At 36.8% G+C, this 115,956-nt stretch overlaps 3 protein-coding genes across 7 annotated transcripts; 2 read left to right on the forward strand and 1 right to left on the reverse strand.

Annotated features, from left to right (window-relative positions):
• The first annotated feature begins 14,118 nt into the window (after nucleotides 1-14,118).
• LOC106869104 (DNA-directed RNA polymerase III subunit RPC4) lies at nucleotides 14,119-39,076 on the forward strand. 3 transcript variants are annotated; one of them, XM_089347230.1, is made up of 11 exons: nucleotides 14,119-14,191; nucleotides 14,317-14,368; nucleotides 15,098-15,214; nucleotides 18,373-18,468; nucleotides 19,906-20,081; nucleotides 20,624-20,766; nucleotides 22,879-22,993; nucleotides 26,277-26,408; nucleotides 30,194-30,342; nucleotides 35,359-35,514; nucleotides 37,428-39,076. In XM_089347230.1, the coding sequence occupies exons 3-11, from the start codon at nucleotides 15,135-15,137 to the stop codon at nucleotides 37,539-37,541; spliced, it is 1,161 nt and encodes a 386-aa protein (XP_089203356.1). In that variant the 5' UTR covers nucleotides 14,119-14,191; nucleotides 14,317-14,368; nucleotides 15,098-15,134; the 3' UTR covers nucleotides 37,542-39,076. The 3 variants fall into 3 exon arrangements, with proteins under 3 accessions (XP_089203356.1, XP_014770128.1, XP_014770129.1); XM_014914642.3 differs by having other exon boundaries at nucleotides 14,119-14,368; XM_014914643.3 differs by lacking the exon at nucleotides 14,317-14,368.
• Nucleotides 39,077-47,689: 8,613 nt separating this feature from the next.
• Nucleotides 47,690-72,997, reverse strand: LOC106869105 (major facilitator superfamily domain-containing protein 6-like). 2 transcript variants are annotated; one of them, XM_014914645.3, is made up of 2 exons: nucleotides 72,750-72,997; nucleotides 47,690-50,229 (listed from the first exon to the last, which is right to left on the reverse strand). In XM_014914645.3, the coding sequence occupies exon 2, from the start codon at nucleotides 50,160-50,162 to the stop codon at nucleotides 48,276-48,278; it is 1,887 nt and encodes a 628-aa protein (XP_014770131.1). In that variant the 5' UTR covers nucleotides 50,163-50,229; nucleotides 72,750-72,997; the 3' UTR covers nucleotides 47,690-48,275. The 2 variants fall into 2 exon arrangements, with proteins under 2 accessions (XP_014770131.1, XP_014770130.1); XM_014914644.3 differs by having other exon boundaries at nucleotides 72,430-72,763.
• Nucleotides 72,998-93,507: 20,510 nt separating this feature from the next.
• On the forward strand, nucleotides 93,508-107,260 carry LOC106869106 (eukaryotic translation initiation factor 3 subunit G). 2 transcript variants are annotated; one of them, XM_014914646.3, is made up of 9 exons: nucleotides 93,508-93,583; nucleotides 93,693-93,730; nucleotides 96,522-96,643; nucleotides 97,757-97,816; nucleotides 102,329-102,433; nucleotides 102,863-103,145; nucleotides 105,316-105,449; nucleotides 106,865-106,971; nucleotides 107,096-107,260. In XM_014914646.3, exons 1-9 carry the CDS (start codon nucleotides 93,576-93,578, stop codon nucleotides 107,112-107,114), a joined length of 876 nt encoding a protein of 291 aa, XP_014770132.1. In that variant the 5' UTR covers nucleotides 93,508-93,575; the 3' UTR covers nucleotides 107,115-107,260. The 2 variants fall into 2 exon arrangements, with proteins under 2 accessions (XP_014770132.1, XP_052834452.1); XM_052978492.2 differs by lacking the exon at nucleotides 93,693-93,730.
• The last annotated feature ends 8,696 nt before the right edge of the window (nucleotides 107,261-115,956 follow it).

Here is a 115,956-nt window from a genome sequence, read left to right on the forward strand (position 1 = left end):
GATGCTCAAAATATCTGGCAGTGTTGGCTATAGCCTAGTCACCCGTATTACGAACCAGGTGATACACGAAGGAGTCATACCCAATGACTGGTGTAGCAGCACCATAGTCAACTGCTACAAAGGTAAAGGTGACGCTTTAGATATAAATAATTACAGAGGCATCAAGCTGTTAGATCAGGTTATGAAAGTTACAGAGAGGGTCATAGCCCAAGTAATTAGGGAGCGAATCAATTTAGATGAGATGCAGTTTGGGTTCGTGCCAGGTAAAAGTACTATAGATGCCATATTTCTAGTAAGACAGCTGCAGGAGAAATACCTAGCCAAGGATAAACCTCTGTACCTGGCTTTCGTTGACATGGAGAAAGCCTTTGACAGGGTCCCCCGATCCCTTATCTGGTGGTCAATGAGGAAACTTGGGATAGAAGAATGGTTAGTGAGAGCTGTGCGAGCCATGTACAGAGATGCTGCCAGTAAGGTGAGGGTTGGAAATGAGTACAGCAATGAATTCCGGGTAGAGGTAGGGGTCCACCAAGGTTCCGTCCTCAGCCCCCTCCTATTTATCATAGTCCTCCAGGCAATCACAGAGGAGTTCAAGACAGGTTGCCCCTGGGAGCTCCTCTATGCTGATGACCTTGCTCTAATTGCGGAGTCACTATCAGAACTAGAGGAGAAGTTTCAGGTGTGGAAGTAAGGTCTAGAATTGAAGGGCCTTAGAGTCAACCTAGCTAAAACCAAAATCCTAAGTAGGAAGGTAGATAAAACACAAACCCCTTCAGGTAGATGGCCCTGCTCAGTATGTAGAAAAGGAGTAGGTAGTAACTCTATAAGATGTACCCGGTGCAAGCTATGGACACATAAGAGGTGCAGCAACATCAAAGGCAGGTTAACTAGGAAGTTAGTTTTTGTATGTGGCAGATGTTCAGGTGCAATAAATACTGTAAACAAACAGGAAACAACTTCTATCTCATTCCAGGGTGAAAAACTAGAGGTAGTCGATAGCTTCCGCTATCTGGGCGACCAAGTTAGTAGTGGGGGTGGGTGCGCTGAAAGTGTAGCTGCTAGAATAAGAATAGCCTGGGCAAAGTTTAGAGAGCTCTTACCTCTGCTGGCGACAAAGGGACTCTCACTCAGAGTAAAAGGCAGACTGTATGACGCATGTGTACGAACAGCCATGCTACATGGCAGTGAAACATGGGCTGTAACTGCTGAGGACATGCGTAAGCTCGCAAGGAATGAAGCCAGTATGCTCCGTTGGATGTGTAATGTCAATGTGAATACCCGTCAGAGTGTAAGTATCTTGAGAGAAAAGCTGAACATTAGAAGCATCAGTTGTGGTGTACAAGAGAGACGATTGCACTGGTATGGACATGTGGTGAGAATGGATGAGGATAGCTGCGTGAAAAAGTGCCACACCCTAACAGTTGAGGGAACCCGTGGAAGAGGTAGGCCCAGGAAGACCTGGGCTGAGGTGGTGAGGCAAGACCTTCGTACGTTGGGCCTCACCGAGGCGATGTCTACTGACCGAGACCTTTGGAAATGTGCTGTGCGTGAGAAGACCCGGCAAGCCAAGTAAGATCGTTGCCAGTGCCCCTGGACTGGCTCTTGTGCGGGTGGCACATAAGATGCACCATTTTGAGCGTGGCCGTTGCCAGTACCGCCTGACTGGCCTTCGTAGGATTTTCGAGCAAGATCGTTGCCAGTGCCGCTGGACTGGCTTGTGTGGGTGGCACATAAAAGACACCATTTCGAGCGTGGCCGTTGCCAGTATCGCCTGACTGGCCTTCGTGCAGGTGACACGTAAAAGCACCTACTACACTCTCTGAGTGGTTGGCGTTAGGAAGGGCATCCAGCTGTAGAAACTCTGCCAAATTTAGATTGGAGCCTGGTGTTGCCATCCGGTTTCACCAGTCCTCAGTCAAATCGTCCAACCCATGCTAGCATGGAAAGCGGACGTTAAACGATGATGATGATTATGATGATACATATATACGACGGGCTTCTTTCAGTTTCCGTCTACCAAATCCACTCACAAGGCTTTGGTCAGCCTGAGGCTATAGTAGAAGCCACTTGCCCAAGTTGCCACGCAGTGGAAATGAACCCGGAACCATGTGGTTGGTAAGCAAGCTGCCTACAGTAATAAATGAAAAAAAAAAGCAAACTATAAAGGTCTACCATTGTTTACAAATGATGTGAATGCGTTTATGCAGTAGGTAGCACCAACAAACATGGGAAATTTGAAATTATTTGAAAATTTTCTAGCTGAAATTAGTGTCAGATTACTGATTTTGTTGGATTACAGGATGCTGGATTAGTGGCAGTATGTACGTAGGTCAAATGACCAATGAAATTCATTTTCAGCAAGCAAGCAAATTTGAGAAGATAAGGTATGTTTAAAGAAGTCAGTTTACCAAAGATGAAAAGATATATAGAGACTGGGAGAAGAGGAGCAGAGAGAACAAAGGAGATATGATCAATGGAAACAAGGCAATAAAAATGGAATTATGGCACCAGGTTTATTGAAAATAAATAAAACAATATAAAAGTTTTTAAAAATATGCATAAGCATGACTGCTAAGATAAAAAAACTTAGGTTAAATTTACAGTAGTTATGAGTACTGACATATATGTAGTGTTTAGATGTAACTGCTGTTGAAGTGAAGATCTAAGGTTCTCACACTGGAGATACCAAGTGAAGAACACCAAAGAATACAGAATAATATTTAGAGATTTATCTACCCACAGTTGTTAGTAAGACAGATAGCAGTAATTGTACATAGTTGATCATGGCAATATGTTGCTATGTTTGTCTCTTGCAGGTTGTTGGTAGTTGTGTGTTCTGCTGGTAGAGAGAGAGAAAGAGTAAGGATTACACTCTGCTGACAAAAATGAAGAAAGGATAAAGACGACATTGTCCTCTTTTGATTCCTGCTGAAAGCTGCTCTTCAAATGCCAACATAAAGTTGAAGAGAGTGGAGAAAGAAATGTCCGCTGTCATATAGTCTATGGCCAGGAAAGTAGGTCAAATTCTAAACAAAGAACTGACCCTTTCGTGACCAGCAAAGGTCCTAGTAGGTCAAGTGTTTCCCATCACTTGGTGTGGAAGTGCAAGCACAAAGGATTTCACACTTGTTTGACAAGCAGCGAGTGAGCAGATTCAGTTTTGAATCTCAGGCAGAGCCAAGTGAGGTCCCTACATGTATATAAAAATGATGCATATGGCGTAGTAGTTAAGAGCGTGAGCTACTAACACCAAGATTCCGAGTTTGATTCCAGGCAGTGACCTGAATAATCATCATCATCATCATCATCGTTTAACGTCCGCTTTCCATGCTAGCATGGGTTGGACGATTTGACTGAGAACTGGTGAATCAAATGGCTATACCAGGCTCCAATCTGATCTGGCAGAGTTTCTACAGCTGGATGCCCTTCCTAACACCAACCACTCTGAGAGTGTAGTAGGTGCTTTTACGTGCCACCAGTACGAGGGCCAGTCAGGCAGTACTGGCAACGACCACGTTCAAAATGGTGTATTTTATGTGCCACCTGCACAGGAGCCAGTCCAGCGACACTGGCAATGACCTCGCTTGAATGTTTTTCCACATGCCACCAGCACAAGTGCCAGTAAGGCGATGCTGGTAACCATCACACTCAAAATAATAATAATAATAATAATGATAATAATAATAATAACAACATCGAAAAATACCTTAGGAATGAGAACCCAGGTTCCAAATATCCCCAAGACACCTTATGAAGGCTGGAGGGTATATCAGCTGAAATGTTGTGTTAACAAACAAGATGACAAATATCCGTCAAATGTAAATAATGTAAATAATGCATACAAAAAAGTATAATAAATAAAAACAAAAAAATATAAGCATACATATATAGAAAATAATATGTGCTAACATGTATCTATAAATGATGTGCATAAAAATGTTAATAACAAAAATATAAACAGGTGCATCATCGTTTAATGTGTTTTCATGCTTCCATGAGTTGGATGGTTTAACAGGGAGCTAGCCAGCTGAGGAGCTGTTCAGACTCCACTTGTCTGTTGTGGCATAGTTTCTATGGCTGGACATCCTTCCTAACATCAACCACTCCACAGAGTGTGCTGAGTGTTTTTTACATGCCACCAGCATGGGTGCCTTTACTCAGCACTGGTATGAGTGCTTTTTATGTGGCACTGTTGTGGTGAGAATATGATACCCTCTGACAAGAATAGATGGGACCACTACATACAAATATTAGTGGTCTGACATAGTCGGTAGCTTGTAGTTTGGTCTTCAAAGTCCAGTGTGTTGGAAATATTGATTCTTGGTTCATAAAACATTGTTGGTCCATTACATGTTTGTTACTGTTGCTGTTTCTATTTTGTATTGTTATAATACTGTTACAGTATATTCTTTATCTATCATCGACAATATCAACTGTACTATGATATTGGAGTCATAAGGATATAACATCTGGCAACAAAAATTTTTCAAATCTCAAGTAGGTTATTTGACAATTTGTGCATCATACAAATTGTCAAATTATGAAGAACCTATTAGCTGCAGTAATACAGCTTCAAGAGAAGCAACAGGAACAACTACAGGAGTTGCAGAAGCAAATATTACAACAACAGTTAATTGAGTTATCGTCAAGGAAGTCTGAGAATTGGGTAAGTTCGTTTGCACCAGATGGCATGGTGAACTCAATTTCTGAATTCACTTATAACCCAGAGGAGGGTATTATGTTTCCTGCATACTATAGAAGGTACAAGGAAATTTTTAACATGAATTGCAAGTCATGGTCGGATGAGAAGAAAGTGAGGCTATTATTACGCAAGGTAGCTCCAGCTAAGCATGAATGCTACTGTAACTTTATATTGCCCAAAAAGTTGAATGAGATTTGTTTCCAAGAAACTATTGAATTACTCTCAAAGATCTTTTGCAACAAAGGTTCGTTATTTAACACTCGATTGGTGTGATGACTTTATTACATACACTGGATAGTCAATCATATGTCTGAAAACTTTAAATTTCAGGAACTTACCTAGGATATGTTTAAATCCCTTACCTTTGTACAAGGCCTTACGGCAACCAAAGATAGAGAAATTCGGGCAAGGATTCTCTCAAAAATGGAGCAAATAAACCAAGACTTAGCCCTACAGACCATTGCAGAAGAATGTCAAACAATGGTAAACCTGAAGCACAACGTGAAAAAAAATTCAAGAGAAAGATTCCACAAAAATACAGATTTGTCGACCCAGAAGTACAACCAAAAAAGAGTATCAGTCCCCAATCCAGGTTATGGATGTGGAGGCCTATACTTCAGAAAAGAGCTTCATTTAAAAGCCAAAAATGCTATAGTTGTCAGAAACTTGGTCACAAGAGCTCACACTGTAGGACAAGATTACGAGGGTCAAACACAGAAAGTTCTGAGGTGTTTTCAGCAGAAAGTGAATACAACATAAAAACAAGAAAATTCATACACATAAAAATAAATGGTGTAAATATTAAATTACAGTTGGTTACGGGTAAATCATAAATGCAGATTACATGGAGAAAAATCGGGAAACCAAGGATATGTAAAACAGTAAAAATTGCATGTGGCATAATGGGTGATAAATTACATTTCATGGGCAAAATATGTACAGACATCACATTTTGAGGAGAAACATGCAATGCAAAGATATTCATTGTGGAGAATACAACCAATCTGTTTGGTACAGATTGGTTGGAATTATTTGACTTATGGCACCTCCCCATAAGTCTCTACTGCAAAAACATAAATGGTTGTACCATTAAAAATAAATCATCTGAGGTATTGAAGAGAAAATTGAAAAAGATGTTTCCTCAAGTGCTATAGGAGGACTTAGGTCTATGTAAAAAGACTGAAGCCTGCTTTCAAGTAAGTGAACATGCTGTGCCTGTATTTAGATTTAAAAGAAAAGTACCATTTGCAACAATTGAAATTGTAAATGAAGAGTTGGACAGACTGGAAAAGAGTAGAATCATCAAAAAGGTAGATTACTATAAGTGGGCAGTGCCCATGGTGTGCATTAAAAAGCAAAATAAGATTAGGCTGTGTGCCAATTTCTCTACAGGATTGAATGACTGCTTAAAGACATGCCACCATCCACTCCTAACGCCAATGGACATTTTCGCAAAATTAAATAGCAGAAAAATTTTCTCCAAGTATGATCTGCCTGACGCTTATTTACAGGTTAAAGTAAATGACAAATGCTCAAAGTATCTGACAATAAATACACATAGATGATTGCACAGATATACCCAGTTACCTTTTGGATTAAATGTTGCACCAGCAATATTTCAGCAAATCATGGATGCTGTGTTATCTGATTGTGAATTTGCAATCCCTTATTTGGATGATATATTGATTAAGAGTAATTCACATGAACAACATGTGGAGCATATAAAAGCTGTAAAGTACATGTTCACTTTGAGTGAAGAAAAATGCGAATTCTTTTTGCCTCAAATTAGGTACTTAGGGTAAATAATTGATAAAAATGGTACACAGCCTGACCCATCAAGGGCAGATGCAATAAAGAATATGCCTGCTCCAACAAATACACCAACATTACAAGTGTTTAATGGGCTGGCAAACTACTACCAAAACTACATTCCTAACATTCACAAATTAAGAGCTCCATTGAATGAATTATTAAAAAAGGAAGTAAAGTGGAATTGGTCAGTTAAATGACAAAACGACTTTGAGGAAATAAAGAAAATTTTAATCACAGATTTGTCTCTTGTGTATTTTGATCCTGAAATGGACATTGTTGTAGTGTCTGATGCTTTGGAGTATGGAACAGGAGTAGTTTTGCTACACAGGTATAAAGATGGAAGTACAAAACCAGTGATTCATGTTTCATGCTTGCTGATAGCAGCAGGAAAAAAATAATCAAATAGAAAACGAAGCTCTATCAATTGTCTTTGCTATAAAAAAGTTTCACAGGTTTCTACATGGTAGAAGTTTACTGTTACAAACAGGTCATTGACCATTGCTATCAATTTATGGGTCAAAGAAGGGGTTACCTACCCATACAGTGAACCAACTACAATGTTGGGGTATAATATTACTAAATTACAATTTCAAAATGCAGTATATTCCATTGAAAAAATTTTGTCATGCGGACTATCTATCAAGACTAATTCCCAAAAATACGGAACCACCAGAAGATACCGTGATAGCCACACTGCAAGCAGAAAATGAAATGAAAAGTGACTGCACATGATATAAGAATGAAATCTGTAGGCAATGAGTATATTACAAAAATGAAAGAAGCTTTAGAAAATAAGTAGAATAAAAATACAAATTCGAATAGTTTCTCAATATGCAATGATAATCTGATGTATGCACAAAGACTTGTAGTACTGACTACATTACAAAAATGTGTAGAGGTCTGATATAGTTGGCAGTTTGTAGTTTGATCTTCAAAGTCTATGTACAGTCCAAGTTAGTGTGTCGGAAATATTGTTGGCTCATTGAGTATTTGCTACTGCCTCTGTTTCTCTTTTGCATTATTATAACACTGTTACAGTGCATTCTTTATCTATTGCTAACAATAGCAACTGTATTATGATATTGGAGGCATAAAATATAACAGGTGCTGGCACATGAAAGGACAAGCCTGTATGTATGGAAGACAATGATTTTATTTAGCTTGACGCATCTTTTCAAGTACAGCAAATCACCACAACTCCCAGTCCCTTGTCATTTCCTCAGTGAGGCCCAGCATCCAATGATCCTTTGTCACCACATCTTTCTGGGCCTACCCCTTCCATAGGTTCCCTCCACAATTAGAGCTCAGTACTTCTTTACGCAGCTGTCCTCATCCATACACATTACATGACCAAACCAGTGTGGTCTTCCCTCTTGCACACAACATCTGATGCCTCTTATACAGTTTTCCTCTTAAATCATTTACACTCTGTCATGTATGCACATTGACATTACCCATCCAGCAGAGCATGCTAACTTCATTTCTTTCAAGCCTTTACAAGTCCTCTGCAATCAAAACCCATATTTCACTGCCATGTTACATAGCTGTAAGTACACGGGCATCATACAATCTGCCTTTCACTCTGAAGGAGGGATCCTTCCACTAGCGTAGCTGGGAGGGGGGGGGGCGTCCACCCCAGGCTGCACTTTTGGGTCTGCTGTTGGCAACGTGTTCTTTGTGGGGTCTGGGGGTGGCAAACAGAAGGGCCGCTCTAGGTGGCATGCCCTCTAGCTATGCAGATTTAGTTGGTTTGGCTGCTTGCATTTCAAAAATTGAAGTTTATTGAAAATTTTACAATTTGGCACAATAATATACTTTTCCAAGCTGAATTGCTGGAGTTATTTCACATTTTCCAGAAAAATGTTTTTAAAAAGTTATAGAAGGTTTAAAGTTTGGTCATTTTCACCCAGTCAGGAAACAGGACTTGGAAGCTGTCATTTTGTGTGTGACTGCACATTTTGTCAACATCCTGAAAATAACACACATTGTTGATATTTGTAAACAATGCATGTTTTGTAGTTTGAAGCATTCAATATGCATTTAATATGCTAGCACAATCTTAAAAGATTTATCCAAAAAAAACGTTATTTAGGTGTTATTTTTATCTAACCTTGCAACCACTTCAATGACAAAAAGAATGGTTTCAATACAGTTTTAACAGAAAGATTTGGAAGAATTAGATGAAAGTTCTCCAGTATTTTTCTTTCATGTAAATAAATGTTTATGTTAATTTTAAAATTTGCTGGAAAAATCTTATAAAATGACAATGTTCTAAAATATGTATATGTTTATATGTTATATATGAAAATAAAAGAGTGAACAAAATATGCTTAAAAAACAAACATTTAAGCATGCAATAAGCAACACAAAATATTTTCAAAACTAAAAATGAAAGTTAGAAATACATTCAATCAATTTCTCAAACAAATCGCAATTTTTGTATCTCCTGCACCTCATAAATTCACAGAGATATGAATCTACCATCGAATGAAGTGCCACAGTGTTGTTTATTACCTCACTTCACAGAGGCCCATGTACTCTCTACTTGTTGTGTGTGGGTACCATCTTAGGGTTAACAAAAAAAGAGAGAGTAAACAACATGTCTTTTGTAGTTTTAAGCATTCAATATGCATTTAATGCGATAGCACAAACTTAAAAGATTTATCTAAAAACAAAATAGCACATTACAAATTAAATATTTTTAAAAAACAAACATGTTGTTAACCAATTCATTGAAAACGAAAGTTAAAAATGCATTCAATCAATTTCTTGAACAAATCACAAATCACAAGTGGTTTCAATATATTTGTCAACACATGCTTTCTTGCTGACAAAAGAGTTTTCATGTTCTGCTTGTTACTATGGAAACAGGCATGAACATGTCAGTGGCTTTACAATTGGCTAAAATTACCAAACTTTTCAAACTTTAATTGCTAAAGACTCTTTATTTATTGATTTATAGCAAAAATGATTTTCACATCATTCATTAGCCAATGAAAGTGTATCATTACACTGAATATGAAATCAATTTGAACAGATTTGATGCTGGCAGTCAAACCAACTAGATCTATTTTATAAACAGTAACGTTTTTAGAGCTCTGTTCAGCACCCCCAACTATCAAGACATCCCCTCCCCCAGTGTTGCAATCGGCTGGCTACCTGCCTGACCCCATATAAAGACTATTTTCTCCGTTTCCTGCATATTATAGAGGGTACAAGGAAATTTTTAACAAAGATTGCAAGTCATGGTCAGGTGAGAAGAAAGTGAGGCAACATGAAGCCCTTCACTGTCTCAGTGGGGTCAGGTGGATCTGGCATCAACCACGTTCAGATGATGCATTTTATGTGCCACTGGAACGGGAGCCAGTCAGGGGGCACTGGCCACAGCTGCAATTTTGGTTTTACTTGACTCAATAGGTCTTCTATATCATATCACCTGACACATCAAGGGTACTTGTAAATGGACCAGACATTCAACACTGGCATCGGCCATGGCTGTGGTCTCACTTTAGTTGCTGGGTCTTCTCAGTCACAGCGTATCTCCAATGGTTTCGGTCTCCTGTCATTGCCTCTGTGAGGCCCAATGTTTGAAGATCATGCTTCACCATCTCATCCCATGTCTTCCCAGGTCTACCTCTTCCACAGTTAGGGAGTGGCACTTCCTCACACAGCTGTCCTCATCCATATGTATGCATATATACACACATGCATGTACATGCCTACATATATATGTATACATACATGCACATATGGGTACGGAATGTTAACAAAAAAAACATGAACAAAATGAGAAATGAGAACATAAAAAACAAAAGCATGGAAAACGAACATTTTTCGAACAATGAAAGAAACAAATAGAGAAACGAGACAGGCAACATAAAGAACATTCCAGATGAAGCCCTTCACTGTCTCAGTGGGGTCTTTGATTAATGAGAGAGATGGATATGGAATATACGAGAATCTTTATTGATCACTACAACTGTTTCAACCCATCCAGCATCAATCCATCATGGGTGTGAGTTTAAATATCTGGTTTAAATGTATCTCTTGGTGTAGATGTGTCTCCTCAGATGATTGCAATAGGTATCTCATTAAAATAAACTCTGTTTCACAAGATTTCTTCTTTGTCTTTGTATATAAAAGTGGCAAATTAAGGTATACAGCTTCATTTTTATAGAAGATCAATAACAAATATCAGATACAAAAAGAAAGAAATACACAATACAGCGAAAAAAAATATTAAATATAACCATTAGTAGATATGGATGTACAAACGCCCATACATACATGGTCTGGTACACATACACTTGCCTGTGGAAATGCAAATGTACATACAAGCATACATATAACCAAACACACACACACAATATCAATTATTTGTATGATTCAAAATATTTTGCAATTAAGGACACTAAATTAGAGTCAAGGTCAGCATATTTGTGTATATACAGTATGTGGGCACTCAAGCATATATCAATGCATATATATGCAAAAACATATACATGAACATGAACATATCAATATACACATCAATTTAAATATACATGTATTTATGAAATTATATACACATGCAGTTTCATGATTTGTTTAGTTTGAATCCAACTTAGAGAAGGTTCCCAATGTGGTGTTTACATAGAGAAAGAGCACAAATCGGTTGAGGTTCATCATAGCTATTTCAGACACATATTTATTGATGAATAAACCAATTACATCATTAAAAAAAAACATTTTCTTCAGATGAAATAAAAGTTTGAAATGCAAAATTTAAAATATGGTTCAGAAAAAATACCAACCTATGGAATGTATGTTGAACCTGTATGTTGGCTGTATGTTGGCAACAAGTTAGAGAGTGAGTCTATACCAAAATACAGTCAGACAACATTTGGGTAATGGTCATAAACCTACCAATAGACAAAGCCACACTAAATTATTTACTTAAATAGATGGCAAGAGATAAAGACAGAGAAAAAGAATGGAAAGAAATAAAGCTTAAGAGGGAGGCAGTGAGAAAGAAAAATAGGAGTGAGGTAGGAGTCTATCGGTGTAGAAAAGTGAAGACAAAATTACTGGTGCCAACTGTTAGATCACAGGCCACCAGCTCCATGTCAAACCGTCCAACCCATGCCAGCATGGAGACCAGATGTTAAATGATGATGATATGTAAATATGTAGGTGAGGGACGAAGTGGTAAGGCATGATGTTTGAATGTTGGGCCTCATGGAGGCGACAAGTGACCGAGACTTTTGGTGATATGCTGTGCTTGAGAAGACTTGTCAAGCCAAGTGAAATCATAGTCATGGCCATTGCCAGTGCCATGTTAATGACACCTGTGAAATCGTAGTCATGGCTGTTGCTAGTAACATGTAAATGGCACCCATCTCAATGGCACGTAAGAAGCATTTGTGAAAACTAACATTTCATTTTCTGAGCTGAGATTTGAAACCGAATGTACGGGTTCTCACTCGCGTAATCTATCACTTTTTGACAGGTGATCGATGGATTTCCATTTGACCTCCGACCTCAGTTGTGTCACTGAAGGTTCAACTGGACAGTAGGTGACTTAGATAAGTACAAACTACTTCTATGGTATATCTGTTCTTCTAGCTACGATGACCATTATAAATGTGGTTTCCTTAGACACATGACAGATAGCCAGACAGCTAGCAACAGGCAAGCAGTCAAGAAAGTCAGATGTCAGGCCATGAACAAGCAGTGACTGTCAACACAGCACAGTAGCAGTTGCAGAACACAAACAGACAGGACAGAAAAACAACACCACCTGACCAAATGGCCAACACACACACATACATAAAATATGCCTTGTACTATCTCATCAAATCAACATTCTACTTCTCTTGTTTGTTTGTTTTTATTTCGTCAGCTCGAAGCAGTTGATAACTTCATGTAGCAGCCTTCGTCACTACAATATTGTAAGTCAAGCTTTGTGTATCCAACACGTAGATGCAACTGTTGACCAAATAAATTGTTTAAACTACATTCCGATGCTTTCCTCATTGTTTTCCTTTGATGTTGTCCAACACGCCTATCTTCATCTACTACACCCAACAACGTACATTGAACCATCAACAACACATTTCGTTACACAACCCGCTCCACACTCATTACACTCATGGAGTGGTTGGCGTTAGGAAGGGCATCCAGCTATAGGAAAGTTGGTTATACATCATTAGATGTATACCTGACTTTCCTATATAAAATTATTGAATATAAACGGAGCGCTGAACTCCAGACTATCAACTTATACAACATTTTATTTAGGTGGTAAATATATACATCTTTAGCTCTTGTTGTTACAGCTTCTGTGTGTATGATCATAGTTGTCGGGACGTTGTTATGTAGTTGTAAGCGAGCTGTCGAGCGTAAGTCCGAAAGATGTAGAGAGACAGCTTAACACGTAAAGAGACTGTCTCCAGAGTTCGAATGTTAGAGACACTCTTGACACGTCCATGCTCTATGCTGGCCAGCAAGAAAGAGAATGAATTGAGCGGGAACGCTTGCTTGTTTAATTCTACGCATGCGTGAGACTACGCATGCGCACGGCGTTACTACACAGCCATAGAAACCGTGCCAAATCAGACTGGAACCTAGTGCAGCTCTCCAGCTTATCAGTTAATGTCAAACCGTCTAACCTATGCCAGCATGGAAAGCGGACGTTAAATGATGATGATATATAATATTATACAAGTTTATGGTATTCTGAAACTATTCTCAGACTACAAACATAGTTAGGATCTATTCAATTTGTTATTATATACATTATCCTCTTACTTAAGTCTTTTTTCAATATATTTATCAGCATCAGTGAAACTGTCACGAGAAAGATCCAAACAATGTTGAAAATTCCGCACGTTGATACCATATTTCCATTGTTTTAATACTTGCAGTCGGGCAAGTGAAATCGAAATCATGATTGAACCAAATTCGATGACTGGCACCTGTGCCAGTGGAGCGCTAACAGCACCGGCCGAGCGTGATCATTACCAGAGCAGCTGTCTGGCTTCCGTGCCAGTGGTACGTAAATAGCACCATTTGAGCGTGATCGTTACCAGCGTTGCCTTACTGGCACTTGCGCCAGTGGAACGTGAAAAAACATTCGAGCGAGGTCGCTGCCAGTGCCGCTGGACTGGCTCCCGTGCAGGTGGCACGTAAAAACACCATTTTGAGCGTGGCCCTTGCCAGTACCACCTGACTGGCCCTCGTGCTGGTGACACGTAAAAGCACCCACTACACTCTCGCAGTGGTTGGCGTTAGGAAGGGCATCAAGCTGTAGAAACTCTATTAGATCAGATTGGAGCCTGGTGCAGCCTTCTGGTTCGCCAGTCCGCAGTCAAATCGTCCAGCCCATGCTAGCATGGTAGGCAGACGTTAAACGATGATGATGATTGTTAACAAAGCTTCAGATATATCAATTTTTCATCTATTCTCGATACTCAACTGAAATAAGTTTGTTACATTTATATCCCAATATTTTATAAGCAATCATAGCCGATCTAGCAGAAAACATACTTAATGCAGAATTTATTAAATGAGAAAGCCGGATAAATATTATTGGGTGACTCTTTTTCTTTAAGCCAAAAGCTAATGTAGTTATCTCCCTTAGCTTGTATGGTTTACATTGCATAATTCGATGTGACGAAACAACTGTTCTAGTTTCAAGTTAGTATATTTATAAACTACTATTGAACATGAATGTCTTTAACAACCATTAACTTTGAAGTTACATCATAACTAACTAGCCTTCATATACTGAAAATTCTAATTTATACACCGCTTTGTCATAGATATAAAACATGCTGTAACTTCTTTCCAGTAAGAAATAAAAATATTTTGCAAGTAAGTATTAAGTTTACCAGTTTTACATTTGCTATTAAGAGGTTATAAATTGTCAGATGTTTGTGTGAAACTTCAAAGAATAGCTTCTTTATTATTAAGTGTTGATGTGCTCTTGTTTCACTCATGACAAGCATTCACGTTCACTTTTTCGATAGGTGTAATACAAATAAATGAAGCATACACATACAACAAGAATTATTAGCTTTAATCCACGATCTTCTAATAATCAGTTGTTTGTTCGGTGGAGTTTCGGAATATCTATCAGTCCTTATGGGGAAGGAAAATGGTACGGAATTAGGGGTGCAAAATATAAACAATTGAAATTCTAGGAGAAAAAATTTCTTCAGAATCGTAAATTCCGTTGTACGAAATACAAACACTGGGCGATCTTCGAAAGATCGCACAAATACTGGACAAAGCACGCACTCTCGCACTCTCTCTCTCCCCTTAATTCATTACCCTTTTTCTTCTACATGAGGTTGTGATTGCTATTCCGAAAGTCAGCCTTTTGTTCTATTTAAACAATGTAAGAGTGAAAGTTTTATGTCAGTTTTGGTGATGAAGACGGTTCCGCAGCATAACTGCAGTCCATTGATCGAAACAAGTGAAAGAATATGTATGTATATGAATGTGTATATATGCACACACACACACACACATACAAAAAAAATGGTAAAAATCAATGTTTCTTCTCTTAGTGGTAGTAATTATAATCTTTCTTCTTTTCAGATTTCTTTTATCATCAGAAACTTTATTTCACCAAAGAATGTCGGTGCCATCAAAATCCACTGACCTCCCTAGAGGTTTAATAGATCGTAAAGGGACACCTGCTGGTCGAAACACAAGGTGAGACAATGGTTATTTAGTTCAAATTTGTTAATTAGTCGTTAACAGTAGTATCTTCTGTTAATATTTCAACTTTATTAATCACTAGCCTAAAAGCCGCATTCCATGGATGTTATATATATACACACACACACACACACACACACACACACACATATATATATATATATATATATATATATATATATGTGTATATATGTGTGTGTGTGTGTATTGTGACTTTGTGTCTGTTTGACCCCTCCTCCCACCGCTTGATAACTAGTGTTGCTGTGTTTACGTTCACGTAACTTAGTGGTTCGGTAAAAGAGGCCAATAGAAAAAGTACAAGGCATAAAAAAGAAAGAACTCGTATCAATTTGTTCGATTAAAATCCTTCAAGGCGGTGCCCCAGCTTGGCCGCAATCTGACGACTGTAAAAGATGAAAGAACCACTAAATTCCTTAGTAAAACTTAAAGCTAAGGGAGGTAACTCTTGTACCTCTCACGGTCGCTTTACCTACTAGAAATAGCAACCCAAATGCTTTAAATCAGATCTCAATGCTGGATGTTCAAGAACCAAATGAAGGGCAGATTTTCAATCCAGGGATCATCCCAATTCTAAAAAGATATAATATGTCTATGTAGAGCAAATGTAGACTGAGATACAGGGGTCCCAGACAGACAGAATTTTGCTTTTATTAATATGGATTATCATCATCACCATCATTTAATGTCTGTTTTCTGTTCTGGCATGCATTGGACAGTTTGGTAGGATCTGAGAACCTGCAAGGCTGTACCAAGCTTCAGTGTCACCTATGCCATGGTTTCTATGGCTGGATATCCTTCCCAATGCCAACCGACTTACAGCTTTATTTGTATCACTGGCATTAGTGAGGTAAGTTACAGAACAGAAAAGGAAAAATGGAAAAAGCACCCCACTTCTTGGACGGGATGTTAGTGAGAGGAGGTGGTTTTATGTCAGGTGCTGAGAGGCTAATGTATGATAGAGGGACAGAAACAGGTGTCTTGCTGTAGAGGAGACATAACTACTCCACATTATATAAGGATGAGTATTAGTAGTCAGGGAGAAGATAAAGATAGTAGTGATGGAGTGCTATTGTATTTAATAACAAGTCTTCTTTGTTATTCAAAGTTTAAATGAACTTAAACAGAATGTATGTATATTTCTATCATGTGAAACGCACCAGTACTGTTATATTCACTATATATACAGACACTATGTGCTTGCATTTCCAATAACAGGGAATAATGTTCACAACCTATGGTGGTTAAACAATTTAAACGATATTGATACTAAAACATAGGTTAGTATAATCTACTTTCTATTCATAACAGAAAATAATAATCAAGGAAATTAGCCTCATGGCTGTGTGATTAAGAAGTTTCTGATCCCAAGTTTGATCCCACAGCACTACACCCTTTGAATGTGTCTTCTATCATAGCCTCAGGTCGATCAGTACTCTGTGAGTAGAGTTTGGTTGAGAGCAACTGTGCTGAAACCTGCCATGTATTCTTGTATTCTTTTACTTGTTTCAGTCATCAGACTGCAGCCATGCTGGGGCAGTGCCTTGAAGGATTTGGTAAAAAAAAGTGCACACACACACACACGTGGCCTGAAATAATTACTGGGGTTGTTATGATTGATTGAACCTTTACAAAATTCCAAAGAAATATGGTTTCAAATGAAAAAGATTTAACAATGTCCTTCCAGAAATATCACATCCTGAATGGCAATAACAATTAACCGACAAGTAGCAGATTGTATTGAATGATAGCATTTTGTCCATCTGTTACTACTACAACTTACTAAACTGCAAACAAGAAAGTTTCTTATGTCAAGTGACCTGCTAGAAATAGCAATGAGGGACTCAAATCACACTCTACCATCTTCAAACAAAAGAAAACCCTGGATAATACAGTCTTAGTTGTGCTATATATGAAAAACTGACATGTTTTTGAATATTGGAATACTTTTGATTACAGGTCTGTTTGATGAGGATTGACCTCAGGTTACACAACAACTAAACTGTAAAGTAACTTTCTAATGATTTAAAACAAAATGAACTTTTTAAAGCAGATATCACAAAATTAAGTTCATCAATTTTATTGAATTACTCAGACTAATCAACTAAAGCATTTTTATAAATGTTAAATCAATCAAACTAAGCATTCATTATTTTATATATTAAGTGAAATCGAAATCGAGTTAAATTGGACACTAAACTCCACTTGCGAAGACCTGTTGAGGCAAGTGAAATCGAAATCGAATTATATTGGACATGAAACTCAGCTTGCGAAGACTTATTGGGGCAAGCGAAAGCGAATTTGTGATGGCACTTGTGCCCACGGCTTGTCTAAGGACTTTCGAGCGAGATCGTTGCCAGTGTCCCTGGACTGGCTCTTGTGCGGGTGGCACATAAAATACACCATCTTGAGCGTGGCCGTTGCCAGTACCACCTGACTGGCATTCGTGCGGGTGACATGTAAAAGCACCCACTACACTCTCTGAGTGGTTGGCATTAGGAAGGGCATCCAGCCGTAGAAACTCTGCCAAATCAGATTGGAGCCTGGTGTAGCCATCTGGTTTCACCAGTCTTCAGTCAAATCGTCCAACCCATGCTAGCATGGAAAGCGGACGTTAAACGACAATGATGATGATGATGATGATTATCATTGTTTTTAATTAAAATATCATCATCATATCAAATAGTGTTGTGCAAACCTTTATTCTCAATATGTTTTAAAAGCATAAAGTAGGAGATGAGTTGATAAAGTCTAGACAGATGTGGCTATGAACAAAGTTTTGGTGTCACTGATTCAGTTTTTATTATATGGCTTAGTTGTTGTAGAAACGTTTTTTTTTAGGCACTGGTGAATATATTCAAGGTAAAACCAGAAAATTATGTAAGATGTGACTGGAGGACTTGTTTGTTAATTGTACAAAGTGTACAAAAATACTGTGATTCAATCAGTAATTCATTTATTATTATATATAATCTCTAATTGTCTTTCTTTTTTTAAAAAAAAAAAATCTTTACCATCATCTCTCTTTCCTTCCCTTTGTTTTCTGAACAATTAATTATTCATATGCACATCCTGTGGTGTTATGCTTTGAAATCAAATATTGTTATCCCTCTGCTGTTTATTTACACCAACAGGTTGCCTTCAATTCGTGGTCCCCGTGATTTGACACTTGGTGGCATCCCTAAGAAAGTTTTTATGCCAAATATTCCTTCTCGAAGATCAAAAGAAGAGTAAGTAGAAGTCTTCTTCTTTGCAGTTTCCATGTCTTCTTTTAATACTGGGTGCAGTATATATCTTTACCCATTATTCATTTTATCATAAAATAAGAAGTTTTAGTGTTTGGTTAATGAAAGTTTACAGGTTAATTATATTTATTAACAATATTTTACATATATTTACAATTCTACAATTCAAAATGACCACCATTTGTTTCTACCATAGCCCTTAATCTTTTCACAACTGAAGTGGATGACTTATTATGTTTAAATAATGGGTAAATGTATATGCTGCACCCAGTATATTTCTCAGATGATTATTTTATAAATACTGAGAGGTAAAAGTCTATCCGCAATATACAATGCATTTTGTAGAGGAGAACAGATCAATTGGGTGAGTTATTGAACTACCAGCTTCATAGATGTTAAATTTATATCCACTTCATACATTTGAACTGTGTATTTAGTTCTGCATACTTCAGTTCACTTTATTATTAAATATAAGATCTGGGTATGTACCCTGGAATCAAATTATATTGTTGGGGCTTAGTGCTGATCCTAATGAAATTCTCAGAGACTTTGGGAACATATATTTTATTGTTTTATTTTATATTATAAAGTAACAGATTACCCTGCTTGTCTCATTTCACTGTTGAGGAATGAGCAGTAAAAACAGCCTCTAACTGTAAAAAGTAATTAATTCATATCTTACTATGATGTTGGAAAAACACCTTTGTAATTGTTTATATATTACTAATGATGTGATAAATTCAGAGTGAGGTGATAAAGTCATAACTGAAGCTTAAATTACTTAATTTTATACAGATTTATTCTTTACATACACCATCACTGTTTATCAAAAATTGATCTGTATAATTGGTTTTACTTGACTCTATAGCTAGTTATTTAGTCTGTGTAATTAGCTAACTGCTATGGAGTGTAATTTAAGAGCTCAGCATGCTGAGTAAGTGGTCTCATTTTAATTCTTTGGTTGTAACTATTTCAGTTACATAACTGATTCTCTTAGGAAAGCATGAAAATCACAACCTTATGTACCTTCTCTAAAGATCTTCAGCTTCATGTCTTTGAAAGGTTTTGTGAAACTACACTAATGTACCTTCTGAAAAACTATTATAGCATCAGTATAACTTCGTTGGGGAATACTTCTTGTACCAAATGGAAAAGAAAACTAGAAAAAATTGTTGATATTGTATCTAAAGTAGCCAAGCAACAAAATAAAGATAGGTTAAAGATATTGGTTTCTAATTGCTGGTCATGGTTTTAGTTATATTATTAATGCACTCAAGGTAGGTATAAATATTACATAGCACTCTGTTGATTCCACTTAGTATTTTATGTTTCTTACCTGCCTAACGTATGATACATAAACTAAAAAAAAACCTTATTTAGTTGGTTACTCAATAATTATTGTTGACAATGTACCTTCTGTAGCAGCACCAGCAGTACAAATTTGAAACCAGAAAGCCAACAACAAAGTCCCAAATTAGATCGCCATTCACGGCATGAACGAGATCGCGGAAGAGGTCGAAATAGAGGGAGAGACAATGTTGTACAGTCACATTCCATCTTTGAACAAGGTCCCTCTGGGGAGTTTCTTTCTCGGAATAGTAAGTTATTTTCTTTTGTTCTTTTATCTTTTGTTACAGCTCAAATTGAATGTGTTTGATTTTGATATTGCAACAGTTCAGTATATATTTCATCTGTCTATTTAGAAATAAATATACTCCATGTACCATTAATCCATTATTATTTAGAATATGAGACATTTTGGTGCAACTGTTTTGACGTAATTGATTCAACACTGACTTACTTGACATGAGATGTTTTAATGTATCTCGTCCTTTCTCTCTCTCTCTCTCTCTCTCTCTCTCTCTCTCTCTCTCTATTTTTCTCTCTCTCTCTCTCTCTCTCTCTCTCTCTATTTTTCTCTCTCTCTCTCTCTCTCTCTCTCTCTCTGTGTGTGTATAAAGAGAGGGGAAGTGTTAATGTCAATCATGTTCAATTAATAAATTGTAACCACTCTCTTTCTCACATTCTTTCTATCTGTATGTGCATATTTCTACATGTGTGTGTGTGTGGGGGGGGGGGGGGGGGGATTGCCTGCAGCACCAAAGAGTACTGTTGTCTCATTCCATTATTATTCTTGCAGGAGCTCCATCTTATTCCTCTGGTGATGGTGGTGGTGGTGGTGGAGGAGGAGGCGGCGGCTCCAAGATTTATAAGTCATCTTTTAATAAAAGAGAAAATAAAGAAGAAACAAAAAAATTACTTGACAGACTCCTAAAGGATGATGTAAGTCAGTTTTATTGTTGACTAGCTTGAGTAGCTTATCATTGCCAGGCAATTTTCGCAATAGAATGCCTTTCTATTGTTGAGAGCTGAAGAATTATGTATATTATTTGTCCTCATCTTGATTGTCGTTAGCACCATGTTTCGGCTGATGTACTCTTCAGCCTTTATCAGGTGTCCTGGGGGAATTTCGAACCTGGGTTCTCATTCCTAAAGTATTTTTCCGATGTTATTATTATTCAGGTCACTACCTGAAATCGAACTTGGAATCTTGGGGTTAGTAGCCCGCGCTCTCAACCAATACACCATGAGAACTCAGGTTTGAAATTTCTTCAGGAGACATGATGAAGGCTGGAGGGTATATCAGCCGAAACGGGGTGTTAACAACAAACAAGATGAGGACAAATATCCGTCAAATGTAAATAATGTAGAATGCCTTTATTTCAATTTTTTTATTCCAAGTCAAATCATGTCTTCCCCGATGGATAGGCCTCTTGATTGGGACAGATTTCTGCTTTATTTGGGGCAGTTTATGTCTCAATAAATGGAGACTTTTGTTTTTCCATTTGGTACATAGACATAAAGATTTTTCTTACATCCTACTCTTGAACATAAAGCTGACCATAGATGAAGGAAGGCTCTTCAAGGTGTAAACCAGGAACCAAAAATGTTTACCCCTGCAATTTGTTGATGGTCATGGCACAACTAAGGCTCACTGGAAATTGAAGTTGTTTGAATTGAAATAGATCATCATCTCGTGAGTCCATGTGATGGAGGCTCTTGTGTGGTTATCATCTAATCTATGCATTCTATGCTTGGGTGTTTCCTGAGATCGTGTGACGGAGGCTTGTGTTCGCATATCATCAAGAGTCGATTCATTCTCTATTCAGGTGTCTCCTGAGCTTGCTGCTGACACTGTGAGGGTCTTTCAATTCTGTCACCCTCATGGAATTCCTTACACACATATACACACATGCACACACACACATACAAACATACGCACACTTAACATGTGAGATATACACAGAGAGAGGTAAATATATGTAGAAAGGGGTAAGTTTACACTGAGAAAAGCATAAAAGATGGAAAGACATAGGTTGACAGAGAGAAAGGTATGCAGACAGACATGCTCATCTGTGACTGACTTGCATTACATGTCATATCGAGAGAGAGAGAGAGAGAGAGGAGCAGCATGCAAGAAAGGTATCCACATACTGAGAGAGAATGTGGTAAATATATATAGAGAGAGATAGAGAGGAAAAGCATAAATAACAAAATGAGACAAATAAACAGATAGAGGGAGGTAGATAGTTATAAGATATGACACACATACACACATATACAAACACACACACACTCAGGTGATCATGAGTTTAAAATGGCTGTTTCTAATCTGGAAGTTGAGTTATTTCTTGAAGTAAATTATACTTTTTGATTACTTATAACCAAGTACTTTCTCCTTGGGATGCTGATTTTGAAAATCAAATCTGTTTTTCTCTAGGACACACCATTTCAGAGCCTTTTGATGACATGCACATATACATACACTCTTACACTCTCATTTATATGGTAGATAAATGCTAAAATAGAATGACAGAGTATCTTTTTTCTTTTCAGAATTGTATGAGACACCATCATTTTAATGTGCATTTTCCATGGTTTGACTGAGTGTATAACATGGTATTTTCTATGTATCTTGATTCTGTACAACTTCATTCATAAGATTTAACTTTTTAAACCTCAATCAAATTATTAACCTGGAAAGATTTATTGCCTATCAACTTTGTGTTGTATAAAAAGGATGAGAATTAGCCCTTAAAAGCCATTGTTTAAAAAATATTATCTGAAACCTACCCCTTGGATGGGCTGGAATTCAGAAGGTATATTTCTAAACAATGTACCTAGTTGGCTAACTAGCCCACATCAGCCCTGACCAAAGGCATTCCAGCCATGACTATCCCATTTTTTCAGACAATGTATGAATGACCATGTCATTCAGTGGTTTCTCTTTTTGAAATTGTATGAGATTTGACTGCTATTTCTAGCTGATAATACAGCCGTATAAATGTTCTCCTGACATCTTAAGTAGCCTAATGTTTTATTTATGTTTGTCAGTTTATAGAACCATGTGGGATAGATGATGACAGTATGCAGCCTGTGCAGCTCCCTTTCACTTGCAAACTTGAAATGAAGGATGAGAAAGAAAATATTGGTACCATACCAATTAAAAGTAAGTATTTCAACTTGAAACACTTTAACTAGAGAGCCCACTTTTGTGTTGCTCTACCACTTGTCATCAGCACTGTAGTGTGTCCATCTAGCAGTAAATGGCTACTGTGAGCAGTACTGCTTACTATTGTAAGTGGCAACCCTGTATAGCACCAAATATTTCACAGTGTTCTGGTGCATTTTTTCATGGCACACCACTGTAGAAATTGTCTTGCCCTCAGAAAGACAAAAGAGACCTCTTAACCTAGTTTTGTCTCTGCTCCATTTTCCAACCACTTCACAGAGTGTACTGGGTATTTTTCATTGCACCAGCATTAATGAGGTTGCCTTGTAATTAACTAGGCTAAATAGCTCCCGTGACTGAGAGAGAGAATAGGAGATGGGGTGGTGATTTTAGGCAAGCTGTTGAAAAATTTAAGTATGATGAGAGGGGTGGTAGAGAAAAGACTAACAAAGACAAGGTGAGGGAAAGGAGTAAAAGAGAAATAGCTGTCTCAGTTGAGATGTCTTGTCATGCTAGTTACTTGGTGGCATCACTGGTGCTGGTGTCATGTAAAAAGCACCCAATACATTCTGTAAAGTGGTCGGCATTAGGATGGGCATCCAGCCATAGAAGCCCTACCATAGAAGACAGCAGGGCTTGGTATAGTCCCCTGGCTCACCAGCTCCTGTCAAATATCCATGTCAGCATGGAAAGTAGTTGTTTAGTGGTAGTGGTGATGATGATGATGATATATAAACTGGCTAAAACTAAACTTGAGAGCCGTCTAAATCTTCAAGCAGCTATTTTGATTTGAGACACACACCAACAAACATCATGATAGTGATATGGAACAAGAGAAAACACTCCCACAGAAATTAAAATTTATGTAAGGAAAATTAAAATTCAGAATTAAGGGAGGTAACTTGCATATATATATATATATATAAAAGTGGTTTGACTGAGTATTGGTAGCAGTGCAGGCAAATAACAATCCATACTTTCATTTCTTTCTTCCTCCTACCTTGGTCTATCTTATGTACTCATGCTTTCTCTTACCCATTCTGTTGGACACATAGCTCTAATCAAACGAAAATAACATACAGTAGTAAGAGGAAATGTCACTATCTTGGAAAGGATCAGTTATAATTATTTATTATAGTGTGAAGACTATTCTCTGTTTATACTTCATGTTTCATGATTTTTTACAAATGCTACTATTGATTGCCAAGGAAACATGGACAGCAGTATAAAAAATGAAGAATAAGGTCATATATCATTATTTAACGTCCGTTTTCCCTGTTGGCATGGGTTGGATGGTTTGTCACAAGCTGACCAGCTGAAGAGCTGTCCAGGTTCCATGTCTGTTTTGGCATGGTTTCTATGACTGGATGCCCTTCATAACGCCAATCATTTTACAGTGTGTTCTGGGTGCTTTTACACAGCACAGGTGCGTTTATGTAGCTCTGGTATATGTGCTTTTTATGTGGCACCAGCACCCATGAGCTGCAAGATTAAGAATGCTCAACTGGAGAGAGATGCTGGGGACAAGCCTGTGTGCAAGGACAACCATGCTTTTATTTAGCTTGACATGTCTTTTCAAGTACAGCAAACCACCAAGAATCTTGGCCCCCTATCATCCCCTCTGTGAGTCCCAACGTTTGTAGTCACAACCCATGTCTCACTTCCATGTTGCATAGCTGTTTGTACACAAGCATCATACATTCTGCCTTTCACTCTGAGGGAGAGGCCCTTCATTACTAACAGTGGTTGTAGCTCTCTGAACTTCGCCCAGCCTATTCTTATTCTAGCGGCTATGCTTTTGGAACAAGCTCCTTTACTACTAACTTGGTCACCTAAGTAACAGAAGCTGTCTACTACTTCTAAGGATTTCCTTGACATTTGAGAGAGTCTACTTTTTTGTACATTCCTGATGTTTAATGTACCTGTACATCTGCTACATGTAAAGACTACTTTCTCTGTTAGTCTTCCAGTGATACCGCTGCACCTCTGATATGTTCATATCTTGCACTGGGTTCACCTCATGGAGTTTCTCCCAATACCTTTCTACATATTGAGCAGGGATCTGTGATTTATCTCTTTTTCTACTTATCATTACTTTGGTCTTTGCTAAATTAACTCTAAGATCCTTTGATTGTTGTCTGTGCTTCCATACCTAAATTTCTTCTCTAGTTTTGGTAGTGATTCAGGGATAAGAACAAGATCTTTGGTATAGGGGAGCTCTCAAGGGCAGCCAGTCTTAAATTCCTCAGTTATAGCTTGGAGGATCATGATAAACAAGATGGGGCTAAGAACTAATCCCTGGTAGACTCCTACTCGTACACTAAACTCCTTGCTATACTCATTGGCGACTCTCACCTTACTGACAGCATCTCTGTACATAGCTCTCATTAACCATTCATCTATCCCTAGCTTGTGCATTTACCACCAGATAAGGGAGTGGGAGACCCTGTCAAAGGTTTTCTCCATGTCAACAAATTTAGCTAAGTATTTCTCCTGCAGCTGTCCCACCAGGAATATAGCACCGGTGGTGCTTCTTCCTGGCACAAATCCAAGCTGCATCTCATCTATGTTAACTCTCTTCCTAATTAATTGAACTATAATTCTTTCTGCAACTTTCATCACCTGGTCTAGCAATTTGATGCCACTATAATTATTTCTGTCTAGGTTATCATTCTTGCCTTTGTAGCAGTTGACAATAATGCTGCTACACCAATCATTGGGTATAACTCCCTCGTGGATAACCTGATTAACCATATGGGTGATCAAGTCATATCCCACTCTGCCAGATATTTTAAGCATCTCAACAGTGATTCCTGATGGACTGAAGGCTTTACCTGTTTTCATATCCTTAATTGCTTTATCTACAAACCGCTGTCATATATCTATCTATCTGTCTGTCTGTCTGTCTGTCTGTCTACATACACACACACACATAGATACATATATTATGATTTCATATAGGTATAGCAATACTAATTACCAGCTGTTAGAACTCAGTATACATATGTTTTAGAATAAAGCATTGGGTGAGTACAGAGCATAATATTAATTAATGAATGACAAGAGAACAAGAGTCATGTAATTACATTTACTAGCTTACTGCTATAAGATGCAGGGCACTCAGATGTGAGTATGTTGTTTCTTATAGCAGAAACGTCTATAAGATAGTGAAGGTGATTATGTGACTTCTGTTCTCTTATTGTTCATCAGTATATATATATGTGCGTATGTATATGAGGGCAGATGTTTTATATTAATTTTGATTTTTGTGATATTTTAGCTGAACCAAGTGAAGAGAATATGTTAACAGATGCAAAAACAACAGAAATAAAAACTGAGCAACCATTTCCAAAACATGCTTCCGGTAAACAAAACACATGTGAACAACTGTTCAGTAAATGTATGAAATCAGGTAAGACCTCATTTTGTTGTTTGGTTTTCATATTGATGTGTCACTCATTGTGTAAAAGTAACATTATATCCATATCGTCGAATGTTATCCTTCAATTACTTAATCATTATATCAAATAGAATTAGTTTTCATCAATAATTGTATTTCAATTGGCGATTGATACCAAAATATTCATACAAGTAAGGCCATTGCTGTCTATCAGTAATGCTCTGTGGGCAAAATAATTTAGTTATTCTAATTTTGGCAATCAATCGTTGTTTGGTCTCAAAGAACTGAAAGTATTTGTTTGGCAAATTTTATATGGAACTTGCCAAACAAATACTTTCAGTTCTTTGAGACCAAAGACGATTGATTGCCCTAATTTTTTTTTTTTTTTTTTTTGATGTGACAACGCATAGCCAAACGTGGACATTTACTCTTGTCTTCAAATTTTACTGGAAATTTCTAAGAAAAATTTTACTAGAAATTTCAAGAAAATTTTACTGGAAATTTCAAGAAAAAGAGGAAAAAAAAACAAACCTATACTGGTACAACACCAATTTTCCAGACATAGTTGATCTAGAATCTCTTATAATCCACACTAATTTATACTATTGTATCCATACTTCATTTAACTATCTAAGTAAATTTAATATTTCTTTAATTTAGAATGTTGTGACTAAAGTGATCACCTCTGGTTTGGAAAAATCAGCAATCTAGAAAGGCTTTGAAACCAAAATTTCCACAAAATCAATGTTATAACTGTATTGTGTTTCTCGTCAACAGTGACATTACTGTACTTATAACTTTACTGATCCCAATCATTATCTTTCGAGAATCCATACAAAATCTCACATTTTATGTTTAGTATATCTTAAAAGTTACAGTACATAGGTGCAGGAGTGGCTGTGTGGTAAGTAGCTTGCTTACCAACCACATGGATCCAGGTTCATTCCCACTACGTTGCACCTTGGGCAAGTGTTTTCTACTATGGCCTCGGGCCGACCAAAGCCTTGTGAGTGGATTTGGTAGACGGAAACTGAAAGAAGCCCGTCGTATATATGTACATATATATATATATATATATATATATATATATATATATATATATATATATATGTATGTATGTATATATATCATCATCGTCGTCGTCGTCGTTGTTTAACATCCGCTTTCCATGCTAGCATGGGTTGGACGATTTGACTGAGGACTGGTGAAACCAGATGGCTACACCAGGCTCCAATCTGATTTGGCAGAGTTTCTACAGCTGGATGCCCTTCCTAACACCAACCACTCAGAGAGTGTAGTGGGTGCTTTTACATGTCACTGGCACGAAGGCCAGTCAGGTGGTACTGGCAACGGACACACTCAAAATGGTGTATTTTATGTGCCACCTGCTCAAGAGCCAGTCCAGGGGCACTGGCAATGATCTCGCTCGAAAGTCCTTACACATGCCGCAGGCACAAGTGCCAGAAAGGAGACGCTGGGCACAGGTGCCATCACAATTTCGCTTTCGCTTGCCCCAATAAGTCTTCGCAAGCTGAGTTTCGTGTCCAATGAGGGAGACAACGTTGGCATGGGTGCCAGACGTCAAATTTAACTCGATTTCGATTTCACTTTCCTCAACAGGTCTTCGCAAGTGGAGTTTAGTGTCCAATGAAGGAAGGAAGGTACACATAAGTGGACTGGCTGAGGCCTTAGATTTAGGTCTCACTCGGCTTGCTGGGTCTTCTCACACACAGCATATTTCCAATTGGCAGAGTTTCTACAGCTGGATGCCCTTCCTAACGCCGACCACTCGGAGAGTGTAGTGGGTGATATATATATATATATGTGTGTGTGTGTGTGTGTGTATGTTTGTGTGTCTGTGTTTGTCCCCCCAACATCGCTTGACAACCGATGGTGGTGTGTTTACATCCCCCGTAAATTAGCGGTTCGGCAAAAGAGACCAATAGAATAAGAATTAGGCTTCCAAAGAATAAGTTCTGGGGTTGATTTGCTCGACTAAAAGCGGTACTCCAGCATAACCACAGTCAAAAGACTGAAACAAGTAAAAAAGAAAAGAGTACCCATAATGAAAAAATACATGAAATAAAATGTGTAAAAGTTGACAATAGAAAAGCTTTATGTAGTTACTTGATCTTCTGGAAATGGTTACTAAATTTCCTCACTTTGTGCCCAACTATCTTAAAATAGGAGGGAGACATTAGGCAATTTAATCCTAGATAAGGAAAAAGATGGCTGGGTCAATGCTTTTATCATAGGTCTGCTCTGCAACAATATATTCAATATATGTTGCTGTGTCTAAGTGGGGTAATTCTGTGAAAAGCTTTTAATGTGTAGTGAATGAAGTCGTTCACCAGGTTAAATGTTTTACAGCTTTCTGAGTTGGAATTCTGTTTGAGTTAGATTTATTCTTACACATAGAAATGATATTCAGACTTACACACACACATTTAAACCTTGTCAGTGGATATGGTACACACATTCACATATCTATGTTAGAGAGTTCAGTCCAGCCCTCTGATGTTAGATCCTGTCAAATTGTCCAACCTATGCCAACAAGGAAACCTCATGTTAAACGATAATGATGATCATGAATGTTTGTTAATTTTGTCTTTAGTTTTCAATTAAAACAATAGAAATATTTTTTAAAGTCTAATTTCTCAAACAACCTTTTTTTTTACCCTGCTTCACAAAAAGTGAACAAATCATATTGCTTAGTTGTACTGACAAAAAATTAATTTTAGGCTCCACCTGAATCAGGTTATCATCATATACAAATTGTTTGCTACTATACTGATTACAAGGGAATGGCTCACACTCATAATTTAAAAGGAACTACAACATAGAGTGGGTGTATGCTCTCGCTGCCTTGACGGGCTGAATCATTAAAAAGCAGAGATTATGTTCATATGGGATGGATGGAATTTGTTGAAGTGGATTTTCTATGTCCAGTTGCCTTTACTATTGTTAACCATCACCTGATTCCAAGCAAGGTAATTTTTTCCCCCCATGACCAGACATGTTTTCACGGAAGATTGAAACTGAAGGGTCCTGCTTGCATGACAGTGGTACTCATTTACAACTATTATGCAATGTCAAGGCAAAGCAACAGAAACACACATGCACACAAGTAAGCACAAAAATGCAAAACAAGGTTGAAAAAATTAGTACTCGAATACTGAAAATAGAGTAATATGCTTTTTATTAAAGCTGAAAAAAATTTTCACAAACTGTTACTCAGTGTTTCGCATTACTGTTTGTCAGACAGTCTAATCACAATTGTCCGATGAACAGTAACATGTAACTCTGAGTAATAGTTTGTGATGATTTTTTTTTTACTTTAATAAAATATATACATACACAATAGGCTTCTTTCAGTCCACCAAATCCACTCACAAGGGTTTAATCCACTTGGGACTATGGTAAAAGATGTCATGCAGTATGACTGAACCAAAACCAAGTGGTTAGGAAGCAAACTTCTTACCACACAGCCACACCTATAAGGTTAATATGATTACATACCTGGATCTGCAGGCGTCATGTATGCATCCTTATTGGTTGACTGTAATTAACAACAGATTGAAAAGAAAATGTGTTCCCAATCTACTATTGTATACAGTTAATTATAAAGTTGATTGCATGAATCCTTTAGGTTTAGATTCTATTTGCTTTGCATATTATAAACATAGATGTCAGTATAAATATATTAGCAAATTCTTTATTCAATACTGTAAATGTTTTCTACTAAAATCTACAGGTTACTATGTTACTATATAAACTTCTACTAATTCTTACTTTAGAACATGGAGAGCTGCTATTCCTTCAATTACCAGATGTGTTACCAGGAGTTCCACCCAACCTAGAAGATATGCTTAATGTAAAAATGGAACCTGGATTACAAGCATCTGACCAAAACAAAACCAACTCACAAAGTACATCTGAAGAAGAAGTATGTTGTTTGCTTTTATTTTATTTTCATTTTGTTAATTGATCAGGGTAAAGACAATACACTTGAGGTTTGCAAATCACTCTCAGATTGGTGAGTTGAATGTAGTGGCTATCTGCAAGAAAAATGAATGTTGAGAGAATTTTAGAAGAATGTAACTGTTGAGAGAATAACAGTGAAATATTTAGATCTTGGGAATAAAACATATTAGGCATGAAATCAAGTAGAGTTGGGTGCATCAATTGGGTTTGGTTAGAAAGTGTATAAACTTGCTTAAAGCCAAAGTCATTGTAGTTGGAGTAATAGAGACAGTTTGGGAAAACAGCACATGTAGCAAGTAGAGTCTGTAGTATATGGGGGATTGTCAATCAGCAGTTGGCTTTCTTTTGATTATAGTCAACATTTATGAGTATAGAAGTAGCACTATTCCATATATGTAAACAGTACTTTAATGTGGACTTTATTTGAGTTTTGTAAGTGGATCATCACAAAGTCATGAAGTATTTTTTATTCTTGAAAAGAAAGTCTTATGTTCAGAATTCAGTTTTGGCTGTGTTATACATGATGTTGCCATGAGAGGTCATCAGAGATTGTAAGGCCTAGCACTTGTATTAACTGTGAATGCAGCAGCAATCATGAAATGTTCAAGTGCCCTCAATATGTTATGAGGTTTAGATGGACAACATACAACAGTCAAACTTTGTAACCAAAGTAAGGTGATATACTTTGTTGGGGGCACCATTTAATGTCCATTTTCCATGCTGGTATGGGTTGAATGGTTTGGCAGAAGCTAGCAAGTTATGGCTGGATGCCTTTCCATTAGTTATGGATTTCCAATGAGTCAATTACTAGATCATTACATTTGCAATGGCAAGATTGTCTATGCAACGGGTGGAATAAATATCGCAAAAGAAGCAATTTATTAGTTTTCTTGTTGATGTTTGTATCTTTTGTGGATTTACTTTACTGAAAGACGCACATATATGATGGGTTTCAACACAGATTTTGTCTCCCAATACCACTCACAAGGTTGTTGTAGAAGGCACTTCCTCAAGGTGCTGTGCAGTGGAATCGGACCCAGAACTATATGGCTGCAAAGTGAACACAGCCATCATTTGAACTGTTAATGTAAACACTTGAAGTACCATTAAACTACATGACCACTGTTGCTCTAAGTGTTTACAGGTAAGTGATTGTTCCTACAACCTTTAGAAGAATTAGGGATTTAGCTGTAGTGTCTAATTCCAATAATACAGTTAGATCCATCTCTTCTCCAATAGTCCATGGAAGGGTTTTGTCTGATACTGCAGAGTAATGAAGTACTTATCAGTTATTAGGAGCACCCATTATTTACAACAATGAGCTGAGTCTGACAGTGGCTCCTATTTATAGCAGGACAAATGAACCAGTGAGAAATGTCTTTACTTGAGACACAGACTGATAACTATTAAACCTGAAGTTGTGTGAATAGAGGTGGATGTATGTGGGCGGGTGTGAATATAGATTGTGTGTGTGTGTGTGTGTGTATGCAGTAGTCAGAGGATATCAGTTGCTGGAAGGTAGGAAGTCACTTCTAACAATCTGTATTTTTTTTCTTCAATTCACTATTAACATGTGTAATGTTTCCATGAATGCACAATAACCACTTATAATCATTATTGTTCATTAAATTTAAATCAACATTTTCTACTATGTTCCCTGTGTACCACTTTTTTTTTTTTCAATTCAGTTGTGTTCTCATTATTAATTTTATTATTACTATGAAAGCAATAGAGCATCTACTTAATATATAACAGCATTTAGTTTCATTCCTCTATGTGCTGAGTTCAAATCCTACCTGAATTTGTTGTAACTTTTTTATCTATTTAGGGTCAATAAAATAAAAATCAGTCATGTACTAGAACTGATTTAATCAACTTAGACCAACTCCCTATATATATGTGGCCTCGTTTAAGAAATTATTATTTCTCTTGTTGTTTCTTGTAAAAAATTTTATCTATAAAGCAGAACATATTGATTTTGAATATAGGCATATGAACTTAGACAATTATATTGAGTGTCATAATGACTGGTACATATTTTATTGATCTCAGAAAGATGAAAAGTAAGTCAACCTCTGCAGGATTTGAAATAAGAATATAAAGGGTTTCAACAAAATACTGCAAAACATTCTGTCTGATGTTCTGCCAATTCTTTATATAAATAATCTATATGGGTTCATCATCATCATTTTTTAATGCCTTTTTTCCATCCTGGCATGGGTTAGACTATCTTATTAATATCTTCTAAGATGAAATTTTGCTTCTTTGCATAGTTGATTTAGCATAAATGGTTTTCAGAATCCAAACACAACCTCTCTATATTCATTAGTTTTACTTCTTCCCTATGCAGTTTTATGAGGGGTGTTCATTAAAGATTTCCCCTTACCCACTTCCCAAGGACTGAGATAAATGAAACTTGGCATGATTATTAGTCTTTCTCTACATAGCCACCACCAATGACGACACACTTCTCCCATCACTTTATGCTGCTGTGAAGACTTCATCTGTAGAAGTTAACAGATTGTGTCTGGAGCCAAGACTTTTACTTTGGAAATAAGTTCATCATCGTCTGAAAAGTGCTTCCCCTTCAAGAAAGACTTCATAGTTGGAAAGAGGTGGAGGTTAGATGGTGCAAGGTTGGGAGGATAAGGGGGATGAGGAAATATTTCATAGCCTCAGGAGTGTGCTTTCATCTGGGCAACATGTGCATTGTGAACTGGGGCATTGTCTTGGAGAAGGCAGACTTCCTTGGTCAGCATGCCACACCTCTCTTCTTTGATGGCATACCGCAATTTCTGTGGTGCCCTTTGCTAGAAAATCCATTATCACTACTCTGTGCTGGTCCCAAAAGACTGTTGCCTGCTGAGGGTTGGACACAAGCCTTCTTTGGAGGTGGTGAATTATCATGCTTCCTTCCATTGCTTTGACTGGACTTTAGTCTCAGGATCATAGTGATGGACCCATGTTTCATCCCGTGTGATAAGTCTGCCGAAAAAGTCCTTGTTTTCTTGGCACATTGCCAAAAGAGCCTGGGAGCAATTAACTCACACCTGCTTCTGTAAAGGTGTGAGCATCTGGGGAATCCATCAGGCAGATAACTTCTGCATGTGCAAATGATCACGAGTGATTTTTTTTTCCATGGCTCCTACACTTATCTTCACTCCTTGGGTCGGTTATGTGGCAATCCTCCAAAATGGAAGCTTCCACTTTATGGATGGTGTTGTCATCAGTGGCAGAATATGGTCATCCAGGAATAGGAGCAGTTTCCACTGATGTCCGACCACATTTGAACTGGCGATGCCAGTGCTTGACTATGTCGTATGATGGTGCATCATTACCAAAAACTTTCATCTCATTGAAAGTCTCTTTTGGTATATGACCTTTCAAGTATAAGAACCTGATCATTGATCTGCATATAACTGTCTCCATTATAACACCTTAATCCACTTCAGCAGCCATAAAAGGCAAACAAATACTAGTGGAAAGCTGCAATTTACAATGTGACATGTAGAGACATGTATGATTATACCTGTACAAGTTCTGTTATCTGCAATAACTGGAATTGGGCCAGGAAATTTTTAATAAACACCCCTTGTACACTACAAGAAATTACTTTCTAGTAGTCCATCTTGTTCTGACCAAGCTGGTGCAAGGATCATCAGTGCATTGTTGTGTATTTTTACTGAATTATTTCCAGTAAATATTTTTTATTTAGGGAACCTGTGGAAGAGGTTGGCCCAGGAAGACCTGGGATGAGGTGGTGAGGCACGACCTTTGAACATTGGGCCTCACCTAGGCGATGACTTCTGACCGAGACCTTTGGAAATATGCTGTGCGTGAGAAGACTTGGCAAGCCAAGTGAGACCTAAATCTAAGGCCTCAGCCAGTCCACTTATGCGTACCTTCCTTCATTGGACACTAAACTCCACTTGCGAAGACCTGTTGAGGCAAGTGAAATCGAAATCGAGTTAAATTCGACGACTGGCACCCATGCCAACGTCGTCTCCTTCATTGGACACGAAACTCAGCTTGCGAAGACTTATTGGGGCAAGTGAAAGCGAAATTGTGATGGCACCTGTGCCCAGCATCGCCTTTCTGGCACTTATGCCCACGGCATGTATCAGGACTTTCGAGCGAGATCGTTGCCAGTGTTCCTGGACTGGCTCTTGTGTGGGTGGCACATAAAATACACCATTTTGAGCGTGGCCGTTGCCAGTTCTGCCTGACTGGCCTTCGTGCGGGTGGCACATAAAAGCACCCACTACACTGTGAGTGGTTGGCGTCATGAAGGGCATCCAGCTGTAGAAACTCTGCCAAATCAGATTGGAGCCTGGTGTAGCCATCTGGTTTCGCCAGTCCTCAGTCAAATCGTCCAACCCATGCTAGCATGGAAAGCAGACGTTAAACGACGACGATAAACGACAATGATGCCAGTTAGTTTAACTATAAATCAACAATGGATCTTGGTCTGCTAGAAATAGCAGTCAAATCTTCAAATCACATCCTATCAACTTCAGAAAAAAAAGGAGAACACAAGGGATAATACAGATCACCTTTTTATCATTTTTTTTTTTTTTTTTCTTTCCATGTACAGAGTATCTAAATATCTCCTTCTGTAGGTCTGCTTGAAAAAGGCTCACCTGGAGCTAAACAACAACACTTTTTTTTCTTTGTGCTATGTTCTTCTTTGCATTGTTTATTGTCACTCCATACAATCTGATTTCTTATCTTTTCTGGTTCTAAACACTGTTTCTTCTTTGATTTTCACAGAACAACATTCCTTTGTATTCTCTTTCCTTTTTGCAGTTATATATCTATATATCATTATCATTTAACATAACATTCTTACATTTGTTTCCTTCCATGATGCTGTTATTCTGTCTATATTCTTCCTTGTTCTGCTTAACCTTATTGGAGGCCAAAATTATTTCCCTATCCTAATATTTAAGTTTGTTTTTATTTTAAAAATTATTTTCAGGTGACTGTTCCCAAAAACCCAAATATTAGCTCATTAAAAGATTTTTCTGAAGGCTATGTTGGTAAACTTCAAACTCGGAAGTCTGGCAAGGTTCAGCTTCTGTTGGGTAATGTAACCCTGGATATATCGATGGGCACTCCTTGTGGTTTTCTTCAGGTAATGAGATTATTGATTGGATTTATTTACTATACTATTTACAAACACTATTATTTACAGTTAGTTTGGTTAGACTGATGATACTTCTCAATAAAAATCCATCCATCTTATCCATTTTCTCCACCCACTATTCCTGGGAAGATTGTTGGGGTAGAATTCTCAAGCATCTCCTCCATAGGATTCAGCTGTCATTACCCTTTCTGGCTGGATTCCCAATGCGATCAACTGAGACTATGGATATTATTCAACCAGCACATTCACCTCTAAGTCTCCTGTTGGTTGACTCAACTATCCTGCTGGTTGGCTTGGCTTCGGTTAGAATCACTTCTAAATATTCTGACAAACAAAGGCAGCAAGCTGGCAGAATCATTAGCATGCCAGAAAAAAATGCTTAGTGACATTTTGTCTGGCACATGTACTGAGTTCAAATTCTTTTTGTCTTTTAGGGTCAATAAATTAATCAACAGTCGAGCACTGGGGTTGACATAATTGACTTAATCCTTCCCTTGAAATTGCTGGTCTTGTGCCAAAATTTGAAACCAATATTGTGACAAAAAAAAAAAACTCCGAAAACATTTTATTTTTAGTTCCCTTTTTCTTCTAATAAACACTCATGCATTCATCATCATCATTTAACGTTCATTTTCCATGCTGGCATGGGTTAGATGGTTTGACCGGAACTGGTAAATTAATATTCTAGTTGAAACTTAATATACTACCGGTCTAATAACATACAGACATTTGATGATTGTTCCAGTTACCTGTAGTTTAATAATTCTTAATTTTTTTTTATAGCCATTTTATATACTTATATAAGAAGGGTTTTTTCCCCACAAATTAAAATTGTCATAATATTTTCAACTTATATGCATGCTTCTTATTACAAAACACAAAAGTATATTGAAATGTAATTTAATTTTTTTAAAGATTAATTTATAAATTCAGTTTTATAATTTTACACTAAGTACAGATTTAAAATACATAAGATGGTAAGCAGAATTAAGTACGTACATGGGAATTGAACCCATGCCCTTTAGTTGACTCCATGATGTGTTCACCAATGAGCATCTAGTTATCTATCTCTGTGGGATGATTTTAAACTGCACATCTTAAATTCACAAAACACTTGTCAGTCAGTAGCATAGCAAGAGTGTGTGCCTCCCAAGACAGCCTTTGACTTCCTACTCGATTAGGACACCAACCTTCCACTGGCTTATACTGCAGGCACAGAAGTGTCACCCTCATTAGAGTATTGCCTGGGAAAAACGACTCTCTCACTTTCACTCTCTAATTATACTACTGTTGTCAATTATACAATTGCTCTCTACTGCTAACATTAGTGTTAAAATCTACAGTACTTATATTTATAGATTGAGCTGTTGAAAACTAATCATCTTTATCCCAAACACTTGTAACAGGAAGTGAACCAACACTAGCTGCTAAGCCAACTTTTTAACAGTTTACTCAGTGTTATCATGCTTAATATGTGTAGTGAGAGGGAAAAAATGTAATTAATAGCATATATGTAATGAAACTCAATCAGTAGTATGAATTTAATAATTTTCACAAGTACATGTGAAAACTCTGGACATGTTTTGGTCCTATTAGACCTCCTTAGTGAAACATAACTTTTAACATACCTTCTAAATTAGCAATAAGAGAATCACGCTGATGTACAACCTGGAATCATGTGATTGGGAAGCAAGCTTCTTACCACACGGCCACACCTGCTTTTGTTCATTTTTTTTCTTTTGTGGTGTTTCAGTTGCTCTTTTATTATTGTTTATTGTGTAATGTTTTCATTTAAATTATCCAATATATATATATATATATATATATATATATATCACACACACATACACATACACACACACACATATATATATATATAAACCTTTCTTTTCTATTTACAGGACCTTGTATCAGTGAAAATTAATGGTGACAAAGGTGACCTCACAGTCCTTGGTCAGGTCAATCATAGGTTAATATGCACACCAAATTTTGATGGTTTAGTGAAGAGCAGTTAGTTGACCTATGATAATGTTTATAGGTCTATTATCCATGGATTTTCCCAAATTGGACTTTTCAAAACCTTATACTCCAGCTTATTTGAGTCTACGAACTAATATAAAGTTGTATTTAATATTTCCCTTACCTAAGTTGATGTAATGACATCCAAGAAAGCTGGCAGCAAACAACAAAACCAAACCATGATTATTGCTTACAGACATTTCACTACATTGTTTATGCTTTTGAGAAAAGCATAAATGTGACACACTCATTTTTCTTCACCCACTATATATTTAGGCTTTGTGCCTATGCAAAAAAAATCTGTATCAAATATTGTACTTTTTCAGTTTTGTTATTTTCTCCTATTTAAATTTGTAAAAAACAATTCATTCTTATATATTTTGTTACTTTTTCATTGTACTTGTTTTTCTATTCTTTTCATAAATCAGAAACTCATGTGAATGTAAATATTTGCTTGTTGTTGGCTTAGTGGTTAAATTCCTGAATTACTCAAAGGCCACAGGCTCAAACTTTGCTACATGACTGCAGTTTGGGGTAGGCAAAATGTTGATGCTAGTCACTCAGTCATCATACTGTGGAATTTGAAAACATTAGTGACAGCAGTCATTATATAGAAGTAATTGTTTGATGTATTACAAGTGAGGTTGTGTGACCAATGTAAGTAAGCTATAGTCTGTTTGGGCAGCAGGAATTATATACTCTGCCTTTGTGACTGAATTAGCTTGGCTTAGGGTGGTATATCCAGATTATCGGTGGCTAGGGACTTGAAGTTCATTAGTAGGGCATATCTTTTGTGGCAGCAATAAGATCATTCTTCCTATTTATTGATTGATACTTTGAGCTGGTGGAGTATGTGCAGTGTCTCACAAAGGCACCATTCAATGACATCACTAAACATTATACTGGTATGACAACTAATAACTTTAAAGGAAGATACACACAACACATGCACTTTCTCTGGTGTAGGAATAGAGAAAATTCCACTTTTTTGACTCACTTCATCAAGAGACTCTGGAACCATTGAAATGACTTCCTTAATATCAAAGGGAATATTATTAACAGGGTCCCTCCTTACTCAACTGGAGCTCATAATTGCCAACTCTATGGGAGTAAAATTAACAAGCAAACTTTTATATATGAGTGTGTATGTGTGTCAGTCTATTAAATACCAGACACAAAGTATTGGTCAACATGAGGCTACAGTAGAAAACGCTTATTCAAGGTGCTCAGAACTATATGGTTTGTAAAGCAAACATCTTAACCATACCTCAATGCTGTCATTACATTAGCTTCCCTGTGTCATTTCATTGCTACCTTTATTCTACTTCATTTGATATCTTTGTGTGGTAGTTTGCTTATATAAAGCTAACCAGAACCACACACCAGCATTCTACCACATTCAATATATGTACACATGCTACAAAGATATCAGTAGAGAAACATATCGTATTCAATTATAAGCATAGATCAAATAAGAAGGGATATTTATTACTACTGCTGAGACTATTTTAATAAATATAATTATATGATATTTTTGTGTGTTTTTAAATTAATGCTTTGCCATTAGACACATCATCATTTAACATCTATTTTCCATGCTAGCATGAGTTGGACAGCTTGACAGGATCTGGCAACCCTCAAGGCTGAGCCAAATTCCAGTTCTATAACCAGATGCCCTTCCTAATGCCAAATACTGGTAATGTTTCTTTTTTTCATAAATCATTTTTATTTATTATTCTTTTATTTGTTTCAATCATTTGACTGCAGCCATGCTGGAGCACCACCTTCAGTCAAACAAATTGACCCCAGGATTTATTCTTTATAAGCTTTGTACTTATCCTATCAGTCTCTTTTGCTGAACCACTATGTTATGGGGACGTAAACACACCAGCATTGGTTGTCAAGTGATGGTGGTGGGACAAACAGAGACACACAAACATACACACACATATATATATGATGGGCTTCTTTCAGTTTCCATCTACCAAATCCACTCACAAGGCTTTGATCGGCCTAAGGCTATAGTAGAAGACACTTACCCAAGGTGCCATGCAGTGGGACTGAATCCGGAACCATGTGGGTTGGTAAGCAAGCTACTTACCAGACAGTCACTCTTATGCGTTAGTAACTTAAAATTAAGGGGAACAGTGAAAGATTTGAATTTTTGCTAATTTGGTGGTAAAAGTTCAAATTCAGGTGAATAAAAGAAATTTTTGATCAAATTACTCCAACATTAAGAACAATGAAAGAAAAAAACGAGACACCTTATATTCCATTTATTTACAGATCTGCAGGAAAAAAAAACAAAATTTTATTCTCATATATTGCAATGATGAGTCCAAGTCTTTCTTTAGGTTTGTAGGTATTGTACTATGTATCATTCATTAGGTCTGTAAGTATTATATCTTATATCATGCTCAACCATTGCGTCTAAGCAGTTCTATTGTGAATATGCCTCAATGTTAAAAAATAAATCTTGAAATATGACATTATCATTATTATAGATAGATGCTTGATTTTTATTGCGTTTATGATTACTAGTTAACTTATGCTGTAAATCTGTTCTGGCTTCCCAATGCTATTTAGGTATAACCAGACACCTGCCAGTAACTGGGTTGTATATATTGATCAAGATACTTGCAGAAAATAAGATGTATAGATTCATATGGGACAAACTGCATTAAATGACAGAAAAAATAACTTTGGAACCATATGTTTGAAATCTGATATCATTTTTGTTGAGTTGATTAAACAACTGCCTCGTTTTTTGAAAACAGAAGTAACTAGAATAATGCTCTCTAACATCGTTATAATGCCAGAGATTTGGTAGTGGTAGGGAAGTGTGTTTGTGATGATCATACCCTTCACAAGGACATTACTGACATGTGAAATGAAGCAGATGCAAACAAAAGTAATAATAATAACAGTAGTTAGCATGATTTTCATTGAATGGCAACAGACCTTTTGGCATAAAACTGAAGCATTTTACGTCATTCATTAAAACAATATTGGAAATGCTGTTTTTAGAAAATGACTCAGAAGAATTGAGATAGAGGATAAACTATTTTATGATAGTCATTAGAGAAGTGAGTGGCAGAATTGTTATACCACTGGAAAAATACCTTGAAAAATTTATATTCCTTTATGTTTAGAGTTCAAATCTTGCTACGATCAGTTTTACATTTCATCATTCTGGGGTTAATAAAATAAAGTATCAGTCAAGTACTAGGGTTAGCTTACTTAACAATACTCACCCACAACAATCTGTGGCCTTGTACCTATGTTAGAAACTACTACTTCTACCATCATAAATATGACTGTTTCGAATCTCTGTTATTGATCAGCCATGAATATTCAAGTTGTTCTATTAAGACACTTCTGATCTCTTTCTGTCTAAATCTTATTTTCCTATACCTGATATATCATCATTAGAATATAATTCCATTATTTTTATAATTTTTTTTGTATTTAATACCTTATAGAATATCCGGTAGATCTTTTTTCCAATACTCATTGTTACTATCCTATTTCTCACAATCAATATTTTTCTTATATAAGTTTCATAGATATGAAGAAAGTTTCTTTGTAGTTATTTTATTTCATGTATGTTATATTTTTTAAGAAATAATTATTTATGCCATACAATCTTATTTCTCCTCTGCAAAGGAGCTCCTACATGTTTGGGTCACATAATCTATTACAAATAGTAGCAGCTAAATCTCCTTCATATTACATCTTATTATCTTAAAAAAATGACTTTTTAGATAATATAGTTATAGATACACTAGATCTGGAATACGGTCGTAGATATAGTATTTTTATTAATAAATTTGTATGATCAAGAATAACCTAAGCCTTAACAAAAATAGCAACTTGTGGCTATGTGCATATTTAAGAAATCAATAAAGCCTTCCTTTTTTCAAACCATTCAATCCTAGATTAATCCACATAAATTTTCTCTTTGATAATAACTGGAATCAGTTTTTTTCACAGCAAAAGTGAAATACGTAAAACTTCTCCATTATTTAAATGTGAAGATTATGACTTCAACTACAAGCTTTTTATACTCTTCTTGGGAAAAAAAAAATATTCATCACTCATAAGTTGTCTTCAGATTAGATACCTGGTCAAAATGCTTGCAAAAGCTGGGCTCTGTTGTAGTATTAAACTAGGTGACAGTTTGTCTGCCACACAGGGACCAGTACATTTGATGGGCTTCAACAGTTTTTGTCTCTACAATTGACCCAAAGCTAACGCAGAGAGAAGACACCAACACAAAGTACTGCACAACCACATGGTCCTAACTACATCCATTGTTATCATCAAACCTTAAAATTCTGCATGGTCAGTTTTGCCTTTCATCCATTCGGGGTTAGTAAAATAAGTACCAGTTAAACACTGGACTTGATATAATCGACTTACCCCACTCCCCTGGGTTGCTGGCCTTGTGCTAAAATCTGAAACTATAATTATCACCAAACCTGCAGTTCTCTAAAACTCTTTCACTCTTAGTAATTAATCTATAGATTGACCTCAATTGAAAGAGTCAACAAAAATCATTGGCAATGTCATCATTCCTCAAACTAAGGTGTAAAACTATGAAGGTTAGCAGATAACTAGTTGAAAAGTTATATAGAGAATAAGATACAAGGAACTATTCAACCAGGAGCTACAATAGAAGATACTTGCCTGGTGCTGTCTAGTGGCATCAAATATGGAACTCTATGGTTGCAAAATGAATTACTGAACTCCACACCAATGCCTTTGGCTATGAGTATAAATAGGTAATAAAATTGAGTGGACTCAACATATTAATCTAATTAAACTAAAAAGATGTTAAAAAAAGTTTCCTCCTAAATACTGGACTAAAATATAGTATTTTAGCTTGGGGAAAATGCAAGCAAATTTGTATTAAACTTGCCTCCAGAATTTCAGAAAATGACAAGATTGGTGCACAAAACATATTAGATTGAAACACTGACAAAGAAGTTTGGCATTTGAATACAAAGGACTTTTTTTTTTTAGCTTAAGTTCTCTTGAATTCATACATGATGAATTTGTTTTGATAAAACATTTAAGTCTATCTGAAATGCAGACCGTCTGACCACTAAACAGAAAAGGAATGTGTTAAGTGTTCCGTGTGTTTGTCATATAAAAAACAATCTTGCCACTGACACCTTCTCTCCAAAATATGGAATGAGTTAAGTAGAAATTGCATTATCAATTTCTATACAAGTTAATCTAATGAGTAGGGGTAGTGTCAATGACCTTTGCTAACCCTGAAGATAAAATGATAGTCTATTAATCAGCAAGTTATATTATTATTTCTCTGGAATCAGAGGAAACAGTTTATTGTTTACATCAGTAACAGCTTGTCAGTAGGAGACTAAGTGGGGAGTATAGACACCAAAATTGTTGGCCTTTTTCCTTCATTTGAGATTGAATAACTATTGTGTTATTTGGGCTGTGGATGCATATATAAATAAGAAATGGAAGTGATAGTGTTATGCAGGGATCAGGCTAAGAGAGAGAAGGTATAAAGTGAAGAAAGGAAGAAAATTATGCATTAGAGAGGGAAGATGGAAAGACACAACACTTCAAACAACAGAAAAAAGGTGAGGTGTTTGACAGGTAGCAGAGAGACAGAGTAACTACTGTTAAAAATAAATTATTTAAGGGTAACGATGCCCTTTTTATTGTAACAAAGTATTAATGAAAAGAAAAAGACATCGGAGGGACAATGCATACCCTGCACACAGATAAATTTTTTCACAAATTATAGTGTGGCTTACAATGCATTGCTTACATGCTTTTTAATTGAACTGGATTAATTATACCATTATAGGTATTTATACCCTGGTGAAATTAAGAAACCAACTCGTAAATAAATGAAACCCTCAAATCCATCAGTGTACACACACTCGTCTATGTGCAAAGGTACACCATGATCTATACACATGCAGACGAAGGTCAATTCATATGAAAAAGAAAGTGAACAAAATAATATGACCACTTGCTTATCAAGAAATTTGTCAGTGCAATTTTTTGTTTTAAGTGTTACCATTATAGGTATTTATGCTCCAGTGAAATTAAGAAATCAAGTCATAAATAAATGAAGCCCTTGAATCCATCACTGTACACACAGTCGCATATATATGTACGCATGTCTCCACCATGATCTATTCACACACACAGATAAGGGTCGATTCATATTAAAAAGAAAGTGAACAAAATAATATGACCTTGCGTATTGGGAAATTTGTAAGTTTGATTTAAAAAAAAATTTTTTAAAGATAATCAAACCAAATGTTCATCATTTCGAGCCATTCACCCAATGAGTATTTCTGCCAAATATTGTGAAAATCTGTTCAGTAATTTTGCAGACACACAGACAAAGATGAGTGATTACAATACCCTGCTTTTGCTTATGTGTGCAGGGTTAATGAGTCTTGTTTTGTGCCCTTGCAGATACACTAGTACTGGTATTACAATAAAAGGCACCCAGTATTCACTGTAAAGTGGTTGGTGATAGGAAGAACATTCAACCTTAGAAACCATACCAAAACAGACATCTGAAATAAGATATTGTCCTCCAACCTGTTGAATCATTCAGTCCATGCAATTATGGAAAGCAGATATAGACTGATGATGTATTTAAATAGAAATATAAGTACAGCATATTCAGCTTGTTTATTTCCACTGTAGCCAATTCTAGAACATTTGATCTTACATGAACAGCAAAGTAGAAATTATGATGGCCATCATACTGTACAGCATGCACACAACCAAATGCAGAATGATAGAGTATACAGTATAAGTATCAACTAGACTGCAGTAGAAAATGACATAGCTTAAAACATTCAACTTCCAACTTCTATGTTATGTTTGTGCAACCATAGCTTATCAAGCTTATAAAGCAAAAACATGTTTTATCAGATCTGTTCGAAAGTGCTTGTATATGCATAGCATCATTTAACATGCATATGTGCATGTAAAATTAAGTTTCTATAATACTGCTGACATTTTAATGTCTTCTTACAATTACAATCATGCTTTAAAAAGGAGTGATTTGTTTGAAGTTTATTAAAGTATATTGAAGTATACTGCTTGGATCTGCAGTATAGTAAATAAGCATTTCTCTTGATAGGCATAGGAGTGGCTGTGTGGTAAGTAGCTTGCTTACCAACCACATGGTTCAGTCCCACTGCGTGGCACCTTGGGCAAGTGTTTTCTACTATAGCCTCGGGGTGACCAAAACCTTGTGAGTGGATTTGGTAGACGGAAACTGAAAGAAGCCCGTCATATATATATATATATATATATGTATGTGTGTTTGTGTGTCTGTGTTTGTCACCCCACCATTGCTTGACAACCGATGCTGGTGTGTTTACGTCCCCGTAACTTAGCGGTTCAGCAAAAAGAGACCGAAAGAATAAGTACTAGGCTTACAAAGAATAAGTCCTGGTGTCGATTTTCTCGACTAAAGGCGGTGCTCCAGCATGGCCGCAGTCAAATGACTGAAACAAGTAAAAGAATAAAAGAGTAAGAGTATAAAAAAAAATCAAAAGAATGTAGTTAATTGTGACCTGTAACTTCTCGCATGTTTTATTGTCATAATAATCTCTTGCTTAGCAGCAAAAATTCTCATAATTTTCCTTAAATCCTCACATTTCACTCATCTTTCATGTTGTGTATACTTCAACTCCAAGTTGGACCATCTGTTGTTCTGCCTTGAAAGTTGCAGAATTATTCTACCAATTAAAAATACAAATGTTTCTTTAGTTGTTTTGCTATCTTTGAAAAACTTGTACTTACCACTACTCTGGCAATTTCTGTATCAAAACAAAGACATAGGAAGAGTATATTCTTATAATTTCCTAAATAACATTTAGCTTTCCTTATATTTGCATTTTCAACTACTTCCAAATTCAAACTGGCAGCTAATTCTTTGGTTCTACTTCAGTTTCTGACTTAGCAGACAATTTTAATACATAACTCTGTTCCTACTAAAATCATCAAATTACATGCTAATAAAGGAGCACCTATGTGATTCATCACTTTTTCATGTAAAAATAGCAGGCCCTATCATCATTTGTCTGTTTTCCATGCTAGCATGGGTTGAGCACCAGGCTCTACAGTTTACTTTGGCATGGTTTTTGCAGCTGGGTGCCCTTCCTTATGCCAACTACTTTACAGAATGGACTGGCTGCTTTTTATGTGGTACCAACACCAGTGAAGTCTGCTTCAGCATGGTTTGGTGGCTGGATGCCCTTCCTAATGCCAACCACTTTACAGAGCGAACTGGCTGCTTTTTAAGTGGCACCAGCACTGCACTGGCAAGGTTACTACATAACTTGCAAGACAAAGATCCTTCGACTGAGAGGGGGAGTGGTATTGAAGGAGATGGCTTTGTGTCAGGTGACGAGAGGTTAAACTATGGTAAAGGGACAGAAATAGGTGTCTTGCTGCAGAGGAGATACATGGTTATCCCAATCAGAGTGAGAGAGAGATGGTAGAGATCTGCCAGGGCATACTCTCAAGGTACAAAATTGTGAACATAAATGGAATGGTAAAGGAGTACTCAGGGTGCATGAGTAGGGAGATCAGGAAAGTGTAAAAATGCTGACATGGATCAAGCACTCTTTTTTTCTTTATTCTTGTGTCAGCTGCAGGGTTTAGTATACATTATTCTTTACAATTCTGACTGTTATGAGAGCTGCTTCCTCTCCACACACCCCTTGTCCTACCTGATGATAGGGTCTGTTCTCATCTTTAGTGACCCCTATGAGAATTTTGGTTATATTGCATCAAAATGGCATTTGTTGAATTTTGATCTTTGTGAATTTAATGATTGCAATATTCCTCTCAACTTGTTTTTAGCACCAAGACTCTCACTTGATTGTTTTTTTATCTCTCAGTTGAGAGGGAAAGGCAATCCTCATAATCCCTTACAGAGCCTCCAAGACTGGAAGGAGAGGGGAAGGTATCCTCAAACTAAAGACATGGCCTGAATGCTTTCAACAGAGTGAACTCTTCTAAAGGCACTTTGTTAAACTAGGTAATGGATTAAGTCTACCACCCAAGTAAGTGATGGCAGGATTTAACTCAGAACATAAAGAACCAGAACAAATACTACAAGGTTTTTCATCTAGTGCTTGAACATTTCTACCTATCCAAAAACCCTAGACTAATGCTTTATCAACTGCAGAAAGATGAAAGACAAAGCTCACTTCAATGGGATTTGAATTCAAAATGCAGGGTGTCAGAATAAAGAAGAATTAGGGAACCTTTTTTAAGCCGGTGATAATTGCAATAATTTGCTATCATTTTAATTCATTCTTGTTATGTGCACTGGGTTGTTTTTATAACATAGCATCTTTCTATTCATCTTCCCTGTAACATTGCACTCCAAACTTTCTAAATTTTGAGTTAGCAAGAGATGAAATCCAAGAAAAAGATTTAAAAAATTAACTCAGAATATTTTGAGGGGTTTTTTTCTTTCTTTCTTTTTTTTTTTTTTGTGATTTTGCTTGAAATTAAAAATGAATACATTTTAGGGTTTTAGAATATGTTATTGCAATGTGAAATGTTTCTAAGTGAGGTACAAGGCCAGCAACTTTGAGGGGGAGTAGGGTTAGACAATTATATTGACCCCAGAGGAATGAAAGGCAAAGGTGACCTTGGTAGGATTTGAACTCAGAACATAAAAAGCTCGAAGAAATATGAAGGATTTTATCCAATATATAAATGATCTTGCCAATCCACCACATTCTGTTATGCCATATAATGCAACTGATATTTATATTCATACATTAATAATCAATTTCTTCTAACTCACTGTCATTCAACTATTACAGAAATTAATGTTTTCACAAGAGTTTTTTTGTTTTTTTTTTGCTCTGCTGATATTTTAGAGATTTTGTAGTAAATCAAAATGCATTTTATGTGAATTAATGATCTCTAATGTGTTATATATTGGAGAAGGAAAAATTTGAAAGAATTTGGTTGTTCTTGATATTTGTAATATCTGATGAAATTTAACAAGAATTCGGCTCTTCTTTTACATCTAATCTGACTTGCTCTCCAGTTCTGTTATGAACCCTCAATGTACAACCTATCAAATTCAAATGATCAATAGTTACAGTTTTTGTAGTTTTCATACTGGAACTGACCTTCAGATGTTCACCAGAACCAATAACTTTTATTCAACTTTATGGTTTTAACATTTAATATGACAGAAAAATTTTTATTAACATTATGAATGAAGTTATTACTTCTTTTTTTTAAAGGTTTTACCTCATCATGAAATAAATCAAGTGAAATTGCAAGGGAATATATAGATATATTCATATATATAATGTGTCAGTAAGATTTTGAGCAGTAAGTTATTTATACCTGAGGTTTTGTTGCATGTATTATGGATGAGTGTAAAACAATAAAAAGTAAACAAACAAAAGAAACACCACAAAATCTAATTGTCAACTTGTTACACACAACCTCTATACATTTTTATACAAATATATATCAAATACTGAAAATAGTTTATCAACCTCCCTCTGTATAAATGAGTGAATGAATGTTTATACTCATAAAAATATTCTCATGTGTGATTATATACATACTTGCATATCAGATAAATACATACATTCATGTAAAATAAATAATACATAAAATAAATGTAATTATAATGTCAGAAAGTTTCTGATTCACATCTTCAACACTGGGTGATTTCAGTTACTCTTCATTGCTTGTTCTAACCAATCAGCTTCCACAGCAGATGAATCATCACTGTTATTTCCTTCATCCATCTGCAGTAAACGTTGGTAACGAACTGACTTTTCACGTGGCATGTACTTTTCAATAAAGAAGAACACTATACACCATACTAAACAAATTCCTGCAACAACACGAAAAAGGACTGCAATTCCATAACTGCCCACAACATAACCAGATGCAATACTTCCAGCAGAGAAACCAATTCCAAAATAAACAGAAGACAAAATATTACGAATAGTGCGATCAACATCAGGGCTGATATTAAAGATAGGGTTGCTGAACACAGCATACCACAGAGTGGTGTGTGTTAAAGCATGAAGCACTTCCAGAGGAAGGAAGTACCAAGGAGAATAGACAAAGCTGTAAACAAAAACTCTTATACTGCAGAAAACCATTGAAAAACACGTTGTTCCTGCTGGACCCAAGTATCGTACCAGGTAATCTCCATAGAGTAACACTGGTATTTCTGAGAAAGTATTCACAAGTATGCATAAACCCATAATGGTTTCATTGCTTCCAATGTCTTCAAGGTACCAGAATAAGAAATTGCTTATAGTTGAATAAACAGCACCCATTACAAAAACTGTCATCATATACACAAAACCATGACAGCCAAAACATGTTACTTCAATTCCTTTCCTGTGGCGTATTGCAGGAATGCACTTTTCAAATGTTGGTGAAGGAAACACAAAAGCGAAACACAATGAAATAATCAGAAAAGCAGCAAATGCAAAGCAGTGTATGAGAATATGGTTCATATGTAAAGGTAGTTGGCACTGAGTATGGTCAACTAGCACTCCAATTCCAGTAGGCACCAAGAGGAAAGCCAAAGAACTCCAAATACGGTGTGAGCCATATTTTTCAAGTATATCTAAAGAATCAAGAAGATCATACCAACAGTCATCAGAAATTTTTTCTGCAGCAGAACCAAAGATCTCTCCAATTAATATTATTGTTAATAATATAAAAAAGACTTGAGTCTGTTCATTTGCCTTTACATCCTGAATCCAAGCCTTGAAGCCTTGCCACATAAACTGCATATTCCAAGATCCATTTGTAGAATCCATTGTTGTTGATGTTTCAAGAGGATTGGTTGTAGACTGTGGCTGAACATTCCGCTTTACCCACTCCTGTGGTGCCTTGCTTACTTGCAGGTGTGTATCATCATTTTGTAGACTTCCATTTAATACAGCAGGTAATTCTTTACTTGTGCTCCAATATTTATTTAATTTTCCATTTTTAGACAGGGTCTCAGTTGACTGAAAGTACGAGTCTGTTTCATTAGTGGTTTCTGAATCATTTCCACTTGAAGTCTTAGAATAAAGAGGATTTGTTACCAATGTTGAGAAATATTCTGTTATATTAAGAACAGGTTCTTGTGTCTCATTGTTTTTCATATAAATGTTTGGAAATTCAGTAGTTGATGAAAAGATTGGAGTTACATTTTGATGGGATTTTGAAGCTGATAGTGTTGCATTAGAAGCCAGCATATGCTGTTTAGCTTCTAGTAAAAGACAATTATCTTTTAAAAATGTGTCGATAGAACCAGATACTAGCCAGATAGAAAGGTTTGTAGCTAACATCATTATTATCGAGAAAACTAAGAAGAGGCGTCTTTTTTTTAATTTTATGGAGTATTTTGTCCACACAGGAACCCAAACAAATGTTGAAAGCATTTTTGCAGCCATAAGGTAACCTGTTTGAGTGGCAGTGAGGCCAAGATGTCTGTAAAACAGAGTAAGAAAAGGAAATAGTGATGCCTTGGCCGCTGCAAAAAATAAATGGAAAACATTGAAAATAAATATAGCCCGAGGGAGGTTGATAGAGTTTGGATTATTCATGGTCGGTGGAGCTAATAATGCTCAAGATTCATTGGGGTGATCAGGAAATCATGGCACTGAAGATCAACTGGAACCACCATCAATTTGGATATGCAAAAAAGAAACAAAAGAAAAAAAAATCAGTGAAATGAATACAATTGAATTCGAAAAAGAAACAGTATGGAAGTCTGTCTATCTTCACTTTTTCACAGGCGTTTGGCTTGGGTAAAAAAAATTTTTTAAAACAAAAAACAAAACAGTGTTATGAATAATAGAACAAATGGGAAAAACAGGATTTGTTCCAAGACAACCAAGTTTGTAGTTGTTATATATTTTACTGGTCTGCTTTGCCTTAAGCTGATACAATGATGCAAATTATATTTGATATATTACTTTGTACTGAACTTCTGTAGATTATCAGTTTTCTAGTAGCTATCCTATCAGATTTGTAGAATATAAACATTCTTAAAACATGAGGTTCCAATTCTAAAAATTGTAGGGAGTTTGGAGAGAGGAAAATTTAGCAGCTATTCTGAGCAGATTAGGGACAGAAACTCCCTCTGTAGCTCAAATGTTATTATTCATTATATGAAATAGAAGTCGGTTTTGAATCTCTTTTGAAACAATTTCATTTCACTTTTGAAAAGCCAGAACATCACAAATTATGAGTTCCTTCCTTTGAGTATTTCAGAATGCATATCAACATAAGAAATAGTTTGTTAATTTAGATCAATAGTCTCCTTGAATTCTAGTTAACATTTTAAACTTATATTACTTAAGTTTTTGAAAAAGCCATGAATATCATTGTTTTATGCCTTGACAATCTGTGGTATTGTGCCTGCTATATAAGCTAATTAATTTCACCCATGTTTTTTGATTTCATGCATTTTCCATTTCTCTTCTCCTTTAAATACAAAAAACTTTGTTGTCAAAGAAACTGTAATTGTGTTACCACTATTCAACTAGAATATGGAGGTAATCAATCAAAAATTTGGGAGTGGTCAAGTTGACATGCAGTGTGTAACATATGAACTTATTTTCACATGAATGTTAATCATTGTGGAATGTTCTATAAATAGGAAATGAAATATCTAGTTTAATTCTTCCAAGAAAGAGAATAGAGTCCAATATAGCTCATAATTTCCTATCCCTAATAAATAAACAATTTTCCTTAACATATAAATATCATAAGCTCTTCAACAACAATACAGTTAAGGTCATCTACAGCTGCTTCAATAATGTTGCATTTCAAATATCCAATGATCTCATGACTTATTACCTAACCCTCATAACAGTATCTTCCCCTTCTGTGAAACTGACAAGCTGACAATTTCTACGGACTACCCCTCACCAGCTCACCAGTTCTATGTTGCCAGAAACCTCATCAGCTCACCGCTGTGTGACATTATTTCCTGAAGCCCCAACTAATTCTCCATTCATTTGTTTGTTACCTGAAGAATTGCACATAATGAGAAACTCTGAGTAGCACTAAATTGAATCATCAGATTCAAAAGAATGTGTGTGTGTGCAAACACACATACGCACACGTGCGCATGCACACATGCACGCGTGTTCATGCACATATGCAGTTAAAAGGTGAGAGCTAGAGATGCTCCAGGAAACACGTAGTAGTGCTCGAATGATTTAAAATTAAACTCCAAAATCTTTATTGAGGACTAGATCCACAGGATAAAGAGTGTGTATATATTCGTGTGTGTGTGTGTGTGTGTGTACACATGCACACAATAGACTTCTTTCTTTTCAGTTTTCATCTACCAAATCCACTCACAAAGCTTTGGTTGGCTCAGGGCTATAGTTGAAGACACTTGCCTAAGGTGCTATGCAGTGGAACTAAACCCGAGACCACTTGGTTGGGAAGCAAGCTTCATAACCACACAGCCACCTTTTAGAGAATTTATCACATCCTCATAACTGACACAATCTGCAATGAATTTGAGTGCTTTATTGGATACAAATTTTGCAAGGGTGCGCAATCTATCAAAGTCAGGAATACTGTCAAGAAAATGTTCAAAACATACATAACCATAGACACAGGTGTGACTGTGTGGTAAGAAGCTTGCTTCCTAACCACATAGTTCTGGGTTCAATCCCATTGCATGGCACCTTGGGCAAGTGTCTCCTACTATAGCCTTAGGTCGACCAAAGCTTTGTGAATGGATTTGGTAAGCGGAAACCGAAAGAAGCCTATCACATATATGTGTGTGTGTGTCTTAGCAGTTCGGCAAAAGAGACTGAGAAAATAAGTATGAGGCATAAAAAAATAAATCCTGGGGTCAATTTGTTTGACTAAAACCTTTCAAGGTGGTGTCCCAACATGATCACAGTCAAAGATAACCAATGTTTGAATTTCAAAGAGAGCAAAACCAATCACGAAGGAATGGTAGAGCCTTCTAGGATGCAGTATTCTGCTCATATTTGATTTGTTGAAAAAAATGTCAAAAGAAGCTACAATAAAGGATTTGTATATCAAAGACTTTATTCAACAGTTACTGCTACAGATCCTCATTTAACTTAACCTTTTTACTGCAGATACCCAAGGTCATTAGAGCAAAGAAACAGGCCTGGAAAGGCTGGAAGAGTGGGGGTAGCAGGGAGCTGTACCAGATAGCCAGAAGGGAGGCTGGGCAACCGGTATACATAGCCAAGGGAGAAGCAGAAAAGAAGTTTGCCAATGTTCAGCGACGTGATGACCATAGAACTGAAGTATTTCGGATTACTGGTGACAAAGGGCCTCTCGCTCAGAGTGAAAGTAGATTATATGATGCATGTGTGCGAACTGCCATGCTACACAGCAGTGAAACATGGGCCATGACTACTGAAGACAGGCGTAGGCTCGAAAGAAATGAAGCTAGTATGATCCACTGGATGTGTAATGTCAATGTGCACACATGACAGAGTTTAAGTGCCCTGAGAGAAATGTTGGACATAAAAGCATCAGATGTAGTGCAAGAGAGACGACTGCACTGTATGGTCATATGCTGCGTATGGATGAGGAGAGCAGTGTAAAGAAGTATCAGGAACCCGTGGAAGAGGGAGACCCAAGAAGACATGGGATGAGGTGGTGTAACATGACCTTTAGACGTTGGGCTTTACAGAGGCAATGACGAAAGACTGAGACCTCTGGAGATATGCTGTGACTGAGATGACCCAGCAAGTAAAGTAAAGTGAGATCACTGCTGTAGCCTACACCAGTGTTGCATAACCAGCCCACCTAGAAAAGTACCATTGGATCATTGGGCGACATGCTATGCTTGAGGAGACCTATTGAGTCAAGTAAATCAAAATCAAAATCAAACAGAAATTGTAGTTGTGGCCGATGCCAGTGCCGCCTGACTGGCTCCCATGCTGGTGGCATGCAATAAAAACCATTCATGTGTGGATCGTTGCCAGTGCTGCATGACTGGCTCCCCGTGCTGGTGGCACATAAAAAGCACCATCCAATCGTGGCCGATGCCAGTGCCACCTGAATGGCTCCTGTGCCAGTGGCTTGTAAAAAGCACTCACTACACTCTCAGAGTGGTTGGTGTTAGGAAGGGCATCTAGCTGTAGAAACATTGCCAGATCAGATTGGAGCCTGGTGTGGCCTCCTGGCTTGCCAGTCTCCAGTCAAACCGTCCAACCCATGCCAGCATAGAAAACGGACGTTAGACGATGATGATGATTCATGATATCCACTCAAAATTTCATTACCCTTAACTGCAGAAAGTAGATTTATATACCAATCTATCTTTTGTTGAGGAATGCCATGTTTGAAACCTATTTTTCGTTGAAACATACCAAATTTATTGAGGCAACATGACTTGTAGAAAATAGCAATTCTATTGGGTGAGGGTTAGATATCTATCATGATTACTAGAATAATGATGAAATTTAGCTTTGCAGTTAAAGAGTTAAGTAAGGGAGAGCATTCACCTATCACTTAACACATCAATTAATAAAAAAAAACATAGAATCACAGCACCATTTAAAACATTATTTAATAAACAGTGTATGGTAGAGAGTACAGAAAATATTACATGAAGAAAATTGTAAAAATATTGACCAATTGTCAGTGAGTCAAAGAAAGAAACAAAATTTTTTCAAATAAATGAAATTAAACCTAAAAATTATGTTAGAGATTTCAATAAAGGCATTGTGCTTATATTATTGTGACATTACATGAGTTACATAAAGAGACAAAGGTCCACATGCAACCAAAGTATTATAGATTATCCACAAATGTTTTAAAACATACAACTTTAAAATCAAAGGGTCTATAATCAGAATGCTTAATTATTTCATTCATGGACCATATGATTATGATATCTGTTGTACAACTGAATAGATATTTTATCTATGTAGCAAAGTGAGAGTGTACCTAATTCAACAGCTGTACACTTGTAGATAGTTTCAAATCAATAGTCTTCTTCAATGACCACCTGCTGCAAGCACGTGCCTAAGAACTTTTATTATAGATATTTAGAATGAGTCATTAAAAAAACAGCCATGTCAACTCTATACTTATTAATTCTTAACATTCATATTGTTGCTGTTTCATGACCTCAATCACAAACAAAATAATATTGCATTATCCATTGCAAGAAGAATAAGCATGGTTTGTACCATACAAAACGTTTTTCCCAAATTGCTAGTTTCTTCCCATCAAATACCAAAAATAACAATATAACATTGTATTTAAAACATCCACATAAATAATGGAAGAAAGCATTACACAACTAGCTTTATAACTAATCTTGAGATCACTTTATAATACATATAGTATACATATCAAACACGTTATAAGAGACGGTACCCAAAAGTAACCGAAAACTTTCTCTATGGGACAAATGCATTGTAGTTCAGGCTTCTGCTGCAAGAAGTCACTTGATGCAACTCTCAGGCATCAGTGAATGATGCCAGTCAGTAGACACAGACACACAAACACACACACAGACATATGACGGGCTTCTTTTAGTTTCCATCTACCAAATCCACTCACAAGGCTTTGGTCGGCCCAAGGCTATAGTACAAGACATTTACCCAAGGTGCCACACAGTGGGACTGAACCCAGAACCATGCAGTTGGTAAGCAGGATACTTACCACACAGCCACTCCTGTGCCTTATATTTATTTTGTAAACAAATAATACAAAATTACATAAGCATTTTATGTTTCTTGCTTTCCACAGATGACTGGAAATGAACAACCTTGCTTGTATGATAATGATACTCATTTGCAACCATCACATGCTATCTAGACAAGGATACACACACACACACACACACACATGATGGGCTTCTTTCAGTTTCCAACTACCAAGTCCACTCACAAGGCTTTGGTCAGCTCTGAACTATAGTACAAGACACTTACCCAAGGTGCTGTGTTATAGGACTGAACCCAAGACCTCATAGTTGGAAAGTAAGCTTCTGAACCACACAGCCACACCTATAATGAATACCAATTAACTAGAGCACTTTCACAGCCTATATGAGATTACATGTTTAATACATCTGCTTTATCTTTGGTCTTGGTCTGAAAATAGTTTCCATGACTAAACATTCTCAAAGAGTCTCTACACTCATTAAGGTTCTTAGTCATTAAGCACACAAAATATGTTTTTGCAATGGTTTTTACAGCTGGATGCCAATTTACACCACTGTATTACGTGGAGTCAGGTTTAATACATTTTTGTAACAAAATCTTTCAAAATTATCATTAAGTAATGACATAATTATTTAGATTTCCAATAATGAAACACAAAAAGAAAGAAAAACTAGGAGCACAAAATGTTAGTAGTTTCAACGAAAATTTTACTGTACTAATGGACATAAGGCCCCACTGTACTGCTTTGCAACCATGTGGTTTTGGGTTCAGTCCCACTGTGTGACACCCCTTGGGCAAGTGTCTTCTGCCATAGCTCTGGAATGACCAATATTTTGTGAATTGATGGTAGATGGAAACTGTATGAAAGCTTGTCATATATAGATATGTTTATATGTATGTGTGTGTCTTTGTGTTTGTTCTCCCCACATACCATTTGGTGTTGGTTTGTCTATGTCCCTGTAGCTTAGCAGTTTGGTGAAAGAGACCAATAGAATAAGTACTGGATTTAAAAAATAAATTCTGGGTTGATTTGTTTGACTTAAACCTTCAAAGTTGTACTCTAGCATGGCCACAATCCAATGATTGCAACAAGTAAAAGGTGAAGTAATCTATATTCAATAATAAAAACATCAGAATAGTCGTTTCACTTTCTGAAAACTTGAACTGCTGTTTCAGTTTTTAAAAAATGAAAATATTGATTACAATAGCACACAAAATAATTCTTTTTACACTTATTTTTATGTACATTGTCAATATTTGGTTTGAAAACATTATGGGGAAAGTGGAAGAGTATTCACACTTATTTTACATAATTTTCCAACTCCACTGCACCTTTCTTTGTTATCTCCCACACTGTCTTTTTGTCTCACTTTCTTACACTTTCTTCCTCTTGCTCTGTTAACCAGTCTCTCTCTCTCATTCACTGAGATGAAAGGAAAGAAAGAGATACAGAAAGAGTGTGACAGACAACATCTTTATTAGTTTATAATGAAGAGAAGCAAAGAGAGAAGTTTGTAAGATCAAACAAATACGAATGTCTCATCCCTACCACACTTCATTAATGACCCAACAATTCACTAAAGTGTTAGGGTGGAACACTTTCACTCCATATACATACATTTCAAATTTTGGCACAACACCAGCAATTTTAGGGGACCAGGGAGAGGGTACTTCTTTTTTCAACTCCAAATGGGTGAAAGATAAAATTTCAGTAGCTTGGCAGAATTTGAACTCAGAATGTAAAGACAGACAAAATGCTTAGCAGCATTTTGTCCAGTGTGCTAACAATTCTGCCAGTTCACTATCTTTCTATATATGTATATATATATATATAGTGATTGAAAGTGGTGGGGTTAGGAATCAAGGTGATTACATCAGTCAGCACTCCTGTGAATACTGGTTAACAGGAATGTATAGAAAGAAATGATGCTCCATTCAAAGAAATTGGTTTACACAAAATAAAAATCCAGGATGGTTTGGAAGTTGTGGAGTATAATATAACAAGAAAAAGAATGGAGGTACTAGTATCACAATTATTCTTTAATTGCAACCATTTGAACATATAGGTCAAATAAATCATTTAACAATGTAGAAAACAACGATTCTGTAATATTAAGTACAATCAAGGCAGCAGTCTTGCAGAAATGTTACTGCACTGGGCAAAATACTTAGCAGCATTCCATTCATCTTTATGTTCTAAATTCAAATTCCATGAAGGTCAACTTTGCCTTTCATCCTTTCAGGGTTGATAAAATAAGTACCAGTTGAGCATGAGGGTTGATGTAATCAACTTAATCCCTCCCCCAAACTTGCTGGCTTTGCGCTAAAATTTGAAGCCAACCCATAGTCATTTCTTCATCACCAAATAAATAAATTAATACCTGTATTGTTTACTCAGGAATTAATACCTGTATTAAATTATTTATTCAATCATAAAAAATTAATATTGGTTATATTTAATATTACATAATCATCAAGTACTGGGGTTGATGTAATTGACTTACCCCATTCCACCTAAATTGCAGGCCTTGTGCCAAAATTTGAAACTAATATAACATTATCTTTATTTTCCACCTTGTTAAATGATTTATCTGCTCCATATGTTTTTGAAATAGTTGTAGCCAAAGAATAAATGTGATACCAGTACCTCCATCCTTTTCTTGTATCATATATATATATATATATATATATATATATATATATATATATATATATATATCATATTACCATCATTTAACATTGTTTTCCATGCTGGCATGGGTTGGACAGTTTGACAGAAGCTGACCAGCTGGAAGGTTGTTCAAGTTCCATGTCTGTTTTGGTATGGTTTCTATGGTTATGTGCCTTTCTAGTGCCAGCCACTTTACAGAGACAGAGTGTACTGGGTGCTTTTATGTAGCATCAGTATAGGTGCTTTTTACGTGGCACCAGCATTTATGAACCATGGGCAACTACACTTTTACTTAGCTTGACATGTCTGTCCAAGCACAGCAAACTGCCAGGAGTCTCGGTCCCCTGTCATCCCCTCTGTGAGTCCCAAAGTTTGTAGATCCTTTATATATATATATATATATATATATATATAAGTCAGTAAATAGTGGGGTTGTGTTAACCGCACATGGAGAAATAATAGGAAAATGAAAGAAAGCCAGAATGCTGAACTGGAAGCATAATTTATTAAATTATGCTTCCGGTTCAGCATTCTGGCTTTCTTTCATTTTCCTATATATATATATATATATATATATATGCAATGCTCTCATATACCTTTAATTATTTGAAATCTTCCTGCAAGAAAGGAGCTGGTTTCTAACAAAGGTACAAAGCTCCATCATTGGAATGTAGATAACAAAAACAAACTTACATTTTGAACTTGAGTAAAGTCTTGCATATTTTTACTGCTCCACTTACAGATTGTATTTGCAATGTGTGAGTTAGCTGGTTGATTTTTTTTTCTGAAAAACCCCAGCTTATTGTCACTTAGGTATTTACTCAGATTGTCACTTGGCTATTTACTCACAAAACCCAATGCACTAATTATTATTGGTATAAATGTAAAATTATAACCTGGGTGTAGAAGCATGAGGCTTCAAAGCAGTTTTCCATAGTTAACCACTCTCTCTTTGATTTTGGAAGAGATATTCACATCAGCAGGGCAACTGACCTCTGTGATGATACATATTTTATCTTGTCTGTCCAGAACAACAGTATCCAGCCCTATGTTTGCACTTAGTAGAAGGTTTGATGGATGGATGGATGGATGTCTATAATACCTGTGTTCTTACAAAACTTTTATACTCTTGCAAGACCCAGGTGATTTACAAAAAACATTTAAACATATCGGAGCACTTCTACCTGCACTCCCTGAGATTGATCCTGGGATCTTACATGTTCCAGACACAGAGGCACTGGAACAAACAGTAAAGAAGCTCATATACACAAGCACAAACTTCACAGGGAAGGACATCTGATACAGTTGGACAATAGTTGTATCCCCAAACAGATGCTTTATGGAGAGCTGGTCGAAGGAAAATGGGATCAGTAAAAACCTGAGAAGCATTTCAAGGACTGTGTCAAAGACTCACTGCCACAGTTCAATCTTGACCTTCACAACTGGGAAGTACAGGCTGGCAACAAAAACAAGTGGAGAAAACAAATACATAAAGGATGTCACTCAATAAGCTGAGCAAGGACCAAACGAGCTGCCCACAAGGAAGAGGAAGCAGAATTAGCCACCTCAACAGTCGCACTGACAACCTGCCAATAGATTATGCTCAATCTGTTATTGCAGATCCACTTACCTATGCTGTAAGCAGTAAAGACTGTAAGAGCCACTTTGGACTCATGAAACATTTGAAAACCCATAATGATTCTCCACCTGAGATGCCTAACTGTCAGGCTGAAAACATAAATTTAGTTTGCAGTCTTTGTAATAAACTCTGTAAGACTTTCACCAGCTTCAGGAATCACTGTCGATCTCATGTTTGCAGGAACAATCAGTTACAAGTCAACCTATCAGCAATGGTTGTGCTCATCTAATGATTAGACAGCCATCATGTATGTATGTAACTTTGTGTCTGTATAGCTGAGGTGTTGATAATTTATTAACAGATATTCACTGTATCTGTGTGTGTGAGAGAGAGTGTGGGGGTGGGGGGTGGAGTATTTGTTGATAGGGATATAGTTCCGTATTTGCATGATGTAACTAGTGAGAAATTTGGCAGCTATATCTAACAGATTGAAGCAGTTTCTGCATTGCATAGACAAAAAGTGACATGAATTTCTCCAGAAAGCTAGATATAAGTTCAGCAGAGCAGTTATAGATAAAAATGATAGAACGAGTTTATCAAACATGGTATCACAAAGCTCAATCCCACCGCCCACGTTGTTTAACCTCAATATAGATGACATAACTCTCACAAACAATCTATACATGGCACCCTACATGGGCATATATCAAATATACATCCACTCACAGCTTACCAGAAACAGCCCATAAATTGATTTATTTAGAAAAAAAAACATTAACAATTGTACCAGTCATACACAATATTTGTGTGTGTGTGTGTAGTTATATAAACATCAATATAACATGTATATACACTTACACACAATTATGCATCAACAGTCTACCGAAACAGGATGCATTGCAATTCATATTAAGGTATAACCAAGGTAGCCAATTAGTAAAGTCACCAGAGCATCAGATAAAATGTCTTACAGTTATCATTCAGCTCTATACACTCTGGCTTCAAATCCATCCATGGTCAACTTTTCCGCTCATCTTTCAAGGTCAATAAAAAAAATTACCACTGCTGTACAGAGTCCAATTGTCCCATTTCTCTCCTGCTCTCTCTCTTTCTTTCTGTTTGTCTAATTCTGTTTCTCTACCACAAAGTCCAGTCTTTGTTGCTATGTGGTGATTTGTGTGCCTCAATGACTCTGAGAGCTATGCCAATGGAGTGTAAACTTCTGGTAGAACCTCCCATGTTGGACAGGTCAAAGGACCACCTTTTTCCCAGCAGTAAAAATGGATTCACATAGGATCAATACCCTTACCTAGAAAAAAAGCAAAGTTACAGAAAGGATCAATGACAATTCAAAACCAATGAGACCTGTGAGAGGAAAGCCTTCACCCAGGGAAACATATGACAATCGGCTGTGGTTGAACTGGAAAGGAAAGGAGTCTGTCAGGTTCAAAAGTGCTCAAGACATGCCATATGTCATGATGGTACCCCTATGACACTATCAAGAGTTAAGGGCACATGGCAAGGCATGGTATTGTTATATACAACTGATGTCATTCAATAGACTTTTATAATATTATAGATCAACTAACTGCATATCCAACTATTCTACAATGTTGTTATAGGTTGTTCAACAGATATCATTCCAAGAAATGTAGCACAAATGAAACCAAAGACTCAATTCTTCAGTTGTATAAATGAGATATTAATTGTTTCAAATTTTGGCACCAGGCCAGCAATTTTAGGCAATTACACCAACTCCTGTACTTGACTAATACTTTATTCTATCAACTCTATAGGGATAAAAGACAAAGGTAACTCCAGTGGAATTTGAACTCAGAACATAATGAGTTGGAAGAAATACTACTAGGGTATTTTGGTAACATTCTAGCAATTCTGCCAGCTCAGTGCCTTCAAGTGAGTTAATAATAATAAATGTTGTGTGTTTAATTGAAGGTGTATTCTGTTTAAGATATTATGAATGACTTCAACCTAACAAGGAGGAAGTTAGTGGGCCATGTCCTGTCATTAATACTGTTTGATTTCCCATAGCAAAGACATTTAACACTCAAATAAGCTTGTCTATCAAGCTGTAAATAGCTATTTCAAGATAGAAACTACCCAACCACTATGTCCTCCACTAAGAAGACAAATTCAGTGTTTTTCATTAATTTGCAGTGTTGAGTTCAACTTCCACAACTATAAGTTGAAGAAGGTTGTGCAGTATTAGACAGAACTGGCTTATCTAATACCTTCAAGAATTAAAGTCTTCAGTAGCGTGCCCACAACTTAATTTTTACAGCTATGTGTGTAGAAAGCATAAAAGAGGCAAAAATTCTGTATAAGTATATTAGTAACCTACTAAGTACATACAGCTTCGATTGATAGGCCAATCAGGAAGCCTTGACAGTCACTTAACCTGCTAGAAATAACAGCCAAACCTTTCCCTACACTAAACCCCCACTGTCTTAAATGGAAGGACATTGTTTACACATCGTGATACATCTAGACAGGCAAGAAATATGAGATACTTAGGTCTGCTTGATCAAGGCTGACTTGGATCTAAATTTAACACTTTAACTGAGCCCATTAGGGAGCATTTTGCAACAAAAAATAGCAGCCAAATTCCTTTCAAGTCACACCCATGGATGCTATCAGTGCAAAAACTTGCCAGAATAAAAGTGGTTTCCAGCAAGCTTTACTTGGGTTTATAGGAACACCCATTCACCAGATCAATGTAAGAGACCATATTACTGGTTTATAAATAAAACCTTCTTGTTAGAATGTTGGGAGCTCAAGATAGATAGGTTTCTGAAGAATTAAAAAATGTACATTCTGACTAATAAACACAAAACTCCTTGTGTATGAAGAAAGTTTAAGAAATCTGATAGTTTTCAATGCTGGAGTGTAAAAACTTGAAATTCAACAAGAAAATACACTGAAAAGGAAGAACAGATAGGTGAGAAGTGATAGATAGAGGAATTTTATCCTTGAACTTGGGTTTATTTTGTAAGAGATTAGAGGTTTCAACAGTTAAAGTTCAGTCTGAGATAATGCATGTCATAAAAAAATAAGAGTGTGGCTGGGAGGGGGGGGGGGGGGGGATTTGCTACTGTTTAACTTTGGATCTACTCTGATCAAGTAGTCATGTGATCAAAAGGCATTCCAGTCATGACCATCTTGACTTTTTTGTATATCAGACAGTGTATCTAAGATAATATTATCTTATGTATCCCTTTTTAAGATAGTAGGATATGACTTTAGAGAAATTTGGCTGCCATTTCTAACAGACATAGTGTACATACTAGCTTCCTTATTTGTTTGTGATTTGAGGCAGATTTACCTGCTATTTCTAACAGTTTAAGCAATCATGTAGAGGCTCACACACTGACTCATGATTTGAGGGAGATCTGGCTGTTATTTATAGCATATTTAGTGATCAAGTAGAGCAGTGGTTCTCAACCTTTTTAATATCCAGGCCAGATCCAAAAACTGGATATTTTTTTAAGGGGTCGCACCGAAAAAAAAAAGTAAAATACAAGTCAATTAAAGAAAAATTAATTGTTTATAGAGGGAAGACAATCAGTGTCTGCCAGAAAGATGTTTGAGGAATGCATATGTCCCTGGGAGCAACAGTTGAAAATAGCTGATATAGAAAATCCTACATTGAATCAACCACAGATATTCAGATCAATAGTTTCTAAATAACCTTCTATGAGGTTGGTGATTCAGATCCTGAGATCACCACTGCATTGTGTCCATGCTTAAAATAATTAGCAATAGGGCAGAGAGAATAATAATTCAGGAGTCATTCTGCATACTAAATACAGATATGGTTGAGCGGTCTAAAAATGTAATATAGTGTGTTAAATTATTTCATTCAACTAAGATTGTCCAAGCAATAAGTAGACAAAAACTCCTTCTAAGAATGTCTAAAATCTAAAAAAAAATAAATAAATAACAATCAAAGGAGTATAAGATTAGTTGAGTGAAACTTTTGAACAATACAGACCATGCAGATGAGAGTGGATTTGGTCTTTAAAACCAAATGGTAAAAGCAAAGGACATGCTTTGGTCTTCTGTGGTATGACGTCAGTGACTGGGGAGCTGACCGGAAGGGCGAGTTGACCGGAAGAGGAAGGAGGGCAGAGGGAACCTCGATCGGGATTCGTGCCCTTTTCGAACGGGGTTGTGGTCAGGAGAGGACGTGCTAAGCGACGGTCTAGGTTTGGGAGAAGCAGCTGCTATTGCTAGTGTTCTTTGGGTCGGGGCAAGCTTTGAGGATCGGATACCGCAAGACAGACGAAAGGAAAACCGAGGTAAGGCGATTACATCTACTCGCACACATACACCACATCTTCTTAGAACTCAAATTAATGAAATTAAACATATTTTATTGAACAAGATTATAAGTAATCAATATATACATATGTGTGTGTGTATGTGTGTTTGTGTGCACACACACACACACACATATATATTGGTTTCAAATTTTGGCACACAGCCAACAATTTCAGAGAAGTGGGTAAGTCGATTACATCAGATGTGGTGTGCAGGAGAGATTTTTTTTATCAATCCAAAAAAGGATGAAAGGCAGAATTGACCCCAGTAGGATTTGGACTTAATGTGCAGAAAGTTGGAATAAAGGTTGCAAGGCATGCACTCAAATGGTCTAATAACTCTACAAAATCACCACCTTCATCCTGATGATATCGAAGCAGAATATAACATCAACAAATAATGGTGGTTATTTATATGAGGCAACATTGAACTTCTCAACTTAGCAGACAAGAATTCCAATCTCAGCTAACTTTAGACTTATTGATCTTTGGGTGACCCTTATCTACTTCTGCTTACATCCCCATGTTCATCTGGAGAATATAGTTGTTACTAAATACCATCAAAAGAAGTGAAATCAGGTATTGAATCAATGCAGTAGAAGCTGCCTTTGGTAACCAAAGTATTTTACTAAGCCTTAAAGCTCAACACTGGCTTTAAACTACTTATTTAAACTTTAATGCTTATAATCTCTTTTCCTATTTTAACTATCCTGCCAGAATGTTCTTGAGAGTCAACATTTGAAAGATTGAAAGGAAAAGTCAACCTTGGTAGAAATTGGAACATAAAGACAGACAAATGCTGCTAAGCATTTTGCTTGGTATGCTAACAATTCTGCCAATAAATAAATAGAGAGAGAGGAGAGGGGGAGGGAGAGAAAGAGAGAGATGCATTGAATACGAATACCAACAGTATGGTTGGGAGAAATACCTCAGGGGATTGTCCTGTATACAATACAATAGTGTTTTACTTATGTCATATATTGACTTGAAAAACATCAATAAGCTGAGATTATCCAAGCAGGTAGGAGACAAAATCATCATCATCATCATCATTTAAGATCTGCTTTCCATACTGGCATGGGTCAGACAGCTTGACTAGAACTGAATTTGGCTTGGTTTCTACAGCTGGATGCTCTTCCTAAAGCCAACCACTCTGAGAATGTAGTAGATGCTTCCTACATGTCACCAGCATGGGTGTTTTTACATGTTACCGGCACCAACTACAACTACAATTTCACTTGGCTAGACAAGTCTTCTCAAGTACAGCAAATCACCAAAGGTTGCGATCACTTGTCATCACCTCTGTGAGGCCCCACATTCAGAGATCATGCTTCACCACTTTGTTCCATGTCTTCCTGGGTCTACCTCTTCCACAGGTTCCCTCCACAATAAAAGATCAGCACTTCTTTAAACAGCTGTCCTCGTCATATGCATCACATGACCATACTAGTGCAGATATCTCTCTTGCACACCACATCTGATGCCTCTTATGCCCAATTTTTCTCTTACACTCTGCCGTACATGTACACTGATATTGCACATTCAGTAGAGCATGCTAGATTCATTTCTTTCAAGCCTTCACATGTCCTCTGCCATCACAGCCTTTGTTTCACTGTCATGTAGCATGGCTGTTTTCACACAGGTGTCACACAATTTGCTTTCACTCTGAGGGAGAGGCCCTTTATAGCCAACAAAGACAGAAGCTCTCTGAATTTTGCCCAGCCTATTCCTATTCTTATTCTAGCAGCCACAACCTTGGAGCATTCCCCTTCACTGCTAACTTGGTCACCTAGGTAATGAAAGCTACCAACTACTTCTAGGTATCTCCCCTGGCATTTGAAGGAGTCTATTTTCTATATATTTCTATAAAATAAATCCACTAAATTCTAAACAGATATTACAAGATGTATAATTCACTATAATAAGTAATGGTTATACAGTAGTACTAACAGAGGTTTTCCTTGGTTTGCAATGCTGAGTTAAATCTCTCATGTATGGAAAAGTTATCTCCACGAGGAGATGTGTATCCCATTTGCTTAAACTCAAAACTATAGCAAGATGGGATTGAGGATGATAGTTGCTCTACATGCAGGTTTGAAAGGATTCAAGATTTCCTCTGGTTTATAATATCTCTTAATTAAGGTGAAAGGTGGTGCTGAAAGTGTCTTTACTCCTAGGCACTGCAGACCCTTGTGTGGTACTATTTAACATTACAGAAATTAGAAATATGCACCAGTTCTGTCTCATGAAGGATGAAATAACATTAGAAATATTAATTACTAGCAGAAATACCCGGCTTTGCCCGGGTTAAAGAGAATAATGAAATCTAAAAACGCCGTCTAGACTACGCAACCCTCAACTGTTAGTAGCTACGATACCATATTTGTACATTAATAACTCTCCAATGCATGCCAGCATGGAACATAGACATTAAGTGGAATGCCAGTCTCTCATCTGGGAAGGCCTTGAAATCAATGTTACCAACTGGGGACTATGTGTCGCAGTGATAATAAAAAGACTCAAAGGAGGTCTGCAATGAAATAATTTTACTCAACACTTTGCAAGTGAATCAGTGGAGGCAAAGATGCGTCTCATTTACTTGACAATTTATGCACCACATTGCAGAAATCACAATGTAAGTATATCAGAAAGGGTAGTCTTACACTGTTGTACCGTTGAATTACAAATAATGCTCATCTGTTATGTTCGGGTTAAAATTTCATCAACATCAAAAATATATGAATTTTCATGGGAGTTATGGCCGTTATGCATAGAATATAATTTCCAAATTTCATAAAGATCCATTCAGTACTTTTGACGTAGTTTTGGATAAGAAAACAAATGACTAATGTGTGTGTTTGTGTGCATGTGTATGATGGGTGTATATATGTATAGATATATGTATGCATGTATATATATGTATATATGTGTACATATTACATGTACATCTATATATATATACATCTACACATATGTATACATATACATGTTTGCATATAGATCTATATCTATATATATATCTATTACATATACGTGTACATATACATCTATATGTATACATATACATCTCTCTCTTTCTCTTTCTCTCTTTCTCTCTCTCTGAAAGTATCTGTCATTACAGTATCGAAATGTGATTGTTTCAGTTAGTGGAATATTTTCATTTTTAAAGTGAAAGTATTTGACATGAGTGTTTTTGTTTCACTTTTGACACGTAATACTTAAATAGTGGAGGAGATATTATGTTGCCGTGGGCTCGAACTCTGCAAGAAGTTAAACATTTTTTTTGACTTAAACACAACTGGAACCCTAAGTAAGGCATCTGTAAAATTTGAATGAAATTGGTTGCGTAGTTCTCGAGTTTTAGGGATTCACACACACACACACAGACAGACAGACAGACACACATTCTCATTTTTATATATATAGATAACAGAAATAAAAAAGGAAAAATATAAACATGAACAGCTGTGACTGTGTGATAAAAAGCTTACTTCCAAACCACATGGTTCCAGGGTTCAGTCCCACTGCATGGCACCTAGGGGAAGGTGCCTTCTACTATAGTCTCAGGCTAACCAAAGCCTTGTGAGGGGATTTGGTAGACAGAAACTAAAAGAAGCCCAACATGTGTGTGTGTGTGTGTGTGTGTCCTACCACTGCTTGACAACTGGTATTGGTGATTTTATATCTCCTGTAACTTTAAGGTTCAGCAAAAGGGATCAATAGAATAAGCATCAGACTTAAAGGTAAGATAATTACTGGGGTCAATTAATTTGACTAAAATTCTTGAAGGTGGTGCTCCAGCATGGCCACAGTCTAATGACTGAAACAAGTAAAAGAAAAGACATACAATTAACAGAGTCAAATATTTCCCCAATATTGTTGATGAAATATTCAACTGCCAAGTAGAGGTCTGTGAAGGTCATTATCACATATTTAGTTAGTAAAAGGGCAAACAGATGTGCCATCTGTTATTGGCAGATAAATTTCAAACTAGGAATTGTTCAATAATCCTCTTTTCAACTTAATCTTCCATTGTGTGTGAGCACATGTGCATGTATTATCTAAATGTCAATCAATTTTTTTTTTCATCGCTGTATTAAAATATATAAATTAAACTCTCTATTTTGAAAGTGTGTAATAAAAATGAGAAATCACTTCTATTTAATAGATTTCTATTACTAGTTCAAGCTCTCTTACATTATTTATGTTGCTAATTCAAATTCCGACGAGGTTAACTTTGCCTTTCATCTTTTCAAGGTCGATAAATTAAGTACCAGTTGAGTACTGGAGTCGATTTAATCGACTTAACCCCACCCCCAAAATTTCATGCCTTGTGCCTATAGTAGAAAGGATTATTTATGCTGCTAATATTTTTCAGAAAGACATGAATACATCACATCATATGTACCCATGTGGTATTACTAAATTCTTAATGAAGATAGACTACTAACAGAGTAACAGGCATACTCCTTTTAGTTTTTCCAGTTAGACAAAATTTAGAATAATAAACATTTTGGTCATTCTAAGATGAATTGTCATGAAATAAAAATGATTTGTTGGACAATTAACTTTAGCTTATATTTTTAGTGTTTTTATTAGTGAACCCCAAATGATTGTCTTGAATTTGAAAAATGGATAGCAACAATCAGGAGAGTAAAGAGAGATATGGGTATACAACTGATTTGAAGTTGTAAATTGCCATTATTTTCAACTGAATTTTTATTAGCTACATCTATTCCCCTTAAGACTCTCAGCTCTTCAAGTTTATTAAAAAAAAAAGATTGTCAGACTTACTCTGCTTCCATGAATAGACACTATGGAAATATCCTCCAGAAGCAAGAGGCTGGATCAACAAAATTGTCAATAATATGGGGCTATACCATTATTAGATCATAATCTGGAAGTATACAGGTCATCTCTGGTAGATTATACTTAGTGGTATAACCAAGTCTTGAACATCCTTGCTAATACACTAAAACAGCAATGCATCATCACCAATGCAATGTGGATTAACATCAAAGTTTCACAGAAAAAGCAATGCAAGAGTGTAAGCAAAGGAATGGTACTAATGGCCCGCCTTATAAAATAATGAGGCAAAGTCTAGTTCTTAAGGCATGGTCTGATTGTGGAAGATAACATGGAATGGGTACATGAAAGAAAGTAATTATAATATGAAGAACTCAAAAAGGTATGTGAGGTACAATGATGGCAGTGCACAGTACTTCTAGCAGAGGTGAATGTTGTGGATTTGTAATAGGACAAGGATGTCCTGTTTGGTTGGAACTGGATGTAGAAGGACTAGCAGAGCAGTGATTTATAAATTACAGATAAGAATATAAAATGCTTCAACACAGATGTAACCAGAAATATGTGAAACAAAGACTAAAGCTAAGAGTGAAAAAGAAATTTTCAGTAAGTATTAAAACAAAGTATTCATTGGATGATAATATATGTTATATAGTGACTTGATAAACCTGGATCAACCGAGAATATCCAAGCAGCTTAGTTATAAAAAAAAAAAAGAATGATATAATGTACAATTCACCACAATGAGTAATAGTAACACTGTATGTAACATCAACAGTTGCTTCTGGTTTGATAGCATGGATGCTTGAATGATACAAGGAAAAATGCTACAGTGTGAACCAGAAGAATCCAGACATTTCCTGATTACTTGGGGGTGGGGGGAATATACTGTTGGAAATTCTTATGATCTCCAATGATCTCTATTCAACATCTGATGATGGGCATGTCCCACAGTGTAATCTGCATGTAAAAATTAGCGTCAACCTAATAACATTTAATAGCAATAATTGACACAATTTGCATACATATCTAAGAAACAGCTTTAATTGACTAAGTTCAAGTGTAACCTGTATTGGAGTATTGTTCACATATTTGTGATGACATTGCTGTTAGACAAATATTCTACTTTGCTTCATTCTGTCAGCACCAGAAATTTTTTATCTTTTTATCCAGACATTGAATATGAAAATCAACATGAAAGAGAATGAATTCTTTCTCAACTATTTCAAGTAATGTGAAATGGTTAGTTGAATGAGAAACCTTTGACAATATCTATTTCACCTAGTTTTGAGAATGTATACACTTCTACTTTGGTGCTATGATCCAAGAACACTTGTGAGGCCCCAATAATGAAAATGCATAATTCTAAAACATTATTTGTCAACTTCTAATAAATATATATATATATATATATATATATATATATATATATATTTCCGCTATTGCAACAAAAAAGGCACCCCGTACACTCTGTAAAGTGGTTGGTGTTAAAAAGGACATCCAGCTATAAAAACCATGCCAAAGCAGGAGCTTGGTGCAGTCCTCCAATTTGTCAGATCCAGTTGAGCCAGCCAATCCATTTTAGTGAAATGACGATGATGAAAGATTATTTAAACGACTATATATATATATATATATATATATATATATATACACACACACACACACACACACACACACACACACACACACACACACACACACACACACACATTTTCTTCTTACATGATTTAACTGACATTGTAAAACATGAAAATAAGTGATCTTTAAAAATCGGTTACATTTACTATTTGAATTGTTTTATTAACTTGTATCCTCAAATCACGTCCTGTGCAATTATTGCATTTGTATTACCAAAATCGGTAGAGATCTATCTTCGTTGGTGTGAAGGGAGTTAAAAAGGACAACCATGGATAATTTATTTATTTATTTTATCTTTCCGCAATGTTCGAAAGTTTTGCTGTCACCGAAAGTTACAAATGGTGACCCAAAAACCTTTAGAACAGACATTTTTTCCTGATTGAACAGCACGTGTGCACAGTTTTTTTGTTTTTTTTTCCATGCTATCAGCCAGCACATTGCTTACAAGCATATCAGCAATTTTCGAAGCACACTTTTTTAACGATAATAACAATTACGAATTTTCTATTTTTTTATGTTTTTAACATGCAAATTTTCATCATATTTCAAACAACTCCAGTTTCCCAATCAGACGGAAACTTATCTCCACGATTAGAACCCAGTTCCTCGCGAAATATTGCCTCAGAGACTACTCATTTAAGCCAGAAAATCACAAAAAGTAAGGGACCTCCTCATCAACCCGATGAGGGTTACACGATCCTGGAGCTCGTATGGTGCACTTCCTCGCTGGACTGAGTATGGTTACATCAACTGATTCCAACAGTTGGAAGATTGTAAGTCATCTCAGCTCCTGCGAAAAATGCAACAACTATTCGAATAAAAGATACCACAACGAAACACATATTTCTCGAACTAATACACTAATCCTGGCATCGACTAAAAACAACGCCAATATGTGATACACTGGCTGAAATGGAGAACAGATTATGATAGTCTCTTCACCCTTATCGCCCTAACACTACAGAGACGTCTTTCGGTGACGAAGTAGCAGCCCAGATACTCTGCATTTTAGCTTTCCTTTGAGATCAATAAAATCAGATCACTAACACAGTGGACCGTTTTAAGCATTCGTAAATATATTGTATATATACACTGGGTTCAAATGGTGACTATTTGAAATCTGTCATCGAACCCTGTTCTGTTGATTGATTGAATTTGTAGGCTGTTAGTCGATATTACTAGTCTTTTTGTTGGACCCTACCCATGTTTTCCTATTTAACTCCTACACATTTTAAATGACAACCCTCAAAATTAATGAGCGAAAACTGTAGATTTTGCATATATGAGTGTTTGTCTACGGCGGGAAAGAAAAAAGGTTTTGTTTTTCAATATTTTTACTTGAGTATGAAAATAAAGCTGTTTTTATGACTTAAGCCAATTATTGCGACCAGGTCACCTCTTCGTGTATAATCATGTAACATGTATTAACGCATATATATATATAGAGAGAGGGAGATGTGTGTGATGTCGAGATATTCTATAAACTGAAACATACAATGTAAATACCATGTGCGTATGTATGCATGTAATATGCATGGTTTCACATAACGATATATATGATATATAGTCAAAATTTATAAACAAAATATGACGCCAACTAATGCTGGTGAATACTACTTTTGTTTGTTACCCTTTTCGTGTATTATATATATTTACAAACAATATGCATGTCGGATGTGTGTACATGAGGTATACCAACATAAATCCCCGACTGTATTTAAATGTTGGATAAGACTATGTGTATCTGGAGAAAGTTTTAAAAGTTTTATATCATGTTCAGTAACTTAGTAAGAATTTAATAACATGCAACACAACTAAAATAAAGTCGGAAAAATATACATGAATTAAGAAATATAAACAATTTTAAGTCTGATTTTAAGTAAGGTTCTCCGTCAGACAATTTCTACCCAGTGAAAAAGTATATATATACATATATATATATATATATATATATATATATATATATATATATATATATATATATATATATATATATATACATACATACGCACACTTAATAGAATAGACATAATATTACTTATATGTCTAAAATTAAGAAACCAATAACTGAATGAATACATTAAAAAACACGCTAACAACGATATTAATAATAGATAATCATAGGAGAATAAAAGTTGTTGAGAGACAAACCTGCGGTGGTAAGTTCGAGTTAGTCAATTGTCAAAGAAGTTAGAGGAATGATATAAGTGCCAAGTAGCTTTTTGTTCAGTTGTGTAACGAAGTTAATTGTTGTAAGTTCTCAGCCGGGAACCTCCGACTACGCGACGTAGTAACAGCTGGCGCTGTTGTCACGTCAATATACTCTCACCATCACTGCCACCACATTACAAACAATACTATAAACCTGATAGTTTTGGAAAGTAACATACATACGTCTTTGTGAGTATGTGTGTGAGAGAGAACGTACGTATATCACACTAACACACACACACACATACATACATACATACCTGTGTCTATATATGCAGATGTATTTTCCAGGTTAGTATTGTGCTGATTATCATGATCCAAGTCACCTCTCATTAGGAACAATCGCTCTTAAAGATAAAGTTTTCATATGTGTCATTTGGCTTGGTTTCTATGGCTGGCTGCCTTCTCTAACACCAACCAATTAACAGTATGCGCTGGAGCATTTTCACATAGCACCAACTCAAGAGATGTTGAATAGTCCTCAATTAGGATCTTGTTGTATCCATTGCTTGTCAGAAAAGTGTAAAAGATAGGACAGAAAGTAACAATAAGTCAAATAAAAAAAGCATAATGAAAACCAAAAGTGCATGTACTGTACACAATTAAAACGCAAGACGACAGAGAAGTGAATAGTAAAAAACACATAAAGAGGAAAGTGTGCAGAGGCACATCAGGAGTAGTGGTGGTGAATTTTGGGAAGCATGGAATTTTAAAGCTATGGACACATAAGAGATGGTTACCTTTGTGTGTGATAGATGCACAGGAACAATAAGCACTAAGAGCACACAGGACTTAGACTCTCTCAAATGCCCAGGAAACTCTCTCAAGGTAGTAGATAGTTTCTGTTACCCAGGGTAATGCTCTAAAAGTATTGTTTCTAGAATACGAATAGGATGGAGAAAGTTCAAAGAGCTACTACCTCTGTTGGAAACAAAAGGACTCTCTCTCAGAGTGAAAGGTAGAGTGTATGATACTTGTGTACAAACAGCTATATTCCATAGTAGTGATACATGGGCTCTGAATGCAGAGGACACATGTAGACTAGAGAAACAAAGGCAGTATGCACATGAACAACAAAGCGCAAATGTGTTGAGAGAAAAGTTGGACATAAGAGGCATCAAATGCAGTATGCAAGAGAGGAGACTACATTGGTTTGGACACATGATGTGTATGAATGAAGACAGTTGTATAAAGAAGTGCAGGTCACTGAAAGTGGATGGCACCTATGGAAGAGGGAAAACCCAGGAAGACATGGGATGAAGTGGTGAGGACTGATCTCAGGATGCTGTGACTCACAGAAAAAATGACACTGGACCAAGATGTCTGGCAATATGAGGTTCTAGAGAAGACCTGCCCACATCAGTGAACCTGAATTCTAGAAGCATTGTGTCCCACCCATATGTAACAATAAAACTTTTACACACGCTACCCCAACAAACCAAACTGCATCCCCACTTCCTTCCCAAACTGTCTCTCTTCTCTCCCTCACATTTCCTCTTCATACACTATGATTATCTTCCACTCCTCAATCCTGTCCTTGCTACCCTGCACGCTGTATCATTGCTACCCCCATCCCCTCCCCCTCTATATGCCCAGATTATCACCAGTCACTGCATTCCTCCACTCTCACTCCTGACTCGCAACTCCTTGGCAATACCCTGCCAGCACCTGCCACCATTCATCTCCCTCTTCCTTACTCTACCATCCCATCTAAGCCCTGATCCCTGTTCCTTGCAAGTATACCCTGGCACTTGCCACCATTCCTTTGTTGCTTTTGCAGTCTCCTACTCTCTTTCTCTCTCCCTCTCTCTCTCTCCCTTTCCCTTACTCTCCCCTCTGAGTAATCATGTATTTCCTCTCCAGTAACAAACCTATTTCTGCCCTCATTCTTGATCACTTTCCCTCTTTTAGCAACAAACCTGTTTCTGTCTTCATTCTTGATCACTCTCTCTCTCCCTCCTTCCCTTACTCTTAGCTCTGGTTAGGTAACCATGTATCTCCTTTACATCAGCACACCTCTTTCTTGTTAACTCCCACTCTCTTTCTAGGTAACTGTTTCTGCCCTCATTCTTGTTAACTCTTGCTCTTTTTCTCTTCCTCTCTCTCTGGTTGGGTAACCATGGACCTCCTCTACAGCAAGACATCTGTTTCTGCCTCTCTGTCACACTCTTTCAGGATCTGACACAAGATCACCTCCAATGTCCCCTCCCCTCTCAAAGACTCTTTGTCTTACAAAGTCACTTGGTAACCCTGCCTGTGCAGGTGCCACTTAAGCACCCAATCCACATTGTAAAGTGGTTGGCATTAGGAATGGTAGCCAGCTGTAAAAACCATGCCAAATCTGACCTCGACTGTGTGAGTGCCACATAAAAAGCACTCAGCCACTCTACAGAGTGGTTGGTGTTAGGAAGGGCACCCAGCCATAAAAACCATGCCAAAACAGACACAGAAGCAAAGCACAGGCTCCCACTTGACCAGCTCCTATCGAACTATCCAACCCATGCCTGCATGGAAGGAAGATGTTAAATGAGGATGATGATGATGTTCTGACAGCTGACAACCAATGTGAGTAGTTTAGTCCATGCTTTGAGAATTTTAAGCAAGAAAAATATTTCCAAAAGTCAGGGATGTTGTGCTGCTTTTGATTTTATAAGCATGTCAATGAACAGCAGAAGTACTGGTTTCAAAAACATGGCCAAAGTTGTTGGAAAGAAGTGGATAATCTCATGAACTTCTACCAAATCAGTTGCTAGACATTGAAACTTGTGTGTCAATGCCCAGAGAAGCAAGACATTCAAGACATGGTAACAGAGAGTATTTTGTCTGGTTGCACATCTCTGGACAGCTCCCAGTAGACTGATATTCAGGACAAGACTGAGGTTCCTAACTGGAGATACAAATTGTAAGTGTGAATATGTCATAACTATAGACAGCTTTAAAAAGATAGCTGGTAGTTGACAAAAGTCTTACAGAGTGATGCTAAGACACGGTCTGCATTTTTGACAATTTTAGAAATGTGATTCATCCAAGGCAGATCACTGTTGACAAAAATGTCCAGGTCATGTTCACCAGTGAATTCCTTAAAGTTTGTGTTGTAGAAGAAGTAGGAAAATTTTGTGGTTTTCCTCTCAAAATGTATACAATATAAGGTGGTCCATTTGCCTCCCACCAGCTTGAGTTGCCATTCAGCTATCCATTGCTGCATTATGTCTGGTCAGATTGCAGAAATGGTCTATAATGTACAGGGTGTTCAGGCTAAATTTAATGATTTTTTAATGTCTCCTTTTTTGTTTTTAGTGACAGCTTGATGTATTGGTGAACAGTCAATAGCATTAGAGAGCATAAAGATTAATGATGTTTTAGGAGGTTGAGTAGCATAGTTCTGACCCTCATAGAATTACAATTTCTTGAGTCTAAATGTGTCAGGTATAACAGCAGAAAAAAATACAAGAACATGAGTTGTAATTGACTGCCACACTATTCAACTACCTAACGAAAGGTACAGTAGACGGTACATTTTGAATAATACTGTCTGAAGAAAATATACATATTGGTTTCTCATGCAGTTGGATCTTGGTGATGTGTGCTTGATAGAACAGGAAACAAATATGTGACATGATTTACAGGAACGGACATAATGCATCAAAGCTGAGATCTGAACTCAGTCATGCCTCCCACCTCACTGAAGAATAGCGGGAAAGATTCCTCTTTTTAAAGCTGATTAGGAGCACCAGCAAACAAGCATAATCTGCCTGTGCTAGGCTGGTCTGTCATGTGATGGGATTGGATAGCCTGTGTAATCCAGAAAGACTCAATCGATGTATATGCCATCACATGTATATGCCATCACATGCGACCACTTGTAGAAATTCATGTATGAGCCAATATCAGGGTATTTAAGGCTAGACAGTCAAATCATAAACATACTTCTGCTACAATGTAGTTGAGAAGTTAGCTGACATGGAGGACTTGAAGTCATTTGAAAAGAGTTACCTGTATCATGATGATTCACACTGGGTATCAAAATGCTGACCTCATGACTGTTGCTCAGTGCTCTATGAATATTGTTGAGGCTGTAAGACATGACATGGACATCATGAAAACCAATGTCTCCCAAATTGTGATGGTCTTTCAGTGTGTCTCAAGTAAGGATGACACCATGCCACCCTCATATCTTTCAACAGGGTCTTAGGCTCGATTTAGATGACTATGTGAAACTGTTGGAGACTGTGGTCAAAGTTTGGCTGGAGAGGGTTACTGCTGGAAGGCCATATGTGTGGCACCAGGATTTGGCTTCTCGCCATACCTGTACAAAGAATCAGAAGTATTTATTGGAGAATTTCTATAACTTTACCAGTCCAAGGATTACTATATGTGAGGCGCTGTTGAGAAAGACACCAACTGTTCTGCCTGCAACACCAATGCAGAGCTTGTGGCCAAGATCAAGGAGGTGTTTGAATATCTTCCCAGGGACACAGTGAGGAACAAATGCACTAGGTTCCAGAGCCGTCTTGAGGAAGTGTGGAATCTGAAGGTGGCTACTTTGAGTAAACTGTTATCTCCCAGCCAGTTTCTAGTTTATATACTTTCGATTTTTTAAAAATACTTTCATTTTTGGACAGGATATTGTTTTCTATTCTTTCGATGCAAACTGTTAAATTTATCCCCATCACCCTATGTAGGATCCATTCCTTTTTACCTATGCTTCAAGATGGCATCCATTTCATTAATATATGCAACAAACAAGAGGGTTTCAGATTATATTATGACCCTTTTCATAATCTTCCTAACATGATCCAATAATTTTAAACCTCTATAACTGTCTCTCTTTAATACATCTTTTTCCTTGTAGCAGTTTACAATGATCCTGCTACACCAATCATTGGGTATGAGTCTTCCCTGGACTGCTTACTTAATTCAAGTGACTAGCAAGAGGGGAAGAGTTAAAAATGTCTTCTGACTAGAGTCTGATGAGTTGTCTGTGAAGCTACAGCATTCGTGGATGCAAAACCATTGGTCACTCTATGACCAGACATTAACTTTGTTACTTTAATAATTTACTACTCCATACTTTAGAGTGTTCTTCTTTTTTGGATATATGATAAATTGACAACATATATACATGTATACAAACATACATACATACATACATACATATATATATATATATATATATATATATATATACATACATACATACATACATACATATATATACACACACATATATATATATACATACATACATACATACATACATACATACATACATACATTCCATACGCATACATATGCACATACATGCATACATATATATGAGTGTGTGTGTGTGTAGTTCATTCTGAAAAGTGATTGGTGTTATGAAAAGCACCTACTTACATGCACATGTGTAATGAGGTTCTCTGGCTTGTCTAGGAAAGCTGTAATTTTGAATAAAAACTACTTCAGACTATGGCAAGCTGTCCAACTCATACCAGCAAAGAATAAGGAATATGGACATAAAACAATTATTTCTACTCTAGGCACAAAACCTCGAGAATTTTGAGGGAAGGGAGCTAGTTGACTATATCAACTCCAGTGCATAACTGGTACTTATTTTATCAACCCCCAAAAGGATGAAAGGTAAAGACGACTTCGATGGAATTTGAACTCAGAACATCAAGACAGATGAAATACCGCTAAGCATTTCACCCAGTGTGCTAATGATTCTGCCAGCTTGCTGCCTAATAATAATAATAACAATGATGGTGATGATGATGATTATGATAATGCACATGTGTGTGCACACACACATCATTATTTTAAATCTGCTTCCCATACTGGCGCGGGTTGGACAGGTCATTACAATTTGAGTTAGTTCTTGTTTGGAGTTACTGCCATCCTAACTGGCTTGGAAACTACAGCTCACTCATACATTTTAGTCATGACTTCGTTTCTACAACTGGATGTTCTTCATAACATCCACCATTTTACAGAGTGCACTTGGTGCATTTTATCATAGCACAAACACTAGAAAGGTTATGTTCTCAACAAATCTATGGGATTCCTTCAACCCATGAATCTTGAAAATGCTGTATTATGCTGCATACTAATATTAGTTGCTTCATCTATCCCTAGTTTAATGTTAGTCTTATACAATCATTTATATGAATGTCATTTGTTGTTCAATTGCTTTATATATAAACTTTCACCAGTCATTGAAGTAACCGGAATTATCCCTAAAATGAATGGCTGTACCCTTTGATACTTGTGGGGAACATACCTCACATACAAGCACATTATATCAATTGATTTGACAGTTAACAAGTATTTTGAATTTTTAACTGGTCAAATACTATTTCAAGCAAAATCAGAGCAACATTTGGATCAGATTCATGTGTAGTTTGTTGGATGTAACTTAACACTTTCAAGTACACTGCTTTTATTTTCATGGTTTAATTCAGTGATATACTGATATAGTGACGTACTGTTTATGCACTATATTTAATTTCAAGTTTTTTCCACTTCACTACTTTGACTTTGTTTGAAATTAGAACACACTACTACTAACTTTTTTCAAAATTTCTCATGATCAGGTACAGTTGATTTATGCATGCTTGTTAGTAAACATTTACAACACTTGCACACTGGATTGTTATTCTTTCAAATAAACCACTTGAACTGACTTCTCCACTCTTTGTTACTTTGTCTGCCGGTATGTGTGTGCATATGTTTGTATGTGTGAATATAAGTAAATTTACTTAAGACAGTGTGCCGTGCTGGAGTGAAGTTTCTATTATTTCAGATAAAGTTTTACTTCTGGGAGAAAGAAAGCATAATTGAAGGTGTAAGATGATAAATATTGGTTGGCACTGAAAGGGTGCCACACAATTCCTTACATAAATGTTAGAGGAAAATTAGCAGAACAAGAAAACATCTGAACATAAAAACAATCCTTTTATTCTGTATGTACAAAATGTTTACACCTCAGGACAATCAGTAGCCAGGTCTGGTGTGGAAGCAGCAAAGTCGGAGTCAAACGGAGCTGGTCAAATACCTAGCCGGTCAAATACCGAGCTGGTCAAATAATGGTCAGCAGCAGAAGCGAACAGAGAGCTGCTAAGGACACATCTACATAGTTCAGCGGCTGCATCTCGAGTCTGAGATACAAGAGACCTCTGCTGCTGCTAGTTTTCTGCGCATGCACATGAGGGAACTTCTGGCAGGCCTTCCAGAAGATTCCAACCCTGTGCATGCATGAAGACCCTCAAAATTACATCACTACAAGGGCAACCTGAATATGAGACCTGTAATTCGGGGGGGGGGGGGGGAGAACTTGATACAGTCAAATGAAAACACTTCATTTCTGACAACCTTCTTAATACTGATGGCATAATAAAACAAATCCTGTCTATGCTGTAAAGTGACTGATATTCGGAAGGATGTCCAGCCAATAAAACCATACTAAAATCATGATAGTCAAAAATAAAATAATTTGTTTTTGTATTTGGTTTGCAAGATTCTCAATGTGAACTTGTGTGTTGGAATGAATTTTGTTGTAGGGAGGATAATTACACCAATAATAATAAACACACCAGTATGTGAGTTTATTATTATTGGTGTAATGACCTTCCCTAGATACAATAAAAATAAAATGTAAAACCCTAATTGCACAAATAGACTTGACACCATGTTAGTATTGCACAATGAGTTAGGAAATTTACATGTGGTTACTCAACCCCTTTGCAAAAGAAAAGAACACCTTTAAATTACACCCTACTGACTAAAAAAAACAAAAAACAAAACAAAAAACATAGGATAATCTAGTTCTGTGAAAATAGAAAGACAGAAATAGTCATGGCAGGAATGTTTTTGATCATTCAGGGCTTACCTAGGATTAAGCAGCAACAGCACCATTAAAAGTGACAATACTGCCAAGTTCAAATTCTCCAGTAGGATTATAGAAGCCACTTGACCTCAGACCAAGCCTGTCTTAACCAGGCTCAACTCTGGATTCTGATTCTGCTTGTAATTATTGGCTGAATTCATCATGTACATGTATCCATTCCTAGGTAGACAGCATCCTTGATCAGGGGAATAGACACTTTGTGTGTGTGTGTGTGTGTTTATGTGTACTCTTGTCTTGACATCATGATTGTAAATGAGCATCATCATACAAGTGATGTTCATTTCCAGTCTTCTGTGAAAAATGTGTCTGGCCATGAGGAAATATTACCTTGCTTGGAAACAGGTGAGGGTTGGTGACAAAAAAGGTGTCTGGCAGTAAAAAAATTGCAGTGCCGTTGTTCTTTAGCCCAAGTTCAACTCTGAGTAAACCCTTAATCAAAAGCATTCCAGTCATGACCATCCTCTCTTTTTGTCTAGGGTTACATTAGCAAATGCATCCTTCTCTTTTTTTTTTCTAATGGTAAGGTGCAATATGAAGGAGATTTAGCTGCTATTTCTAGCTAGTTAAATCACTTTGTAGAGGATTCCTTACTAATGGTGTATTTAGGTACTAAAACAGGATCTAATCAAACAATAATAGCCATATGTTTAATTGACAAAACACCATGTTTTTATATATAGTACATAAAGCATGAAATAAATAGACATTATGTTGATGTGTATTTATAACATTTAGTCTATTATAATTATTATTTTGGCTCATAGCTGTGGCACCATTAAAATTCTAGTGAACCCAGCAGTGACTACCTAGCTTCTTCTTTCTGCTCCCTCTTCATTGGTTATGTGAATGAGTCAACTGAAGAACTTTCTCTCGTCTAATCACTCAAAATAATGTGTAATTTATGTAATTCCTGTTGCCAGCATGTTTAAGATATTTTCAGAAAAAACAACTGACATTGATAAAAATAACTTCCAGTTGTGATGTTAAGTAGAAGAAAATGAAAAGGAAGAAACCTATGGACACATGTCTTCTTTCCACAAATAGATGTCTGATTATAAAGATTATAAATAGATATAAAAGTGTGGATAAACAGTCACATTTATTGTAAACATACACAAATAACATACATACACACATCTAGATATCAGAAAACATCCTTTTGCCTTCAACATCATTGCCAACATGATTGTATTTTCTTTTCCTTTCAGCTGTTCATTTTATACTTGGGTGCAAGACCACAATTTTACATAGAAGTAGATAGTGGAGAGGTTCATGCATTCTCCAAGGGTATTAACCATATAAATAAAGAGAGATAGTTTTAGTTGAAAAACAAAACATGATTCCTGAACTTGGTCTACAGAGATATTACACCATCATATAGTCTTTTATTGATAAATGTTTGTGATAAGATTTTTCCAAAACAAATGACGTAATTTGGCAGAAATGAAATGTGTCAGACGAAATCCATACAGTATTTAATTTTGTCCTTCAACATTCAGTGATTAATCATATCTGGGTCAACTTTACCCTTCATCCCTCAGGAGCTCTACAAGCAACATTCTGAAGTTGATTTATTTTTCTATAGCACATCATCATCATCATCGTTTAACGTCCGCTTTCCATGCTAGCATGGGTTGGACGATTTGACTGAGGACTGGTGAAACCGGATGGCAACACCAGGCTCCAGTCTGATTTGGCAGAGTTTCTACAGCTGGATGCCCTTCCTAACGCCAACCACTCAGAGAGTGTAGTGGGTGCTTTTACGTGTCACCCGCACGAAAACGGCCACGCTCGAAATGGTGTCTTTTATGTGCCACCCGCACAAGCCAGTCCAGGGGCACTGGCAACGATCTCGCTCGAAAATCCTACAGGAGCCAGTCAGGCGGTACTGGCAACGGCCACGCTCAAAATGGTGCATCTCATGTGCCACCCGCACAAGAACCAGTCCAGGGGCACTGGCAACGATCTTACTTGGCTTGCCGGGTCTTCTCACGCACAGCCCATTTCCAAAGGTCTCGGTCCGTAGTCATCACCTCGGTGAGGCCCAATGTACGAAGGTCTTGCCTCACCACCTCAGCCCAGGTCTTCCTGGGCCTACCTCTTCCACGGGTTCCCTCAACTGTTAGGGTGTAGCACTTTTTCACGCAGCTATCCTCCTCCATTCTCACCACATGTCCATACCAGCGCAATCGTCTCTCTTGCACGCCACAACTGATGCTTCTAATGTTCAGCTTTTCTCTCAAGATACTTACACTCTGACGCAGAGCACAATGCTTAACAAAAATCATTCATTCATTCATACATACATACATGATGGCTTCCCCCTCATTATCGAGTATGGCCATTGCACGAAGCTTAACTTAACGGTGCTATGATCGAATGTGACTTTTTAGCCCAGCCAAAGATCTACAATGTCTTGCACAGAGTTGGCATCCAAAACCTTCACTGGCAATAGCTGGCTGTTGTTGTAATTGGGCTCCATGTACCTTTGCATGTCGTTTAAGTCCTGTTGAATCACACTCCCTTCCACATGCCCGACAGACATGATTAGTATGGTGTGTAGCATCATCACCAGCGGCCTGGTAGTCAATCATCAGTCTTGCTTTATGACTACGAAGATGACTCATGAGTCCAGCTTTACTGAGCCACGGTCTTGCACAGACACTGCATGTCAGTGTCATAGGAAGACCCTTACCATCTGGAAGTGCAACAACAATGTAGTTGTCCCCTCATGCACAATCCTTCTCCACCTACCACGGTCAATAGCTATGCCTTCCTATGTGTTAGGAGAGATGTTGGCATCTCTCAAGGAAACCTTCAGCAAGTCTATATCTCTTTTTTGGTTTATGTGGAGGTCGTTCTTCTTTAGCTACCTCTCCATAAAAGAGTTGTTTTGGCATCCTTGAATCTTTCATCCTAACCAGATGACCACTCCATCTGAGCCTTTGCTTCAACACAAGAGCTTCTATACTTTCATACCGAGAGCTTTCCAATATCTCAAGATCACTGATGCGGTCCTCCCACTTAATGTCATAGATCCGTCTGAGACACATCTGATGGATACATACATACATACATGCATGCATGCAAGTAACGTTTATCACCACTTCAACACTGATGTTACTACCATTTTAACCCCAGGAGGATGCCTTCTCCAGCTGGTTATTTGATGCAATCTGCACCCAATATATATTACAAGCAGGGGAGCAAACCCCTACCATCTTCCAGTGACAGGACCACCAGGCTGTATGGTTCTGAACTATTTGTGCTCATCTTCAGTGGTGGACACTTGTCTGGTATAGAGATACCAGTAGCTCTCTCCAGCTTGCAATATATAGAAAATAACTAACAATCAGTCATTGATCTTGCACCAAACAAATTAGCTAGTTAGGAAAACTCTATAAGAGATGAAAGCAGTAACTATACTGAGAAGTAATGTTTATCACCACTTCAACACAACTCTCCTGTAGGAACTGACATTACTACCATTTTAACCCCAGAAGGATATGATGCAATCTACATGTGATATATATTGCAAGCAGGAGAGCAAACCCTACCATCTCCCAGCGACAGGACCACCAGACTATATGGTTTTGAGCTATTTGTGCTCATCCTCATCCTAGCTAATTTCCTTGTTGCAAGATCAGTGACTTCTTAGTATAGTTACTACTTTCATCTCTTATAGAGATTTTCTAACTTGCTAATTTGGTTTTATATATCTGATGATTTGGTGAATCTTAAGTTTGCAGAGTTTCTTGATAAACAACATTTTTGGTCTTTCCTTGTGGAACATAAATAAACAAATGATTAGGCTTGCCAACTCTTGAGCATCCCACATAAAGTTGGCCATGGGAGAAAACTGGTTCCACAAGGTTCATTCCTATCACATCCTGAGCCTTGTTAATGCTCATTGCAAAGCTCATTTTCAATGATGTTTGTACTGGAAAGGTATATCTGAGGGAATAAGTGGAATTCTAGGAATGAATACAAGCTCACTGCTTGCTTTACCAGTCAAAATTGTTGTCTTCAAGACTGTTAGCATAATCATCTTTATTATAAGTCGTGTGCCATTGCAAAGTTTTGAAGGATTGAGTTTTCGAAGTAGCATAACTGGTGCCCCAATCTTGAGGTGTAAGTTGTGAGATGGGAGGTTGGGTGGTGTTAGACTATTCAAGAATTCAACTGGATAATTCACAGCTTCATAGATGTTGAGTACAGTGTCAATGGAATGTGACGCTCACCTGGCAACTGTTCCAGAAGTTTGATGTTCAAATCATCAACTGCCACATTCTTTGGAGCTAAGACGGCACAGGTTTTCTGCCAGTTGTGGTCTGTAAACCGATTCCTCAGGTTAGGAAACACCTTATTCATTAGTTCCTTTAAATCAGATACCATATGTCCAAAAGGTAAGCTTACGCAACCATCCTTCTCACCAACTGAAGTGCCATTACCAACATCCAATAGTTGCTTTGAAAAGGTTCTGTCAGCAGTCTCATGTTGGTTGTGAGTCTTAGCTTTTGCACACTGCTCCATAGGTAGGACGACTTTATGCTGGCATTTACCTCATCAGCTTGTCACAATTGGAACTACAGGAAGGGTTTGTCTAAAGTCTCTCCTGCAAGCAAGACTGTGACACCTCAAATGAGACTGGTGTTTTGTGTCAGATCCTGAAGGGCCATGTCAAGAGCTTCAAAAGAAACCTTATGGCTCATTGTCACCTCATACCAGATGATCAACCTGCATTCACCCAGAAGTTTTCCTTTTACAGAACCACGACTGATGTTGCAGTTTGCCTTCACTTTCTTGGACAGTTCCAAAGCTCGGATGATGATGATGATACATACATACAAACACACACATATTTATTTGGTGTTGAATCTGTCATTTGATAAAGAGGAATCAGTTGTTTCAATTAACTTGATTACCTGCTCTTGAATTAACATGAAAGTGTCTGAGTATTCCATAGACACATGTACCTTTTACATAATTCTCTGAGAAAATTATGATAATAGTGAGTGACAAGGCTGTACAGTTTGAGTTACAGGTACAATCATGTACCTTCAAATGTAGCTATATACAGTTTCTGTGTAGCCAGTTTCATTCACAAGGTAAAAGTGAAACCAAGTGTATAGAGAATAACACTTGCTCTCATGACTGCCAAATGGATTTCCTAACCACTTAACCATACTGCACCTACATATATATATATATATATTTTCCCCCTCACCCCTCTCCATCACCAACCTCCCCCTCTCTCTCTCTCACACACACCACATCCTGTAAAAACACATACTGGAATACTAATACCTGGCAATATTCAGCTGCTGTTACTCTGAAGGAACACCTGGAAGATATTTGCAAAGCATACTACAAAGAAACAAGCCATCTTAAGCAACCCAGGTGGGTAAAAAATTAAAAGAATGAATAAAGAATTTACAATATAGAATAGGGCAATGAAATGCCATTACAAAGAGTGGAGCAAAGTTCACAAGACCAGTACAGACATCCTGTGAGTGCTGTGTTATTTATATCATTCTGTTCATCAACCAAGTGCACAAAAGTGACTTGAATAACATTGTGTGGGCTGTGGGTCAGTTATGAACTCTTTAAGAAATACTCACTTCTTAATGAATGACTTTCCATATGAACCCTGAATTGCAGGATTAGCATTTCTCCAGCAAAGACTTGGAAGAGGAACACTCTGAATTACAATGAAAAGATTATGCATGGGTATGTTTCCCTTAAACTTGAAAAGGATGATATTAATAAAATGAAATGTAGCAGCTCTTGGACTTGTGATTATTATATCAGATCACACCTTAATTCATGATCAAGAGATAGATATGAAATATTTAACAAACAAACAGGACAGTGAAGCCCTTGAATGCCCAAGATGCAACCACAAATGTTAATTATATCACTGTTCTGTAGAGGACATAATGCATGTAATCAGCAGCTACACAAAAATACCATTGAGGTACTATCTCTCCCTGCATAATGATGTTGTTATTAAAACAGCATATGTTGCCATCCTCAGAAAAGACTGTCTTGGGATAAATATAAACACCTTTGTTATGGAAAACATACATATCAACACAAAGAATGTTGGTAGATGATTTCCATCAAAACAAGAGTTCTACATAAAAAATAAAAAATAAAACCTCAATTTCATTTCAGTTGTTGTCAGCCTCTTCAGAATTCAAATACTAGTTATGTACATTTGAAATATATTTAGTTGCTAGGTCTGGAAGGATGTGTAACTAAAATGGTCCCTGCTCCTTCGATTTGGTTGGTCTCTTACCATCTCCATACAGGTACGTCTAACTCACTTGCCTCTCCTCTTCTCATCATCCATGTATTTACAAATCTTTTTATTTGTTAAATCTGAAGGATGAGGCAGTAGCCATAACCAGTGTAGGCCTTCTAAGACCAGTGTGATTGATGCTGTTAATGTAATACTTAAGCTGTTGTGTTACAAGGAAAGATGTGAACAGGGAGGAGTTCCAAAAGCATGGTTTTCTGAAGAGAACACATTTTTCAATAGCAGTAATAAAGGCTGCAGATCATCAGATGGGCTAAAACTTCCATCCTATGTATGTGTGTGTGTGTGTGTGTGTGTGTGTGTGTGTGTGTGTGTGTGTGTGTGTGTGTGTGTGTGTGTGTGTGTGTGCGCGCGCGCGCACACACACACACACACATGTGCATGTGGTTCTTAAATCACAGTCTCAATGAGTGATCTGGGAGAGAGGAGTGGTAGATAGGAGTATAGAAAGGTAAAGTCAAGAGAAAGAGAGAGAGAGAAAGAGATATCAATGATGAAGTGACCAGGGAGAGGGGCTGTTTATATTATTAAAACAAAAATGAACTATGAGAAATGATTCAGTGAATTTGAACAACAAAAATGAAGAAAAGTATACTAAATACCATACAAGATAAATTCTTAATATATCTCCACTTCAAGAGAAGATATACAAACACCTTATTGCAATTATAACAAAATCCAAATGAGAAGCATGGATATAATCTCAAGGAATCAACAATTTTCCAGAATCAATGTGCTATGCCCAAAAAAGGAAAAAAAAAAGTGTTGCTTTTTTTCTTTTTTTCTGGAGACAAGAAAACAGTTGTGAACATGTTTCTATGTCAATAGGCTTCATCAGCAGAGCAAACCTCCTTTCTTGACTCAAGCTAGGCATAAAACTTACTTAAAAACCTTTGTTCCCTATAGAGCATAGGCCATCAATTATTTCTCCACTGTTCTCGACTCAGAGCTGTCTTTTGCTAAAGGAGTGGTCTGGTGCATGAACATGGACACTGAAGGCATAGAAAAATTTACTAAAGGCCATAAAAGATTAAAAAATTTTGATTCATTGAAATTATTTTCACTTTGAGGAAAGGTAAAGAAATGCTTAGCAGCAATTGCACCAGACTCTGAATGAGTAGGAGAGATAATCCCAAGGCCTCAAAAATTCTCCAGACAAATTTCCAGATAAGAGAAACAGAACAAGTGTATCAGATTATGTCAATGGTGACAGAGAGAGAGAGAGGGGGGGGAGAGAGAAAGAAAGAGAGAGAGAGAGTGGCAACAGTTACGTTTGCTGATGAGAAGAAGAAAGAGAACGTACAGGATGGCCCAAAAGTAGATTTACAGTTATTCAACTATCTCTTTCGCATTCATATATTAACGGTTTACATCTTAATCATAAAAAAATATGAAACCATTATTCTATGCTGATTTAGTTAATTTCGTCAAGTTCCCTTTTCAGTTTGTAAGATAGAAATTTAAATATAATAAAATGTTTTAAAAGAAATTTAAAGTGCCTACGTGATAACTGTAAACCTACTTTTGGACCACCCTTTATATGACAGAAGCTAATAGAGAGAGAGAGAGAGAGCAAGCAAGCAACTACGTTTGCTGATGAGAGAGAGAGAGAGAGAATGAAAGAGAATGTATATGACAGATGCCAATAGAGTGATTGAGAGAGAGGAAGACAGAAGTATATACACAAACATACACATATACACAAACACCCCATAATATAGCCAAACAAGTTTTTGCAGAAGACTGGAAATGAAAGAGACCGCTTGTATGAGTGATGCTCGTTTACTACAACTATCACACAATGCACAAGCAACGTCAAGATAGGGGAAACACAAATGCGTGCGCGCGTACACACATTCGACGGGATTCTTTCTGTTTCGGTTTACCAGTTCCACTCACAAGCTTTAGTTAGTCCATGCGGTTAAGAAGCGACAGAACATTACTAGTGTTAAGTTATAGTCGACTGTCATGAAGATTTTTAAAATCAAAAGTTTACAAGACGGAAACTTTTTATTTGGTTTCAAATTATTAAAAAAAAATTTATTATTTCAAAAAGTGACGCTTGTGTCAACGTTTCGTTAGTTCGAAAGAGACAAGTAGACAAGAGTTGGAATGCCAGGTGTACGTAGCCTGCTCAACAACGATGCTGAATCTTTATTACAATCATACGATTATACATAGAAATTGGACATAACAAGACAGACAATTACAAAAAGGTTGTATGAGTTCGAATGATACATTAAAAATTTTAATTATGAATAAACGAAAAACTGGCTTACTTTTGCCTTGAAATGAAAAATTGGCTTACTTTTGCCTATAAACGAGAACTTTTTGGTGTGTTTTTTTTTTCACAATTATTTATTTATTATTTATTATTATTATTATTATTTTTAAATAAACCTAGAAGACATTTCATGATAAAAATTATACAAAGTAGCAGGTTCACACGATTGAACCCGGCAGCCTATAATGTCCAGCAACTCGTCTTTCCTTTCTTCGATGATTAAGCTGGGTTACTGACACCCATCTTTCTCACCACATTTTTCCATCGTTTTTCATATTCACTCGGTGGCAGGGTCTTCCTCTCCAACCCTATCTTGCTCTTCAGATGGTATCTGAAGTAATATGAGAACGAGAGGTTTATGTTTCAGGAAATATCTTAAAGTTTTATATTGTGTAACACAAGCAATAGGTTGGAAAAATTACGGTAACGTCGGGAAAAACAGTAAGAACACGGGACTGAGACGATTGATTCTCTATCTTTCAGACACACCCAAATTCAACTAGCATCCTCTAGATTTGACACATTCTAAACATCACGCAGATACATTCACAGAAACTTTGAAACGTGGTACAAGGGAAGTAACTATCAAAACTATTGAATTTTTTTTTTACTTTTCTTTGATGTTCAGTTGAGAATCTGGATTAACCTAATTCAAACCTTACAATAAATAGAAGGGTTCCTGTTTCTATCGAATTCAAGAATATTTGTAAATGCTTTTAAAATGCATACATAAAATCTAAGAGACTTTCAATCCTCATTTCGTTTTCAATGAATGACTGACCGAGTTATTGGAAAGAACATATTAGTTACTTTCTATAGTTATTTACCAAGGTTTATGTGAGTTTCAAATATATCTTCATCGACTCTTCTCCAGTGAAGAACTTTTTGTATGTATGTATGTATGTCATTATTCAGTTTATTTCAAGATTTCTTGCCAACAAAGAAAGAACCGGTTTCTAACCTAGTTCCAAGGCTGCTTCATTGGAATTTCAATATCAACAGGGTATTTTTGTTTGTTTGTATGTACGTGCAGATTTGTGTTTTATGTATGCATACTCATGCATATAGTTACATATCTAGACATGCTCATATATATATTTAAATGATAAACTTCTGGAAATTTTACAGATTTTTACAGTTCCAGTGATGGATTGGATCTGTAGTCTTCGAATTAGCTTTCTCCTTTCTGGTTTAGAGAAGCCGAATTTTTCGAGATTAGTATTTAGGCAGTGCCTTACATATCCTAGGGCCCCAATAATTACAGATATAAACTTGAAATTGTAATCTGGATAGAGTAACTATAGATTTCTCAATAGTCCAGCGTAGGTATTCTCTTTTTCACTGATCTTCAGCTTTATGTTAACATCCGCTGGGCACCTAATTTCCACAACTGTGCACAATTTCTCTTCTCTACCCCAAATCATTATATCAGGTCTGTTGTGCTTACATTTTATTGAAGTCTACACTGGTACATTTAACCAGTATTCCTTTTTATTATGAGTGGCTATGGCTTTTACCTTATTGTGGGTTTTTATTTCTTTGTATGTATGTATGTATGCATGTAGGTGTATGTGTGTCTATGTATGTATGTATGTGTATATGTATATATGCATGCTTATATGTGTATGTTTGTATATGTGTGTTTATGTATGTGTATATGTATTTATGTATGTATACATGCATCTGTGCATGTGTCTATGTATGTATGTACACAAGCACACATGTATAGTACACATGAATGTATAGACATCATCATCATCCTTTAACGTCTGTTTTTCTTGCTGGCATGGGTTGGACGGCTTGACAGGAGCTGGCCAGCTGAAGACCTGTCCAGGCTCCATATCTGTTTTGGTATGGTTTCTATGGCTAGATGAAATTCCTAAAGCTAACCACTTTACAGAGTGTACTGGGTGCTTTTAAGCAACACCAGTATGGGTACATTTTATGTGGCTTTGGCCCAGGTGCTTTTCACATGGCACTAGCACCCATGAGCCTGCGAGATTAGGAACACTCAACTGAAGAGAGATGCAGGGGACATGCCTTTATGCAAAGACAACCACATATTTACTTAGCTTGACTAGTCTTCTCAAACACAGCAAACCGCCAGAAGTCTTAGTCCCCTGTTATTCCCTCTGTGAGGCCCATCCGAAGATCCTTTCTCACCACTTGATCCCACATCTTCTTGGGTCTATTTCTTTTACGTTTCCCCCACAATTAGAGCTTGGCACTTCTTGATGCAACTGTCTTCATTCACATGCATTACATGACCACACCAGCACAGTCTTCGCCCTTGCACACTACATCTGATGCAAATACATATATGTATAGGCATGAATCCTGTTTCAAGCTAAACTTCTCAAATATTGAACACATTTTGATAATACCTTTGATAGCTTGTAGCTGTTATCTCTTGACTGAGTATGAGTCTTGTGATATCCAGCTTCTCAAGTTTGGTCTTCAGACAGTCACATAACCAAGTGTTCCAGTAATTCTTTTCTACTCTAAGCACAAGGCCCGAAATTTTTGGAGAGGGGGGGGCCTATCAATTAGATTGACTCAGTATGCAACTGGTACTTAATTTATCAACCCCAAAAGGACGAAAGGCAAAGTCGACCTTGGTGGAATCTGAACGTAAACAGACGAAATACCGCTAAGCATTTCGCCCGGCATGCTCCAGTAATTCCGGCAGAAATCTAAATCTATAGTTTAGATGAAATAACAGCAGATTTCTTGTCAGCTCAGTTTAACTTCTCTTAGTCAACTGAAGAGAGTAAGAGGAAGTTAAACAATATCATGATCATCAGAGGAGCAGTAGTATCACTATAATTTTAACATTCATTTTTTCATGTTTGCATGGATTGGATAGATTTGAAGCAGATTTTCTACGGTCAGATGCCTTTCTTGTTGCCAACTCTCACCTGTTTCCAAGCAAGATATTTCCCAATAGCCAGACATTTTTTTGCAGAATATTGGAAATGAATGACATTGCTTGTATGATGGTGACATTCATTTACAGCTCATATGATGTCAAGACAGAGACACAAACACATGCACACACACACACTTATATATACATACACACAAGATGCTTCTTTCAGTTTCCATCTATTAAATCCACTCACAAGTCTTTGGTCAGCCCAAGGTTTTAGCAGAAGACATTTGCCTGAGATGCACTCAGTTGTACTGAACCCAAAAATGTGCGTTGGAAGCAAGCTTCTTAATCGCACAACCAGATTGACCCTATATGTAGTAGAGAATATAAATTTCAATCAAAATAATATGAGAAAATAACAGATAAAATGGTTTAATTCTACTACAATCATAGATTAGGAAGATATATTCTCCACTAGTCAATAAATTATTCTGGCTCTGGTGAAATTAATCAATTACAAAAAAAGCACCCAGTACACTCTGCGGAGTGGTTGGTGTCCAGCTGCAGAAACTAAACCAAAACAGACTATGGAACCTGGTCCAGCCCCTGTCAAGGTGTCTAACCCATGCTAGCATGGAAAACAGACGTTAAATGATAATGATGATGAGTAAAATAATGTTACATATGAGCATCAATTTTTATGTCCCAACTAAAAACAGAAAAAGTGAATGTAACAAATTAGATTTGAACAGTATTTCAGTAGAGTGTGTGTGCGCATGACTGGACATAGGTGCAAGTGTGGCTGTGAATCTCACTTCACAACAATGTGACTTGGGTTCAGTCCTACCGTGTGAATGTTGGGCCAGTTCTACTATAGCCCTAACTGGCTAAAGACTTGTGAGAGGATTTCGCAATGGAACCTGAAAGAAGCTCTTCATAAGATTGAAGTGCTTTTGACCATAAGTCTAATCAATCAAGGCTACCCTGTGAAACAACAACTAAAACAATAAATTACTTTAAGAAAGACAAGCCTGCTTTTAAGCGTCTTCGACCTACAAAAAACAGTAGCTAAATCTTCTCAGATCACCCCATTACTGTCTTGAAAAAGAAAGGACTCATATACTGCGTCTGGAAATAAGGACAGGGAGGATATGGCTTGGATATCTTTGACCATTTTGACGGCGGAGGTAAAGAATACGTACACCACTCGTTTTCGGCGTAACAAAAACCCTAACCCTAACCCTAACCGCGAGTGTGCGTATTCTTTACTTTCGCCCAATTTGACTGCCTTCTTGACCAGAGCTGACGTGTTGTAGTGATAAACAGCATGCATATAAATTAGCCTTAAGATGTAATAAAACGAGAAAATTAGCAAATGTGCTTTTTGCACAATCTCCAGTCAACAAGAGAGATTATGTCTCAGCCCGCGATAATAGCAGTCAAATCACACTCTGCTATCTTAGAAGAGGACACATTGGAAAGTGTAATCTTAGTGGAACTATCAACCAGAGAGAGGATGATTACGGGTAGAATCCCTTTGGTCTTAGTTTGTTTGATCAGGGCGGATCCAGGACGAAGCAACAAATGATTCTTTACTTAAAATTTGTTTCCCAGAGTAATTGAACTTCTGCGTCATACCGGAAGTGTGGTGCATTGTGGTAGTGTGGTTGCCATAAGGAAAAAGTCGGCAGGTTGTGGTGGCTCTCAAAAGAAATTCACTATGAATGCGTAAGTGTTTCATTATATTTATATTCATTGTAATGTCCTTTCATGTTGAAATAGATACTTTCTCGTTTGATTGCGTATATTAATATATGTGATTCTTAATTTTAACCAGAGGAAAACTGAGCTGGGCGGAACAGGTTGAACACGAAGGTACGTCTTATTTCGCACAAATTATATTTTGGTGTAAATGACCACAATTATTTATCATATTCTTTTGTTGCTGTAATCTCTCTATTTAAATTTACTTTTGTTAATTCATTTCCACAGTTTTTAGTTAATGGTATAAGTAACATAAAGTAGGATACATCTGTCAAGCTACTATTAAAGGCATAATATTATCAAAGCAGCCGGTGTAAAGATTTTCTTTCACCACATGCTTTTACTATTTCGCTATTTTTCCTACAGCTGTCAGAATTCATTAATACTATTTTAACTTTTTATCAATGTTTGAAATAATTTTAAAACAAGAACCTTTTCCTGATGGATCCCATCCTCTCCTTTGATATTTCACATACACTCATGTTTATAAATATATACACATCCACACTTTAACCAGCTGTCGGTTCTCTTCTGTTACGGATTCTAAATGGCGCCGTTCAATGGATTTTTTTTTTTTGTTTTTCTCAGTTTCGAACTTCATGTTGCATCTATCCTAATTGGATCAATTAAAGAGGATAGATTTCTTCGCAGTCTATGCTGGAGATTTTTCGTTATCTTTTGTTTAACATCTTATATTGTTGGGTCCTTCTCCATCTCCGTTGCACTATTGGAATATAAATTAACCTTAGTAAATTATTTGCCATCTTATCAATCTCATGAAGCTGAAAATCAAAATTGTTTTCGATGTGATTTGAACTGAAAACATAAAAGTGTCGTAATTAAATACCACAAAGCACTTTTGTCCGACACAAATGATTCTGCCACGATAGCTTTTGTCTCGAGTAGAAAAATGACGCAGATTGTGAGTTGGACATAATTGTACTTGTTAGTATAGATAGAATTGAATAATTGATATATAAAATTTAATAATATATTTGTTTGTCGTATAAGTACACGATCGCATCAATATCTAGGATAAGCTATATGGTATATAATGAATAAAAGTACATGTAAATTTTACAAAAAAATTTCGCCTCAGTCCTTTTAGTATAATGATAGTCTATGTTGGACATTGGCACAACAAAAAACTAGTTCAGATTTGTTATTCGAGCTTTTTTACAGTAGAACCGGAAATTCTATGGTAAATTCTCATTTAATTTAGGCTTGCAGTTGCTATTTTATACATTCCATGAAAGTAATGAACTGATTCAGTGATACATCTTTAACTACGCACCCGTCTTTAATTACAAGTGCTTAGTTGTATTTTACAATATCTGGTGAGCATTTTTTCATATTTTTCGACCGATTTTAGGGCAATTGGTTAAAGAGGCTGGATGAATTGCTCATTTATTCAAAACAGCATTGTCTTGCTAGAATCGAGTGGTGTTTTTTGTTGTTTTTCTCGCAAGACAGTTGAAAAAGTATGTATCTTTATGGATTCAACGGAACATTTTTTTTTTTATATTTGAAAGAAATCATGTATATTGTAAAAAATAAACCATCGTTTAAGTTTTCTTTCGCCTTTTAAATACAAACCCACTGTATCTTGCTTCGACACCCCATGGAAATGTTTAAACAACAATAAATACTTGGGGGTACCAATTGTCTGCTAATAAGATATCCTTCGTCAGAATCAGTCAAGTCTTGCAATTCTCTCAAAATATTTACATTTATTTTTAAAATGTTAGATTTACTAGAAGTATCATATTTCGTCAGAACGATTTTTAAAAAATGTTCATTTCGGCACTAAAATCTCAAGTTTCTGCTTTTCCCTAGTCATTCATTTGACAGGTGTGTGAAATGACATTTCCAAACCTCTTAAACTTGTATTCTTATTGTTCTGATTGTCAAAAGTCTATTAGTGTTTCAGTCAAATTCATTTTCTTTACCTATATCTTGTGCTTGTTTGCTCAAAGTACCATGTATTAAAATTCTATATTAATACAGTTGTACACATCATACCTTTCATAATCAGATGCTTCTCTCGTTTCTTGTCTTTTAATGTTTATCTAAAATAGAATTAATCATATATAACTTATCAAATAACAGCTCAGTGTCTAAATACAGGGTATTCCAGGTAACTGCAAACAAAACAGGCAGAATAGAATATACTTCCACCAAAAAATGGCAAGCAAGCTTAACTAGATAGAAACACACAAAAAAAAGTGTCATTTGGCAAACTGCCATCGGCCCTGATATCACCATAGAAAACGCCTTCACACCAAAATCAAGTGGCCCATATCCCCAGTGGCCACCCTCTCTACAAGTTCCTGATATTGTGGAGATCATCCCATTCCTGACGACATATTTTTTGGTTTAGAAGATAAGTTGCCATAGGTACAATAATGATTTTTTTTCTTGTTCATATTACCCAATGGATATTTTTTCCTCACATTTTATTACTCGGTGGTATAGCACCTGACTGACAGGATGTTTTGCAGTGTTACATTCCTTTTTGTTCTTGGTTCAGATCCTATGGCTGACTTTTCATATTTGTGGTCTCAATAAAATAAGTACTGGTCAATTATGGAATCAATGTAATTTACTTTACTCTCTACTTTGTAGCTTTCTTAATAATCATTATTAGTTGATGGCAGGATCAACAAATTGCATTAGAAGAATTTAGTTGTGTTCTTAGTTCAAAACCTAACAATTGATTTTACTTTTCACTTATCTTGCCTTACAGAGATAAATACAAGTATTGAATCTTAAGTGTTAGGTGGATGAAATTTTTATTTCAATGTTTTCTGGGACTAGCAATGAAAGTTGACTATTCTTCCTTCATCCACGAATATTTGGCTTTGTAATAGTGTAAAATATATGTATTTTTTTTTAAACCTAGATAATGAAGACGAAATAATTCTAGCTCCTGGAGAATCGGGTGAAGCAACTATTGAAGAGAAAGATGGACTGAAGAAAATCACAGAAGTCAATTGGAGTGAAGACTTAGGGAAGCACATTAAGGTATGACACGAATTTTGTTTTATTTATATGAATCTATCATATGTGAAATAGTGCCTTAAGTTAGCATTTAAAAATATAACCATGTGGACAGCAATCTATTGAGTCATGAATTTATGACTCAATTACCATTGCATCTGTGTTTACTTTTGAAGATTGATTTTAACACCTATTTAATCAGTATTGCTGTTTGACATATTTAAGTTTGTTGCTTGATTGACTACAAAATTAACATGGTGCATTCTTAGCATATTAAGTGCAGTGTTTATTTTTAGCTAAAACATTACATTTATACTAGGTTCTGCCATGGCTTCATGGTTAAGAAGTTTGCTTCTCAACTCTGTGATTTCAGGTTCAGTCCCACTGTGTGACCCCGTGGGCAAGTGTCTTCTACTATACAACCAGGTTGGCCAAAACCTTGAGTAAATTTGGTAGGCAGAAACTGAAAGCCTATTAATGTGTGTGTATGACTGCATCTTCTTGTCTTAGTATTATGTGATAATTTGAAGCAACTGGCACTGTTACACAAGCAGAGTCTTCATTTCCAATCTCCCGTGTAAATTTGTTCAACCATGGGGAAATATTAACTTAGGAACAGGTGAAAAATGATGGCAGGAAGGACATCTCACCATAGAAAATCTGTTTGCATGAATTCCATCTGACCTATGGAATCATAGGAAAGTGGACGTAAGAGTTATCATGATTTGCAAATATCACAGTTGTGATAGGTTCCTTGTGTTCATTTTGGCAATTTAGTTCAACTCCACAGAGTTTACAGTTACTGAATTAAATCACGAAGGTATTTTCTATCTTTGAACTAACTGCTTTGGCAAATTTAATTCATTAAATTATTTTACCTCATAGTCTAGGAAATATTAGAAATTCTATTTTTGAAAGACTGGCTCCCTGTATATTTAACTCGTACTGTTTTTCTCTCGACCATTTTTGTTTCTCTTGGTTTGAATGTGCAATCATTACTGTGACTAAATTGAAGACAACAAACATGGTTTGGAATGCCAAGCTATTTATAGTCTTGAGTTTAATATAACTACATAAGCGTGGAAGACAGATGTTAAATGATGATGATATTGCTTATTCATGTATTTTGTTTTATAGGTTATCAAATCTTACAGAGTTGAAACAAAAAAGCTCACTAAATCTATTGCCAGGCGAAAGGTTTGCTTTTTATTATTTTCTTTTTCTTTCTCTCAACTTCTTTTACTAGAAATTCAATTACATTTACATCCACTAATTTTATTTTATGAAACTGCATTCGCATTCGATATTTCATTAAAAAAAATTCCTTTGTGATGTGTGTTTAAATAAGCATATACACAAGAATGTGATTGTATCAGATTGAGTACTATTTCATCCTATTCTATTTTAATGTATAAGTTCCAATTAGTATCAAACTGCAAGAACATTGTATACAGATGAATGTCTTGATGATTTTAAATAAAAATTATCAATTCATCACCTAGATTAACTCTTGACCCAGCATTTATCTACAGCAGCAAAGTAAATTGATCTGATGTTCCATGAATAGTTTTTTTATTAAAACCTTGCTATTCAGTTGATTTTGCTATTAATTTTTGATCTCTCACTTTGAGAATCATTTGATTTATTCTTTCATCTTAGGTTTTTTAAAAAAGTTATGTTCTGCAGATTTAATTATATTTGACATATAAATGCAAGGAAAGGGAGTAGAAATATTATCCCCTCTCTTTTCTATTCATATTTTATGCTATCTAGTGTCAACTTCTGATATACAGGTGTCAGCTGAAAAATTCATAAGTTGACCAAGATACTCTAATGGAATTTGACCAAATGAGGTATATTTTTCAACATAGTCCCTGTTGCTGTCCTCACACTTCTTCCATCAGTGTTGCAGTGCTTGGATCCCATTGGTGGAGAAGCTTTCATGCTGTTGGTCAAAACAGCAGATTTGACATCACTGTAATACTGGTTCCCAGCCAAGATTTTTTTCATGTTGAGGAATAGATGATAATCAGATGGGGCCAAATCAGGAGAATAGAGAGCGTGATCAACCAATTCAATGCCATAGTCACATTGAAACCAAAAATTTGTATACTGAAGCATTGTCCTGATGAAACAAGATCAAGACCACTTTCATCAGTTTTCCTGGGCGTTTAGTCTTGATAGCCTTTTGTGACTGCCTCAGAAAGTTGGCATAATACTCTCCATTGATGGTGACTCTTTTGAAGAATAAACAGTGCCTTTTGCATCCTAAATAACTGAAGCCATCATCTTTCTGCAGAGGCAGACCTTTTTTGGAGCAGGTGAAGAGGGGTGTTTCCACTGCATGGATTGCCTTTTTTGTCCCTAGTTCAAAGTGATAAAGCTAACACTCCTGGGTTATGAAAATTTCAAGGAAACCAGCTGGATCTTCCTCAGTGTCAGATTTTCCCATGATGTGATCAGCCTGGTGCATCAGATGATGTGGCACCCACTGAGCAGAAACCTTCATCATGCCAAGTTCATTGTGTAGAATATTTTCAACTCTCTTGTGGCATATGCTAATAGCCTTGACTATTTGGTTTATAATCCATTGTCTGTCACCCATTACCATGTAGTGAACACAAATGTTTTCCTCGGTGGTGACTATTGTAGAACGTCCAGACCATGAGTTATCTTCAAGACTCCCTTCCTCTACTAAATTCAGCTGTTCACTTGTGCATTGTTGATCAAGCTTGAACGTAATGTAGCAACCATGGGAGCAAAATCATTCTTCAGCAGGTACTTGATAACACCAAGATGCCAAATTTTCCTGAGAAGTTGCTACTAGTTACTGTTATAGTTTTCTTTGAAGAGTCAGGTGTTAGTTGCCTGGAAACAATCATCATCATCGTCGTTTAACGTTCGCTTTCCATGCTAGCATGGGTTGGACGATTTGACTGAGGACTGGCGAACCAGATGGCTGCACCAGGTTCCAATCTGATCTGGCAAAGTTTCTACAGCTGGATGCCCTTCCTAACGCCAACCACTCCGAGAGTGTAGTGGGTGCTTTTACGTGCTACCGGCATGAGGGCCAGGCTGACGGTTCTGGCAACGGCCACGCTCAAAAAGGTGTTTTTACGTGACACCTGCACAGGAGTCAGTCCAGCGGCACTGGCAGCGACTTCACTCGAATGTTTTGTTTACATGCCACTGGTACAAGTGCCAGTAAGGCGACGCTGGTAACGATCACACTCAAATGGTGCTTTTTATGTGCCACCAGCATGGCAGCCAGACCGCTGCTCTGGTAGTAATCCCACTCGGATGGTGCTTTTAGCGCTCCACTGACACGGGTGCCAGTCATCGAATTTGGTTCAGTTACGATTTCACTTGCCCCAACAGGTTTTTGCAAATAGAGTTTAGTGTCCAATGAAGGAGAGGTTGGCATGGGTGCCAGTTGTTGAATTTGGTATGATTTCACTTGCCTCAACAGGTCTTCGCAAGCAGGGTTTTGTGTCCAAAGAAGGAAAGGTACACATAAGTGGGCTGGCTACACCCCTGGTAAAGGTCACGGGTTATGGTCTCACTTGGCTTGTTGGGTCTTCTCATGCACAGCATATTTCCAAAGGTCTTGGGCACTAGTCATTGCCTTGGTGAGGCCTAATGTTTGAAGGTTGTGCTTCACCACCTCATCCCAGGTCTTCCTGGGTCTACCTCTTCCACAGGTACTCTTAACTGCTAGGCTGTGACACTTTTTCACACAGCTATCCTCATCCATTCTTGCCAAATGACCATACCAGCGCAATCGTCTCTCTTGCACACCACAACTGATGCTTCTTACGTCCAACTTTTCTCTCAAGGTACTTACACTTTGTCGAGTATGCACACTGACATTACACATCCATCAGAGCATACTGGCTTCATTCCTTGCGAGTTTACGCATGTCCTCAGCAGTCGTGGCCCATGTTTCACTGCGATGTAGCATGGCTGTTTGTCCACATGCGTCATACAGTCTGCCTTTTACTCTGAGCGAGAGGCCCTTTGTCACCAGCAGAGGTAAAAGCTCTCTGAACTTTGCCCAGGCTATTCTTATTCTAGCAGCTACACTTTCAGTACACCCTCCCCCACCACTGACTTGGCCACCTAGGTAATGGAAGCGATCAACTACTTCTAGTTTTTCTCCCTGGAATGTGACAGAATTTGTTCTCTGCATATTTTCAGTGTTTATAGCACCTGAGCATTTGCCACATACAAAAACTATCTTGCTAGTTAGCCTTCCTTTGATATTGCTGCACCTCTTATGTGTCCATAGCTTATACTGGGTACATCTTATGGAGTTTCTACCTACGCCTTTTCTACAGATCGAGCAGGGCCATCTACTTGAAGGGGTTTGTGTTTTGTTTACCTTCCTACTTATTAGGACTTTGGTTTTAGTGAGGTTGACTCTAAGGCCCTTCGATTCTAATCCTTGCTTCCACACCTGAAACTTCTCTAGTTCTGATAATGACTCAGCAAATAGAGCAAGGACATCAGCATAGAGGAGCTCCCAGGGGCATCCTGTCTTGAATTCCTCTGTTATTGCCTGGAAGACTATGATAAATAGGAGGGGGATGAGGACTGAACCTTGGTGGACCCCTACGTCTACCCGAAATTCTTCACTACTCATTGCAAACCCTCACCTTATTGACGGCGTCCCTGTGCATGACTCGCACAGCTCTCACGAACCATTCATCTATCACTAGTTTCCTCATTGACCACAAGACAAGGGATCGGGGGACCCTGTCAAAGGCTTTCTCTATGTCAACGAAAGCCAGGTACAGAGGTTTATCTTTGGCTAGGTATTTCTCCTGCAGCTGTCTTACCAGAAATATAGCATCAGTGGTGCTTTTTCCTGGCACGAACCCAAACTGTGTCTCATCTAAGCTGACTCTCTCCCTAATTAGTTAGGCTGTGACGTTCATTTCCTAATCCAACAACTTGATACCTCTCATTACCTGATCCAACTTGAAACAATGCAGTTATTAAGGAGATTGAAATTAATGCATGCAAGATTTCATGGTTCTAGCATCACTCCTTCATAGTCACCCTATGAACTTTTCAGTCTTGCCTTATATCTCTTTCAGACTCAGATTATGCCATGTTTGTTGATAGTCAACAAAGGCAAAACAGTTGTCTGGTATTAATACAAGTGTAAGATTTTCTCCCATATTACTCGATTTTTGAAGCTGAGTACGTCCTAGTTTGTTCTCTCTAGAATATTTTTACTAGCTGTTTAACCTAAAAAAAGAGTGATATGTATTCTGGATACATTACAAAAATGTTTTGAACATCTTTACCTATAGGTCTACCTAGTCAGAAGACAGTTTGTTTGCAGGAGATTTGACTGTTAGTTTTAGAGCTCGATACAAGATTCACTAGAAGACAGATTTTGTTGCACAAAATCTTCCACCAAACTTTAGTCACAATTTATGTTCCTAACACTAGCTTAATGATAACTAAGTTATTTTATTAAATTCTTTGTTATTTTAAAATTAATTGAAAAGAAACACAGAGCATCTCAACAGAAATATGGTAACAAAAGGGTGTAGTTGATAAATAGATGATAAACTTGTCTTAATATGAAGACTTGCTATGCTAAGGTTCAACAATGCAGCTAATGAATTTTATGTAAAATTCTTATTTTCACTGTCTTGTTTTTTAGCTATACTATGACCATATTTGTTCTTTTTTCAGCAATGGAAGAAGTTTGGATCTGCTGAAAGTGATCCACCAGGTCCTAACCCTGCAAACACGATTATTTCTGAAGACATATTCATGTCATTTTTGAACAGTAAAGAGGTATGTAACCCTTTGTCTACTTACGGAATATACTAATTGTATTGCATTTTATTAGTTCTTCAATATTCTTGTCAGAAAAATACATTGCATCCTGCTTCAAATTACCTTAAGACTTTAGATTTTAAACTAGCCCCATCCAGTTCAAATGTTCTGCGTGTTTTATGTTCAAGCTGGCAAGACGCATCCTCTCACACTCTACCATGTCATTCTAAACGTAAACAATGACCTCTTCAAAATCTTGATAAGATAATGCATGATCAGTTCAGAAGGGTGTGTATAAAATGAGCTTTGCATTTGGCAGTAATCTGGATGGTAAAGCATTAATATGAAAATTCCTTTGAAAACAATGTGTTAATTTTTTTGTACAAACATAACGGAATTGTACATGACTCAGCTTTTTGACAAATAGTACTTTCTAAATATTTTCAGCACCAAATTGAAACAGACGATGACCCACTTCTGAAAATAAAATCTCAGAAAATTGTTACTTGCCGTATTTGTAAAGGAGATCATTGGACTACCAGATGTCCTTATAAGGACACTCTACAACCATTACAAGATAATCTCAAGGAAGGAGAGAAGAAACAAGATGCAACAACTCCTGGTAGTGCTGCTGGTTCATTGGCATCAAAAACTGGCAAATATGTACCACCAAGTTTGCGTGATGGTGCCAACAAAGGACGAGGAGAATCAATGAACAATAGCAAACGAGGTAAATATATTGTTTTAGTGTTTTCCTGGTGAACCTCAAATATTTTAAAGAATGTTTGTTTACTTGAGCATATCTTGTATATAACATTTCAATTGTGCACATAGCTGCCTCTGTTTTATGCATAACATCATCGTTATTTAACATTTGTTTTCCATGCTGGCATAAGTTAGATGATTTGACAGGAGCTGGCAAGCTAGAGGACTATGCCAGGCTCTAGTGTCTGCTTTGGCGTAGTTTCTATGGCTAGATACCCTTCATGATGCCAACCATTTTGCAGAATGTACTGAGTGCTTTTTACGTGGTACTGGTGAGGCCATCAAGACATAGAGCCCCTCAGCTGAGAGGGTGCGTATATTGGAGGAGATAGTTTTATGCCTGGTGACGAAAGTTTGTAGAGAAGGTACATGGAGAAAGAAGAGAGATGATAAACAGTGTTGGGTTGCAGAAGCCAGAGTTGGGGGCAAGTGTAGTACATGGTAAGATGTAGTTTGGTTCATTGGGTGGGGGTTAGTGTAATGTGTGGGTGGAGAGCACATAATGCACAGTGCTTCCAGAACTTTTGCTGAGGTGGTCAGGTCCTTGCAAGAACCTCATATCACCAGACATCTCAGCCCATCATCATTGCTTGTGAGGCTCAACATCATCATTGAATGTCCACTTTTTTATGCTTGCGTGGGTTAGATGTGATTTGTTGAGGCAGATTTTTCTACAACCAGATGCCCTTGTTGCCAATTCTCACTTGTTTCCCAACAAAGTAATATTTCCCATCACCTGACATGTTTTTCACAGAAGACTGGAGACAACATCTCTAGTATGATGATGTTCATTTCCAACGATTACACGATGTTGAGACATGGATACACACAAACACATACATGGCAGTTTTCTTTCAATTTCTGTCTACCATATCCATTCACAAGGCTTTGATTGGATAGAAGCTATAGTAGACACTTGCCCAAGGTGCCATACAGTAGGACTGAACCCAAGACCACATGGTTAGGAAGCAAGCTTCTTAACCACACATTGCTGTGTTCTTAATTTTATATATATATTTCCATCACCATCATTGTTTTAATGTCTACTTTTCTATGATTGTATGAGTCAGATGGAGTTTATTGAAGCAAATTTTTTATAGGTGGATGCCCTTCTCGCCACCAACTCTCACTTGTTTCCTAGCAAAGTAATATTCTCCCATTGGTTAACGTGTTTATGCAGAATATTGAAACCGAATGACACTGCTTATGTAACTGACATTCATTTACAGCAACCAAATGATGTCAAGGCAAGGAGGTACATCCACACTCACATGCACATATGATAGGGGTCCTTTCATTTTTTGTCTACCATATCCACTCAAGGCTTTGGTTGGCTTAGGGTTATATTAGAAGACATTTTCCAAAGATGATGTTCAATGAGACTAAACCTGAGACCATGTGGTTGAGCATCAAACTTCTCAACCTTAATGTCATATCTTCATTTTGTGTCTTGTATTTCCATGCTGGCATGGATTAGATGAATATTAATTGATGAGGTTGTACTTTACAGCCATATGCCCTTCCTTTCATCAATCTTTACTTGCTTTTCAAGGAAGGGATTTTTATTCTGTTGGGCTTGAAAAGTATAGAGCTACATGTTACATTGATTCTAGGGAATATAAACATTTATACATTCACAAACATATATGTGGCATATAAATAGCACCCACTACACTCTTAGAGTGGTTGGCATTAGGAAGGACATCCAACCGTAGAAACCATACCAAACCAGATTGGAACCTAGTGTAGCTCCCCAGTTTTTTCAGTCAAACCCATGCCAGCATAGAAAGCGGGCGTTAAAGGATGATGACTGTTTGCTTAGTTAAAACTTGTCATCAAAATTAAATGCTTCAGTATTTATGATCATATAATTATACTGATTCACACATGCACACATAAAGGTATAATTTTGGATCATGTAGTTGTAATTTCACAGGCCAAAATGCTTCTTCGACAGAAGATATATCTTTAGGTGAAGCACTTAATTTTCCTAGCCTAAAACTTCAGATCTACAGTAGAAATCGATATGTCTATAATTTTAAAATATTAGGATGTCAATTGGTCAGCAAGAAATGTTTATATCAGTAGTTTATGTAAATATATTGTATTGTCTCACTATTGATTTCTTTATTCAGATGACTTTGCTACAATCCGTGTGACGAATCTCTCTGAGGATACTCGTGAAGCTGATTTACAAGAGCTATTCCGGCCCTTTGGAACTATTCACAGAATATATTTGGCTAAAGATAAAAACACATGCCAATCGAAAGTGAGATTTTCTTTGTTTTTCTTCTCATTTTAATTCTGCTAACTTTTATGTGTATGTCTGTTAAAATTGAAAATCAAGCGAAAACCTTAAAACATGTTAGAAGCTAATAGAATTGATTGATTTATATGATTTTTTTTATTATAATAGTTAACTGTGCTACTACTAAAACTATTCATGGAAGGCATAAATATACAGCTATGTAACACAGTAAACCCATTTTGAGTAGCTGTATTGTGACATACTTATTTCAATGTGCATTTTCACAGATATTGAACTTGGTAGCTTTAACACTTTCCATACACATTTTATATCAGAAACTAAGTAATGAAAAAAAGAAAAGAAAATCATGTTTTTTTTTTTTAAACATCAACTAATGGAAAATTTGATGCACAAATACTTGTATGAGAAGACCCGGCAAGCCAAGTAAGATCGTTGCCAGTGCCCCTGGACTGGCTCTTGTGCGGGTGGCACATGAGATGCACCATTTTGAGCGTGGCCGTTGCCAGTACCGCCTGACTGGCTCCCGTAGGATTTTCGAGTGAGATCGTTGCCAGTGCCCCTGGACTGGCTTGTGCGGGTGGCACATAAAAGACACCATTTCGAGCGTGGCCGTTTTCGTGCGGGTGACACGTAAAAGCACCCACTACACTCTCTGAGTGGTTGGCGTTAGGAAGGGCATCCAGCTGTAGAAACTCTGCCAAATTAGATTGGAGCCTGGTGTTGCCATCCGGTTTCACCAGTCCTCAGTCAAATCGTCCAACCCATGCTAGCATGGAAAGCGGACGTTAAACGATGATGATGATCTTACATTCTGAATTAAAATAGTGCTGGATGGATTTGACTTTAACTTTTATTCCTGATGGTTTGATTAAAACAAGTGTTGGGGATGAATTGAGATTCATTCAGCAATTCTACATCTGTCGCAGAAATGTTAACATACTAAATAAAATGCCATATTCATCTGATTTAGCTTTTCATACACTTTGGTTTGATAAAATAAACATCAGTTTGTTACAAATTTATTGCTTTGTAACAATGTTTAAAATGAAAAGAATAAAAAAAAAGACAAGAAAACTATAAGTTACTGTATGATGAAAAAGGCAAAGAAAATTACCACTTGTAAAGCAACATGAATTATTTGGACTTGAGATATAGAATAAGTATATTCAAGAAAAGCTTTTCAAAACATTTTTTGAAAGGTATACTCAGGATTATAAAGAGTTACATTAAGCTTATATTTTCTTCTATTTCTTATTGCTTTTTTGGTCCCTGGAATAGAGAACTTTATATATATAAAATATGTTGTGTTGTTGTTAGTGTCAACATTGGAGTGAGATAAATGTGGAAACATTACATGTGCACTTATCTCATAGTTGTCTCGTGGTTTTCTAATAATTTCTCTTTTCTCTGATCAGGGTTTTGCTTTCATCAATTTTCATCGCCGTGAAGATGCAGCTCGGGCTATTCTTGGAGTATCTGGCTATGGTTATGACCACTTGATTCTTAATGTTGAATGGGCAAAGTAAGTTTAACCATAACTTTTTCTAGTTACTTTCTCTCTGGAGATTTCTTCTCTTTCGTTCATACTCTGTTTATGTTGTACAAAAACATTTGTCCTTTTAAATTTGATGTTATCTTCTTTGCAGGCCATCTGTAACATCTTGATAGCTGTGTGTTGTAGAAGTTGATGACTCCCACACATTTAGGTGTTCTCTTGATGATGCTGCCTAAACATTTTATTGCATTAAATAGTACCCACAACAGTCAGCTGCAGCTGACATGTGAAACATTAATAAAACTTAATAAAACAATGCCTTTTGTACTGTTCACTTTTTTTTCTGAGTTTATTGAGATTTGATACATATAGTCCAACTTGTAAGAAAGTGCTTATTGATGCTGAGTAAAATGTTAGTCACTCTTGTAATGATGAAACACATTTGTGCAGTTAGCTTTAGTTTATTTCTAATTAATCTAAAGTATGTTTAAACTTCAAATTTAGCTATAAAAATAACTTATATTAATTAATCTTGGAAAAGAGTAGTTTTTGTTGGATCTAAGGGCAGGTAGCCAAATGTATCAAAATCAACTGTTGCTGCAAATTTTGACAATAGTTAGTCTATGGGAAAAGAACTCAGAAGAAAGGCTGCTAAAAGCTACACAATATATCAATAATCAAACTTCCTATATTGTAAAACAGTTTGTAACCTAGATTTTTAAACATTAACTTCACGACAGAATTTAAAATTAGTACTGGGTGCAGCTTTTTAACTAATGAAACGTAAATTTTCAACATAATTCAATTGTCTAATTATTTTAAGATGGTAGAATGCAGATTTCATAGAGTACTGGGGAATATGTCTAATATTCAGTTAATATTCATTCTATGTTCTTAGAATGAGATGAAGAGTTGGACATGCTGCTTGTGTTGGATCTAAGGGCAGGTAGCCAAATGTTTCATCGTTCAACATTTACATGTGTACATACATTGATATTATATTGGATAAGAAACAGGCACCATAGAATAGAAAGAGCCCTTCAATTTTGCCAAAGATATGACAGCCTCCTTAATACTAGTGAAATGGTCAAATGCACTAGTAGACTGTAGTGTGGTTGATGTTAGGAAGAGTATGCCTTCCATGAATAGTTTTAGTAGTAGCACAGTTAACTATTATAATAAAAAAATCATATAAATCAATCAATTCTATTAGCTTCTAACATGTTTTAAGGTTTTCGCTTGATTTTCAATTTTAACAGACATACACATAAAAGTTAGCAGAATTAAAATGAGAAGAAAAACAAAGAAAGAGTGAGACCTGAAAAGAATGGAAATGAGAAAAGCTCAATGAATGTAAAAAGTATTACTGAACAAGACAATGAATTCCAGAGAATGATGGGAATAGAATCGATGAAGGATGTTGAAAACATTGGTTAAGATGGCTGGGTCATGTAATGATGAAGTATGAAAGTGACTGGGTGAGAAAAGAGAATGCTATGAATGTAGATGAAAGACCAAGAAAGAGTTTAATTGGCTTTTTGTCATTCTGGTAGAGATGAGGTAATAGAATAATTACCTTTCAGCAACTGGGTGTGGGGTGTACTTTATTTAATCATTTTTCAAAATGGATAAACAATTGAATCTTAATTACAATGAATATATATATAGTGGAAAATTAAGATAAACTCTAGAATAAGTTATTAGTTCCTACATATGTTCCTATTGCAATGGATCATCAGGGGAACAGATTTCATATCTGATGTTGATAGGCTATACAGAGTGCTAACTGTACATACAGGATTGTGTGTATATATATATATATATATATAGTTTCAGTCACTAGGCTGCAACCATGCTAAAACACTGCCTTGAAGGGTTTAGTTGAAGAAAACGGAATAGTATATTATATACATTCACAAACGTATATTAAATTTTGTTACACCATATACTCTTGGAACAGTATGTGTCTGGGTTGCAAAGAAATAGATGAGCCAATCTAATAAAACTATGGTTCAGAGAATTTTGTATCACATAGATACATGAAGGTATATATATATATATATGTGTGTTTTCCAAAGTGGAGATGAACAGCTTTCTCTGTGATTGGCTTGAAAAATTAAGACACTAGGATATTTTCCTACTTAACATGAAATTGATGGTAGCCTTAATTCAAAAATAAATATCCACCAATGCAGTGCTAAGCACTCATTTTCATCGTTCAACATTTACATGTGTACATACATTGATATTATATTGGATAAGAAACAGGCACCATAGAATAGAAAGAGCCCTTCAATTTTGCCAAAGATATGACAGCCTCCTTAATACTAGTGAAATGGTCAAATGCACTAGTAGACTGTAGTGTGGTTGATGTTAGGAAGAGTATCTAATTGCAGAAATCATGCCAAAGGTAATGTACTAGGGAGACGTCTCTGGCCTAAAGGAACAGTCATGTTAGCAAAGGGACTTGGGTTCGAGTATATATATGTCCACCATTAGAGGACTAGCTTCAGTTATTGGGGCAACTTCATATTAAAAGTTTCTTGATAGTGTACAGAATAGTATATTAATAAAGAAAAATTAGTGAAAGTAATGGTTTTGTTTCTAGTTTATTTGTATTTAGATATAAATGACGAAAATTGTCTGAGGTGTTCCAACCATAATCATCCCATCCTTTCTGTGTATGAAACCCATGATTAAATTGTCTATGTTTTCAAGTGCGAATAGATGAAGATTTGGCTGCTATTTCTAGCAGCTTAATAGTGACATTGTGGAGGCGCAATGGCCCAGTGGTTAGGGCAGCAGACTCGTGGTCATAGGATCGTGGTTTTGATTCCCAGACTGGGTGTTGTGAGTGTTTATTGAGCAAAAACACCTAAAGTTCCACAAGGCTCTGGCAGGGGATGGTGGCGAACCCTGCTGTACTCTTTCGCCACAACTTTCACTCTTACTTCTTGTTTCTGTTGTGCCTGTAATTCAAAGGGTCAGCCTTGTCACACTGTGTCATGCTGAATATCCCCGAGAACTACGTTATGGGTACACGTGTCTGTGGAGTGCTCAGCCACTTGCACGTTAATTTCACGAGCAGGCTGTTCCGTTGATCGGATCAACTGGAACCCTCGACATCGTAAGCAACGGAGTGCCAACAACAACAATAGTGACATAAGTTTACTTAAATACACATATTAATGTTTGCTTTTATGTATATAGCTAAATATAGAATTGAAGGATCAGTCAGCACCTTTCAGTAGTGTCATTTTTTATATTTTTATAGTAACTGTCATCATATATGGATGTATATCATCATTCTTACATCCACTTTCTATGTTGGTATGGGTTGCAGAGTTAGGATCCAATGGGGTAGAGGACAATGTTTTGCTACATTGTCTCAGTTTTGAAATGGTTTCTAAGAAGGGATGCCCTTCTTCATAGCAACCATTTTACTGAGTCTAAAATGATTCTTTTTCTTGTGGCACCAGCACTTGTGAGGGTGCCTTGTCACTCACAAGACTAAAGCCTGAGAAGGAGAATAGAAGAGTAATTGCTCACTTTAAGCAAGGTGTTGAGAGGTTCAAGTATGATGACAGATATGTAATGGGATGATACAGAGTAACTTTGAGTGGCAGTGGTCGGAATGGTGTCACAAGGTGGTAAATGTAGTGGTGATGAGACACCAGAACATCCCCAAGATGACATAAAGAAAAAGGAATGTGGAGAGGGGAATCAGCAAGTTCTGAAATATTCAAAATTGAAAATAATCAGTTTGAGTCTTGTGCATGTACAGATTCACACATATACAGTTGTGTGTGCAGACATGCATCTTGGTAAAGATATTCCAAATGTGGTGTCTATCCTGTTTAAATGCATTCCAAACATGACCATCCAGTTTATTTTTACATACTTTCCACTGACCATTTCACATGTCAAATGTGACCATCTGTAGGGTCTAACATAAGGAAAAATGGACTTGAAAAAAATCTCCCTCATGTAAAATCTACCATTTAAAAAAAAAAAAAAAAGCAAAGGTATATCAGATTATGTAGTCTGGGGGTACTACCAGAAAAATAATATGGAAATATGACAGTAGCTGTAAAGTTCATAGGCTGACTATGAAGGAGTAATGCTAGAGCTGTGAAATCTTGCATGCATTAATTTCAACTCTCATTAATAACTACATTGTTTCTTACCAGGTAAACTGATTTCTGACTGTTCAAAGAAGACTTCAGAAGTAATTAGTAGCGACTTATCAAGAAATGTGACAAAATTTGGCATTGTGGTGTTATCAACTGCCTACAGAAAAAGAGTTTAGCCCACAAGAATATTCATGCTGACATGGTTACTATATCAGAGGATGATGCTCCAGCTTTATCAACTGTGGAAGAGTGGGCAGCTGAATTTAGGCAGGGATGAGAAAGTCCTGAAGATGATCCAAGGTCTGGACATCTTACAACTGCCATCACTGCAGAAAGCATTGTGTTTACCACATGGTGATTGACTATAAACCAAATAGTCAATGATATTAGCATATCCCTTGAGAGAGTTGAGAATATCCTGCACAATGAACTTGGCATGACGAAAGTTTGTGCTTGGTGGGTGCCACATCCGACACCTGATCCAAATTAGGCTGATCGCATCACAGGGAAATTGGACACTGTTTGAGGCAGATCCAGTTGGTTTCCTTGAACATTTCCTAATTCAGGTTGAGTGTTGGCTTCATCACTTTGAGTGAGAGACAATCCATGCAGTAGAAACACCCCTTCTTACCTGCTCCAAGGAAGGCCATCTGTAGGGAAGGTGATGGCCTCAGTTTTTTGGGGATCAAAGGGCATAGTGTTTACTGACTATATTCAAAAGGGCCACACCATCAATGGAGAGTTTTATGCCAACTTGCTGAGGCAGTTACAAAAGACTCTCAAGGTCAAACATCCAGAAAAACTGGTGAAAGAGGTCTTGTTTTGTTGAAACAATCCTCTGGTACACAAGTCCTTAGTGCATGACTGAGGCAAATAATTCTCCCTGTTCTCCAGATTTGGCCCTATTTGTTTATCTGTCCCCCAATATGAAAAAGCACTTGGCTGGGAAGCAGTATCACAGTGATGACATCATGTCTGCTGTTGATGACTTTTTTGATGAACAGGATGAAAGCTTCTTCACCAAAGGGATCCAAACACTGCAACACCAATAAAGAAGTGTATGGACTGCAAGGAGGACTATGCTAAAAAATAAACCTCATTTGGTCACATTCCATGAGAATATCTTAACTGCCTATGAACTTTTTTTTGCCCACCCTCATATCATTTTACAAACATAATGGGATCTATTTTAAAATGGGGGCCACAGTATTTTCTTAACGAAACACTTTGAAACTTGGTACACTGGTAGAATGTCATATAAAACATCTTTTTCTCTTAGTAATGTACCTAGACGTACATTAAATGGTGCCACATCTGCTTTTTTTTTTTGTTAACTTTGGCTGCTGGTTCTCTTATTAGTTTTTGTTGGATTTTGTTTAAATCAAGAGTATTTGATTATGCATAGCCATGTAATAATTTCTCTTATTTTACCCTTTAAAAACCACAAAGAATTCCACATTTTCTGTAAAACAATTTCTCCTCTCATGTTTAAGAAACCTTAACATCATTGCTTGGTCAATACAATCAGTGTGTCAAGTCACATGTGAATTAGATAAAGAGTAGAAAATAGAGATATTCAACTCTTAAGCAGTGCATGCATATACACATATGTTAATACTTGCTTTTATGTCAAGTTATATATAAAAACAATTTAAAATTAAACTGAAGGATTTACTTAATACATTATAGTGGCACACATATTTATTAACTTTTACAGGGAAAATGTTGACAGCGATTTGAAGTTTCAGCTTGCTTGCCTTCATCAGAGTGTGATTTACTTTGGTTCTTTTTGGCTGGTTGGAATTTTGGTGACTGGAGTAATGTGAATGATTAGGTTTTGGTAGATAGGGGAAGTAGTAAATGTAGAAAGGCAGGAAAGTGAAAAGGATAGGAAGAAAGTATGTATTTGTAGGGTGTGGGTTGATAAAAAGGTATGGTGAAAAGATTTATATATATATATATGCACAAATACATACACACACAGAGAGAATAAGTGGTATCACTTAATTTAAAGACAAGAATTTACTGATGATGAAACGTGATTTCCATTTATTAAACAACTTACCATGTATGAAGAGAAACAATATTTTACTCCTTTAAATGATAGTTTAAGCCCCAAAATACAAATTATTGACAGCATTAATGATGCCACACAAATGAGTATCACTTAATGTAAGAACATTTAAAACAATTTTTTAAATGAAAATGGAATGTGTGCTTTAAAGACTGAGAAGTATAAAAACATATATAACACTAATACTTGGTCAAATATCCAAAATTTCTCAAAACAGAATCACATCTACGAGGCATTGAATCAATAAGATTAATTATCACATTATCTGGAATTTCTTGCCATTTTTTTACTATATAATCATACAATTCAGTCGATGTCCAGGATTGCTTTTGTTGAATGCTCATATTGACCCGTTTCCATAAAGTTTCAATTGGATTTAAATCTGGTGATTGTGCTGGCAACTGTAGCACCTGCATTTTCTTGCTTTTTGTGAATTCCTTGATTGTTCTTTCAGCATTCTTAGGTATGTTGTCATATTGAAAAATCCACGACCGTTCTAAATGACTTTTGGCATATGGAAGCATAGCTTTATCTAAGATCTCCACATAGGCCGTACTGTTCATGATGCCCTTGACTTGATGAATGGGGCCGACTCCTTTTCCTGACATGCAACCCCAAACCACGACACTGTCATCTGCGTGTTTAACTGTCAGATTCATACACTCTGATTCATCCCCTGTACAACGTTGGACGTACACTTGGCCGTCAGAGCTGAACAAATTAAATTTCGACTCACTTGACCATAAGATTTTTGACCAGTCTGAGGATGTCCAGTTCTTATGTTCCTGGGCGAATTGAACGCGGGCACATCGGTTTTTCAGAGAAATATAAGTTTTTTTCTGCGCAACACGCCCCACAAGTCCAAACTGTTTTAGTCTGTTTTTTATGGTTGTGATACAGATCTGCTTCTGATATTTCTGTCGAACGTTTTTCAAAATATCAACAGCAGTCATTTTCTTGTCCGTTGTCGATAAACGGTGAATGTACCGGTCCATCCGTTCTGTGGTTTTTCGAGGTTGCCCTGACCGAGGACGATCAGAATAGCCACCAGTTTCATTGAAGATGTCCACAGCATGATGAGCAGCAGTTACAGAGCACCCAACATCAGCAGCTATGGCTCTAAAAGTCCACTTCAGCCTATGCAGTTGGACAATTCTCGATCGCGTTTCTGATGATAAGCTTTTGCGTTTACCCATCAAAACGGATCATTGGATGATATAATGAATTTGTTGTTAACCGTCTGCTTTCCTAAAATAGAAGTAAAAGATCATAAAATATTAAATACATGAGGATGTATATGATATGTATTTATGCATTTTGTCTTCTGTAATAACATACTCGTAATAAACATAAACAATGCCCACGTGCTTCTCTCCCTTACATAAAAAAGTAAACGAACCAATCAACTTATTCTAAAAACTTCAATTATAAGAGTGGTTCACATTTGCGGTGTTTTATCATCCATGAGAGTACTGCTAATTCAAATTTTCGGGCTTAGACTTACATTATTTGAAAGAATATAATTTTACTTTCTATAAATAGAAATTGTTTGAATAGTAAGTGGTTAAATATGCAGGAATGTGCTGTGTAAGCGAGGCCTTTAGTGTTCATTTATTTTCGTAAATGGCCATATGAAAGACTCTTATTAACGTTTCATTAACAGTTTATTTTGTGCTTTTAAACCAAGTGATATAATTATATAGAACGCATGCACGCTCACACTCACAAACACATCGAGTGCACAAATATACATAAGTACATGTGCGTATATATGTAATGATGTGTGTATACCCTGGGTATAACATTAACCTGTATCCAGGGGTGAGATTCCAGTTCGAGAATTCTGGAGTTGTGAGGACCGTGGCTTGAGCCCTTAGTTACCGTTATTCCTAGAGTAATAACCGCCAGAACCTCATCTATAAGTTAAGTAGATTTTCCGAGGGTAGACGAAGCTCCTGTTGCTTTTGACAAAGTCGTCGAGGAGGCAGCTCTTCGAGGTGAATCGAACCTGCCCTCTTGCAATGCTTGCTCTTGGAACCTTCTGTGACGACCGAGAGATTGGCAAAAGTGTTGTTCAGGCTTTTTGCACTTAAATCCAGTGACAGACAGATGTCTCACTATCATATCATTTCTTCATCCGTTTAGTATTTTATAAAGTTCTGTGGCGATGGATGTGTGGTGAAAAATCATATTTACGCACATGTAAGGATGAAAGTAAATCAGTACAAATCAGGCTAAAGGAGAGACAAGATGAGGCAATCATGTATGTATGTGTGGGTGCGTGTGTGTATGGCGTTTGTGCGTGCATGCATGTATGTACAGGGGTTGGACAAAATAATGGAAACACCTAGCATCATAATTTTGAAATATCTATAAAACCGTCAAAAGCTTGTTTATTTTTATGTTTTTTTTATTTATTATTAGTGTTGCTTAATATGTTTTGCTAAAATTGCTGTTTCTTTTCAGATATCATCAGAAAAAGGTAATTAAAATTTATTAAAATGACCGATCTATTGGACTTTCAAAGAGATCAAATTGTAGGAGCTCGTATGGCAGGCGCTAGCGCAAAGAAAACAGTCTAAATGTTTGGTGTATCAAGAAGTACAGTCTTGAAAGTAAGGACAGCCTTTGAGAAAGAGGGTAAAACTTCCTTGTCGAAACAAAACTCCGGAAGAAAACCAAAACTTTCAGATAAGGATCGTAGGACTCTTACGCGAATTGTTTGAAAGGATCACAAAAGTACAGCTCCCAAAATTACTGCATGTATGTAGCATTCTTTGTGTGGGACAGGAGAGATAGTGAAAC

Source organism: Octopus bimaculoides, chromosome 2 (assembly GCF_046866305.1).
Source record: "Octopus bimaculoides isolate indiv1 chromosome 2, ASM4686630v1, whole genome shotgun sequence".
NCBI lineage: Eukaryota > Metazoa > Mollusca > Cephalopoda > Octopoda > Octopodidae > Octopus > Octopus bimaculoides.

What these genes read in the sequence shown, in the direction of transcription:
- LOC106869104 (XM_014914642.3), top strand. Translation starts at nt 15,135, where the DNA reads ATGTCGGTGCCATCAAAATCCACTGACCTCCCTAGAGGTTTAATAGAT. An exon ending in AAAGTACATCTGAAGAAGAA is followed by an intron (nt 30,343 to 35,358) that starts GTATGTTGTTTG and finishes AATTATTTTCAG; the next exon opens with GTGACTGTTCCCAAAAACCC. An exon ending in CTCCTTGTGGTTTTCTTCAG is followed by an intron (nt 35,515 to 37,427) that starts GTAATGAGATTA and finishes TTCTATTTACAG; the next exon opens with GACCTTGTATCAGTGAAAAT.
- LOC106869105 (XM_014914645.3), bottom strand. Translation starts at nt 50,162, where the DNA reads ATGAATAATCCAAACTCTATCAACCTCCCTCGGGCTATATTTATTTTC.
- LOC106869106 (XM_014914646.3), top strand. An exon ending in GGAACAGGTTGAACACGAAG is followed by an intron (nt 93,731 to 96,521) that starts GTACGTCTTATT and finishes TTTTAAACCTAG; the next exon opens with ATAATGAAGACGAAATAATT. An exon ending in AAAACACATGCCAATCGAAA is followed by an intron (nt 105,450 to 106,864) that starts GTGAGATTTTCT and finishes TTCTCTGATCAG; the next exon opens with GGTTTTGCTTTCATCAATTT.